Genomic DNA, 144,179 nt, shown 5'->3' on the forward strand with positions numbered 1-144,179 from the left:
ACATCACTTAAAGTGGCCCTGACAAAATACACCTGTGGCTCCATTAGTCACAGCACTGACATTAACTTCTGTTCACAGAATCCACATCATTACTGGAAGGTCATCACTAAACAACTAATGGTAATGGTTTTGTAGATGTCTTTGGGTATCTAAGATCAAGTTTGCTCTCTTTGCTTTTGCAGAGTTTGGCGCGTGGTACCAGTGTTAACTAAATGGCCAAAATCACAACCAAAGTTTGAATTTATAATCAGTTTATTGTTTAAAGGGATAGTTCACCCCCCCAAAAGAATTTTTTTGGTTACAAGCATTCTTCCAAATATCTTTCTCTGTGTTAATCAGAACTAAGAAATTTATACAGATTTGGAACAACTTGAGGGTGCGTACATTTTTGGGTGAACTGTTCACTTTAAATCCGATCCCACCTTAAAAACTTGAGACTCAACATGGACGTAAAGTGTTGACCTGAAATGTGACTTGGACATAAATACAGTAGTTGGCTGCATAATATTTGAACTTGACAAGCGGTCTCAACTTCGTTGTTTAAAGCGTTCCAAGCATTTTTTGACTTGGACTCCATCTCAAAGACTTGTGACCATGTCTACTGTATCACCATTAGTCCTGATCAGATGATCACAAATTAAATGAATGAATTATTCAACACAGCCAGGGGACATTTAATCAGCTGTCCATCAAACAGACAGGTGATAATACTTTCTGATTATAATGATCGATGATCTGCTAGAAGCCGAACATCATTTTGACACACACTGTGTTTGTTTTCTTCATTTCGCAAGGCATTATCATGAACATGAGGCCACAAGGGTACATGTAGGTCACATCCATGATGTTGAAGTCAGTCAGTCAAGCTCTTTATTGTACCAGACAATGAGTTATGAGAATATTTTCTGTACTCCACAAGGTCATTGCGTTACGTTTAAAGGGACAGTTCACCCAATAATACAAATTCTTTCATCATATTCACCTTCATGTCATTCCAAACCTGGATGACCTTCTTTTGTGGAGCACACAAAGAACATTTTTTGAGAAATGTCTCAGTGGTTTTGTGTCCATACAATGGAATTCAATGTGGTCCAATGTTCTTTGGTTACCGACATTCTTCAAAATAGCTTCTTTTGTGTTCTGCAGATAAAAAGAAAGTCATGCAGGTTTAACATGAGGGTGAGTAAACTTATTTTTTTTGACAAACCGCCTCTTTAAAAGGACAGTTCATCCGAAAATGAAAATTCTGTCATCATTTATTCACCCTCTTGTCATTTCAAACCTTTATGACTTTCTTCCGCAGAACACAAAAGATATTTTGAAAAAAAAAACGGTTAACTGAATAGGACTGGCACCCATTCGCTTCTATTCTACGAACTCAAAACCAATGCAAGTGAATGGGGGCCAGTTACCAACATTCTTCAAAATATCTCTTTTGTGTTTTGCGAAAGAAAGTCATACAGGTTTAAAACAACAAGAGGGTGAGTAAATGATGACAGAATTTTCTATCCCTTTAAATATTTAATATATAACAGGTATACAGTATATGTATACTATATATGCGTATATTGACTTAAAAATATAACACAACGAATAACAAACATGAAGGTGCATTGCGTATGGCTTGAGATGACAAACGCAGTGTAGAACATTATGATTTTGTAAAATGCAAGATACGGGAGTACTATAGTATTATTAGGATAATGTTATGTTTTGTTGTTAATGGTAAATGTTCAAATGAAAGTGCACATGTGCATCAACAATGCTTCAGTACAGTATAAGGTTGTTTTGTGTGTGTGAACATACACTTATCCCCTAACTCTTCCCCCTCATCAGGGTCTTTGAAATGAACCCCTCAGTCACTTTAATGAGGCGAATCTCTGATATTGGCTGACATTTTAAAATCCTCTTTCTGAATGGCAGTGGCAGCAGTCATCTTTACAAGCGATTTCTGCTGAAGGTCTTGGCAATGAGGATGGGAATTATAATGGCCCTGGTGTCACTGTGACTGGGAGCCAGTGGCTTTGTAAAATCTCACCTCGCAGATGAGCTCCAGCGTCCCCATATGCTTTGGCTCCGTTCATTTTACAGTGGGCTTTAGAACAGATGCCCTCTGCTGCGCTCTGAGATTTGGGGTGAACACAGAAGCAGTGATCATGTCATGTATTTGTCAGTGCCAACAAAGAGAAACGCAATAAAGGGTGATTCTTCATTGCATCTTTCAATAGGGACTAAGAGGGTGTACTGCCATTAAATGCCTCAAATCCGAAAGGACAAATCTGAATTAACTTCATATTCAAGTTCACTTTATTTACCCTCATGTCATTTCAAACCTGTATGACATTCTTTCTTCTGCAGAACTCAAAAGAAGATATTTTGAAGAATGTTGGTAACCAAACAACAACGAGTCTCCTTGATTGAAAATTGTATGGACACAAAACCACTGAGATATTTCTCAAAAAGTATTTTGTCTTTTACAGAGGAAAGAGTCATGTCCAAAAGGATGGCAACATTTTTATTTGTGGGTAAACTACACTCTTAAAAACAAAGGTGCTTAAAAGGTTCTTCACAGCAATACCATAGAAGAACCATTTTTGGTTCCACAAAGAACCTTTCAGTCAAAGAAATATTCTTTGATATTTTTCTTACATTTTTATAATTCAAGGTGAAGCACCTTGTTTTTAAAAGTGTATCCCTTTAAAAGTTTGAAACAAAATGAGGGTAATGCCAGAATTTAAAAAAGTTTGAATCATATTGTATTATATTTTTCTCAATACATAAATTATATAAACACCAGGTCAAATATACATAATTTTACCACCTTATACGACATGCACGCTTAATAGAATAAAAATGTAAATAAATACAGATATTAGTACTCTATAACTAGAAAATGTGACCTCAATTTTTTAAAATAAATAAATTCAAAAAAGGTAATACAAAAAAGTTTTCTTTTGATTGTTTATTAATTGTAGAATAGAGTCAGCATACATGGCTTACAATATAACTCTATACAAACCAGGGTTTGCAGACAAAAAAGTTTTTGAACCCAATTTTATTTTGCATAATTGATTATTATTTGTATTATTAGTGACTATAGCCCTGCACATTTGCATTGTTTAGTTATTTTGTTGTATGTACTTCATAACTACACTGTAATGATCTACAGAGAGTTTATCTCATTTAAATAACTGCTGGTGATTTGTTGCATGTAGAAAGTTACATTAGATTTTAAACACAACCAGCCACAGATGAGCATGAAAATCAGTTGTGTTAACATCAACAGTGCTGCACAAATGCACATGACCCAAGTATCATTTATGCTAGCGTTCACAATTCGTCCTCATTACTTTATAATCACACACTTGTTTTGCATGTGATTATGGCTGTATATCTGCAGGCTACAGTCAGTGTGTGGGAAGTCAGTTAAAACACAAACGCAGGGTATTAATAACAATTATTGGCATCCTTTAGTTTCTACAGACACCTTAAGTGTCTTTTATTGACTGTTGAGCTAGATAGAATGTTGCCTATTGATTTTGCCCGAGCAGAAAGAGGTGTCCTGCTCATCCCGTATGGAGAGAATTAAGCCAACTCAAGTATAAACACAACCAAAATGAGAAATGTTAAAGGGGTCATATGGCGCGAATACGTGTTTTTCTGTGTCCTAAGTGTGTTATAAGTTATAATACATAAGTTGCCCGTGCATGTATTAGACACGTAAAATTGCAAAAATGAAAGTGTCGGAACAAGAGATGCATTCTATCTAAAAGCGAATGCTCACCCAGACCTGCCTGAAACGCCTCGTGTAACCACACCCCCACAAATCCACGTCAGTTCGTGGTATGATTTGACTAAGACCGCCCAAATGTATACGCAAGTAAGGTGGGTGTACCTGTCAGTACAATCGCTTTGAAACCTGATGTTCCAAATATGGTAAGAGGCGTTACATTTCCGTCACACGCAGTATTCGACCAATAACCGCGCACTGGTTAACTGGCCAATCATAGCACACCTCGCTTTTCAGAGCCATGAGCTTTGTAAAAAATCTGCGCGTTTCAGAGAGGCGGGGCAAAGAGGAGATACAAACATGCACGGTATGTGGAAAATACAGCGTTTTTGAAGCTTAAATCGTGTTTACACATTGCATTATTTTCAATTTCATTTTAGCCGCGTCATATGACCCCTTTAAGTTTGTTTGAAATGAAAAGCTCAGATTTGAAAGTTAGTTTTCTTGTAGAAGTTTGTTTCTTGGATTGATGAAAATTGAAAAGTTTGTTGCAATTATTGACTGATTTATGTTCAGAGGGAATACACGATGACAGTTATTGAAGAATTACATGATTTAATTGAATGCTTGCAGTTGAATAACTGAGTGTGATATCCAAATCTGTTCATTCTGTTTAATGTAAAATCTATTAAAATGATATATATCAGACAATCATTCAGACATTTTTATGATTCGACCTTTACCTTCACAAGCAGCAATGAAACATTAACAATACATCTATCACAGGACATAAAATATTCCTAAAATATTATATTAAAAATCATAAAATATTATAAAATAATTATGCAAACAAATTGGACAACGCAAAAAATATATTTATTTAAAATATTATCTTTTTTATAATATTTCTTATACAGATTTCTCTATTTCTTGTATACCATGGTACGTAAACAAGTGGGCGTGGCTAACTCAGGTGTGACAAAGACACGTGGAGATAGATGAACACATAAGAGAACCTACAGACGATCCCAAAACATTTACATTTAGTCATTTAGCAAACGCTTTTATCCAAAACAACTTACAAATGAGGTAAAAAATGGAAGCAATTAGTAAAACACAAGGACAACAATGCATAAGTGCAATAAAACTGGTCCCAGTTAGCCAACCACCATTATACCTAAAAATTCTTCAAACATGCAGTGGACTACCAGTACAACTGATAAAATGTATGTATAATTTATACAAGTTTTATACTTATTATTCAGACACTTTGACCTGACCATGTTGTGCTTAAGTGATTTTCTTTAATTGCTAATGCAACCTTTTTACACCACAGACTTAAGAAAAATAAGCATAGTTTAGTAATTGTAATTTGGATAAAAGCGTCTGCCAAATGCATAAACGTAATTGGACAGCTATTCAACTTAATCCATTACATACATTTCTATCAAAGTTGTCTGACATTATCAAGATGAATTTGTTCTGACACAGTATAACTCTGAGTTCTGTTCATATTTTATTACCATTTTCTGTAATAATGTGAGAAATGTTGAAGGTGTCTGAATAAATTTTGGTCTGACTATACAGTATATATACACATCTAAATTGTGGTACGTAATGTTACCTTGAAATTTTACAGGTTTTGGTCACACTGCCCCACTCCTCGTTTAAAGTGGCATGCATGAGGGTATAAATTAGGTATAATTCATTTGACAAAACACATTTTAAACGATCAAAAACTTACAAAAAACATTTCCCCTCCATCCATAGAGACTGACAGGATCATTTGATTGTGACCCCACAAGTCCTCCACACGTGTTTGTAGTGCAGGAGGCATTTTCAGTGACGTTCTCTGCACTCTTCTAAGGCACTCAGTGAAGTACAGGCGGGTCCAGGTGCCGGTACATCTGAGCAGCGGGAGGTCATGAAAAAGCTTTCTTCATCCTCCGGTTCTGCTCACTGTGGGAAACAAGCAATATGCCATTTTCATTCACAGCCACCAGACCATAAACAAGGCCATTAGCGATTTCAACTGGCCCAGACTATTAACTACACCACAGAACAGATACTGTCCATCACTTGTCAGCCCATGTGTATGTTAAAATATTCGAGACATAAACTTGGACATTTAACACCAACTGATGACATCATTTGTTTCATGCATGAAATCAGTTCTCAAGTTGCATTCTCTAATGATGTGTTCACACCAAATGCAAATTAAGCGATTTGCACGAGTAAAGTACATACAAAATCAATGCAAAGACGCGTGTAGACGTGAACTCGCAGCAGGCGGTGCGAATTCGCGTCATGGGAGGCGCATCTGCCAGGCGGCTCCAGTCTCGTTGCGAAATGGCTGACATGGATTTTGTTGAGAGGGTAGCTGCGCTTTATGTGCTATGGAATGCTGAAAAATGGCGTAGACTCGTTCGGCGAATAAGCTCAATTTGCCGGCTTTAGCTATCTTGTAGTCTCAATATGTATATATGTATATAGCTACAGACTGTTTTTTTACAATTTACCAGATTGTCCGACCTCCTCACCCACTTTCTTCCAAGCAAGATCCTTTTCATTCCTGTTTCGCTAAAAGTAAGATGTATCGTACAGCTCCGGTTATCCACATACAGCGACGATGATTTTGTCCTCCATTGTTGTTTCGGATTTCTGCCTCCGCTCGCTACGTCGTAATCACATCACTACTAGAGCAAGCTCCTGATTGGTTAACGCGGCGTGAATATTCGCCAAAGTTCCGATTTTTCAACTCTCGCGAATCACGCGTTACGAGCGTCAAACGCTCAATTCACGCCGCCTCATTCGCGCGAATCGCGCCGCAGGATGTCCTATCGTGTCTTTGCATTGACTTAACATGTAAATCACTCGCGCTTAACGCTTCATTCGCGTCTGGTGGGAACGCAGCATTATAAAGAGCGTGGAACGCGATTGTTCGCGTTTGGTGTGAACCCAGCATAAGAGCAGCGTGTGTTTCTTTCAGTCGAACTCTTCAGCTCAGAGAACACCCAGGATCTGATCACTCTTGCATGAGGAAGAGAGTTCAAGGGTCATTGATGTCCATGGCAAGCTCAGCAGTTATAATGAGCACTCTCTTACTCTCTCTTCCGAGCAGTTCATCGAGGTTTTAGCGCGCGCTTGCGCTCTCCGCAGAAAACAAATCCAGCTTATTACCCAAATAAGTATCTTTTCTTGCACCTTGTCTCCACCGCTACATGTAAATTTCACCCTTTACTTAAACAGAAAACCACGTATCCTTGTATTCCCCGAACGGTGTCGGACAGCTCAGCATGTACAAATGCGAGCCCTTTCTCGCCACTTAATTCCGGACGGATAAGCGGCCTCGCGCATGCAAAATTATTCAAACTCAGATAATTAGCCGGAGAAACAATCAGCCGTGTGAATAATAATCCGAGACGGTGCACATTATAACTTTCCTGCATGAGAATAAGACGGATGTAGCTACCCCGGGAACGAGCTGATCAAATAAACCTCGGCAAAATGTGCCCCGAATGAAATGAGTCAATCATTTTAATGTGAGAGAGAAGCCCTGCGGAGAACAAATAAGCAATCACCGCATCGCGCCGGGCGGGCAATTCAACCTGCTGCACAATTAGGCAGGGTCACATTCGGCTAGGGCCGCGAGTGCTCCGTGTGCTAATGAGCTCTCGGCGTGTCAGGGGACGGAGGGAAGAAGACAGACAGTTGCGGCTGGACGCGGGGTTCGAGAGAGCCCACGAGCGCAGCACTTGCGGTGTTGGATTTAGCGCTTCATTAATAGTCGAGCTGATGAAGATGAAAGGGACGGAGCGACGCGTCACCGAGGGTGAAGTCTGCGGGCAACAGGCTGACAGACAGCTGGTAATAAGGGCAGTTAGCAACAGACAAACACCCAGGTGCGGTATCGTCACAGCGCGAGGAGGGTGAACAGGCCCCGTGGCGCAGGCTTTCAAAGCAAAGTCAAAGTTATTAAGCATTCAATCATATAAAAGGGAGAGGAAGGCGTGAAAGGTTGCGGACCAAAGCACTTTTGCTCCAGTGCATTAAGAGGCTATGCAGCGGCGTGAAAAGAAATAGATTGCCTTCCCGGAAGATGGCAGCTTTCTCCAATCCCCCGCCTCTTTTTCTCTTTAATAACTGCAATCTGCTGTGAAAATCTGATCCCAAGTACCATTTACGCTGCACCCAGATAACTTCTGCTTGGGAAAGCGTACAATATGAATATTTCATTCCCTGATATCCAAATAAACACGGCAGGCATTCCATCCATCAGAGGACGTCGCGGGTGAAGCGGAAAGCCAAAATCGCTAATGAATAGCGAGGTTTAGAGAGGAAAACGTGTCTTGTAAATGTACATTTTAACATGTTCGTTCACGCTTAAAAATTGGCTGTAGTGCTGCGACAAACTTTTGAAAGATCTTGATCAAGGCCAGCCAATAAAACATGACCACGTTTACCTTCCTTCACTGTGGTATAAACTCAGCCATCCATTTTTGATGGAGCTACTGAGGCTATTCTAAGTTATTTATCACAACAAATCACTAATGGCTGGATCTAGCGTTACCGTTACTTACCTGCCCATCCTCACACAGGTTGCTCTGTATTGGCCTGTATGCGAGATCTCGGGAGAGATTTCATAATGACTTGAAAGCTGGGTTCTCCATGCATGCAGAATGAAGCCTGTACGTCATAAATAAACCAAGAGCATTTACACTGCTATCTATTTATTTGTATTTACTCTATCTGAGAGTCCTGAAGATACTGTATGTCTGAAGAAACGAGCTGTTTGTCCTCTACTGCAGTGGTTCTCAAACTGGGGGCCGTGGCCTCCTGGGGGGCCCCAAGATGGTTCCAGGGGGGCCACAGATTTTGTGGCATTTTAGAAATATAGATATTTATCATAAATTTTGTGCAATCAAACATCAGAAAAACGACACCACCAACCAAAAGAATTAATGCTTTAGCATTGTTTAACTGAATATTTTCTTGGTTTAATTAAAATTTTAAGTTTAAGATTATAAGTCTTTATTTGCAATGCACTCTACACAAACGGGGCCTTACAACAAAAAAGTTTGAGAACCACTGCGCTACTGGTTTCACATCTAGTCATAAAAGTGTGCAGACGCAGGGACAGTTCACTTAAAAATGAAAGTTTATCATCATTTATTTACCTTTATGTTGTTCCTGAACTGATATCCTGGCCTTTAAATATAATGAAAATGTGTGTTTTATTATATTATGCGTAAGTCATGTGTGAAAAACAGATTTCTTGTACAGCTGCTTTGATGCAATGCAAACGTGAAAGTACTTATAAAATTACACTGGAATGTATTAAATGGATTCCAAAAATAGATTGTTGACATCATTTCCTGTTATTAAGACCACTGGGATTTGGATGTCATGTAACGTTCTTACAAAATTTCACCTTTTTATTGCAAAAATTAAGTCTTTTAAGTGTTGTTTTTATAGTTGCCAGTGGCAGCATTTTGAATCATTTTCACAAAACTTTATTGATTTTATGAATATATGAACATAAAATATGTCACACAGCGTCTGACGCTATTCTATCTCAAATATTATATTCGTTTGTTATTTTGTAATCTCTCTAATGTATAAAGAAAATCGTGAACAAAAAGCTGAGAAAATGGAGTTTTTGTAAAAACCTTTGTCCAGGTCTGATTCAGAACAATGATCAAAACAATGAGTACTCATTCAGAAGATCCCTTACCGTAGTAAAAAGGTGGATTGACAGAAATGTTTCTCCATGGTAAGGATGCTTTGTTGCCTAAAAGACAGATATTTCTGTAATGGTGGGGAAAGACTTAAGTCATGCTGAATTTGAACAACATGAGGGTAAATGATGACTGAATGATAACTTTTGAGTTTAATTTTTTTTATACATTCCTTGGGTCACACTTTATTTTAAGGTCCAATTCTCGCTATTAACAAACCATTAACTACGACTCAATAAACTCCTAATTGATGACTAGTTAGTGAGGTAGTTGTTAGGTTTAGACATTGGGTAGGATTAGGGATGTAGAATATGGTCAAACAGAATATGTGCTTTATAAACAGCCAATATGCTAATAATAGGCATGCTATAAGCAACTAGTTAATAGTGAGAATTGGTCCCCATACTAAAGTGTTATCGTTCCTTGCAGTATCACTTAAGTATCATAGTCCATTTGCTATCCAGTAGTGTCCGGTACAATTAAATACTTTGGTGTCCCTTCAACCTTTTTCCATCTAAAACGTCCTTGAGAAGGTCACCGTCTCTCATGTTCTTTTCATTCATCAATAATGAAATAAGGTGCCACATGGAACAGGTTCTGGACCTTGAGAACAAACAGGGAGGAAAATGGATTCGACCCAGCTGGACAGGCTCATCAATGCGGTCAACACCGCCTGAATGATTGGGTTCAGACCGGCAGGTCCAACCCTTGGGCCTCCACCGTGGCGAAAGTTCTCCAATCATCTCTAAACTTTTCCTTTCCAATTTCACAAGTGTGAATCAGATCAGACCCTATTACAGAAGATAAGCCTTTACCTACAGAGCTGGATCCATCTCCACAGCGAGGGAACAGACACTCCAGAATGAGATGGCTAATGGTGACAGACCTGGGCTCTGGTTATAGGACACCTTTTCTCTGCATCTGATAGAAATACCAATCTAATCACAACATAGACCGTCTGCCCGATTCTATGCACGACAGTATAGGATAACAGAGAACAGGAGGAAAAGAGAAAAATAATGAAAAGGTAGAGACAGGGAGATGTGTAATAAGAACTGACCGGCCTTCAGAAGGAAGTATGAGAGGAGAAGAAAGACCCGGCTGGACGGTGATTTGAGACAAGGCCTGCATATAAGATGTGTTTACATGGATAGCGAAGCCTCTTAGCAACAGACGTGAATGCAAATATCAATCAAAGTGATAAATAACAACTGTAGGCAGAGTCTAGTGTTTAAAGCAACAGAACGGAACAGGCTACAAAAAGAAATCAAATAAAATATCAGCCTAAATATTATTTATGAAATTAAAACTAAATTAGAAATGTTGCATCATCAAATTTTTTTAGTTAAGGCACTAAAATTGACTGAAAAAAAAAACTTAGACTGAAATAAACTTATATAGATGTTTCAGCGGCAACAACAAAATGTCATGTGGCCCAAACTTAACTTCCAGTAGACCTCCACAAAGAATGAATAACTGTTGAGCAGTTTTTACTTCATTTAATACAACTAATATACAATAAAATATGATTATAAATTAATATTAATGTATTAATTGTTTTATTATAACCAAACACAGACTGGAAGTTAACTTCGGGGCCAGGCACGTCCGTCCAATGAAACCGTCTATAGCGTTATAAAACTATATAAAAACACTAAATAATAAATTGACAAAAACTATATAAAAAAAATACAAAATACAAAAATAAAAGCTTTTTCTAAATATTATTACAATTACAATAAAACTAAAAAACACAACCTACAAAACAACCAGAAAACAAAACTATAATACTTATTCTATGAACTTAAAAAAACAACTAAATAAAAAACATGATTACTAAAGCACTTTATTTAAAGAAGACGCCAAATTGCTAATTAATAATCAGCATTTATATATTTATTCTTTTTTATCATATATTTAACACTAGTTTAACACTAGAGATTAGGGCCCGGTTTCACAGAATAGGCTGAAGGCTAGTCCCAGACTAAAATGAATGTGTGACCTGATTTAACTGAATATAACTTGCCCTGAAATATCTTAAATTATATCAGTGCCATTGTTTTAATGCACACCAGAAATGTATTCTTCGAAGGCATTTTTATAAAAGCGACATAAATATCTTAATTCAACTAAGGCATAGTCCTGGCTTAAGATAAGTGTCTGTGAAACTGGGTTTAGACACCCACGGATGTTTAGACACTGTGATGGAGTAAAGTTACACATCTGTGTGCCGGAGTATGTTTCGAGACTCTTTACAATAGTCTGTGCTGTGTTACCTTTAGTCTTTCTGCCTCCATTCTCTCATAATCCAGCTCGGCTCTTAGTCTCCTGATCTCTCCCTGCAGACCTTTCACGTTCTCCTGAAGGTGACTGCACACAGGCAAGGACAAACGTTACAGCCTGATCCCATTTCTCACTTCATATTACAGTATGCACACTTCCTGTTCCCGTTACCCCAAATCCATGTTTGTACACACATCAAGCTGAGAGGAACGAGCTTTGGACAGGGGGAGCAGGGCTTACTCTCTCTCAGCTGTCAGGTGCATGATGGTCCGGCTCTGGTCTTTGATCTGGAGTGCCAGTTTCTCATTAGTGTGCCTGGAGAGGAGCAGGGGTAGAGATAATGGGCAGCAGTGAGGAAGCTGCGAGCTGCTGTCACAATGAGCCATGATGCTGAATGATAATGATACAGAGCTTCTGTCAGGATGCAAAAGTTCTTTCACCTCAGACACTTTCTATACTTCTGAAACTTGCAGTGGTTTGATTAACTGCTCGATGTGATATAACTATACAAAAATCGCATTTGAAATGAAAAGCTAATTTGAGTTAGTCTAGTCAGCCGGTCAGTATCCAAAATAAACCCTGAAAGATCTCACAACTCTGTCCAATTAAAAATACACATTTATATGAATAATAATGATAATAATACATTTATTTGAACTTGATTTACATATAAGACATATATTGCTTAAAGTATTAGACAGCATTACTGCAAATTATTTTGAGATATTTTTACTTGAAAACAGATGCAGATATTTTATTTACTATGATTAAATGACTAAATGATTCAATTATTTTATTACTATGATTCAATTATTACCACCTTGACAAAAAATAAATTGTTAATCAAAACATGAAAAGTCATTAATAAATTACTTAATAAATACCTGTTTGTGAGCGAAATTAGTTAATATTTTGACCTTATTTAGTGAAATTAGTGAAAACATTTACACTTCTTTACACTTTACAAAATGGAATTTTGCACTTCCAAGCGCTGATGTCACAGTGATAACTTCCAATCTCATTGGTTCTCGCATGTTTCGTGATTAGCTGTAACATATTTCCATATTGGCGCGAACTTTTGCTATAACATGGCTTAACAGTTATATCATACCGAAGTACTTTTTAGTCATTTGATTTTATTACATAAAAAAAGGAAACGGAAGCTCTTTTGTCGTCTTACGTTTGCTCCTTTAGCCACTGGTTAACATTGGTTACGACCAGCTCACTTTCCCTGTGAAGACGAGAGCTGTCACACCGGGCGTCTCCTAAACACTTCCGTAAAACGTCCACCTCACACACAGCGGCATTGTACTTCTGATCTACAGCATCCATCTGCGAATACATATCCTCAACCTGAATACAAAAAAGACGCATGCTAACACACCTACACCAGAATAATGTCAATGTTGAGAGACTCTGACTGACCTGAGCTACTTTGGCATGATAGTTCTCTCTGAGAGAGGCCATCTCCATCTTTAGCATGATCACCTCCTTCTCTCTGGACTGCAGGGCTGTCATCTGCTGCTGTGCCCACTGCTGCGAGCGTGCCAGCTGGGTGTGCAGCTCGACCAGTCGCCCCTCACACGCCCGCGCCTGACGGGAAGGACAGAGAGGCTGTTACTTATTAAAGAAGAACACTGAAGAAATACATTTTTTCTTTGTCTGGTTTCCCCCAACAAAAATATATCAAACCAAGAGAAATAACATGTATAAAACAATAAGATCTGCTTTTTTTCCCAGATAATACATTTTGAATTTAAATTATTTTTCTTACCCAATTCACAAATCATTTTTTCATGCTTTGCTCATAAAACTCAAAATAAAATATTTGATTACGTTTAAAACAATCTTCCAAGGAGGAACGAAAAAACATTTCATTCAAGACATTTTCTCTGAAGACGGGTCTTTATATCTAATAAGAGAATACACTTATCTAGCTTGAAGGATGTGAGCCATTTGTATGTTAAATTTTCCAAACAGTGTAACCATTCAGTTGCTTTATAACTATTGTTATGTGGGGTTTTTTGTCTGAATGGTCCGAGGGTTGAGTTCAGGCTCAGAGTTTGAGGAGGGATTTCTGTGGAGAATAGACAATTTTGCTCATTGTGGAGAGAAGAAAGTATTTTTCTTTTGAAGCTGCTGCTATTCAGAAATGACACTTATCAACTTTTGGTTGTGGAGGCTGACATTCAACATTCTCTGCTGAAGAAAAAAATACAACCCTGCTCAAAACACAATAGGAAATTGTATAGATTTAATTTAATGGTTACAATGGGAATTGTACTGGTTTTATGAAAACTATAATCCCTGCTGAAAAAAGCCATAGAAACCACTAAAGAAGTTGTAATGGTTTAAATGGTGTCTATTGGTGTGTGATGGATTCTATTGGTGGGATGTTAAATCATATTGGAATAATGCCCAAAACACACTACAAAAAGGAATTTTGTAATGGTTTTAATGGAAAAAGTTATTGGGTTGTAAGGGTATTCTAATGCAAACCATTATAATTTCTGTGATGGTTTCTATTAGGTTTCTATGTTTTTTTTCAGCAGGGACATTAAAAAAGTTGTAATGGTTTTAAAAGGATTTGTATTGGTTTTAATGGAAACTATAATGCTTCTACTGGTATGTGATGGAATCTATTGGTGGGATGTTTAATTCTACTGGAATAATGCCCAAAACACACTAGAAAAATGAGTTTTGTAATGGTTTTAATGGAAAAAGCTAATGGTTTGTAGTGGTATTTTAATGGAAACCAATAGAATTCCTGTAATGGTTTCTATTGGGTTTCTATAGGTTTTTTCAGCAGGGATGTCTGCTGAAAAAAATCATAGAAACCACTAAGGAAGTTGTAATGGTTTTATAGGGATTTGTATTGGTTTTAATGGAAACTGTAATGGTTCTACTGGTATGTGATGGATTCTATTGGGGCGAGGTTAAATCCTACTGGAATAATGCCCAAAACACACTACAAAAAGGCATTTTGTAATGGTTTTAATATAAAAAGCTAATGGTTCATAATGGTATTTTATTGTAAACCATTAGAATTTCTGTAATGGTTTCTGTTGGGGTTCTATTGTTTTTTTTCAGCAGGGATGGATTCTGTTGGAGGATGTTATCTGGGAGATGGAAACCAACGGAACGCCATTAAATCCTATTGGAATAATGCCCAAAACATAAAAAGGAATTTATGAATGGTTTTAATAGAAAAGGCTAATGGTTCATTATGGTATTTTATTGGAAACCATTGTTTCAGGTGAAATACTTGTTCAGGATTTACGCAATTAATCACATCTAGAATAAAAGTTTGTGTTTACATAATATATGTTTGTGCACTGTGCACATTTATTTTGTATTTAAAAACACATTCATGTATATATTTGGGAAATATTTGCATGCATATATTAATATTTAGATATTTTCAAAATGATATATAAACATTTATTCATTTGATATTTTTCTTAAATGTGACCCTGGATCACAAAACCAGTCTTGAGTTGCAAATAACGTCCTAACCTAACAAACCATATATGAGCTTATTTATTCAGCTTTCAGTTGATGTAAAAATCGCAATTTTGAAAAATTGACCCTTGCGACTGGTTTTGTTGTCCAGGGTCACAAATATGCACATATAAGTTTGTAAATACAAAATAAATATGCACAGTGCACAGACATATATTATGTAAACACAAACATTTATTCAATATGTGATTAATCGCGATTAATCCTGAACATTGTTTCAGGTTTTGTTTCAAAATGGACACTTTTAAATTGAATACCACCATTATTGTCTATTGTCTATTGATAAGTTTCCCATTTTTATCTACTTACGCTACAAAATGCAATTATAACAATGGTGACTTGACAAGTAAAGGTGCCAAAACGCCACCTGACCAATGAGAACCAACCTGGACCAACATGTTCAATAATCTCACAAATTCTGACTCGCTGTCTAGTTTAAATCTACATCCCTGAACTAATTACTATTACATTTTCTTCTGATGAGATAAATCCATACAACCACTCAGGTTTGTAGATTTAGAGTACATGAGAATTCATCTTAAATTAAGCTAGTTTCATGACTAGCAATGTTGTCAGTGTGCAAGATGGAGGAGCACAATGACCTTTACCCAGCACACACACACATTGCAAAGGAGAGGCAATAAAAGCCAAGCAAGAAAAGACAATTAAAATGCTATGTGTGTGTGTGTGTGTGTGTGTGTGTGTGTGTAAGCGGGTTATGAGTTGGTCTCACACACCTGTGCAGCTTTATATCTACTCTTATCCCTCTGTGATAACACACACACACTTATATGAGATTCTCAACTCATCAGTTTCTTCAATTCACACCTAGATTTATAGATGGAGGCTGGAGTATATTTGCAAACGTGCACACGCTCACTATAATCACAGCATTTCTCCCAACACAAACACACACTCCATATGAATACACAACCTTATGCAACCATAATTATGTGCGAGGCAGACAAACAAACACACGTGCAGATATGATAGCCCCCTTTGTACTTGTGGCTGTCTGCCCCCTCTCTCCTGCACGCTGCGTTCCACACGACTGGCAAGAATCATTACTGGCCTTCCTCTGATAGCGCAGAAGCACCAACAGCAATTATTTTTAAAAGCCAGAGCTGAAAAAAGACAAGCGATGCACAACACACACACGCATAATCATTATTTCTGCCGTCCAGCCCGTGGGAGAATGTGTGTGTATGTGGACATTAGGGCCTGGGCAGCAGAGGCACTTTATATTTTATTTTTATTGTTATCCGGTGAAGTTCGCTGACCACAAACTGACACAAACTGGTTATCCAAAACCAATTAAGGGGGCCAGACTTACCCTACACTGACAGCGTTTAAAAATGAGAGCGAAAGAGCAGTTTAAATAACTAAATAAATAACCTGGTGCTGGAGCTACTTACAACTTACATTCTCCACTACAGCTCTGGAGTTTTGGAGGACACCGTGTCAGAAGCTTTGCCAAGTTTCCCTCTTCGGGAAGTTCGCCCGAAAATATAAATTATATGATATCATTATTTATTATAGTCACCCTCATGTCATTCCAAACCTATATGTAGGGTTGGGCGATGTCTACCAAATTGGCATCGGACGATGCCTACAGTGAAACATCGTGATGGACGATGACATCGGGGGGCGGGCCGGGGTTTGGGTATATCAGTTTGCTAGATGGCCATCTGGCAAAACATTAAAAACAATTATATCAGTGCTCCAGACTGCCACCAGTTTTCAAGACAGCAATGTTTTTTTTTCACAAGTACTCGCACATGTACGACCTGCAAATTTGGAATTTCTTCCGGTTGCTATTTCATGTGGAAAGACGAGTAGATCGTGAGCCCACCAGTGTAGGCTGTGTGTGTGTGTGAAGTCAACTGCGCGGGTCACGCGGCACTGATGTTTCCCGCTGCCATTGCGGACGCACAGTTCAGGTCGTCATTGACAAGTTTACACACACACAACGTGAGCGCATTACTACGATTCACTGTTTGCGTTCACTTTCTACGTCCGTCTCCGTCGCGCACACACACGCATCGCGCAGCTTCCAAATCATACTCAACTGCGGATAAGCATGAATGGACGAGCTCGACACATGCGCAGAATGTCATACTCAGCTGTCAACATTTGTCTTGGGAATGTGCTGTACGCGGACGGGACGTGCGGACGACCGCGGACCCTCCTGATGACGAAAATTGCGTCATGCAGGGGAATCACGATGCCGGTCCAACATCGTGATGGCTGTCAGCCATCGGCGATGGACGATGTCGTCGTCTATCGGCCCAACCCTACCTATATGACTTTATTCTGTGAAACACAAAAGAAGATATTTCGAGAAAAGTCTCAGTGGTTTTGTGGCCATACAATTGAAGTCATTGGAGGCCGGTGCTGTTTGGTTAGCAATGCTTTTCAAAACATCTTCTTTTCGGAAGGAGAAACATTTTCTAGGACATGCTCCTGGGACCAACATGACGGTTTGGTGGTCTTGATCTACATCTACATTAAATTAAGCAGCACAGCAGATCGCCTCAATAGTGTTAGTCGTACCTCCTCTTGAGAGCATCTGCTGTCACTGTGAACTTTCTGTAGATCTGCACTCAGCTGTCTGACTCTCTCTTCTTGAGCTGCTCTCTCATCTGTCAGCTGGAGCAGACACTGCTGGAGACGAACCGGCTCGCTCCTCTGGGCCGCCACCTCACGACTGCACTCAGCCAGCTGGGACACACAGAACGGGTAGATTAAACTGTGACTCAATAAATGTTCCGCCCCTGTACCAAAACCTAGTATGCCATCTCCGTAGGCAGCATTTTAAGGCACTACAGGTGAACTTTTGGAAGCGAGGCCTATTGTAAAAGACAGGACAACCTGTAAATATGTCATGTGACCCAGGACCACTAAGCCAGTCATAAGGGTAAATTTTTCGAAACTGAGATTTATACATCATCTGAAAGCTGCATAAATAAGCTTTCCATTGATGTATGGTTTATTGGGATAGGACAATATTTGTCCGATATACACCTATTAGAAAATCTGCAATGTGAGGGAGCAAAAAATAGAAATATTGATTTAAAGGCGCAGTTCTTGAATAACAGCGGCCACTAGTGTTGTATTATAGATTTGCCACGAATCGCTCAGTCCAAACACGACGGTGGCCACCACAGTACAAAAAGATGTTGACGCAGGGAAGAGATTTTGCGGGCATTAGAAAGACTGTAAAAAGAGCTATAACTTATGTATTACATAAAATAAAAGATTTGTGGATTTTAAGTTTAATAAGAAGGATAAAAGTCAGACAGGAGCTAGGACCTGTGTTAATATTATAAAGACTTTCCAGCAGAGACGCGTTAAGACCCGCGGTACTAAGGCTTTTAGCAGAGATACTCACAGATATCTATGGAGATACTTTCCAGCAGAGAGACGTTGGAGAGAAAGATCGTCTCAAAATCACCCCCGAGGAGGATGCTTTGATTCGGATCAGTATGTGAGTAACATACCAAGATATGTTGTTGTGTAATATTAGCTGTGTGACGGAGCAGTTTTGAGCGTCATTGTTTATCTGGAACCGCTTGTATATTGTACTCGTCGAGATACTGGAGAGAGAGAGCGAGAGCACGTTGGAGATGAAACTGGAGAGAGAGCGAGAGCGCGTTTACTCTTTTACTCAATGATAATAAACTTTCAGTTAATCCGCGGGTCACATGCGTTCCGAACCATAGAGCACGATCCGTACGGATCACGGATCATCCCGCGATCCGTTTCACCACGATACCGCAGCGGAGAGGAAGAGGAAACGCGCGTTGTAGAGTTGTTTGTCCGTTTAGGGCTGCTGTACAAAACATGGCGGTGAATTCAATGTATGCAGGCCCGCTCTGTATGTAGATATAAATAGCTTATTCTAAGGTATTACAAACTTAATGGTTCGTTACGTAAGGTCTTTATACACCTCTGAAGAAATAGTTTTGTATATTATATTGCATTTCCGTCAATACATCCTCCTAAAAACGCCGTATTGTTCCTTAAACAAAAATAAAGTTGTTACGGTAGCAAGCTTACAAAATATCTTCATGGAACATAATATTTCCTATATACTGTATATATATATATATATATATATATACGGATTTACTATTAATAAGTATATAAATTATTATTTTTCTTTCATTCTGTGAACTACTAACAATATTTCTCCCAAATTAAAATACAAATATTGTTTCTATTTGCATTTATTTGCAGAAATAAAAACTGGAGAATCAGGTCTAAATAACTAAAAATATGCTCTGTATTTTTTCAGTCCTCAAATACTGCAGAGAAAACAAGTTCATATTCACTTTTCAGCAATTCAACAGCAATATGTGTACATTTGTACACACAAGATTTGTATGTGATAACCTCCATTTTTATCACAGTTTTCATGTGTCTTGTCATGCTGTCAGTGTTTCACATTGCTGTTGGATGACTTCGTCACTGAGGTTTGTTTTGTTGAATTGCAACAGACACTGGACTGGGATGACCCCAATACATCTAGAAATGCTGATTACATGAATATTTGAATGGTCTCTTAATGTTATCTTCGGCTGTATATATCTTCAATATCCTTTGTGAATAAGGCAACATGTAATTGATTGCTATATAATTGCTTCCAAATCACATGAGGTTGCACTTTAGTGAGGGTGCTGCCTTAAAAGGAACTCAGTTAGTTTTGTGGCAGAATCATTGTGTATGTATATGTTAGTGAAAGAGATCTTACCAGCTCCATACATTCTTTATGAGATGCCTGCGTTGTACTGAGCTCCAGCTTGAGATCTCTTGCTCTCTGCTCGGCCTTGGCTGCCTCTCGTACCCCCTGCCGTCCCCTCTCTCTCTCCTGCTCCAGTTCCAGCATTAGCTTAGAAACTGTGGCCTGAAGAGCGCTCATCTGAGCCCAAAGCAAGAAACAAATGCATCATCATTAAAGGAATAGTTCACCGAGAAATTTAAATTCTGTCATTATTTACTCCCCATCATGTCATCGAAAACCTGTATGACCTTCTTTCGTCTGCAGAACACAAAAGAAGGTATTTTGAAGCACGTTGGTAACCAATCAACATTGGCCCCCGCTGACTTGCATTGCATGGACACAAAACCACCGAGACATTTCTCAAAATGTCATCTTGTGTGTTCCACAGAAGAAAAAAATCATGCACACGTTTTGATAACAACAACTTGCTTATAGTTCCTAAAGACAGAAAACGACGTTCTTGCAGCTGTGACCAGCTGGTACCCGCTAGAAAGCAAACTATCTACCACATTCATGCACAGTGGCCTTGATGACTATGTACTGTTCTTAAATCCCTGGTTTTATACCTCTTGGTTGCGTTTTTGTGCTTGGGTATCTTTGGTCTCCAGTTGTTTTCTACACCGCTGCAGCTGGATCTGACCGTTCATCTCTTCCTCCTGTAGTCTGTGGGTGGCGCTGTGCAGCTCAGATATGCGTTCCTGAAGTGTGTTCAAAAGCATCTCCTGCTCACTCAGCTACACACATACACACACGCACATTCAAAGAGAAGACAAGACAGACAGTCGGCAATCCCGCAGTCTCTATCAGCGATACAACAGCTCAAAGGATCACAGACAAACCGCCGTTTCACAGATGACATATTCTCTCAGATGGCTGGCTAAATGACAGAGATACTCTTGCATGACAGATATTAAACGGGCATTAAGAAGATTCATTTGAAAGTGCTACTGAGCGGGGAAGTTCTGCGTAAGATCTTCGACAGTGTCTAAAGATAGATGAGTAAATTTCTAACCAGATAAGTAAACTAGCTAAAAATCTCATCTGCACGGAGAGGAATTAAAATCTTATTGCATTCTGATATGCACGCGTAACGATCGTTTAAACTAAATGGTCATTTGAGATGTGCTAAAATGAATTTTTGTCAAGGGAAAATCAAGGGAAACAAATTCATTACGGAGAGTAACGGATAGATCAAGATCAGCTGCTTACACTTCACTGTCAGGGATTAAAGATCCAAATGTAGGGAGTGGAAATTAAAAATGGCTAAAATAATCTTTATTTGACAAAAAAAGGGAAAAACGAAGGCCCAGAGCAGCCAACAGGGTTACAAAATAAAAGATCTGTGAAAGAATAAAAACCAAATCCAAACCCATTCAAAATTATTTTTATATAATTAATTACATCAAATATATTCGAAGAGTTTATTTGCAAAAACAGATAACGCGGTTAAAAAAAATCTAAATCATGTTTTTTAATTGTGAATTCCAGTTAATATCAATCAAACTGCAGTTGGCTTGTTTTGATTAAGCAATAATAACTCAAAAATACAGCTAACTAGCACAATAAAAACATGATAACATAATAAAAATAGGATTTTGGAAAATGTTATCTCAGTTATGAGTTATTAATGAGTTATCTGTTTTTGCAAAAAAACTCTTCTTTATTAAATATATTCATTAAATAGCAATTATTTTAGGTAAAAAGAGTCTAAAACGCACCGAAAATTCTTTCTTCACCAGCACACCCTCATGTCATTCAAACCATGTGACATTTCCCGGTGAAACACCAAGAGTTATTGTAAAATGAAAATGTCAAAGCTGCTATATTTCCAAAGAAATGCATGACTGTCAAGTTCAGATGAAATTCAGCTTGATTTATGAAAAACAACATTTATTATTTTGAGATTTGAACCCAGGTTCCTTTGCAGACTTTCATATATGGTCATATCTAATCTCACAATGCACAAAGTGAGCTAGGACCACCACTGGTGCACCTAAAAAAGTATTCCTGTACGTCTGCTGGTTTTAGCTCTGATCTGAGCTGATCTCTCTATGTCTAGTCTGGTCTCTCTCTGGCACGATGTCTGATCTCAGTCTAGCGGCTTTCATTGCTTGACCAGCTCCTGTGACATCAGGCTTCCACTAAACCACACACACACAAAAATGTGTCTAAAGCACGCACACACGCACACCAAGAGAAACTCTCACACACCGTTCCTGATCAATACAGATCAATACAGCGGATCATGACCTTAAGGAGGGATTTGTGGAGTGCTTTTGTTCAATAATACAGCCGTTTAAAGCCTTGAATCAGACCCAGGGTGATCGCGAAATGTCTCTAACCTTAGTTTGCAGGGCTGAGAAGTTCTCTCTGCTGATGGTCAGCTCTTCCTGGATCTGCTTTTTCTCCTGCTGGAGTCTCGTGACTTCCTGCCGAGCGCTGAGCACTTCCTGTCTGCCGCTGCTAACCTCTGATTGCAAACGCTCCACCAGCCGCCTGCACAGGAGCACGATAATGTTATAAAAATATATATATTTTCAGAATATAACTGTATGAAATGTTATTGGTTCATTTATTTATGGTATTGTATAGAATGACAGAATTGGCTCTACTTTACATGAGCGCTCAGTTACAGCATAGGCACTGGGAGACTGCACGCCATCATACATCTTCCTAAAGATCTCTCGCGAGCACAGCGGACACCGAAGCATGACAACATGGTCAAAACCGTGAGCATGAGAGAGAGGTTAAATCTACTTACAGAAGGAAAGCGTGAATATGTAATGAATGCAACCTAAGCATATTATGGATCGGGACAAAAGAAAATGCAGTTGAGTTCATGGACCGCTTGACCGCGAGTGATGGATCCAACTCAACTACAACAAATCAAACCCACCATCTCAAATCACCTGGAACGGAGTCCCAAGCCTGGATGAAATGCAAACAAGAGCACGACAAGGAAAGAGAAGCCAAGAGTCACGAACAGTACGCCTGGGCGGTTGACTAGGTGCCGTGTCACTTTTTCAGGTGGTGAAGAGCGTGGGGAGATCTGTGAAAGCCTAACGCGGTTCTCTTCCATTTGGCGAGGCGGCGGCGGTAACAGCAAATCGATCTCTGGCGAAATCCCCCAGCACACCCTCGGCGGGAATGATCAATATCCCTAGCAATTAGAATCCCCTATCTGCATGGCTGCGAGGACCTCGGGGTGGCTACATGGCCCACAAACACCCAATTTAGTCCTCAACTTACCACTTAATTACTAAATCCTCAGTAATGCGTATTGGCAGATGGTAAGTTGCGTTGAGAACCTGCGGATGCCTGACTAAACAAGAGACCTTTGGCGAGGTGCTAGATCAGATGCTCTCTCTGGTCCTCTTTCAGCCAGTTAAACATCTGATTTCACACGCTGATCCAGACCCACGGTGCTCTCTCTATCGAGCGTCACACCTTCTCATAGGAGTGCAGAGCGGGGGGTCGTGAAGACAGAAACTCTCTCTCAACCGTCTTGAGAATTTCAGCTTTTGCTTGTCTGAGTAGTGCCAGAACGACAGAGGGCAGACGGTAAGAAATCAATGTCCTTCTACTTACAAATATGGGGACATTTTTATTTACTACAGCAAATGATGTGCATTGAGTATGTAAGTCATCTGTTTTTTTCTGTATCATGGCTTTCAGTCAGAGAATCATGGGAAATGCACAAATCTGACGCATCCAACCGAGCCCTTGTTCCTGGTTTTAATAGTACCGTGAATCCTGAAGCTGCTTCTCATCACTCTCCAGCTTGTCTGTTAATCTCTTGAGTTCTGCCTGGAGTCTCCGCTGAGCTTTCTCTCCTTGTACCACCTCTGCCACACGTTCAGAGAGCTGCTCTTGAGCCACACGCTGACCTCTCTCCAACAGCTGTGACCTCTCCTGATGCCGTGCCAGCTCCTTGGCTAAAACAGACAGACATAAACTGTGATATCTATGCAGATGTACTTCAAGGGTGTCTGAAGATTTTTGGATACAATCTTGCATTCATCTAAAAGGTTAACAATGTTAAAAGTGTTAGGCAAATATATCACTCTACATGTACTGTATATAGTTTGTACATTATGGGTTGACTATCATTAGGTTCTGCAAAATATTGTAGCTTATTCCATAAACGCAACTCACAACAAAAACTCTAAAATGTTATTTTGTACACTATTTGAATGGTCACCTTTAAACATATCTATTTAAATGACTTTCTTATTTTAAGGTATAAATAGATTAACTTTTGTTTTGTGGGTCATATTGTAAAAATAAAAATAGTATAACATAATAATAATAATTTTATAATAATAAATAATAATAGCAATAGCAATAATACAAATAATTGTATAATGATTATTTATTTTAAAACTATTTATATTCATATACTATTTATACTTTAATACTATTTATATATTGTTTATAATAATAATAAAATTACCAACAATAACAATACTAATAATAATAATATTTTATTCGGTTTATAATAATAATAATCATAATTAATAGTAATAAATTAATTATTCTTATTGTCACTATTATTATTTTTAATAACAACAACAACACCAATAATAATAATGATTTATTTATATACTATTTTATACTATTTATATATTGATTATAATAATCGGGGCCTTATTTATAAACGTTGCGTATGCTCAAAACATGCCATGAAAGAGGCGTACGCCACTTCAAACGCAAAAGATGGGATTTATAAAAACAAACTTGACAGAAGAATGTGCGCACCTGCACGCAAACTCTGACTCAAGCGTACGCACATTCTGGTGACAAGGGGAATCGATGACAGAAATGGCGAGTTAGTAAACTCAAGTCAGATTGCGATTATAAGTTTTAATGCCTCACACACATTTCATTTCACTCCATAACATACGTTAGATCCACACTATCATGAAGATTAAATATGCAGTGTTTTTTGTGCTTGTTTTGAGTGATAATTGTTAAATAAACACCTTGTAAAATCCAACTCAAATCTTAAATAAAATTTCAAAAAATCTAAAAAATGTATCAGCGCTGCCTCGCCATCAAATCCAATACGGGACCATGCGTAGCCTACTGTACGCCCTCTTTACTGGTGTGAGTGAAGCAATAATACAGGCAGAATAATTTTAAACTCTGTTTTCTACACACATTTGATTAAATATTTCACTCTTATTAATTGAGTTATACACTCAAGTTACATATAAAAGTTAGACAAAAATATAGATATATTTCTAGTGCACTGGCATGTTGCGCGTTTTAATGTTTTAATAACAGCAAGTAGTGCGAAGTGCATTACTATTCCTCTTAAACTAAATTGCAGAACTCGTGTTCTATATGCATTTAAAATGTCTAGCGAGAACAATGATTAACTGTGCGCACTTTGATATTATTGTGAACACTGCGCAATCCAGTAGTGGAGCGGTCCATTGGCTCATATCTTCCACGTCTCGTCTCGTACCGTCACGTGAATGGAAATATGCATAATGGAAATGATATACAGATGAAATTACGCATAGTTAAACCAGAGCCGTTGAGAGAGAGAGAACGGAAGTTCAACATTTTTGCGTGTCACGTGATTAAATTATGTTTTCTCTATAAATGCCTTATTTCTTTCATTTTTTTATTCATTAATTGACTTTCGTCTTTAAACAGGTTAAAAGTTTGTCACAATCGGTCTGTTTTGCTGCAGCTCCTTGCGTTGCTAGTAACTTCCCGGACCTATTGAGAGCCTCCATGAAACGAAATTGCTGTGAAAAAACTGTTCCATTGGAATCAACGGAGTTGACGCAACTCTCTCTCTCAATGGCTCTTAGTTAAACTAGACGTTTTCAGCTCCATATATGGTTATATCGGGGAGGAGATGGGGTGGAGATACACGTATGTACAGTCTTCCCCTGACTGGGATTTACTGTATAAAGCGTATTATGCGCAGGTTCTTTTGTGCGTACGCAAAATCTTTCTTTTGTGCACAAGCGCACTCTATCGATGAAATCTACGCAAATTTTCATAAATGGGACCACAGAAAATGGTTATAAAAAATAATAATTTTATGTTAAATTCAGCAGGTAAATTTCAGTGAGTAACTTCCACTTCCTTTATATCCCAAATCAAATTCCAGTGGTTTGTTCAATTCACACTGACACTTATGAATTAAAAAGGACACAATTCTTACATTACGAATTTTGCCAACTCTGCCTTCTTGACACTAATCAAATTCTATAAGACTGATTTACACTGATATATCCCATATAGTCGTAGCTTGTCGTAGTATTCAACATAATATGCTAATCCATCCCCAGGTTACATCTGCCCCGTTCAGTGGGATGTGGGTTTTGTTTCTAATGAGCATCAGTCCCACAGTGGCCTGCGTGAAGATGTGTGTGTGCCTGATGGCCCGAGGCTCTGAATTAATGGCGTGTTAAACTCCAGACTGAATACTCAGTAATTGGTACTCAGGTACACGTGCATACTCTACTCTATCTGACCTACTCACATAGTCTGTCACACCATCAACTACTTTTTAATTATAAAATCAAGTTAAAAATCATTGACGGACCTGTACAGTCATGCTATTCTCTAGCAAAACTTAGCGAACCTGGTTCTTAAAACCAGGAATTCTGTGTCAAGACTCTCTGAAATGTTTATCTTATTTTCATTAGAATCATTCATATAATGACATTTCAGCATTTTTTAAATGTACAGGTATGATGTCTGTTACATTACCAGTGTCTCTGAAGTTGGTCTGAGCATCTTTCAGCTCCTCTCTAAGCTTAAGCAGCTGTGTTTTGAGGGACGCACATTCTTTCTCTCTCTGCCTTTTCTCTTTTTTGGCTCTCTTCAGATCAGCTTCCAGGCCTCGAGCAGAGACGACCTCCCTCTCTGCCTCCGCCGCCCCGCCTCGTCTCTTCTCTCGCACCTGCAGGAGATCAGCCTCGGACTGTCTCAGCAGGGCGTCTCTCTTCTGGATAGCCTGAGAGAGAGAGGGTGACCGACTGTGAGGATCTACCACATGCCCACAAGGTGATGAAAACAAAGGCAACGATTTGAACCTGCGCTTGTGTTTACCTGCACCTCTCACACGGGCCGCGAGTGTGCGTACATGTTTACCTGGTCTTTCCGGGCGCAATGTCTTTGAGCAGCCTGCAGTTCTTCTTCCAGATTGGCTACCTTCTTCTCTAGCGATTCGACTTCTGCCGCATTCGCCTGGAGTCTCTGCAACTCTGCAACACACATACACGCACAGCTAATCGGAGTTAGCGTGAGAATCAGCGGCGAGCGAGAAAGTGAGCTCAGAGTTCACTCACCTGCCGAACTGTTGGCTCTGTGGCGCTCCAGCTCCAGTTGGCACGCCCGCACCTCCCGGGCAGCCTCACCGCAGCGCTCCAGTGATTGGAACAGCGCCTAAGGACAAACACGCACACACCTTCACTAACATGCAAAGTCGTCACACAGCTGTCAAACTTCTGTGGCTGTGCCTTGGGGGAGTAGTGTTGATGCCCGGGGCTCTAGAGGGGCCGACCTAAGGCGGATAAGAATTCCCTCTGTTTCTCTGACTGTCTTCGTATCTCTACACCTGCTGCTTCCACTCGCCTCCACTGCGCTCTCCCGTCTGGCCTTCATTTGGCATCCCTACAGTGCAGTGCACGCCTGCCAAGGAAATTTCGCACCCAGTTTTCTCCTGACAGGTGCCGCCCACAATCTGGCAACCCATGGTTTTTACACACTAGCCATTCAATTTGTTTTGGGGAATCTCAGTGAGAGTGGCGTCTGTTAATTACTCTGGCAGCCGGGTTGCGCGTGTACATCTCGGTCTGACAGGTGAAGCAACGTGTGTGTCACAACAGTGCAACATGTAAACCGGTGGAACGGTGCTGTGTGTCTGCCACGTGTCGTGTGTGATTGCAAACGTGTCTCCTGCAGGATGTACATCACAACAATGTAATGAAAAACAATCAGCAAAGACGGACGCGGTTGGGGACCCTTCGTTACGACTGTAAAAATAACGAGATGCCACTGGTTCTCGTCGCTCAAACATCTGTCAGAACAAATCTATATTTCACGACCACTTACAGATGTAAAAATAGCCAAACGAGGTGCTCGAACCATCTATAAAACGCCGCTAAAAGGTTGCCAGAAGATGGCGGGCACTGTCAGCGAGGCGGGAGGGTGATCAATCTGAGAAGAGGGAGCGGGTGGGCAGCGGCGCGAGGAGGGCACTAAATCACGTCGCCGTTTGCGTAGAGCACGTCGAAACGCTGACACCGGTTGACGTGCGAGCTCCTCGACAGCCTGATGGATCGCTCCACTACACTCCATTAAAGCTGGTTGGCCGGCTGGCGCGCTGACATAACAAACAATTAGTCACAAAGGTGCCCATGAACCCGAGCGAAACCTCTCTGCATTCAATCAAAGACTCTGCTCATGACTGATAAATAGTCTCCGATGTCAGCGCATACAGTAATGTATGACACGGAGATCAGGTGGGTCCATTTAAAGCCCATTTTTGTTACAGCCAGAGATTACGGTGATGGATCCGTGTAGATTTGAGTGTTGCATGCGGTATGGGCCATGACTACACAACTATTGTGATCGTTTCTTTTATGCGTTATATACTGTACAGCACGTTGGTCGACGGACCGTTGTTTAAAAGTGACTAACAAATAAAATACAGGCATTCCTGGGTCGACATCATTGTTGACCATAGGACAATATTTTAATCAGCCAATCAGACGAGAGATAAATGGATATGAAGTTTAGTCGGGATGTAACGATTCACCGTGAGCCAGTTGAAAAATGATTATAATAGGTGACAATTCAAGCCGGTTGAGATGTTATTTGAATCGCAATACATGTTTTGAACAGCAGGGGGCCGCTGTGTTTACTGCAAACTTGGAAAACGTGGATATGCTGATATTTCTTAAATGTAAAAAAATCCAAGTAAAGCACAGACAAAGTCTTAGTTTGTTCATTTCAAAGAGACTTTTGTATTATTCATTTTTTATTTGATTTGGAATTAGTTTTAAAATTGCAGTTTGATTTTGTTATTGTTATTTTACAAAGAAATATGAGCATATGAGAAATAATAAAAGGGCAATTGTTCATTTCTAATTTTTCTCAACTCATTTTGTAAAATAAATTGTGAATGATTCATATCTTGAGATCAGTATCGTGAATCGCATCGCATCGTGAGCAAATCGGTACGTCCCTAAAGTTTAGGCTTCCAAGCAGGGTTTGGGACTTATAAATTAATTTTATTAATTTATTTTCCTCTGATGTAGGAATACAAGTTGGTCAAGGTTGGGTTGGGGTAATGATAATTTTTCTACAGATATGTGAAACATCTCTTGGCAAAATAAGGTTGACCGTATACTCACGTTTTCTAGATCTTGAATGCGGGAAAGCTGGCATTCATAATCTGATCCGGAGTGGACGTGAGTGGCCCGATAGATGGAAAAATCAGCCTGAATCTTTACCAGCGTCTCTTCCTGCTCTTCAACCTAGAATACAAAACAAACACATATAAAGTCATTCACAAAGTTTCTTATATTTAATCTGGTCAGATTAAAACTGACTAAAATGAATCGCTGAAAATCGTACTTTTCGATATTGCACTAGAATACACAGCCAATAACATCTCGTGTATTTCAATGATATGGAGGTCAATGCAACATTAGTTTGGAGAGCACAACAGCATGTGAACCTGTACACAGATCAGTCTCTATCCGAGCTCTATCTAGCTCTCTTCAGACGGTGATAACAGGGCCTAATGTCTGTCTGTTCCTCCTTCTGAGAAAGATAAATCAGTCCAATACAGTGCTGTCTGAACTAAAGGGAATCTGCGCTTAGTCAGGACTGATTAAAAAATGCTCCCAAAGGGGCTCAGACTTAATGAAGATAATATTTCATTATGCCACGCTGTCTGCTGTTGTTCGGCGAACGATTTCATCGTTTTTCATCGCTGCACAGCGAAGCATGTTCATAAAGCACATTTTATACACGGTGGTAATTCAAAGTGCTTTTTACAGGGACAAAGCAAAGAAAGATTATTCGTACAAAGAAAAAGAAACCAAGTTACATGAACTCATTTAGCAGACGCTTTTATCTAAAGTGACTTACTAATAAAGAATTCAATATTTTGCATTAAGATGTGCTCAGGGTTACGTTTACAGGTAGAAATAGTACAAATGCCACACAGCAAAAGAGATTTTTTGTTTTGTTTTTATAAATAATAAATCATTAGCAATGCTAACTAGGATAATGTGCAGAATAAACTCAGGGTATCGCACTGAAGGGGTTAATTCAGTGTTATACGACGGTCTGTTTGAATACTGGATTCTGATTGGCTGGAAGGTGTGCATTAAAAGCCTTTAATGCACGGGTAGCTCCTGTCAGTTTGATTACATTTAAAATAGGGCTGTCAAAATTAACGCGTTAATAACACGTTAACGCAAATTCCTTTTAACGGCACTAATGTTATTAACGTGCGATTAACGCAGCGCGCATTTTCTGTTTGACCCTTGGCCTTGCCCGTAGTTTGATGAAAGTAAACGATGCAGCAGCAAACAGAAATGGAGAAATAAATAGGTCTTATGAACGTAAAATTCATATATAAAATGATGTCTGATGGTTCTGTCGACAAGACTAAAGTGATCTGCATTTATTGTCGATGTAAATTAAACTATCACCGCAGCACGTCGAGTTTAAAATATCACTTGATGGCGAAGCATACAACTGACGCAGAGAGATCTCCTCGCGGCAGACCACACTAGATTGTTTTCAGCAGAGACGGATGGACAACTCCACAAGCAACAGACTCACAACATCGATAGCTAAATGGGTGGCTACAGCATGTAGGCCAGTTAATGTAGTGGAGGACGAGGGTCTACTTGAAATTATTCGCATCGCATCTAACGATTACACATATGAACTACCTTCGAGAGCCACTGTTACAAGCAAGATTCACGACTCTTACGAAGAGGAGAAAGCGAAAGTCGAGGAGGCGATAAGACAGACAAACACGGTTGCGCTCACCAGAGATTAGTGGACTTCCTTCAGTAACCATAGCTACCTGGGGGTCACGGCTCATTATATTGACACCTACTGGAAACTACGGTCGTACGCTTTGACCGTCATGAAGACAGACGAGAGGCACTATGCTGACGTTTGCGCTGAGCACTTTCTGCAGGTAGCCAGACAGTGGAATATTGAATTCAAAATTAGCCCACTGACCACCGATAGTGCACGCAACATGATTGCCGCGGCCAGGCAGCTTCCGTTCGAGCAAATGCCTTGCATTGCACACAGCCTCCACCGAGCTATCACAGTTGCGAAAATGTAAACATGCTTGTGTAAGTAAATAGCTCAGTGCAGAGAAAGAAGTAATGGGAACCTGTGTTTTTCCAGTTTTTTTTTCATGTGTTTAATAGACATGTACAAGTTCTTTGAAAAACATGAAACCTTTGAAACATGTCTAGTCTCCATGCTCTATGTTGAGTATGGTTTCACTAATAATAAACAATATACATTTGCATAAAGCATCAATATTTGTCCATGCCCATGTTAATTAGAGTATTAAAAACTTGAAAAGTATTCATTTAAGGTACATTTATAACGGATAAAAATGTGCAATTAAGTTGCGATTAATCACGAGTTAACTCATTACAATCGTGCGATTAATCGCGATTAAATATTTTAATCTATTGACAGGCCTAATTTAAAATTAACTGACAAAATAACCGTCATTTTCGCCTGTTTGATCTAAAATGACACTGTAAACATTAATAAAAGCTTTAACTTGGCAAATAACCATGGTATAAGCGGGATAATCCACGGCTAGCCGTGCATTAAAGGACGGCTTCGCGTCGGGTGGTTCTTAGCCTCCACGTCGTGCATTAAAACCCTTTATTGCACTGCTAGCCGTGGATTATCCCTTACATAACGGGTTGCACATAATTATTATTAGACACTAGGGATGTAACAATATCAAAATCTCACCGTACGATAATACAGAGGTATAATATTTATTGCAATATTTAAAATGACTTATACCACGGTCTTTTTGAATACTCGATTCTGATTGGCTGGAAGGTGTGCATTAAAAGCCTTTAACGCACGGGTAGCTCCAGTCAGTTTGATTACATTTAAAATTGACTGACAAAATAACCGTCATTTTCACCTGTTTGATCTAAAATGACACTGTAAACATCAATAAAAGCTTTAACTTGGCAAATAACCATGGTATAAGCGGGACAATCCACGGCTAGCCGTGCATTAAAGGACGGCTTCGCGTCGGGTGGTTCTTGGCCTCCACATCGTGCATTAAAACCCTTTAACGCACGGCTAGCTGTGGATTATCCCTTACATATGACGACTTGGAAAGGTGCCATAAGCATGTTGCTTAGAGGTATGAGTTATAGTATGAGATGGGTCAAATGACCTAAAAATAAAATAATTGCACCCGACGGACCTTGCCAAAGGTAACATCTATTATTTTTTCTAACATTCTCTATGTCAGGCCCGGAAGACCTATAGTTTCATACAGTCATGTGACCACGATAATATTGAAACAATGTTGCTATCGTGCGATAACGCGATATCGATAATATTCTTACATCCCTACTAGACACAAAGTATTGATTTGAAAGATTGTAACAAACACCAAACTTCTGCGAAGAAATGTTTCCTATTGTCTTCAAACCAAGTCAAGGGGTATGTGACAAGCAGAGCAGGACGAGGGCCGTGAGGGAACGGCGCGAGGCCGGTGATGTGAGTGAGAACGAGCGTCAGCTACGCATTGCACCGGTCTCGCATCTCTCACGGAGGAGCTCGGAAGCATAAAAGGAGGAGCGACAACAGTGAAGGACGAGAGAGAACCAGGCCTGGGCTTTATGTTATGTTTTATTATGTTTGTGTGGTCAGGTGTGTAGCGCACCTTCATGTTGTAATTCCAAGCGAAAACCAGCGTATTTATCATTTCACAGCTTTCCCAGTGATGAAACTAAGAAAACGCTGGATTTGGGCGATTCGAAGAGACGAGGGGGCGGCATTTACTGCTCGTAAAGGTAAAGGTACTAGTCAGCATTACCTAATCCAGTATGTATTTACCTCAAGCTGATGTGGTTCCTCACGCTTTCTTAACGATCTATAGCATCTTGCCCTAATTACCACTTTCCCTGCGATAATATTTGAGACTACAGTCTCCAAACACAACACACACACACACACACAAATATTGTTCTGTACAATTTATATGCTTTTTTGCCCATGGGGACCTCAATTTTGGTCCCCACGGTGACACGAGTCCCCATTGAGTTGGTGTGCATTCAGGTTTAGGTCCCCACCGGGATATACAAACATGAACACACACTGCACACACACACAACGTTAGTTTTCATAAAATTAGTCTTTATTAAACAGTTTTGAAAATTACAAGTGAAAAAATGGAAATTAGCTGTTAGCTATCATGGCTACAGTGTAATGTAATGCATACCTTTGTAATCAAAAATGAATTGCTCAAAAAATAATTTATAACCTTCAATTTTGTCAATATATCATATATGTTATTAATTCAGCATATTTATATTTAATTTAAGTAAACGGGGTCAAGATGACTAGCAATACCCGGATGACCCTGTGTTATCAGTTTCAGGCAGCTGTTATCTGGCAATAACGTGACTTTGGATTGGCCAACAACTGGCCAATCAGAATCAAGTATTCCTGAGTGTCATAATAAATCAATTTAAACAGCGGAATGTGAGGGGTTAGTTAACAAATAAAAGGAAATAAAATAAAACGTAAAATAAAGACAAAACAGGGCTAAAAAGCTCAACAAAGTACTAAGGATAGCTCACACAAACATGATGTCAGTGTTTACTCATGTCACTCCAAACGTTTGGAATGTTTTTTTCATTTTAGGTGGTTAGGTTACAAACTTAGCCAAATTGTTAAATCACAATAAGAGATAAAACTGTCTCTCATTTTGTTGAAAGTTGTGTGTTATAATGTAGCAGAGACAGAAGACAGATGAGGCACAGACAGCCCAGCAGGTTTTAGGCCCTTCAAGGGAGCACACACATACATGGGTTCGGGCAAAGACGCGGGTGAGCTTATGAAGGACGCGCGTGTGTGTTCCGAGGTCTTTACTGCAAGAAGTCAGATCAATACAGTGCATGTGAGCGTGATGTTTTGAGACCGCTAATGGAGTTCTGAGGGAAGCGGTCGAGCCGGGCTGGAGGAACTGCAAGGAGAAGAGGGAGGGCAGGGCATCAAAGCTGGAAGATCACACCTAGCGTCTGCTGTTTCAGACAGAGGTGACTGCACCGCTGAGCTGTAGAGACGATCTGTCCCGCTACCACCAAGAGCAATGCCCATTATTTCAACAGACCCAGCAAGCTTTTCCACTTAATGCCTGCCCCACCCCAGTGTTCGCTGAGTGCTGACAAACAAGCAAATCAAAACAACTTCAGGTACACTTAAACACCAGTTACCTATGGAAGTATTTCAATGCCATTAGTCTTTGAAGCAAAAAAGCATGTTGAATTACCACTAATCAAAAATAAATCTGTTGCATTACCAGTGCTTGCATTTTTAGAGTCTTCAATTCAATATGGTTGTATATTTAAGCTGTGAATATTTCTAATTGAAACATTTCACGCACAATTTCACCGTTAAAAAGTTCAATAATCAAAATTCGCCTTTTAAATTTCACTTAAAAAATTCTACTTGTTTTAGAATACAACCTTTAATTTCCGACAGACAATTTTCAGTCCATATTATTTCGGTTTAAAAATTTGCTTCCACAAATTCAATGGTTCAAATTCGGCTTGAAATTCAAAGTTTCACATCCGGGAATCCCAGGAGAAGCAATAGAGCGCCGATTCCGCCAATGCATGATCTCTACCTGCTGCCTGACCGCTTCACCAGCAGGTGGTGCAAGTCGCTTCTGACGAAGACCAAAGCAAGAAATGCAGATACTTTTTATATGTTTGCAGCACAGTCCACTCATCTGCTCGATTAATTTGAATTAATTTGATTTTTTTTTTTTATTTACTTAGGTTTATTTGAAAGGGACCATGTACAATTATAACATTAATGTTTCCATTTCATGCATTGTACCGAATTTAGCCCACAGGCTAATTTCCATCCGCAGTCCCTTGGCAGGTAAACATAAATTAAAACACAGATATACATATACAATACACTAGAACAATACAATATAGTTACTTATACACATCCCGTCAGAGCAAGAAAAAAAATTAAGGGAAAAAAAAGGTCAATGGTCACAAATTTGTGTTAATTTTATATAAGATTTCAATTTTACTTTAAACAAATCAATAGATGTACACACCCTGATTTCTTCAGGTAAAATATTCCAATTAGTAAGAGCTTTCACTGAGAAGGAGGATAGTCCAAAAGCAGAGCGACGAAATGGAATCACACAGTCACTAGTAGAGGATGATCTAGTGTGTCTAACAGAGATTGCAGAACGAAGGTGGACAAAATTCTGAAATATGGGGGGGCCAGACCATTTATAATTTTATAAACCATACACAAATTTGAAAAAAGTTTAAAATTGTCAAAACTTAATAAATTATGTTTCTCTAAAATTCTACAAAAGTGATAGCGAGTAGGCTTCTGATCTAAAATTTTTAGAGTCTGTTTATAAAGAGAGTGTAGTGGTTTGACGACTGTCTCTCCTGCTTGACTCCAGCATGTTAAACAGTATGATAGATGAGAATAAATTGTAGCGTGCATAAAGGTTTTCGCTACACCCATTGGAAGACAATGTCTAATTTGCCTAAAACTGTACAAATTATATTTTATGGTTCTCACCAGTTTCTTAACATGTTTCTTGTAGTTAATATTTGAATCCAGCAGCAAGCCTAAATAATTTAGCTCTGTAACAGCTTCAATCTTCTCACCATTAATGAAAATATCTGTACCAGAAAAACAAGCATTCGTTTTAGAGAAAAACATAACTTAAATAAAAAAAAAAAAAAAGATAAGGCATGACTGCTCTAACCACTGTGTAATCCTATCCATCACAGCGTTTAGTTTTCCAGCTACTAACTCTGCTGTTTTTGCGTATGCGAAGATAACAGTGTCGTCAGCATACATTTGCACCTGCATCCCTTCACACTGTTGTGGGAGATCGTTAATATACAAGCTAAATAATAAGGGTCCCAATATTGCTCCTTGGGGAACACCCATCTTGCAATTTAAATTAGTAGAGCGAGATCCTTTAATTTTTACACATTGCTGTCTATCTGATAAAAATGATGAAATCCATGTTAAAACTGCTGATGAAAGGTTAAACTTAGACAATTTAGAAATGAGGACCTTGTGATTTACAGTATCTCATGATCTCATAGATCTCTTCTTATGCATCATCAACATCAGAAATTTTAGGTTTCCTGCTCTGGCTCGAAGGAATTAAGTTATTTTTTACTTCAGCACACCGTGTTCACATAAATACTATGCATCATCAGCATTTACAGGACATGTATTGTGTTTGAAGCGGTCAAATAACTGAGATCTCAACTAGGAGCTTATTGACAAATGCTCTGATTTTAACGCGTACTCTCCCATGTGCTTCTGTTTATATGACGTAGCTGCAATCTCAATAAACATTCTTTTTATTTTCCTTGCATGATCTTGTTTTAATTTGAGACTCTCAGAAAATGCTGGATGTTGTGGAATTGTGGAAACGTTCGTTTGTTAATACGAGACAGAAAAACTGATATTTTAGCCAAGCGAACTTCTTGAGCAGGCCAAATAAAATAGACTAGATAAAAATAGACAGCACTTTCTTTAGAACCCGACTAGACCCGAAACATCTTGTGCAGCCTGCAGCCAAGCAAGATACCTCACGGCGTTATGGATCTATACGCGCAAAGATAAAAACTTTTGTTGCATGCTGTGTGCGTTTCCCAATAATGTGCCATACACGAACATGCGAGTATGACTACACGCTAATTGCTTGAGTTGCTGTCTGTTCATTAAATGCTAAAATGTCAATCACTCACGGTATATTAACCTAATTATGTCTTGTAAAGTTTGGCGTAACAAATATTTGTTGTTTACCTAACCATAAAATGTAATTAATTTGTGTCTTTCGGGGCGATTGGTAAAAGCACATTCATTATAAATTACCAGAGACCCGATGCCATATCGGACACGACCTGTGCCCAAGGCATATTTTGTCAACGTTTTAGACCCGAAGCCGCTGGGACACATGAGGACCTCTCTAACATACACCTCAATGCAAGTCAGTTTGCATGGCCGAGCAGTGAAAAATATATTTAATTACTGGTCAGAAAACAATATGAGTGCTCCATGGCAATATACACAACTATCTGTAGATGTTGCTGTTTGGCGCATTGTATTTCGTATACTTTTATATTAGGCTATAGCCTTTCTTTTTAATTAGCTTACCCAATACTAATATAACATATCAAAACGAAATTACGATTTGGTATAATAATTTTTAATCTATATGCTCACATAATAAGTCAACATATTGTTAAATTTATGCATTTTAAATGACAGAAATACACTGAAACCACGTTGGAGAAACACGTAATGTACGTGTCTAAAATGTATGTGTACAGTTCAGTTAAATGATCAAATTTACCCTCTTTAAACTTATGCTAAACATTTAGCTGAATATATACACTCACCTAAAGGATTATTAGGAACACCTGTTCAATTTCTCATTAATGCAATTATCTAATCAACCAATCACATGGCAGTTGCTTCAATGCATTTAGGGGTGTGGTCCTGGTCAAGACAATCTCCTGAACTCCAAACTGAATGTCAGAATGGGAAAGAAAGGTGATTTAAGCAATTTTGAGCGTGGCATGGTTGTTGGTGCCAGACGGGCCGGTCTGAGTATTTCACAATCTGCTCAGTTACTGGGATTTTCACGCACAACCATTTCTAGGGTTTACAAAGAATGGTGTGAAAAGGGAAAAACATCCAGTATGCGGCAGTCCTGTGGGCGAAAATGCCTTGTTGATGCTAGAGGTCAGAGGAGAATGGGCCGACTGATTCAAGCTGATAGAAGAGCAACTTTGACTGAAATAACCACTCGTTACAACCGAGGTATGCAGCAAAGCATTTGTGAAGCCACAACACGCACAACCTTGAGGCAGATGGGCTACAACAGCAGAAGACCCCACCGGGTACCACTCATCTCCACTACAAATAGGAAAAAGAGGCTACAATTTGCACGAGCTCACCAAAATTGGACAGTTGAAGACTGGAAAAATGTTGCCTGGTCTGATGAGTCTCGATTTCTGTTGAGACATTCAAATGGTAGAGTCAGAATTTGGCGTAAACAGAATGAGAACATGGATCCATCATGCCTTGTTACCACTGTGCAGGCTGGTGGTGGTGGTGTAATGGTGTGGGGGATGTTTTCTTGGCACACTTTAGGCCCCTTAGTGCCAATTGGGCATCGTTTAAATGCCACGGCCTACCTGAGCATTGTTTCTGACCATGTCCATCCCTTTATGACCACCATGTACCCATCCTCTAATGGCTACTTCCAGCAGGATAATGCACCATGTCACAAAGCTCGAATCATTTCAAATTGGTTTCTTGAACATGACAATGAGTTCACTGTACTAGAATGGCCCCCACAGTCACCAGATCTCAACCCGATAGAACATCTTTGGGATGTGGTGGAACGGGAGCTTCGTGCCCTGGATGTGCATCCCACAAATCTCCATCAACTGCAAGATGCTATCCTATCAATATGGGCCAACATTTCTAAAGAATGCTTTCAGCACCTTGTTGAATCAATGCCACGTAGAATTAAGGCAGTTCTGAAGGCGAAAGGGGGTCAAACACCGTATTAGTATGGTGTTCCTAATAATCCTTTAGGTGAGTGTATATCAACATGTATGGTGGCATGGTGGAACAAAAACGTTATAAGCTTGCAAGATTTGCTAAGTGCCTTTAGCCTACTCTGTCCCTTTAGCGTCCACGGACCACGCCATCACGGCCGGTGTACCGTGCTAAAACGCTTAATGTTGCTTAATCTTCAGACCAGATGATTACTATAGCCTACACCTTTTTAATAACCGTAGGCTACAGAAATGCGGAAGAGCCCTAAATATGAATGCAAAAAGCACAAAATGACACAATAAGAATTTTAGCATGTCCCGCCGTATTTCTCACATAATACCAGAACTAATAGGTATAGGTGTCTTTATTGTTGCAGTATTTCAGTTTGTTTTTTATTCATTCGTTCATACAACAGGTTATAATTGGCTTTATTTTGTTTGCGTTCTGAGATTTCAGATGAAAAGTATAGGCATAATTTTTCCATTGATATTTCTCTTTTAAGTGGTGTAGTTATTCGTTTGTTTAAGTTACATTTATATCCTACATTTACTAAATATTTTACAATTACGTTTTTAAGAAAAGACTGTTATTTATATTGTAGATTATTTTACGTTCTGATGAAAAATTGTTCATGGCTTGTTCTTACATCTGTTTACACTACTATTTTAGTTAGCCTACTACTATTGTCTGTTTAAAATGTATAATTATTGCTATTTTCCTATTTAGTTTTAAACCGAAATAAAATGTTTTATATGAATTTAAATGTTAAGTTTATTGTGATGGTGTTATGTAACTAATGTAATGATTTAAAATCTTGTTGTCTTGTTTTCTGGCACATTTAATCAGATACCATTGCATGTGTCATTCAAATAGCTTCATGCAATTAGCTTATTTTATTCAAACACAGTATGATTCAGTAATTCACTGTAACCTACAATTTTCTCATATTTAAATAATTAAATTAATATTATAAATGTATGAATAGTCCACTGATTCCAGGCCACCTGGAATTGTCCCCGTGCTCCATGTCCGTTCCAGGGCTGATAGTGGTGAGCTAAGCTGCCAGTACAAGAAACAATAATTTTTTTCTTAATGATGCATAAGAGATCTATGAGATCAAATAAATTCACTTAATCGAGCAGATGAGTGGACTGTGCTGCAAACATATAAAAAGTATCTGCATTTCTTGCTTTGGTCTTCGTCAGAAGTGACTTGCACCACCTGCTGGTCGAATTTGAACCACTGAATTTGTGGAAGCAAATTTTTAAACCGAAATTATATGGACTGAAAATTGTCTGTCGAATATTAAAGCTTGTATTTTATAACAAGTTGAATTTTTTAAATGAAATTTAAAAGGTGAATTTTGATTATTGAATTTTTAAACGGTGAAACTGTGTGAAATTTTTACATTTGAAAAAAATCACAGCTTAAATATGCAACCATGTTGAATTGCAGAACCTTAAAATGCGGGCACTGTTAATACAATGCATTTTTTTTCAGTTAGTGCTATTCAGCACGTCTTTTTGCTTCAAACACATTTGTCTATAGTTACCTGCCTGTAACCCAACAACCATAAATCGATAACAACTACAATTCCCAGAATTCCTAAAGAGAGACTGTCACAGCTGTCTGGCCTACCACGTGACATGAAACACCTGCAAATGTTCTCTTCTCAAGTTGTAGGAAGTGTGAGGGTTTTGACCTGGATCAATATGATCTAGTACAGACCGCTTGAATGTCTCTGAGACTCAGATTTGCTTTTGCACTTGTCGGGAGACTTTGATTCCCTTCCCTGTTGTGTTCACACCTCAGGCTGAACTAACAAGCCACTTTTCACCCGCGAGCATGGTAATTGGGTTTCATTTGGCTTGAAATGCACTCTGAACAAAAAAAGTTCATTTTTTTGTAACTCGAGGAGAAAACAAGCATGTTCAGTCAGTTGCATTGTGTGGCACATTCATGGTTCATCAGATGTGTGAAAGTACAGTGACTTTCATTTTGCTACTTAAAGGGTTCACCGTTCACCCCAAAACAATTAAAATTCTGTCATCATTTACTCAATGGTGGTCAAGAACAGTTTGGTGAAATCTGAACAGATTTTTTTAAACTAGACATACACTACAAGACTTTTAAAATCTGAACAGATTTTTTTTAAACCCATACACTTGCAGACTTTTTGAAAGTTTCAGATAGAAACACACTAACTGATCAAATCTGCAGACTGGCACAGACTTTCTGCAACCAGTCCAGACTGAAAATCTGGGCAAAATCTGAGCAAAAGTCTTGTAGTGTATTTTAGCCTTTAAACAGAAGAAAAGAAATTCATACAGGTTTGGAACAACTTAAGGGGGGGGGGGTAAATGATGACATAATTTTAATTTTGGGGTGAACGGTTCCTTTATTAATTATCAACGCTTAAGACTTTAACGTTAATGTAGTCAATGTTTAGGAATATGGATGGGATTATGGACACTTTCGTTTCACAGGTATGTTGTTTCAGGACACAAGAACAATACAAAAATTCATGGCCACTCTGTACTGTAGGTACACTGAATTATTTGTAGGTCAGTTATGTGCAGTAGTCGGTTGTGCTGACCTGACGTCGAAGGGTCTCATTGGTGTCCTGTAGGGTGCTGATGAGCACCTCACACTCCTGGGCATGTTTACGGCTGGGCTCCAGTTCAGCCAGCGTGTCTCTCAGCTGCTGGCTCAGAGCCGTGAGGGCATCATCTCCACTCTCCAGCTGGGCGGAGTGTACCTGGAGATCCCCCTGCAGAGCTACAACCTGAGCTCTCAGACAGAGAATCTGCTCTTCCCTCTCCAACAACTGAGGACACGCACAAAACCAACATCAAACAGTCTGACAGTCCCAAAAAACCCCAATAGATTTCCCAGTGTATATAAAAATACCACTGATGTTAGCGCTCAGTAATTTCTAGATCTAGTCTTAATTTAGCAACGATAGTGATGCTACAATTTATACATTTTGGCCAAAGTGAGCTCACGCTTATATCACGACAAAATATCTGCTATTAAAAATCAGTTTTTAAAATGTACTATTCACTCCTGAGGTTTGATACTGAACTGGAATGTACACAATACATCAAGACATGCTGATAAATTGAACATTTGGAATGGTCTCTTAATTTTTTCTGCGGCTGTATATTAACAATTATTCATTTTTGCTGTGTAAAACAGAAAAAAGTCCCAAAATACTATTATTAATCCATATAGTTTTGTCATAAAAATGTGTTTCTGTAACTGCCAACACTGAAGTTGTGGAATCAATTGGTAGGGACGCAAAAAACGGACACCTTGAATGCAATGCAAGTTGCTACATGCTAATGTAAGATACAAATTTTGAATTTGAAAATGAATGCTTGTTTTAAATCGAATATGTTAAGCATCAGAAAATTTGTATTGCAACTATTTAAAACATGGCATAGAAAAGATTAGATTAAAAACATCACTGGTTGCAACACAGATGAAAATTCTGAAGGAAACATCTACTGTAAGCCTAACTAAAGTGCCAACCTGATGGCGGGCCTCTTTCAGGTCCTGATCCTGGCTGTGCTGGATGCTCTCCAGTTGGGTGATCTTGTTAAGGCAGGCCTGGTACTTGTGTGTGTAAAGCTGGAGGGAGTCGCTAAGAGGTTGTAGTTTGGCCTCGGCATCAGTGGCTAACTTCTCAGCCTCCAATAAACCTGCTTTCAGGCGAATCAACTCTGTGTCCTGACTGCAGAGGGCGGCTTCCCCGCAGGACACCTAACACACACACAAACACATTTATATTCAGAAGCAGAAGTTGTGATCTGGTGAGACTGAGGTTAGCTGTGCTGTCTCACCTCTTCATCCGTCTCTCTCTGCCGTCTGTGGGTCGTCTCCAGCTCTCGGCACAGATCCTCCAGGTTACCTCTGTGCAGCTGTAGGCGGCCTCGTGTGCTCTCCAGGTCTTTCCTGAGGTCGTCAACCTCCCTCACCTGACTCTCCTTCTGTTCCTGCGCCTCCTGCCGCCATCGCTGTTCTTCTCCACGCAGCTCACAGAGCGCCTCCTTTTGGCCTTTGCACTGAAACATAGTTAAAAAGAAAACATGGAGATGCACACTGACTGTTTCAAAACCTAGTATGCTTATGCTGTTAATAATGTTTATTATAAATATTAATCTGAATAAACAATACTTAAGCCATTTAATACAGTTCATCAGTCTAGACATATACTAGTTTACGGGTTTGTGCATGTTTTACGGTATGTTCGAAGGCGACACCTCCATTCAGAATTTCGAGTCGGATTCGTTTCGAAGCTCACACGCCCGCATTTATAATGAATGCTCGAGATTTGCAGACAGAAATCAGCGAAGCCTGTTTTCTCCCTGAAGCATGTCCACGGTACCTCACCGATAGAAGCTCAACATTAGATTATTAGACTCCAGAGAGTGCAGATCCCAGATTGGATAATATTATTTTTTCCCCTGGCTGATGATGCATTACAAAAATAAGGAGCACTGTAACAGATGTCTCGCAGGGTGAAAATAATAAATCACACTGGCGACCGCGCGCACACACACAGGCGGTATATTGGTTTTGTGAGTTAACTTGCATGATTTATTGGTCTTGATGAAAGCCCAGAATGGAGCTTCTCTTCTGTGCACTAAACTTCCCTCGCAAGCATCATTAAGACTACAGCACTAATTGTGTTGTTTTAAAAGAGCAGAACCTGATAATGACTCCATTAGTGATTCATCTACACGTCTGTTTCCACCCAGTTGAGCCGGGAGGAGCGGCGTGGATGTGCACACGGGAGACGGAGGAGAAAAACATCTGATGGATGAATTGAATAAAGAAAGCGAACAGCAGATAGGAGAGATAGTGGCTTTTATGTTTATGTCGTTTATGTCACTTTTTAAGATTGACCACCATATTAACTAACAGATGTGAGTCTCAATCTGTCTTGTGCATGCATATAGCAAAAATGATTTTTATAATTGGTATTTTGTTCTTCACGTAGAATATATTAAATGACACTTATGCATTTGGCATATGCATTAATCCAACATAACTTTCAGGATTTATGAATATATTCATTCTCTCATAATCAAACACATGACTGGTGTTGCACGCTCTACTAGTTAGTAAAAAAGTTTAACTCTTCTAGTTGAAGTAAAAAATACGTAACTATCTGTGAGTACTACGATTGTGTAAGATAGTAATTGTTTTTATAAAATTGCCGAATTGTTTTTTCACCATAATTCTTATTAAAGTTTGTTAGATGTATGCATAAAGGGATATAGTTCGCCCCAAAATAAAAAATCATTTACTTTTCCTCATGTAATTCAAAAGCTATATGTGACTCTTTTTTTGTGAAACACAAAAGAAGATATTTTGAGAAATGTCTCCTTAATGTTGTTCATACAACGGAAGTCAATGGGGACCCATGTTGATTGGTTACCGAAGTTATTTAAAATATTGACTTGCCAATAAGCCACAATAAAAAACATAATTTTAATATATTCTGTAAAAACAACAACTCCAATCTAACACTTTTTTCAAGAAAAATGATTTTTGTAAGAACTGGTAACCGAAGGTCAACTACTGGTTAAACTAGTATAAACTGGTAGGAAGCGGAGGACAGCGGTGTGTTGTGCGGCTGCATGAATTACAGCATGAATCAGTGCTAAACTGCGGTGTAATATTCTAAGTCCCTGTTTCAGTCCTAAACTCATCACAGAGACGCCAGCCTGTGGCTATTTCAGATGAGAACCAGTCAGCGAGAGAGACAGAGTGAGAGAGAGACAGGGAAGACATTTTTATGGTGCTCTCTCGCTTTTTTCTCCGTCGCTGATTAATTTCTTACTAGATTGGTGGGCCAGCGGTGTTATTAGCATAAAATTTCCATGGATCCGACACCGCTATAAAACCCTGTCATCAAGTCACTTGTCAAACACACAATTTCAAATCTCATTTAGTTTCTAATATCATTTTCATACGGGGAAGAGGGAAGGGCGCGGGGAGAGAACGGAGGGGGACGGACAGATACAGTAACGCGTTATGTAAAGGAAAAACCGAGCCATCGATCATAATTAAAAGAGCTGTGCGTCGCCTCCCGATTAAAATTTTTGCAGATCAGCGTGAAGTGATTAGAACAAAGAAATTAGCTATATTGCTTTTATAAAACGGCTATTCCATGCGTAGCAAGGTTTCATAAAAGAAAGTAAATAAAATGATATTTAGGCTACGCAATGCGGTCAGCCGTTATAAAATACCCCGATTTATAACGGCTGACCGGCTTAGAACTCGGCTCAGCCAATCAGAATCAAGGACCATTTCATAAGGTGAAACAGAACAACAGGATGCTGGAGTATGTAGTTCTTTTGAGATCTATTCAAGTGCTACCAATCAGTCAGACAACGTTGACTCAGAGGTGTGGGTCTGTTGTGTGAATTGAATACGATGAGATAAAAGAACATGGTACGGCAAAATAATACAACGAACGACAATACATGGAAACATGTCTTTTTATTGTGTTGTCTTTGTGTGGCGCTCGCAAAAACAAACGTTTAGCATCCGATTCACAAATGATTGACTTGTGACTGACGATTCTGTTTTTTTTCAGCAAATTAGTTCACGTTATTTGTTGATGCTCATTATTCAAAAGAATGGTCTTCGTCTTTCATCAAAAACGTCCTTAGCGACGTTCTCCTTGGCTCTTTTTTCACATGTTAAACAAATATTCTATTTATTCTGAAATGTCACATTGCATTAATAATACGGGTTGCAAATGCGGTTTGTTGTCGAATTTGTAAATGGCACCCTGCTGCTAAAGATGCAGCTTTTTAATGGTATTATAACACAAAAAAATTCATAAAACAGTTTTTTTTTTGTTTAGTATGTACAGCACTATACTTGGGGCCAATTATGGGAGGCATAAAAGCAAGATTGTGTGAAAAAGACCTAAACCAACAGGTAACACACACACACCCCTCTAATGAAACCTCTACTGACTCATAAAGTCCAGCCACTGCAGCCCTTCAGACGTAGCAATAAAGTATGATAAACACCATTTTCATAAGACACGCACACACACACATAGTCACCTAAAGCCAAGCCGACGGCACGGCCAGTGATTATAAATAACAGTGCTTTGGAGAGGGTGGAGTGAGGGGGACCGTTTCATTTTAATAATGACGCAGAATCAATGCAATTTAATCAATCTTCCCTAATTAAAAAAATCGATATAGTGAAACAATCAAGGTGCATAAACAAGATTAAAATAAATGAAGGAACTGTGCCGTGAGCGAGGGAGGGTGTCATTAAAGCCAGTTAATAGGAATTGCACGGCTATGCGTGGTTTGTCGATGCAGCCGATTGGAAATAGTGTGAGCGTTCGCGCTTACGCGTCAGCTTATAAACAGCCCTCAGCTAAAGACGCGCAAACACTCCATATCTTTTCATATTACTCAATATATCAAGCTCTGTGTGATCAAAACATATTCTGTGTTCACCTCCACGCGAAGGGCGTCTCTTTCTCTCCGGAGCTGGGCTGTTTTGTGGTTGTTCTCCTTTATCGCCCCTTCTCTCTGTTTGAGGATCTCTCGAAGGGTCACGATCTCCTGTCCGTTAGACATGACGTCCTGCATCTGCCCTGCCTGCTAGACAATCCACAACAGTCATAAGAGAGGTCTGAGATTGTGAGCAAATGATTCATTCAGGTGACCCGCAGTGAAATACGTCACGTGCAGGTAACAGGTGTTTCTCACTGTAGCTGTTACTACATCATGTATTTTACACTGTTTTATTGACCAATGAACATTCAGGACCGGAATCTCTTTCCTTATGTACGTTAATGGTCGACTGATATCGATTTTTGCTGATGACTGATGCTGATGGCTTAACAGCAGGACAGTTCATTTCACATCTATATGTACATAATACAATTTTCATTTGTGAATATATTGGCTTTCTGGTTTTATTTGAGAGGATAGTTTGGAAAAGGAAATCCAGGCTTAGATAATTGCCCAAGATGGATTCAAGATGGATTTAAACTCAAGAATCGACGTTTCTTTTAAGAAAAATACCATTGTGATATTAGGATTCAAAAGAGATCTCAATCATGTCTCAAAATGTGCTCATACTTGCCCAGATGATAAAACCTGACAAAGATAATAAAATTAATCAAAATGATCATTTATATAATTATGGGTAACACAGGAAAAAAAAGAAGGAAGGGTGTGAGTAAAGGCCTAACAGGAAACAGGTCCATAATGGCTACACTGGTTGTAAACATTCTATGTAATTCATCCATCTTTCATTAAACATCTCTCTATAAACCACTCCATTATTCCCCACAGTATAAAGTTTTTCAAGAAGAGTCTCTCTCTCTCAATCTATCCATTCCCATCTCCTCATCTGTCCGCTCGGATTAAAATGACATCTCCCCTTGAGTCCAAGGAAATGCCACATGAAGCAGTCACTAACAAGCCTGACGTGCCCCTCTCTCCTCTATATGCGTGCGTAGGGAGGGCAGATCGAGGTGTGGTGGTGGTGGTGGGGGTTATTGGACGTGCCCTTCAGCAAAAATGAATTTTCCAATTGCAGTTAGTTCTGCCATGAATAAATAAACAAATGAATAATTGAGAGGGCAACATAAATAAATAACATCGCAAACATTTCACAGGCACTCTTAAGTTTGGCAGATAACTGGGGCTGCATGCTAATGATAAAAAAACAGTACACATTCAAGCATCCAATGCATTATTCACGGCTCGCTGGCTGTGAAAAAAGTTCAAAATAAATGAATAAATATATTTTTTAAAAATCTCTCAAGGAACTCAAAACATTCCGTCAACACTGAAGTGACAGCTTTGTCCCATTTAAAAACGGACAAGGACACTCTGCCGAACAAGTAAGTGACCAAAGACACACAGAATAAATAAACAAGCACGCAAAGGTTTGCCCCCGAGCACACGGCACGAACAGGAGATGGGTCGCGTGTCCGGTCCATCTCTATTCTCCTGTGTGTGACAGAGAAAGAGGGTGGACAAGACAGTCCGTGTCCTTGATCCTGCCTGCTTACGGCCCACTGAGGCCTTTATCGGACTGCGATGAAATCTGAGGTTAATATGCAAGCACCTGAGCTACATCTCAGTACCAAAACAGAGAAAATGTTGATAAGGTGCAACATTTAAGGTACACATGGAGATTTTCTTGCTCCTCCAAGATGTCAGAGTTCACGGAGATTCATCTCTGTTTCTCAGAGCTCACCCTACAGCTTCTACCCACACACATAGCACATACACACACAGGTAAAGAGATGTGGGAGGTCTTGGGATGGTGGGCGTATAGGCTATTGCAGATCAGGTGGCATCATTAGGTCAGGGGATGTTTTTATAAATGTGTGAATCATGCCGGAGAATGTACCTGAGTGTAGCAGGTGAACTAGTGATGCTGTAGCAGAAACAGTTTAGTTTTCAACTCTGTGACTTCTCTTAACCTGCTCTCTGCTGTTTCTACACAACACATTGTACCGCAATTGTGAATTCCAATCGAGCAGAAGCATATTGGCTAAACAATCAATAAAACAGGCGCACAGCTTATAAAAGCAAACAGAACATTTGAAAAGGCAGAATGTACTACAGCAACCATTATAACACTTCTAGATCGAATAATCATTATATTTAAGTGTAACAGTGCAAAAGATTAAAGTAAAAAAAAATACTGTTGCCAGCTAAGTAAAACAACTTTAAAACCAAAGGAACTTCGCCAAATGTTTGCGTTAGCAACATGAAAGCAGTAAATGGCAATTTACTATAGTTATCGTGATTTAGCTAATCACTTATGAGTAGAAACACTGAAATATAAAAATACTATTAAGGCTGCACAATATAGCAAAAATATCAATTTATTGCAAATGTGCATGTCAAAATGGTTTGCAAAAATATTGCCAGTTTTGTTTTTATGTACTGTAACTGTAAACATGGCTGTTCACTTTCAGAAGTGAAAATGTAATAATTATGTAAAACATGTATATTTGTATATCGCAGGTAAATATATTTTTTATATTTATAAAATGAGTTAATATATTACAATATTTAATAAATGAATAATTTATCCATATATTTTAATTTAAATGGATTTTTCAAACTTAGTGTTATTGTATCACATTATTTAGCAGGTTATGGCATATTGCACTTTTAATCAGTCCTAAATATGACCATGTACCGAATAGTGAAAGATCGACTAAACGTCTTGAAGTTCTTGTCATAAAATCAATATTCACTGCACAAAACACAACATGAAGCCGTATTTCATGCAGTCTGGTTTGTATCAAGATTCAAGATCTTTATTGTCATTTGTACCTAGGTACAATGTAATTCTTTTTCATCATTTTGTTTTTACCTCATGAGAACATAGGGTAGAAGGGCAACGGACATTAAATTACAATAAAAAGTGAATACATTTAGGAGCACTAGTATCAATAAAAGTAAAATTGTAAAAAGTAGTGTATTACTCCTTATGGAGTTTTGCTCACGGAAAATAAAGGCATTTTAGTCATTCTAGCTACTAATTTAGCAATGTTTGTACAGCCCTGCAAGTATTAAGGTCTATATGGTAAAATACTATGATGCAGTCTGTGAAAAAATATACACAATGAGTGTTGGTTCACCCTCTCTTTCAGCTCTTTCTTACAGGCTTGAAGCTCATTGGTCACCTGCTGCAGTGCGTCTTGGGAGCTGAAGAGCTGTCTGCGATAGCCTGCTGACTCCCGGTCACGTGCTTCAGCTTCCTGGTTCAGACCTTCCAGTCTGCTCTCACGCTGAACCAGCTAACAGACACAGAAGAAACGTCAATTAAACCACCAGGGTCCAATCCAGAAAAAGAGAAAACAAAAACCATCTTCTGTTGTTTATGTGAGGACAATACAGGAATATGATGCTCAATCATTTCTGTCCCTGTAGCATTCAGGATACGGGCTGAATTGACGATTTAAGGAAATGGTTCAGTTTTGAGGAAGCCTTGGCCTATTCCCCATTAAACCACAAATTGGATAATGTGGAATCGAACCGCTTTGTCTGTTATTATTTCAGTTCACAGAAATGATTGTGGATTACATATAATTATCTTCTAATGTACCATTCCCCCGTTATTTCAAACACAATGATACAATTTATAATAAAATATGAGTCTGTTAGGAGCGCATGCTTGATATAAAGCCGGGAAAGACCATCTGATCAAATCATGTACAGTAATCATAAAGAAAAGCAGCAGCAGAGGTCGTGGTGTACTACAGTAGTTGTGACGATTTAATATTTGGGGTCATGTGGAGGTTACAGGGGCCATTTTTAGGTAAACATACACTGAAAAAAAGGATTGTAGTAGATTTTACGAAAATAAATTATTAAAATATACTTAATATAATTATGTTCCTTTTTTTTACAATAAAAAATAACAAAAATCTTCGGAATAATATCTACTAATTTTGGTTGAACAAATTATTAAGTAAATCCAACTAAATTTTATTTTAAATTGGTCAAATTAAGTTTACTTATTTATTTTGTGTTGAGACTGTCTGCATTAGGAGATTCATTTTCAAGATTAACTGTCATTTGAAGTGTTTTTCAGTAAAAAGAAAGAGAGTTCGTGTTTTTTGTTAATTTATCTTTGAGATTTAGGAGTTATTTTTAAGTTTGAGAGTTTTAAGTTGTTACCGTTGTTCAGAAGAGCGGTGCTTGCGCCTAGGCTGAGGGAGGCACGATATGAGTCATGAAGTGTGTTATTTCACTTATTGAGCAGTAACTGTGCTAATGTCAGTACAGAGACCACCTGTCTCTTCTTAATTGACAATATAGCTTGTAAAAAAATAGTATATTTCAATATGAAAGTAAATGATCCGTGAAGTTTGAGTGAGACACGTTTTTGTTCAGTGTAATTTTTTTGTTTATTTTAAGTAACATTTACTTGATATTTTAACAAAAACTAAATGTATTTAATAAGTAAGGTTAGTAAGTTGTACTTGAATAATAGCAGTAAATTTTCGTGCAAACTGTTACAAAGGTTTTATTAAGTAAAATCTACAAGTTATTTTTTTCAGTGTATCATTCACATGTGGACTGAATTCTCCGTTTGCTTGTCTGTGCCGTCTGTACTCACCATGATATGAAGTTTGTCCACATCCTCCTGCAGGCTGCGGTTCTTCTCCTGCTGTAGTTTCAGGCTGGTCAGGGCCTGATCTCTGCTGTCCTGAGCCTGCTGGAGCCGATTCTGTGTGTTCTTGAGGTTCTCTGGCACACAGTGCCATTTCTCCTTCCATTCTCTCAGCTCTGTCTCCTTCTGCCCTGATCTGATCTCCAGCTCTCTTTGCAGTTCTGTAATCAGCTCCTCCTGATGCTGGACCTACACACACACATGCACAGGAATGGATTTGCACAAAAACAAGTTTTTTTTTTTTTAATGAATATTTAGATCATTTTTAAATTATACAAGACCCCCACACATTTTATCCAATAACATTCCATCACTATAAATTCTGGATAAGAGTACTGTATAAAAAGTGGTATTATAAATATAATATTTACATTTACATTTATTCATTTGGCCGACACTTTTATCCAAAGCGACTTACATTGCATTATAGTATACATTTGTTTCTGACTATGTGCAATCCCCTGGGGTCGAACCCATGACCTTGGCATTGTTAGCGCCATGCTCTAACCATTGAGCCACAGGAAAGCTGTATATATATATATATATATAAATATATTATACATAATATACTGTATATATACAGTATATATATATTATAATTTATTACAGATTAAATACCTACGTGTAGTGTGGAGTATTGAAAGATTGACGGTTCAGATTGTTTTATGTCCTACGTTCACGTTTTTAGTTGCTGAATTTTACACAGAATTTTACTAAGTTTGACTGATCCCTCAGGATAGATACAGATATACTGGAAACCAATAGTGAAATTATATTTTATTATTTATTAGTATTTGTGCTCTTTTGCCTTTATTTACATAGAACAGTAAAGGGCGGGCAGGAGAACAGGGGGTGAGAGAGACGAGGCGAGGGATCAGGACTAACCCGAGACCCCAGGTTCTTGTAAACAGCACTTGATTTTGAGCTCCAGCATCCAAATCACAAAATATTCTGGTATTTCCAGCAAGAATCTCCAGCTCCATACTCAGATCTGTGGCCTGGGGGTAAATTTAGAATTTCAATCGGGCTTGCAGCATTTCCTTACACTTCTGTACTTCATTTCCTGTCATATCTGCTATCATTCCGATCAATTTGCAAAGTTGCAAAAAGCTCTCAAAGCAGGAAGATTTTTGCAGTTTATGTCTATCACAGCTATCAGACATACCGTACACAAGACATTACAAGTACGTTCCAAAAAAAACAGCAGCAAATTACACAAAACACGTTCTGTATTTACATCAATCTTTGAATAAATGCTGCATTACTGTTGCATGTCACACGTGAAAAGCAAAGATAGGTCTAGCATGTCTCATTCCAACTGGCATTTTGCGATCTCGCCCATCAGCTTTCAAACACAACATCTATAGAGTCTTTAATGAATTTTCGCAGGCATCGCCTCAAAGTGCCCTCGTGTATTTTATGAACTGACAGACTCCAGTGGCGCAGGGATCAGCACATTAAAGTCCACGCGAATGAAACGAGTCCAAGTTTGCGTGAAAATATACTGCGGCGGACACCTCGGCGGACCCCTCTATTAATCAAGCTGTCCGCACTCTATTTGGAAAGTAATCTTGTCCGAGGAGTCGAGGAAAACGCAGCAGTAAGTGGCGGTTGGCCGCACTTTGAAGCAGAGGCTCAACTGAGGTCCCAACGCGCACTGAGGCCACATTGTAAAAACACCCGACTCGGAGCTCGCCCTCACATTACCCTTCTACATTTACATTTACATTTAGCAGACGCTTTTATCCAAAGCGACTTACAAATGAGGTAAACAATGGAAGCAATTGGAACAACACAAGGACAACAAAAAGCATAAGTGTACTAGAACTGGACTCATGTAGCCCACCACAGTATACGAAGCTAAGGATATTTTTTTGATAGAAAGAGTAGAAAAGAGAAAGAAGTCAGAACTGATCGGTCAGGTGTTGACGGAAGAGATGTGTTTTCAGCCGATTCTTAAAGATTGCTCGAATCTGCTGATCTTGTAGCAGCGGGCAGATCATTCCACAAATGGGGAACCGATCCAGAGAAGGTATTTGTTCTTCTCTCTCTCACACACACATGTCCTGTACAAACATCCATATCAGAGCTCAGCATCCCAACTCGATCTTTAATCTTTGTCGCATTCCTGCACAGGAAATAGTAAAATAGTGACTGACTTAAGACACAACATCAATGTCTTGCTTCACTCTAAAAAGCTTCAAAGCAGCCTTTTAATTTAGTGTCCTGTTGTGCGTTGAGTGCCGCTAGCCAGGCCTCCTGATTTTGCGATTTAGCCCCTGCGACACATTTATATTACATTTTATTTTAGGGCCTGTCATAATATTCCACGTTGTTTTGATCAGAGCCATCACCGGCTATATTGTGTAGGTGTGCACGCGGGGTCTCGGTGTTAAGTGTCTAACACATGCGGTTCCAGGACTCATTTAAATGACGGCAAGGTTATGACTGCCACTTATCAGCGGTTAGGAAGACATTGCTTGGAAGCTAATAGGCAGAGGTTTGCGGAAAGCGGTAGAGACCTTGTCCTTCTGTTGCTCTTCTCGCTGTCGCTCCAGCTCTTCTACCTTTATACAGTCCTGCTGAAAGAAAGAAAGACATGAGGAGAATGGTGGAGAGGTACTGAAGGATGAATGCGTAAGCACAGCGACAAGAAAAAGTAAACTCACAGTGTGCACTAAAGTAAATGCTATTATAGTCTGCTGTAGCTGCCGGAGAATTTTCTTTAGGCCTGAAAACATCGATACCTTGTATGCGTTGTCTTTTGTCAGAGAAAATATGAGGGTCGCTTGTGGATGTTGAGACACAAATAATGTACAATAATTGCTTTTCGAACCGTCTGCCAAAGAAGCGCATATCCATTGTGATGAAAATCATACCGCTTAAGAGGAACATTTTGAACCATAAACAAACAACCAATGATAACAAAATGAACATTGCTTAGTTGTAGTAAACATTAGTAAATCCTTAACTAACAATGAGCAATATAGCTTTTCAACATTTGTTGATCTTTTTCAATGTTAATGCAATAATTTAACGTTAATTACAATTATTCTTTCTATTCATTCATAGTTCACCCAAAAATGAAAATTCGGTCATCATTTACTCACCCTCTTGTCATTTCAAACCTGTATGGCTTTCTTTCTTCTGCAGAACACAAGAGAAGATATTTTGAAGAATGTTGTTAACCGGCACCCATTGACTTGCATTGGCTTTGTGTCCATACAACAGAAGTGAATGGGGGCCGGCGCTGTTCGACCAACTTTCTTCAAAATATCTTCTTTTTTTGAAATGACAAGAGGGTGAGTAAACCATGAACAGAATTTTTATTTGTCGGTGAATTATCACTTACAGTATAGTTTATTTTTTATCAAAAGCATGAACATGGTTTGAGATGGATAAGCGCTAGGAACTCTTTCATCTTAAAATATAAATAAATAAATAAAATTTAACTGGCGTAATTAAATGATCAATACGCAGATTTAACTGTTTTGACATAATTTACTTGACCTTAGAATTCATTTAAACCAGGTCGTTACCTTTATTTTTCAGAAAAGTTCAGTAACTACTGGATATACATCTATTAAGGTATTTATTCATTCATTATTTCGTATGTAATGTTTCCTGTATACTTAATTTGCTAATTTAGTGACGCATCAGTTATATAATTTATAATATAAATCAGCCGTTAGAGCGCGCATCGTTCTGCACTTCCAATTTCTACCGGAAGTAGTAGAGCATCCGGGAACCTTTGGAATACACTTTTCAACACACTACGATTTGGGACATACTAATAATTCTACTTTCGAATACTATTAGGACGGATAGTATGCTGATCGGAACGCAGGGAAAGATTGTGTCTAGTGCTTCCCCTTCTCCCAGAGACTTCTCTCTACCGCATATGTGAGATAAGCACACGTGTGCAGTAAAGTATCAGCTGACCTCTCTCTCCTTTTCAAGCAGTGCGAGCGTCATGTCAACCTCTCTTTGGAGTTCATCAATCTGCACCACTTTTAGCCGATGTTCCTCTTCCTACACAAACACACACAGACACACACAGTCAACTGAAGGTGAGATGCACAGGGAGAAAAGACTTCATTAAAAGTGTCAAATGGATGCCTTTGCATAATGCATATCACACCTTTGAGATGATCCATTAGCACACTTTGCTGCTAAATACGCTGACTCGACTGCACAGAAGAGACACAATATCCTCTTGTGCCACACCTTGCGCACCATTTATCGCTGTCTCTGTCTCTTTAAAAGCGGACAGTGGATGAACAGTCAGCCTGATGCGTTTAGATGAGCCCGACTGGGGCCTAGTCATAATAGGACCTTTAACCCCACCCCCATCCCTCCTTTCTACCCAGACATTGATTTATAATTTTAATATCTCTAATTTCCACTGCAGCGGCGGTTTCCAAATGTCATTTTCCAATTTATGTCAAACTGCGTGACCATTTGTCTTAATGCGGCTTATGACAGCGGCAGGGCGTATGCAATTCAGATGGTGTGTCGTACAGGCACGGACGACGCTGACATGGCCCGTTTGTGCGTTTGTCTTTATCAACGGCTTTATGTTTTGGGACGGGTGTGTGGGGGGGTCCAGGGAAGCAGACTGTTTACGAGGGGGATGTTGGGGGGACTGGTTGCTTGAATAAAAGGCTCCAGGGGAAGAAAATAATAATTACGCCATAAATCTGGTAATTGCGTCTATCGTAATAAGAGTCATCATGGTGGTAATGATAATATATTGAAATATGCATTTACATTATGAGCTGAAATTGGAGCGTGGGCTTGGCTCGCGCTTGTTATATGAATATTTATGATCATTAAACACAGCCTCCCCTTTTGAGCAGCATTATATCTCACTGGTAAATGAGAAGAGAGGGGCAGGGATGCGGAGGGTGCTGTTGGCGACAGTACCCTGAGGGTGGCGCTGTGGAGCTCCTCTTTGACGCGGTTCAGTTGTTTATGCAGAGTGGATTTTTCGATCTGCCACTCTCTTTCCGTCTTCATCAGCTCCTCCCGTGCTCTCTGGAGGCTACGGCACTCGGAACGCTGCTCCTGTAGCTGATACACAAACATAATGGGTCACAAAAACGTTCATAAAATCAAACCACAAGCTGTGCTCCAAATGTTATTTTTGCTGTTGCTGGGCAAAGAAGCCCTTACTTGGACCAGCAAACTGGTTTACAAAGTCCAGTTAATCCAACAAAGTCTGGTTTAAGCATATTTTTAACCACAGATGTGCCCCTTAATACTGAATGTGGTCACGTTCTTTGTGTGGCTTTTCTGTTCTATAGATCTATAGGGTGCAAAGTACAGTATATGTCCTGCCGGATCCTGGCTAAGAGTGAATAAATGAGACCAGTTTGTAATGTCATGCGATACTGACAGGAGTCCAATGTCTCTTAATAAGACCCGCACGCAGCCAAAGTCACCTCAAACCATGCCAACATCACACAGAGCTGCGGTCACACCGAGTGACGCTCGGAGTCAACCACCTCTTGCTTCTCTGGCAAAAAAAGGGTAAAAATAAAAGGAACAAGTTGTCGGAAATTAAATTTCAATTCATCCAGTCCCTTTATACACTGGCGCAGGAGCTCGGCGAGGAGAGAGGAGGATCAATAGTGTTTAGACAGCGGAGCAGATTTTCTAAGAGCCGAATCAATAGGAAGGAGAGAGGGAAAAATACCCCGGCTTTTCTTTGGGTGTTGCAGTAAATACGAACAAATCAGTGGCCTTAGGCTAAATGGATTGACCAGCCGTTTCCGACTTCTGTGCTGTAAATAAAGATCTATTGGGAAAGATCTGCCAGGGTCCATGAAAGGGGGCAGGGGGGTATTGAGTGACGGCCACCGTGGCAAAGCTGTCTCAAATAGCTGTCTGCACTTTACCTGTACGCACAAGGAGAACGACAGGTGCTAAACGCACAGAGCAGTGATGTCACGCAAAGTATTCAGGACAAATATCTTTCAGGGTCTAAAATAAAAGGGGGACGCGCTGGGAACCACTTGGTCAGATGATTGATATCATGTTGTCAATTTAGTGCTTAAAGGGACAGTTCACCCAAAAATAAAATAATTCGGTCATCATCACCCTCATGGCATTCAAAACCTGTGTGTGACTCTTTCTTCAGTGTACGACAAAAGGTATTTTGAGAAATGTCTCAGAGGTTTTGTGTCCATATAATGGAAGTCAATGGGGGCCAGTGTTGTTTGGTCATCAACATTCTTCAAAATATCTTTTGTGTTCTGCAAAAGAAAGAAAGTCATACAGGTTTGGAATGACATGAGGGTGAGACAGAATTTTCGTTTTTGGGCGAACTATCACTTTAATTCAGTGTTTCTGAGTCAAAGGTAGGGCTCTCGTAAAGTGTGCCTAAATCAAATCGATCATCTATATGCTTGCTTTTATAAAAAGCAATAATATTCGGTTTGCCCTCAATTGCAACCATAAATGGAATAGTGATGCTCAGAGTAATCAGCACAGCTTGAACCATTTCATATCCCGCAATGCAGAAGAAATAATGTAGAAAAAAATGTTTATTCTGAGTAGACCAAAATGATTGACATTATTTCTATATTTTATAGTATTGTATATATTTGTGATTTGCACCACCTGGCGTTCTCTACATAAGGGACATAACGCATTCTGTAATATCATTTTGTAGTTTTCATAATAGGGAGATGGTACAAGTCATGCCATGTTAAAATAAATGATAACTAAAACTACAATATCGATATAAAAAAACTAAACTAATCTATACTATAACCCATTGCGCTGGCTAGCAGCACAAAAATGTGGGTTCAATTCCCAGGGAACACATACTGAGAAAATATATACCTTGAATGCAATGCAATAGCTTTGAATAAAAGCGTCCGCCACATACACTCATGTAAGTTACACAACACTTAAGATTTCCTTGATGTGCTGGATGGCGGTTCCTCCTCCGCTCGCTGAGTTTGCAGTGGCGAGAGTGAATGTTGAATGAAGAGGTTGAACTTGGCCTCCTCTGTGACTCTGGTTTAATTACTGATGAACACCACAGGCCAGCGAAGCCAAACTGTGCAGAAGTGCATGATATATGAGCGTGCTCTTCACTCCTCAGACAAAACAAAAACACATCACAAAAGCCAAAGCAATAAAAGTACCGTCTCCCTCCAAATGAAAACATTAATCAATAAAGTGGATACAAAAATATGAACTGTGCTATTGACCGACACAGCAGGATTTGTGTGTGAGCTCACAGTCTTGACCATGTTTGGGCTAGTTTAATGGATGAAGACAGTGTCTTTTACTAAAGGCATGTGCTACGATCTGCCCAAATCTACAAAAAGAACGTGCGAGAACAGCGTAATGTAAACCCTGATGGACAGATAGACTGCCCGGGTAATGCTTTGTCTGCTCTCACTAAGGTCCAGTATGGACCACAAATTTTCTTAATGAACAAAGTCCTGGTAAAACAAAAGATCTTTTGTGACTTTGCGAAGCGTCACTGGGTTCAGGGCATGTGAATGTGTTTGCATATTCACTGCTGTTATATTCTATAGTAAAGGTCATTCCAGATTGGATTGTGACTGGAGCTCGTGAAAGAGCAGCGGGACATCACAGTTCAGCTAAACGCCCTCTGAAGAACATTACCTTAATGATACCATACCTCACACCCTATCAGAGAGAGAAAGAAATGAGACGAAAAGGACATTCTTTGACCCAGATTCCTTGATTGGTGCGAGATGTTAAAAAGTCTCGAGTTCACAAACTAGGCGAGATTAAAAAACTTTTACTTTTCTAAGGAGGACACACTGGAACGAAACCTCAAGTTATGCACTTACGGAAATGAACCATGCTTTGATTAAAAATAAGACAAAAAAATATGCTTATATTATATGCAAATATTATAATTATAAGCGTTGTAGTAAAACTACACTTACTAAACTTTTACTATAATAAAAACCTAAATCTGAATATTTTATTTATTATTACAATGAAATTCCCAAGCCACCACCCAGAACACCAAAGCGATGCTAACAACCCCTTAAAACACCTTAGCAACCACAAAGCAACGCCCTGGCAACCATTTATTTCAAAGACACCTCAACCTTAAAGGTACAGTGCGGGATGTTTTGTATGATCTATTAACAGAAATGCAATATAACATACAAAACTGTGTCTTTAGATGTGTATAAAAACCTTACGTAATGAAAAGTTATGTTTTTATTACCTTAGAATAAACCAGTTGTATCTCCATAGGGAGCGGGCCTATCTACATAGAATTTGTTATGTTGCGCAGCCATGTTTTGTACAGTAAGCTCTAACGGACAAACAGCTCTACAGAGCGCGTTTCGTATATGTTGGTCTTCGTGTGTGTTTTTAGACGCAGCTTGCGTCATCACTGAGTTGAAGATGCACAAAGTAGTAAGTCGTAGTACGGAGAGGAGGAGTAGTCGTCGTCTAGCTGAAGCAATTGATTGTTCTGTCTTAGAAGTTTTGATAAAATGGAGGACCATGCGTATTGTGCACAAGCGCCGACAGAGCGTGAATCTCCGTCGTCAAAGAAGCACAAACGTGATGCTGCCAGACGAATTAGAGACAAACGGCGGCAGAAATCCAGGATAAACATCGGTGTATCTATTACCAGATGGAAGGCACTGTTGAAAGACAAATGTTTTCAAGGCGACGCCGAAGTTGCCTGTTTTCTGCTAGACNTGGTAAAATAATTCAACATTTTCAATGTTTCCACTTTTTCAATGTTTACCAAACAACTGTTTTGTTGAAACGGTAACGTTAGCATTTTATACAAATGGCCATATAACCTCCGAATAATAATGTTTTTCCGTCCCTGCGGTACGTACTCCGGTTGTTCCTGACTTTACAAAGGGGGAGACAAACGTCTACTAACTTACACCTAACTGCCTATGTGACTGTCAGATCAAACGCTTTGAACAGCGTTGCTATTTACGATTAGCTAACTTTAGTTACTTCACTACTCTCAGCGTGTACTAGATAGGCCTCAAGGTTGTGCGTGTTGTGGCTTCACAAATGCTTTGCTGCATACCTCGGTTGTAACGAGTGGTTATTTCAGTCAAAGTTGCTCTTCTATCAGCTTGAATCAGTCGGCCCATTCTCCTCTGACCTCTAGCATCAACAAGGCATTTTCGCCCACAGGACTGCCGCATACTGGATGTTTTTCCCTTTTCACACCATTCTTTGTAAACCCTAGAAATGGTTGTGCGTGAAAATCCCAGTAACTGAGCAGATTGTGAAATACTCAGACCGGCCCGTCTGGCACCAACAACCATGCCACGCTCAAAATTGCTTAAATCACCTTTCTTTCCCATTCTGACATTCAGTTTGGAGTTCAGGAGATTGTCTTGACCAGGACCACACCCCTAAATGCATTGAAGCAACTGCCATGTGATTGGTTGATTAGATAATTGCATTAATGAGAAATTGAACAGGTGTTCCTAATAATCCTTTAGGTGAGTGTATATCTAATTATAGAATTGTAACAGTAACTTTCGCAATAGAATACATGTTAAATGATTAATTACGTTAATATATTGCCTTACCTGCTTGTATCACTACTATCCGCTGTTTCAGTAGACGACATCTTTTTTTACTGTTGCGGCCACCGTCGTAATTCGAAAGGGAGGGGTGGGCAAATGACTCAGAGATTCGTTGCAAAACTATAATACAAAGCTAGTGGCCTCTGATTTTCAAGAACTGTGCCTTTAAAGTGATAGTTCACCCAAACATGAACATTTTTTCATCATTTACACACCCTCATGTCATACCAAACATGCATGACTTTCTTTCAGAAGATATTTTGAAGAATGTTGGTAACCAAACAACATTGGGGTCCCATTGACTTCCATTGTTTGGTCACAAAACCAGAGACATTTCTCAAAAACTCATATGCAGGTTTTGAACGATATGAAGGTGTATAAATGATGACAGAATTTTCCTTTTAGGTTAAACATTCCCTTGAAGCTTTGTTTCCTAGTAAATGCCAGATTCATGCACTTTATTGCACGTCGCTTTGGCGAGCATCTGTTGAAACACCTTGTGCATTTTATAGTCACTTTTGGCAAGATGATACTGTAAAAGTTAATGTTATGTGAACGTAGGACAGATTTGTATGGTCTACCAGACACTTTTGAAATACAGAAGCACATTCGAGACAGTGATTTCATCCAAACAGTCCAGCTGTGAGGTCTGTTTGCAGATGTCTGTGGGCAGGACAGTCTGTGTTTCTTCAGGTCTGGACTGTTGCTCGTGACCAGAAGCACTCTGGCATGCAGCTGCCCCGGGCCATTCTCTAAGTGGTCTTTGAAAACACAGGTGGTCTCTGGGGACCAGGATGAGTGGGCCTCCCAGCCCCGCACAACACTTTGAATAATAAATCCATACATCATAAAGACACGTCAGAATTTGATTCACGGAGGCAAAACTCTGAGGTGTTAGCTTTAATAACACGTGCTGGAGCCAAGCACTTGCTCTTCCCTGACAAATCCGGGCAAATCAATTAATTCCTCTGACATCCCCCCAAAAGCACACAGTATAAATTCCATGTGGCCGCGGCGGTCTTGTTTTAGGAAGAAAGAGGGAGAACGCGTGACGCACGCTTTACACTTACACTCTCATTTTTGAAATATTCCGCAGGCGAGCGCATTTGTTTTTGTTGAGAATTCTCTCTAAAAGCGTAGGAGAAAGACAAGTAGCTCAAGCCGAATCTCTCTGTTATCAGAAAGCGAAAGGCTCTTGATTCTTTCGCAGGTGATATTCTGCACATAATGATGGATAGAAACATTAGTCTGCGCTATCAATCCTCAGAGAGTACCGCTCCTGACTGCAGAACAGCTTCGAGAGAAAAATACACATCAGACTCTGAGAGCTGGTGCTAATGGCCATAGTGAGAAAACAAGGGGTTTGCTGAAACATAAAATAAGACATCTCATTAAACAACGTAAAAGGAACAAATGTACAATAAATCACTGGAACGTTTTTGAAAAACCAGGTCTTTGAAAAAAGATTAAGATGGTCTACTATGTCATCCTCAAACCCACCAATTTATAGTTCAGATTATAGACATATGGTACCTAGATGCCACATTCACTTTTTTTTACTTAGCGTTACATTTTAGATATATGCGACCTGCAATGGCTGATTCATCATCTACACCAGCTTGGTCCACCATGTAAAACCACTATTAATGCGAAAGTGATTTTACCCGGATTTATCAGCAGGTGCATCGCGCCTCCTCGAATGCATTTCGTATATGTTGGTCTTCGTGTGTGTTTTTAGACGCAGCTTGCGTCATCACTGAGTTGAAGACGCACAAAGTAGTAAGTCGTAGTACGGAGAGGTGGAGGAGTAGTCGTCGTCTAGCTGAAGCAATTGATTGTTCTGTCTTAGAAGTTTTGATAAAATGGAGGACCATGCGTATTGTGCACAAGCGCCGACAGAGCGTGAATCTCCGTCGTCAAAGAAGCACAAACGTGATGCTGCCAGACGAATTAGAGACAAACGGCGGCAGAAATCCAGGATAAACATCGGTGTATCTATTACCAGATGGAAGACACAGTTGAAAGACAAATGTTTTCAAAGCGACGCCGAAGTTGCCTGTTTTCTGCTAGACTGGTAAAATAATTCAACATTTTCAATGTTTCCACTTTTTCAATGTTTACCAAACAACTGTTTTGTTGAAACGGTAACGTTAGCATTTTATACAAATGGCCATATAACCTCCGAATAATAATGTTTTTCCGTCCCTGCGGTACGTACTCCGGTTGTTCCTGACTTTACAAAGGGGGAGACAAACGTCTACTAACTTACACCTAACTGCCTATGTCGCTGTCAGATCAAACGCTTTGAACAGCGTTGCTATTTATGATTAGCTAACTTTAGTTACTTCACTACTCTGAGCGTGTACTAGATAGCACGCAAGAAATATATCTAATTATAGAATTGTAACAGTAACTTTCGCAATAGAATACATGTTAAATGATTAATTACGTTAATATATTGCCTTACCTGCTTGTATCACTACTATCCGCTGTATCAGTAGACGACATCTTTTTTTACTGTTGCGGCCACCGTCGTAATTCGAAAGGGAGGGGTGGGCAAATGACTCAGAGATTCGTTGCAAAACTATAATACAAAGCTAGTGGCCACTGATTTTCAAGAACTGAGCCTTTAAAGTGATAGTTCACCCAAACATGAACATTTTTTCATCATTTACACACCCTCATGTCATACCAAACATGCATGACTTTCTTTCAGAAGATATTTTGAAGAATGTTGGTAACCAAACAACATTGGGGTCCCATTGACTTCCATTGTTTGGACACAAAACCAGAGACATTTCTCAAAAACTCATATGCAGGTTTTGAACGATATGAAGGTGAATAAATGATGACAGAATTTTCCTTTTAGGATAAACATTCCCTTGAAGCTTTGTTTCCTAGTAAATGCCAGATTCATGCACTTTATTGCACGTCGCTTTGGCGAGCATCTGTTGAAACACCTTGTGCATTTTATAGTCACTTTTGGCAAGATGATACTGTAAAAGTTAATGTTATGTGAACGTAGGACAGATTTGTATGGTCTACCAGACACTTTTGAAATACAGAAGCACATTCGAGACAGTGATTTCATCCAAACAGTCCAGCTGTGAGGTCTGTTTGCAGATGTCTGTGGGCAGGACAGTCTGTGTTTCTTCAGGTCTGGACTGTTGCTCGTGACCAGAAGCACTCTGGCATGCAGCTGCCCCGGGCCATTCTCTAAGTGGTCTTTGAAAACACAGGTGGTCTCTGGGGACCAGGATGAGTGGGCCTCCCAGCCCCGCACAACACTTTGAATAATAAATCCATACATCATAAAGACACGTCAGAATTTGATTCACGGAGGCAAAACTCTGAGGTGTTAGCTTTAATAACACGTGCTGGAGCCAAGCACTTGCTCTTCCCTGACAAATCCGGGCAAATCAATTAATTCCTCTGACATCCCCCCAAAAGCACACAGTATAAATTCCATGTGGCCGCGGCGGTCTTGTTTTAGGAAGAAAGAGGGAGAACGCGTGACGCACGCTTTACACTTACACTCTCATTTTTGAAATATTCCGCAGGCGAGCGCATTTGTTTTTGTTGAGAATTCTCTCTAAAAGCGTAGGAGAAAGACAAGTAGCTCAAGCCGAATCTCTCTGTTATCAGAAAGCGAAAGGCTCTTGATTCTTTCGCAGGTGATATTCTGCACATAATGATGGATAGAAACATTAGTCTGCGCTATCAATCCTCAGAGAGTACCGCTCCTGACTGCAGAACAGCTTCGAGAGAAAAATACACATCAGACTCTGAGAGCTGGTGCTAATGGCCATAGTGAGAAAACAAGGGGTTAGCTGAAACATAAAATAAGACATCTCATTAAACAACGTAAAAGGAACAAATGTACAATAAATCACTGGAACGTTTTTGAAAAACCAGGTCTTTGAAAAAAGATTAAGATGGTCTACTATGTCATCCTCAAACCCACCAATTTATAGTTCAGATTATAGACATATGGTACCTAGATGCCACATTCACTTTTTTTTACTTAGCGTTACATTTTAGATATATGCGACCTGCAATGGCTGATTCATCATCTACACCAGCTTGGTCCACCATGTAAAACCACTATTAATGCGAAAGTGATTTTACCCGGATTTATCAGCAGGTGCATCGCGCCTCCTCGAATGCACAGTTCATAAATATTGTCTTATCACTGTTGTCATCGTCATTTCTCCCCCTCCGATACTCTCAGAGGCAGGGAAATTCTGAGGCAATTACCGAAGTGACAAGTGAAATGGGAACAAGGAGCACAAGAAAGAGACCGTTGCCATGGAAACCGCGCAAGGGGATCCGATTGCTTGCGCAGTGGTCAGGTAAAGCCCCCCCGTCTTACTACATACAGCGGCCTGGCAGCGCCCACCACAGACCAAAGGACACTTAACCTCAATCACTCCTTACAATCGCTAGCCAATCACGGCGAATTAATTTGCTATTCTTGTCCAAAGGTCAGGTGGCTGTGTACATCCAGGGTGGCAGAACATGCACTTTCCACCCAAAGCAGGAGAATAATGCGAGGAACACGGCTTAGGACATTGCCTAGTGATTTAGAAGAGACAGCAGAGCAAAATTATCATTATTATAGCGATACGCATCATTATTTCTACGAAGAGAAACATTATGTGCTATAGATACAAAATAACTAGATTTGAGTCTGCGATAATACTAATGTGTGTATCATCTGCACTGTGATGGCTGGACAGAAAAATATTCCTATTTACATTATCTACTGAATCTTACACGCTCCATTCCGACGCTTATTTTATTCAATTAAGATTTAATTTCATCTACAGCAATCTTCATCTAACCAAGCGCAGCTAAACGTGAGACGCGTGTGCAAATCAAGCAGAAGAGACGCCTCGGCTTTCATCAGCCCCGCCATTAACACATCACCTCTGAGTGTTTTGCAAACATCTTCAAACCGCCGAACGTAATCGTCTGTTCGCTGCGAAATGTTCATTTATGCACGATTTCAATACGACACATTAAAACGCGCGCGCGTTATTATTCTGTTTCATTTCAGAAACCTGTTCTGACTAGGACGTGTGACAGAGACACTAAAGGTGACGGCAAAGACATTAAACCCCCAGGACGAGACTCTCCGCGCCGCCGGCAAATTACGGCTGATTAGCATTGATTCGAAAACAAAAACCACAGCGTGACACAAATCAAAAGTGCAGTCGATGTTGATGCGTAAGTGAAATGGCACGTCTCAAAATAGCTCAATAAATTTACGTTACGAAGTCGCAAACAAACGAGAAAGCGGAGGGCAAGAACGGGAGGAAAAAATCAAGAGTGAAGCAATTACGGATCTAATCAGAGCTTTCTGCTTGAAGGTGCGACTCGGCTATCTCCCTCCCATTTGCATCATAACACAGCGTGCAATATTAATTTCCGAGTTTACTGCTTATTGGAAGTGCAAAGTATGAAAAGCCATTAAGTCTGCAAATGGGAAAGCAATTTGCTGTCACGTGGATTCGCGTCTATTCGGCCTGTGTTAACCATTTGGAATTAGAGTCATTTGGCGAGAGGCATTCTACAGCGGTCCACTAAAATAAGTAATTATGCTAGCCTCCTCTCTCCCTCCGTCTCCCGCCTCTCGCTCTTTCATTTGCGCGGGCGAGGAAAGCAGGATGGGTGGATGAGGTTGAAGGGCGTTAGGGGTGAGTAAGTGGATGCAGAGGCAATTAAAGTTGGTAGCTATCTGTTTGGCTAATGCGGGCGCACGCACGTAGGCGCGCGACTCTCGTACGTTGCCTGAGGGCCGCGAGGAACGAGGGAGAACAGATGCTGTGCGGCCGTCTCCTTTTACTGCCAGTGTAACTCTTAATCCAATCTTGCACGCTCGGGCACAGCGCTCTTCATTTCGATTTAAGGTGTTCATGCATCACGGGCGCGCGAGCATCATGAGGTAAAAATCACTCGCAATGATTCATACTGGGACTAAGAGAACCGCTGTAGCTACACATGCTGTTCATCTTACAAACATGAAAGTATTCGCGTAGATGGGCATGAACGTCTGTGTCGTGCCAAGTAGCATGCGTTCCTGAATGAACATCATCTGTTGGTTCAATAAAAATATTCTGGGGAAGTCTAGTTGACATTCAAAATTCAACATAAGCTGGTCTGGTACACCCGTCTCATCTGCACCCTTAAACTGCACAGAGAGAGAGAGAAATTTATGACGCCTGTGGTCCTCAGGTCTGTAGAGGTGTATTATGGTAGGACCTGCAGGACCCATTAAGGCGATGTGGATCTCCTATCCGAGCATGCGTATCGATCGTCAGCAGTCCCGGGCCTGGGCCTGCCAGCCTAGTTAAAGCCCCGCCTACGTGTGTGTATGTATGTGTGTGTGTCTGTACGCAGAAGGAAATGAAAATGGGGTCTTGGTGTGTGTAATGATCTGTGTGTGAATAAAATGAGCAGACTAGAGAGACAAAAAGGAAGATAAATTAAAGTATCCCTCCGTTCCTGCAGGAGCTGCATTGCAGCCGCTGATGCTTAGCTGCCTCACGGAGGATCTGTTTGTGGGGAGGAAATGAAAGGCAGTCAGACAGCGAGAGAAATGGGAGAGGATGCGAGGAAGGGGTTTGGGAGATCATGTTTTCTGTTTGACTGAAAAAGGACACGTCTGTTCTATTTAGCATTCATTTAATAGATAAACATTAACCACCTTAAAAATCTCAGAGTACATCCAAAAGACAGCAATAGATGCACTCACTGTACAGTAGATGTCATGATGTTGTCAAAGTTGACAGTCTCTTTTTAATACTTTTCATTGGTTAAATATTTGCACAAAATAAAACCTGCAACATCAAAATACTAATAAAAATCCCCAAGGTATGTTACTGCAGCATTGTAAGGATGCAACACACAGCCTCCATCCCAGAGCCAAAAACACACGAGCAGGACCTGGAGGAGAACAAAGCAAGAAGAAGAGAAAGAGAGAGATAGAGAGAGAGTGCTTTTGTGGGTTACAAGAAGGTGAGGGGGGTCTAAGAATGGTCTTGTTATGTCCAGACCCCCCTCCCCCAGGTATACCCCCCCACCTCAGCTCCTTTCCATCCACCTGCTCTCATTAATACACACCTCTCACATCATTAAGACGTTCGCCGCGGAATTAATAGAAAGACAGATTAAAAATAAATTAAGAAAAATGCGTTGGAGAACGCTCGCACGCACTTCATAAATCACCCGGGCAAAGGCAGGCACAGGCTCCTTATAATTAACTGCAGACTATTTATTTTATCCTGACGGTATAAATTAGAATTCAGACACACAGATTATATTAGGGGTGTCTGTCATGCGGAACTGCAGCGAGGTGTGTGGAATATTTTAAGGATACAAAGAGTAGAGCGCAGACGAAAAATGAGAAAGAGAGGGTGTGGAGGGCAGAGAGGAATATATATTCCTGTGCGCTGTGCAAAGAACACAGTTTTCGTTTTCTGAGAAGACAGTAACCAAAATAATATCATGAATAAAAAATAATATACGCAAATAACACAACGCTGTATTAATTCTCATGCTGGATCATACGACTATGACACAGACATGTCTGACTGAACATGCTCACATCTGTGTGTGTGTGTGTGTGTGTGTGTGTGTGTGTGTGTGTGTGTGAGGTAGGCACGACACAGGCCACACACTGCCTCCTCGTGGGCACTGTGCCTACACTGGCATTACAGTAAACCACACAGCCATTCAAAATATTCTCTGTATGCTTCTTTCTGACGGAAAGTTCAACAAAACATGTTCTGAGTTCAAAGCAGAAATATGCTAATGTGACCTAAACAAATGAATGATTTAGGAACAATATGTGTAATAGAGCAATAAAATCATAATAAAATCAATAAAAATAAAACTTTATCCAAAGACACTTTTATCCAAAGAGACAATGAATTCAAACTATAGACCACTTGGTTAGAGGTAAACCAACGCTGGTCCAGAAGAACTTACCGTTTCATTTTGAAACGTTCAAACAAAATACATCCAACATTCATATCCGAATCAAAATGTTAAACGAATGTCTTTAAGATTTTATTATACATGTAAGATAACAAAACAAAAACCGGAAGTGTTTCTGGACCAGTGTTAACATCTTGCAAAGTGGTCTATACATTTTATCAGTATAGTAGCTATTTGTGATCCCTGGGGTCACACCCATTGCTAATGCTAACAATTGCTAACAAAAAAGAAAACGGCAAACTCTGTAGAGCAGTTTGTCCGTTTAGGGCTACCGTAGAACGAACATGGCGAATTCCATTCAAGGGGACCCGCGTTGTTTATAGACAGAAATAGCTCATTCTAAGGTAATAAAAACATAACTCTTCATTATGTAAGGTCGTTATACACCTCTGGACACATAGTTATGTATATTGCATTTCTGTCAATAGATCCTCAAAAAATGACATACTGGACCTTTAAAGCTGTAATCCCAAAAACGATACAATGACACAAACTAGGCCATCGAACAAGGTTTGTCTTCAGTGAACCTGCATTTTGGTCCAAGGCTAAGCTGTGTAATAAAATCTCATTCTTTGTGCGTGTATCCACGGCATTCGGGCCTCCAGGTGGCACACAGAAGTATTGATCTTATCTCGCAAAGTCTCTAGGAGTCAAACGAGCTCCCAATTTGGTTATTCAGAGCAGAACAGTCGATCAACAGCTCAGTGTCACTTTCACTAGTACTAAAGCCACATATACCCTTGACAACTGGTGTTGCGACCCATTGAAAGGCTTTTCTCTGTGAATGTTTGTGTGCGTACCTCAAAGAGGCTTTCGTCCTCATTCCCTTCCTCCTCAGGAAGCGCGACACGTCCGCAGTGGCCTCCTCATGAAAGACGAAGACACGGGCTTGTGTCCTCCTTCACATTCCTGACTTCTGCCGGTGCATTAAGTCAATCCACTGAAGACGGCAATCTTAAAACAAACCCCAGCGCTCTCATAATCAATGACAAAAACAGACGCGCAGGACCAAAGGCTCTTTACGTGCCAATTTTCTTCTGAGAACGTGAAAAACAGGCAGAAGAAATTGCTTTCTCCGTCTTTATCATTCTAGCGTTTGGCTGAGGCCTTAACAGACGGCCGAGGGAGAGGATAATGGGTTCGGAGCCCGTCGCATCACGACCCTCACAAAGCGCAGACGAAACATTTCTTATTTGTGTAGTCTCATTTCGTCGCATGATACCGGATGCACAGATACATACGCAACTCCAAAAGTGTCATAGACCACAACGTATAACTAAAAAGGCCAAAAAATTCGAGTAAACCCGATTCACAGCCTGAGATCTGATACAAAATCTCATTTCATGCATACAAACAATCTTCACACATACATTTTGGCTGATTCAATCATTACCACTTTCTATATTCATGCTGTGGTTAGGGTCCCACAAAAACCTTTCAATTTGGATGCCAAATACATACGCCACCCGAAAAAGCATCAAAAACGCAGCCGCGTATTGAACACACTATTGTAAAAACAGCCTCCATCGTATTGTTCACAGCCTGAGATCTGATACACGATCAGACTCATTTCTCAAAACTCAAAAAGAGATGGCCGTTCTCGTCTTCTCCTTCAAGCCGGGAGAGTAACTCAGTCTGAAGAAAATAAATACGCACTTATTACATTCTACACGCCGCGTACTTTCACCTCCGTAATGTATTGCGGCGAGCGACGCGGTGCACGCCGAGGTGAAAAATGAGAATGCAGAGTCAAGAAAAAAGCGACGATGAGACGGGGTGAGAAAGAAATGTTCAGGAGCTCACAGCATCTTGCTTGCTACACACTGCTTCACGACTTTACTGCGGTATTCTGAGACATGTGTATTAGAAAGAACATCATCTTGGGTAAGATTCATATTTTTACGTTGTCTGAAACAGACTGGCTGTCTTTACTGGCTCCGGCGTATAATATCTATTGTTTTGCCCAAAAATCACCATCAAAACATAAAGCTGATAATGTTGCGTTCTAAGCCGGTATACAGAAGTAAGAGGGCAACAAGGCAAACCTGAATTCGATGTTTGTTTTTGCCAAGATGTCTTCTAGTCATCTAGTCGGATTCTGAAGGTAGCACAGATGTATCGCTTCGCTGCCAATATTACCCCACAATCCCATGCTAAAAAAGGATCTGATGGAGCAGTTCATTTATTAAAAGTACATGTATTTACTTTTAGGCATTGTAATCACTAAATATTTTCTTGGTATCTCGAAAACTGACTTGCATTTGTGTTAGATCAAGACATGACATCACGGTGCCTTAGAAGCCGATGTCAAACCTAAACCCTGGTCTGCTTCCTTAAGATTTACCTTCATAACTAAAAGACTCAAGAGGTGAAGCAGCGAGAAAGCCGTCTTAGGTTTCAGCCACAAAAAATAACACCAAACGGCCAGTGCACACAAGCCAGCAGTTCCATCTGTACCCAGCAGGTGTCTCTCTTTCACTGTGCATGACCCCCAGTCCTATCTCCCACCCACCAAAGGCCCCTCCCCTCCTGAAAATCCCCATCTCCACATAATATATACACCATCATTTGAAAATGGCAGCTTTTTGATAATTCACCTTGATTATCAGACATTAAAAGTGACTTGAGCGGCGCTGAGTGTCTGGTTGGGGAGATGGCTGCAGACAGCCGAACAATGCGACGGGCGCGGCATTAACGCCTCGCTGGGCCGTGCAGCCGCGCAAGGGAGAGGCAGCTCTTTGTTCTCCCCCTCATCCAATTATTTTTAACGTGCGCCTCTTTCACAACAACAAGAGAGAATTTAATTTTAATGCACTCTGTATAAAGAAGCACCACGAAATACATTCTTTAGAAAGGAAGAAAGAATATGGATGAGGTTAGGAATTAATCAGGGTGCATGTGGACCCAGGGTATGAGGTGCAGGTATTGCTTTGCAAAATCGTACATTCATTACCGTTTCTCCTTAAAAACGAGTCGCACGCTGCAGAGAAGCATAACACAAAGTTGGGGAGAAACCATGCGTGTTACATTCGTGCTCAGAGAAGAAAGTTGAAAAAACACAAACAAACAATAAAAAGATCCAGGATTCAAGATAAATGGGTTTGAAGATAAAAAAGGCATGCACTCTTGTAGGAAGGTATGCGCCTAAATATTTTTCTAATTGGCCGAGCACTTTATCTTGCTGTCAGTGAGGTTATAAAAATGCAGCAGTTCCCAGAAGGAAAGCAGCAGCTCTATAGCCGACCCTTTATTACTGCACCCTGGTGTCTGATATATGCTCCCGAGTTAACCTTTCATCTGAGTCCAACACACACGCATGCACATACACAGTGGCGCATGTTTTATGCAGAAATGCACCAAAATAGAGGACTGTGTGCCGAAAGCAACACTGCAGTGTTGTACCGAGCTCGCAATATGGGACTGCAGCTAAAACACACAGTAAATCATATGCCACATTAATGTACCGCAGCTGTAAGGATGCAATCATGCACACAAACACGCACGCACACCGATTCAAGCCGACAGAAAAAGCAAATTAGAATCCGGCGTGTTCAGGCGCAGGGCTGCTGCCATCTTAGCCGCAGTACGGCCAATTTTCTCAGCGGTATGAAATGATTGTTTTTTTTCTTATCAGCGTCGAGGCAGCATCTACAGCAGTGAGAATTTAAAATGAAAAGCCCTTAGTTTTTGTCCCCGGGAACACAAAATAGACAAACCCCCGAGCAGGCGCACACACGCGCTAAATTAGATCTTCAGTTCTGGGGTAGACAACTAACCGCTTGTGTGTAAGCCTCGCTCTGCGGCACAGCGAAAGCAATTCTCGGGAGATGGTAAAATTAAAGGGCAGAATCCAGCCTGTTTATGGTTGGCACTCCTCTCGCTTCTCAATCAAATGTTTTATTAAGCAATCATTCGGCACTCTCCCACTCCTAACACTCCTCCGCCGGAGTAAGGAGGGGATGGGGGGGCGAGGGGGCTTGAAATCTGCAGGATGGTGTGCAGGTACCCGCTGACCCCCACTTCCTCAGCTGCCCACAGATAGTGGACTGAACACAGCTGATTACTCCCACCTGGAGTCAGAGTGACTGTTAACCTCCCTCCACAAGGGTACAAGCGGTCCCATAGCTACCCCGAGAGAACAGAGGGTTACAGAGAGGGTCCAAAATGACCTGTTTTCCACACCTTCCAATTGCAAATGAACTATATGAAAGTTGGCATAAAACTGTGATTGGCATCATACACGGATTACATCTCGGAGTAAAACGGCACCTGTCTCCAAAATGTAATGACCCGTCGTGATCTTGTTTCTCATATTTTGGTGGCTTTAACGTGGGGACTGATTTGTTCAGCTCACTCAAATATGAAAAACATCTGTCGTTAACCCTCATGTCTTTTGAAACCTGCATGACTGTCTTACATCAGAACACAAAAGGACTTTACAGCAGAATGGCCAATACAGCAGGAGTGAATGGTGACCACAGCTCTCACGCATAACATTTAAAAGCAAGAAAAATTGTTTTAAGTAAACAAGATAATTTTCCATCTATATTTTTACATCAAGCACGTGGCTTTAGAGGAAAATAGTTCACAAGTCATACTTTTATGGTATTTCTTTAGTGCTTTTTGTCCATGATAAAGCTTGCCAGCCTAGTCCCCATCCGCTTTTATTTCGCAACGTGAACATTATTTAAGTTTCTTCCCACAGAATTTAGGTCCTGTTGTTTTTCCATACAATGAAAATGAAAAGTTATTGAGTCAATTATTACCATTTTGCCTAAAATGTTCTTTTGTGTTATACCAAAGTCCATTTACGGAAATTGTGCCACTCGGCGGCCATGTTTGCAACGCCTCTGGGCAGTTATTTATGTCATAGCAAGTCTACAGTCCTATCTACTTGAATGGGGGTAGGCAGATATTTTTTAAATCGCTGCCAAAAATCACAATTAAACAGCATATTAAACAGCATATTTCCTTATTAATCAATAATTAAACCTGACATTAACTGTACCATAACTTTGGTTTGCTAAGCTTAAATTGCGCTAAACATCACCTTTTTCGATGTCGCTTCATCTACTGCACATGCGCACAAGGCTTACAAGCGCCTCACGAGAGCCCCGCCCCAGAGAACTGTCAGTCTATATTGATTGACGACTGGCTCGTTTCACTGGAAGGTGGGACTTCCATCGCAAGAGTGGCCATATAGGGAGCCTCAGAGATGACGTATTTTTTTATGCAAAACCCGGAAGCGAGTTAGCATTTTAGGACTTCCGGTTCCATCGCTCCAAAGTATATGGGTTTTTTGAATGGGTTTTTGGTAAATCGCCTGAAATAAGGTGTGTGGTAAACAAAACCTCTAAATATTTTCACGTTTTCTTCTATGACATAAAACACACCAATTATAACCCGCTTGTGATTTTTTATCAAATTATATAAAACGGCGGTTGTTAACAAGTTGTTAAAAGTTATCGCGCATATAAAGCTCACAAATAATGCAACATGGGCACAAATCTCTTCAAACGTAGATGCGGATTCATTCACAGAGTAATTACTTACCAGGGAACATATTTTGAATAAAAAGTTTAAAAGAGTTGTGGAAGGCTTGGTGGTGGTGACGTTGATATCGAGCGACATTAAGTGTATTTATTTTATAGCATCGTGTTAGCTTTATACTTCTGCCAATTGTATTTTGTCATTTTCAGTGACAAATGTTGTGTTAATTTGTAAAGATGATCTTGATAGACAAAACGAGTAAACATCATAAACCTTATTTTTGCGATCTTCCAAAAGTCTATTGGAAAAATGCATAGGCTTTCGGTCGAGGGAACCAGCGCGGCGCTTACTTCCGGGTTAGCCTACAAAAATACGTCATCTCTGAGGTACTGGATTGAGCATTGTATTCCTCCCCATTCATTGTAATAGCAGTGGCTCATCTTGTTAAAATTAATATCTTTGGTTCTAATCAAGAAAGAAATGTCATACAGGTGCCTTACGGGGAGGTGAACTATCTAAAAAAGAAACTTCAATTACGGCTTGCATCATATGGCACTTTTGTTGTCAGGGTGACATTGAGAGGATGGGGTGAGCCTGACAGCGGGGTACGAATTAAAAGTGTGGGACAGTAAAGATAGTTACCTGCTGACTGACTGAACTATGCTGGAATTTCAGCCTGGACAGTTCGTCCTCCAGCCGCTGGACCCGCACCTGTGGAGACATGTGTGCAAAGATCATTATATTCACATCACATATGTTGATCATCAAACGCAGAAATATTTTGAGAGGGAGAGTATAGCCAGAGCAAAGACGGTAGCTCAGAACAAACAGAGGAGTGAGAAAATGGCTGCAGTGTTCTGTCATAATGAGAAGCGGAGGTGTGTGTCGGGCTCCCTCGCTCCGCTCTCATCACATCTGCTGTCAGTAATCTATTCCTGAGCCAGCAGTGCTGGGATTAAGTGCAGACTGCAGATAGAGGATGTATGCGTCATTGAAACACACAAGACTGACACACACAATGCCACCGGTGAGTAATAATACAGCCCCAATAGCAGCTTCATTTCGAAGTGAAAATTATTGTTGCTCAGAAGATGGAAGTGTGTGATGCGTGAGTGCTCTAGATGATTTAAACATTAGATACAAGGGTCTGGAAAAACTGTCCAAAATGACAGCTAAAGCCATAATGATTTTAAAGAAACAGCAAATGAATTACTAAACAAGTATAATTTACTTTCATCCTTACTTAAAAACATACTGTAAGAACAAAAATGCCAAAAACAACAACACCATGTTATGCCTGTCAAGCTCCATTATGCACCATAAAAATGAACCATGGTTTAACTATGGTAACTGCTTTTAGTAAAACTATATCAGGAACACATTTCCTATGGTCTCAACACAATAACCATAGTTCACCCATTGCATTTGCAGTAAATGAATATACATTGTAAACAATCTACAACACAAAACCATTGCCAATTTTTAAAAGGGTTCTGAAGCCATATATCAGCTTTATGTAAGGACCAAAATGTAAATTTAGGTCTGATCATAACACAAAGCCATTGTACAACTTTAGGACATAAAAGTAAAAAATGTGAACATGCCACATTTTTTCTTTTTAAAGCTTGACAGCTCATGGCTATACATTTTTGGCTATAGATATATAGCAGACAGAATATAAAATGATTCTTTCTTCGCTTCACAGAAACACAAAGTTTAAAATGAAATGAGGGTGGATAAATGATAGAATTTTTCATGGACCATATGACGTCCCTGTGTGAAAATGAAAGGTCCGACTCTAGGTGAGGATTTGTTGGCAGTACTGCAGAACTGCATGTTAAAAAAGCTTCTGAATAAAGTGAATTTCATTAAAGAACCAGATCATGAACAAAAGATGATACGGTAGTCACACATAATAAGAATATACTGTAGCACGTATGGGCTCTCATTGATATTCAGACAGAGAGATGAAAAACTTTCTGATGCAGCATACTCTCTTTCACCAAACACAAAACTCACTTTAAGGAAACCAGAAAAAAGATCTGATATAGTCAGACAAAACTGAGATAAAGAAACCGGTAATTGTATTTTCTTAAAATAAAGAAAAATAACAAAACAGATTTACAGTCATAACCATATAAAACTTCATTAGTGATGCTTTGAAAAAGCATAACTATTGTTATTCGAACATACATACTTCTTATAATTATTCTTGTTCCGCCAAAAGTTTGGCACGCTACTTGTCCCGCAGCTTTTGACGTAGACGCATGAATGAATACATCACATCGACGGGCCTATTTGGGAATGGTGTGCTATGACTTTTATAAGCGATCGGGTGGGGGGGGTGCGATAGGGGGGTGAAAAACCACCCGAAAAATCCCATTGATTTATCATTGCGCCCAACTTTGACGGTTCGTAGCTCCGAGCGAGATCGAAGAAAAAAACGGATAATACACGATTTGAAGAAGTTATCAGGCTCTATAAGAACATAAATCACAATGGGGTGTAAGTTGCACCCCTGGGGTGTGAGAGCCTCCCAAAATTTCCGTATACCTGTAATGGGGCCCATAGACTCCCATTCAAAACCTAGATACCTATATATTCACGCGTTATTTTTTCGCATTCGACCCATGAATGACTACATCAAATCGAGCGGCCCATTGAGGAATGGTGTGTGATGACTTTTGGAAGTGATCGGGTGAGAGGGGTGCGATAGGGGGGTGAATAAAAACCAGAAAAATCCCATTGACAACATTGCGCCCAACTTTGATGGGTCGTAGCTCCGAGTGAGGATATCGTAGAAACATGATAATAATACACGATTTGAAGAGGCTATCAGTCTCTGTAAGAACATCACTCACAATGGGGTGTAAGTTGTACCCCTGGGGTGTAAGAGCCTCCCAAAATTTCCCAATCACAGGAAGCATGCCCATATAAGGCGTAAAACGTCCCGTGTTGAATATCTTAGCAGTACAACCACTTAGAGACAAGGGGGTAGGCTCATTTGACTCAGACAACTAATCAGTGTCACATGATCATTATGAAGATATTAAGCCACATCCATAGCAACCATTTACAGCAACCTAGCAACCGATCCCCTAGACTACCATTATAAAAAGTCCATATGGATATCTTTGAAGAACAGTGTCGTAGGGACGAGGGGGTGGGCTCATTTCACTCAGACAACCAATCAGTGTCACAGGATCATCTTAAAGCTATTAAGCCACGCCCATAGCAACCATTTACAGCAACCTAGCAACCGATCCCATTGACTCCCATTATCAAAAGTTCATATGGATATCTTTGCAGTACAGTGTCGTAGAGACGAGGGGGTGGGCACGTATTACTCAGGCAACCAATCAGTGGCTCAGTAAGTTCATTAAGCCACGAAGCCACGCCCATAGCAACAAAACATCTTAACTTAGCAACCGTTTAACAACACCTACATCTCTTCATCAGAACATCATAGAGAGATGGGGGTTGGTTTGTTTCACTTGTGGGTTGAAGCATCATCAGTTGGCATACGCTAAGCCACGCCCATAGCAACCAAACAGGTTAGCCTAGCAACCGTTTAGCAAAACCTATATCTATGCATAGGAACATCGTAGAGACATGGAAGTTGGTTTGTTTCACTTGTGGCTTGAAGCATCATCAGTTGGCAGATGCCAAGCCACGCCCATAGCAACCAAACACATTAGCCTAGCAACCGTTTAGCAAGACCTATATCTCTGTATCAGAACATCTTAGAGTCATGGGGGTTGGTTAGATTCATTAGTACTTAAAGTGTCATCACCCTAGTGCCGAGTTCCGCGGTTTGCCACGAAAGCATCACTCACAGTTTCTTTAGAAAATGTACTATCTAGTTTATTTTATTATTCATAACTTTTTCAACACGAAATGTACATTAATGTACTTAAATAAAAAAATATTTTATAAACAACTTAGCGAAAAGAAACGGCAATATTTTGCAACATTAAAAAGGAATCATGACCCCTAAAACTATATTTCAAACTGAACTAAACATACTTAGAAGCTGAAAAGACAGCTTTACAGTAAACAATATCATAAAATAGATCCTTTCACTTTTCATTGCAAACATCTGCCTAAACGCATGGATATGGTGTCTTAATGGTGAGAACTCCGGAACCAAATCTCAAAATCCATGTAATTTCAGAAGATAGCTCAGTAAAATAAGTGAAGGTCAACTGGATAAAGTGAAGAGAATTTACCAGAGTAATGACTCCCAGACCATGGGGACATTATCATGTTGACCAAAGACTGAGACCAAACAGCAGATGGTGAATAAATGACAGATTACAGTTTAAACATTATGTCATGATTATTTACAAAAATGTAAAATGATATCCTTCCTGGATTTTTGCAGACATCCATATGAATACTATATATTATAATGATATTTAATTAATATAATGGTATTGTACATTGCAGTACAGTATCAAACCAATGGTATAGACATCATCAGTATGCCAAATATGGTGGTGGCATATATCAAAGTATTAGAAATGTTTAATCTTTTACTCTACCATAGTACTACCAGTCTTTTATTTGTCTTGCTCTCATTTTAGCATTGGTGCTCTTTCAAATGGATTTCCTGTTTCTGTGCATCTTTGAACTTTAATAATGCTGTGGTCCAAACAAGGCAATGCTCCACAGCGACTGTCCACCTACAAGGCGGCAACGGACACAAGAAACATTTCTTATCTGACATATATGCATTTTGCAGACACTTATCCAAAATGACCCAAAGTGCCTTTAAATGTCTTTTATTTGTATGTGTTTCCATGGAGTTCGAACCCATGAGCTTTGTGTTGCTACTGTACTCTAGTAAACACGCAAAATAATGCAAAAGAAGCTTCATTCCAAGGATGCACACAGACCCTTGGTGGAGGTGACCTTCCTGCAATCAGTCCCATGGAGCACTTATTTCCCAGCTATAATCAGACTAACTCACTAAGGCCTGACCTTTTCTCAGCGGCCCCTTAACCATGGTATAACTCAAATATAAAACCCAAACCCTCCAGAGAGAGACATCTGCTAGGGCACAGAACTGTGGCCACACAGGTTAATGAGCAGTGTTGGGCAAGTTACTCTGAAAAAGTAATTAATTACTAGTTACTAATTACATTTTCAATAGTGTAATTAGATTACTGTACAAATTGCTCTCTCCAAAAAGTATTTAATTACTTATTATTAATTACTTTCTATATCCTATATCAAACTTGATCAGTTAAGTGATTCAAGGATAGACATGAAATGGCTCTTTTAATTCATTCAAATAAATAATATAAAACTACATAAAGTATTATTATTAACTGACCAAAGTATTACAAATGTGAGAATTATGCATTAAAACACGGATTTTAAAGTTAGACTCACTATTCCACTATGTCAATTCCACTATTGCACACACATACTGTATATTACACAAAGGATTTAGTTTAATTACATCAGAAGTAACTGTAATTAAATTACAGAAAAAATTAGAGTAATCCTTTGCTTTACTTTTTCAAGGGGAAAGTAATTAAATTACAGTAACGAATTACTTAGTAACTAGTTACTCCCAACACTGTTAATGAGAGAGAAAGCGCATTGGCACATACATGTGCAAACAAGCTAGAACATTTCTAAATACACATAATGTATCTTCTATTCAAATTGCACATAAATGAAAAACGTTTCTTTTGACACAGGGTTAATGCACCAATCCATCAATATACTTCTGGTCAACAGACTGGCTTTAACCAACAGTCATTTCCTATGTGGACTGAATAAAAGAAATAACTATGTATGACCTTCCTCCTTCCAAGGAAAACTACATTTCGCAATGACAAAACGGTTATAGTTAAATTTATATTTTAAAGTTTTACTTAATTAATATTCCATAAAGGAATTTATAGTCTGTCATATTTGACATGTGCTTCTCTCTCCTTTATCTTAAATGTGTGCTCTCACTGTGTGTGTGTGTGTGTGTGTGTGTGTGTGCGTGCGTGCGTGTCTGTGTACGTGTGTGTGCGCATCCGTGTGTGTGTGTCTATGTCTATGTGTGTTAGTACGTGTGCATATTGTGTGTGTGGAGTGTTTTGTATGTGGGTATGTCTGTCTTCTGTGCTTTCACCTTTTTCTTGTTTTTACAGGTATAACTATAATTGTTTTGCTTACAGTCAGTATGTCTCATGTACATCTGCTTTGTAACAATGAAAATTGTTATATAAATAAAGCGTTATATAAAAGCATTATATAAATAAAGTTGAGTTGAGTTATAGGTGACACTTAGGTATGCTCCTTTACAAGTCATAAGTCAATAAGACTATTATTTAATAATCAAACCTAAAGGACTCTGTGACGTTTTGCAATGAACTTTTTTACTAAAGTCCATCACCCCGTGAATTACAGTAGCCTACCCTCAATGCTGATTCAATAACTTTATTCATACAGTGTAAAGTGAAAAGAAGACGTTTAGTGCTGCACCGTCGACGATTTTCAGTCACCTGTGTTTCGAATCAAATGTCAGAACATTGTGATTCATCTTGGAGCTGGATCGTGAGAACTTTTGAAAATGCCTATAGGGACAATGAATCACCAAGGTCACTTATGTGGGTGGATACTTTTGAGCTTTCTCTGAATGCAGCAACTGAACACAGATGCTTCCGCAGCCTTCTGCCTTTTGGTTTCCTAAAAAGTTTCATTCTCCACCTGCACCTGCAATAAATGCTCTTTCACCGCTCTCATATTTAACTCAAAGGAACTCTCAACAGCCATGTTAAAGTTGCACAAAACAACTTAAACGTGTAACACAACTTTGCTACAATGGCATCTTTTGCTTTTGCGTGAAGCTGCATCCATGGCAGTTGGTGTCAGCGTAACGTCCAGAACTGTTTTACGACAAATAAACCAGAAGTACCAGAAAAAACACACAAAAATAAAATTACAAAGAAATATACTGTATATAGTATATATCTTCTAAAGTTTTCTGACTTTTTTATGTGAATGCACAAGCACACAAAATTATGCATTTGAAATTAGGGAGGAATGATTGATAAAGCAGCAAAAACTGAATTAAAATAAATTTGTTCCCATCACAGCAAACTGCTGCTACAGGGTAGGAAAGATGTGACTGTTTGTTCTCTAAAGCTCCCCCCAACAGGTCTGCCATGATGCCTAGCGACAGGTGACACAGCCACTGGTGACGGACAGCACTGGCCTGGACTCTGATTGGTCAGTGGATTTATCCAGGAGGGGGGGCTTGGAGTCCCACTGCAGCAAACATTATCTTACAGCTGTGTGCCTGCCAGCTAATATACTAAAAACCTTTGTTGTCATTCTGATAACACATCTTATATTGTGCATTGAAATTATGGAAAATACTTTACAACTTAGAAAAAACACATGAGATATTTGTAATACACATTTTTTGCCCTCCTAGACTGCTAGATTATAAAAAGTGTATTGGGAAGTCTCATTCAAGTCATTTTTATCCAAGAAACAGAACTTTGTTATATCTCATGTGACTCTAGAGTTTTAGAAGAGATCTTCACATGATCACAAACAGATTAGCCAAGTCTACAAAAATCGACATTAACTCAATGAAATTTGAAATATTTTATTAGCTAATTTTTACAAAATGCTTTCGGTTTTAAGGTAAGAAACGACGCTCAAATGTCACAAACAGGCAATTTGCTTTAATCATTTGTAAATATAATGTCATATGTTATTAAAAGACATATTTATATTTAATTTGTCAAAAAAAAACTGTCAAAATGATTTGCTGCATCCGGGTTACCGTGTGTTTTTAGTTTTGAGAGGTTTTTATCTGGGAATAACGAACCTGCAAATGTCGTGACTGGCCAATCAGAATCAAGCATTTCAACGAGCCGTGTAATAAAAATATGTAAAGTATATAAATGTTTCTAGAGAACAAATTATTTAAGCTATACTATCCGCATAACAAACTTCTAGAATATTAAAATCGATTTTTTTCTATTTCCTGCTCAATTATTACAGGAAAAACATCTGGAACCAAGTTCATACTTAAAACTGAGGAATCCATTAAAGGTAAAGTTCACCCCAAAATAAAAATTCTGTAATGAATTACTCACTCTCTAGTTGTTCCAAATCTTTACACATTTCTTGTGCTGATGAACACAGGGAAAGACATTTGGAAGAATGCTTGAAACCAAACAGTTCTTGGACCCTACTGACTACCATAGTAGGAAAAAGTGCCCCAGAACTGTTCTCAAAATATCTTCTTTTGTGTTCAACAGAACAAAAAAAAGTGAAAGTATTTTTTCCTACTATGGTAGTCAATGGGGTGCAAGAACTGTTTGGTTACAAGCATTCTTCCAAATATCTTTCCCTGTGTTCATCAGAGTAAATAATGGCAGAATTTGACATTTTTGGGTGAACTGTCCCTTTAAGTCTCCTGAGCTATAAACGATCAACATCCGAGCAATAAAACTGTCCTTTGGAATGGTTTAGTAAAGCATGTCAAATCAACTAATGATTGACTAAAACATTGTTCTCAAGGTCTTTCACCTCTAGTGACACAGTACACCAAGACATCTTCCCTGGCATCCATCAGCATGTGCCAGAAATAAGGCAGGGAAACACTTTAGACAGATACTGCCAGCTGCTCATCACACGTGACTCACGGTCTACTAACACACCTGAGTTAACAGCATCACCTGAACAAACAAAGCTTCTTTGGCACACAAAAACAGAATTCTGACTCAGTCACAGAGATATACAGTCGTTTTTTTCTAGACAGCAGAGAGATTAAACGAAGAGCAAAAGAAGCAACATTTCAAAACAGACCCCAGAAAACGTGCACATGTTTCCTCTAGAGTTTAAGAACATTTCTAAACAATGACACACTTTGTTTAGATTTGTCATGACATCGAAGTCTGAAATCAAAAGTCAGAATTTTAATATAACACTTTATTTCTTATCAATTTCTCGTAAAACCAAATCCACATCAACTTTCCATAATTTTCATATATACTACGTATATTGATCCTTCGCAGGAAATTGAAATAGTTACATCATCAGCAGCCACATTCATTCTTAACACTCAAACAACATCTATCCAGCATATAAAATATAAAAAAAAACGAAAAGTGCAGTAACTAGAATTATTGCGCATTAAATAGCCTAATAGCAGCAGGCAAGAATGATTTACGATGCCGTTCTGTCCTACATATTGGTGGGATCACTCTACCACTAAATTTGCTCTGCCTAACACCTTGGACGTTATCGTCCATGCATTTATTTTTCTCAACATTCTTTCTTCCGCAACTTGCACGACCCAATCCTGTGGTACGCCAATGAAGGAGCCTACCTTTTTAATCAGTTTGTTCAGTCTCTTCCTATCAGATGTAAGTGCTCCCAACACACCACTGGCCACAAAAGTCTTGTAAAAGGTGCACAGTAGAAGTTGACATATATTAGAAGATCGTAACCTTCTCAAAAAGTGGCTGGACCAGTCCAATTTATAATCTAACTGTACCCCAGGTACTTGTAGTTGGAAACCGGGTCCAAAATGGAGACTGGATCTAGCCATAATATCATATATACTCTTACTGAATATATAGGATAGTTTGATTTACGTTACAAAACGTGAGTGAGAACGTATCCTGCTTTGAGCCATAAAAGATTTGGTGAGCCTCGGTAAGTCAAACATCAGTCCACGTCTCACGCTAGCAGCTGCAGCTCACGAGCCGATTACGACATAAAGCAAACTGCACCATAACAGAGCAAAACAGAAGCTTTCATTCCCTAGTTCCCTTTCAAAGCCCTTTCAAAAACACAACCGTTGCATTTGGAAAACTTTGGTTTGTAACAATACGTGCCAATTCGTCATAATAACAGCCATTATCCCTCCTTTTGATTAATGGTGTTTCTCAGAACAACAAAAAGAAAATACATAGAAACCAGGAAATGCATGGACGATTTGAGATCAAAGCTCTGAACAAAGACTTTGAGACTGAGAGAGAGAGAGAGAGAGTGAGGCAGAGAGATTGAAACAAACAGGGCCCGTGCAGCCTGGGCCTGGTTGTGAAGCTTTTACCTGAGCCTGTAGCGTCTCATCTTGCTGCCTGGCATCCTCGCGTAGCTGCTGGTTGCGGCTGTGTTGCCGTTGGCGCTCTTGTCGGCTTTCCCGCAGCTCTCTCTGCAGATCCCACAGCCTCTGCTCCTGGACGTCCAGCTATCCAACCACAATAGAGGGCAGGGCGCAGAGGAAGAGAAAATCAATCCACTACAAAGAGTCTCTTTCTGCGCCTGAGCCTGCCATGACTGGAGCTCCAGCCCGGAAGAACCAGCCTTCATCTGGCCTTTATCACATCCACCCTGAGCAGAGCAGCTCTAGCACCCTTCACATCCACCCTGACACTCCAGACAGGCTAGAACAGCCCTGCGCTGAATGCAGAAACAAAAATCAATGCTTCTTAACCGAATGCGAAATCGCAGCTCATTGTTCGACCCGACATGTAAAACGCTGCTCTTGGATGGATGGATCTTTGCGACAATGCCATTTGACGGTAATCCATACGTGAAGTATCTACAACAGGTTATTATTCAAGGCCCATGACTTTACATCAAAAAAGACATCATTGTTATAATTAGCAACGTCACCTACTAGAGAGCGAGAGAGGGAGGGTGATCAGAAAGAAAGAGAGAGACCCCTGGTTCCGGTCCAGTCTGACATTATCAAGCGTTCTCTTCTGCATTTCAAATCATCGCACGATGACAGCTACGCATCCAAAACGGAGGCCCGGCCGAAGATCAATTAAACAGCCGCACTCATTAAAGGCCTGAGAGTAATCCAGCTATTCGCCCAAGTCACCTAAATCAAACAGTCGCCCCACGCCTTACGCCATTGATTGTGGTCGGGTGACAAACACGCCAAACCGCCGTGTCTTTTCCATGCATCTGTTGGTTTAGCGAGCGCTGAGATTCCTGGCAGATTCCGGGTTAAAAGGAGAGGTAAGGATGAGAATCGCTTCCCTTTAATCCTAAAAACCCTGCTCATCCTTTTGCTCTGCTTTTCGGTGTGTGATTCGAGCCGATAACCCTGCTCTTTCTTTTCTTTACAATTGCTCTCTCTCTCCATTCTCCCCTCCTAAACTGATCAATACTTCATTTAAATCATGACATTAGCACACCACAACTCTAAAAAGCAGAAAGGAATACCGAAACGCTTCTTGTGGCACATGGAAGGGAGGAAAACGGATCGCACGTTTGATTAGTGACCGTGAGCGTTTGCATTTTAAACGTAAAATCATGAAACGTACGTGACGCTCAGGACCGGTATCATTGTTTTGATTTGAGCTCCAGAGCCTGACTGATCAATATCGCATTTGAATCTTGAGAGAGGGGCGAGACGCACAAACCCTTGACGTTAAATGAAATGCAAACGGGGCTGTCGTGATCAAAGCGTATTTCAGACCTTATCGGACGTGCCGCTGAAAACGAGCCCAAATAAAAACATTTAAGTCTTTAAAAGATGCTGGTGCTGCATGTAGCCGGTACGCACACGAAATGCAACCCCATTTGTTTCTTCATGCAAAATGCCACGAGCATAATCAGAGCGATATACAAACACTCCCCCACTTAAAGGATGGTAGCCACGGACGCGGGAGGGGTGTGGGAGGAGAAGGAAGAAAAAAAGGTAATTTCCTGTTGCGGATCTGCATAACAGGCGCGAGAGCGAAGCCTATCTGCCTAATGGTCATTAGCGGAGCTTATTTACCTGAGCGCTCTGGGCGTCACGGGCCTGATGAGAGAGGAGCAGGTCTTGCTGCAGTCTTTGGATATTCGAGTCCCGACGTGACAACTGCAAGTCGGGTTTTCCCATCCCAAACGTAGACGCATGGCGGAGAGGAAGGAATGGAGGGCGTGAGACGTGTTTTTGAGAGGAAAGCGAGAGAGGAGGAGAGAGAGAGAGAGAGAGAGAGAGAGAGAGAGAAGACAGGATCACTCCACATGCACTTACATATAGCCGGGTGCCAATGTCAACCAATGAGCAATTAGGCAGACAAGACCAAAGTTATTGATCGGGGATAGGGGGCTCTTTCCTCGCACACTAACTAGGCTGATTGAGTATGTGTAATGGCTGGAGATGCAGGAAGGGAAATAAGAAGGTGGGGCGAGGGTTCCCTCCTCTAGCTGGGCCTGTAGCCTTAAAGAGGGTCATTTAGCCTAATATTGATCTTCCGGCAAAATCCTAGGCTGACATGTGGATTTGATATACGCCATGAATGTAGACTGCACAACTGTAGATACATTACGCTGTTAAATGTGCGTGCATCACTACTATTGCTTGCGGTATAGAAAAAAACTGGGCTAACACTAAAAGCAAGCAACTAATGCGATTTTGGATTACATTGCTCATTGGCCTCGTTTACAAATAGTACAAGCAACACACACACTAATACAAATATCTGAAATCTAAATACAGCCTGCGTTATATTTACATACATCATGTAAGAGAAAAACACCAACTACTGCAAAACAGATACAGTACACACACACAAATAAAGGCTTGTGAGACAAGACAGAAACACACAAGACAGAAAAAGTCACAAGAGCCAAATTAAATATATTTCACAACCGTTTAAAAGTTTAAGGTCAAGGTTTAAGTTCATGTTTTTTTATCTTACAAACCACTTGATCTAAAGGTATGCTTAAAAGTCTGAAATTAGTTTTGTAGACAAGTATATAATTGTGCAAATATATTAGTATCATTCATTACAAAACTAAGGTTCTTATTCAGCTGATTTTAAAGTTTCTTAAATGAACAACTAAATAATGAAGAAAACCAAGCAGCCAATAAGAGCCCAGAAAAGATAGGAACTCATTCAACACTGTTTAAAAAGCATCTGATGATGAGACCTGAAGAAGCTGGATGATAATATGCAAAGAGAGTGTTTTACAAATTGTAGGTAAAGGGTGGCTTCTTTGCTAAAACAGATTTATTGATTATTATAAATGTAGAAAATGTGGAGATATAAAAATAAATGACATTAATCCCTGAATGATATACGGTATATATAGATATTTTGGTATCAGATTATGGATTATGCACAGTTCTCATTTGCTCATAGTCTGATGAATGAAAACACGAGAACATGTCAGAAAACCATTTTGCTATTTGGGTTGCTAAACTTCATTACAGTAATATATGAAGAGTTTGGTTCAAAAATGAGATAACTCTGTTTTTTAAATGTTCAAAAATCATGTTTTTTATTATATTATGTTTTTATTGTGTTAGTTAGCTGTTTTTTTTTTTTAGTTATTATGTCTTAAATCAAAACAAACCAACTGCAGTTTGATTGATATTAATTGGAATGCGCAACAAAAAACATGATTTTTGAAAAAGAAAAAATTCTCATTTTGGAACCAAACTCTTCATATGGAGAAAGAAGAAGCTATGAAGCATATTACACAATACATCACATTAGATAGGTTTAAATGTGTCTTTTTATATGAATACATCACAGAATAAACAAAAAGTGCACGATGGTGTTCCTAAAAGATTCTATAGTGACATTAAAAAAGTTAAAGCAAACACACAGTAATTGCTAATACAAGTTATGCTGAGACTATTACGAGCAATCCGTGTGAAACAGTGTTTAACAGTGTAAGATCATTGCATCTGTACCTCAGTCTTCAACAGCTCTGTTCCTTTAGGGTCTTTGAGATCAGTTGATGTCTAAAGAGAAAAACAATACAAGTAATGAAGCTATGTGCTGAAAAACAGTGAGATGGCAGACAGACATGCAGTACCTGTAATAGACAGAGAGATAGCAATGACATTAAAAGTGATGTAATTAAGTATGCAAAAACATAACTTAAACGTAAATAAAATACTACAGTTTTTATGCAAACACAATTTACAAGTGTAGATTTATTCCACATGCCACTTGCTTATGAATGTGAGTTTCGGGAACTCAGTATCTGTTTGACGACCAATGACAGACAAAGGAAGTGTTTCCATTAAAGGGATAGTTCACCTTCAAAATGAAAATTCTGTCATCATTTACTCACCCTCTTGTCATTTCAAACCTGTATGACTTTCTTTCTTCCGCAGAACACAAAAGAAGATATTTTGAAGAATGTTGGTAACAGCCCCCCATTCACTTGCGTTGGTTACAATAGAAGTGAATGGGGGGGCTGTGCTGTTCTGTAACCAGCATTTTTCAAAATATCTTCTTTTGTGTTCTGCAGAAGAAAGAAAGTCCAGGTTTAAAATGACAAGAGGGTGAGTAAATGATGACAGACTTTTCATTTTGAAGGCGAACTACTCCTTTAAGAGGCGCAGAATCTACACATTCCACCTGTTAATAGACAGGAAATGCAGACTTGCTCAAGTCTCCTGTTTCTAGGACCTCAAATCTCCAAGTGCGAAAACGATGTCACATTTTTCTGAGACTTGTCATGATATCAAAGTCTGCAATTGGAAGTAAGATATTTCAATTTGATCTCAAATATTTCTCATTAAATCTTTCCAAGACCAAATTAACGTTCATTATATACTGTAGATCTTAAAGAATGTCAACAATTGTCTCATTTGTGTCCTAAAAATTCCAGGAGAAGCCACTGAGACAAAATGAACAAGATACAGACTATAAACAGTAAACGTGCAACCCGATACATTAAAGAGTAAATATTTTGTGATTTTAAGGGTCCTACTTTGGTTTATGGAGTGTCCAACAACAAGTTTACGTACAAACGCTTTCATTTTCTAATATTATTACCTCACTTCTTGACTGACTCTCAAATGATTCGTTCGGCGATTCATCTGTCCAATTCCTTCCTTTCTGTCAGCCTACTCTGATCTGATTGGTCAGATGGTCTAGTCTGCTGTGATTGGTCTACCGCGTGCAGTGTCACAAATGGAACGTAGGCGGGCATTACAAACAGAGTGATGCAAATCTGACCCGGAACTGAAATTAGAACGACAGACGACTCGTTCGCGTGATTCAGAGTCAACTCCTTTTTCCCAAGCCAATAACTTTGCTATTCGTTCACTTTAGGCTTAACAACTTGGCAGACTGCTCACATTCACACACAGCAATATTACACACCGCATGAAATGTCATTTTAAGGACATTGTAAGAGCTACTCTTTAAGAAAATAGAAAACCATCTCTCTTTCCACAACGACTGAAGAATGTCTTTCATAAAAAATGCTTTGTTGTGAAGACAGAAAGTTAAAGAGTGAGGAGGACAACACCCGATCTCCCCCGCACGCTCATACGGACCCCTTCCTCAATAATGTCTCTGGAGAACAGTTAGTTAACCTGCTCACAATGACAAGCACGGCCTCGGCCAGCTCCACTTCAACACAATCAATGATTTCCTCGCCACCCATGGCCAAGAACATCCTTAAAGCCCACAATCCACACCAGAGAAACACTTCATTTGGAAGGTGTGGAAAAGCCATTAGGTACCCTGCTTTTCTCATTGCTGGCCAAAGAGGGCTAGAAAAAGAAAGGAAATGCTCGTTTACTGCCGACTGTGTGTTTTACAAGGCTATTCAGGTATATTCCTCAACCTCGTGCACTTTTGCATAGCCTTATGTCTTCTGTGTGTCTATCTGTGTGTTTTTAAAAATCAATGGCGATATTTCCAGAGAGGCAGATATGATAATGAAAGCAAGGCAGAGAAACTGTAACTCTCAGAGGTGATTGCTCATTCCGAGCGGCTTCAAACAGCCCTGCATTAGAAGGACACCTTAAATATTCAGACTTTTCACGTCACTCCAGACTAAATCCCTAGCAACCACCATAGCAACACACTTTCAGCTGGACGTGAAATGCATGGCAAGATCCCCCTGCCACCGGAGATGGTGGGGATATGAGAAGGGAGGGCGTGAGGGGGAGATGGAGAACAGAGAGAGAAAAACAACCGCATTACAGAATGAAGCATTATTACGAGGAAAAAGAAATCAGGTAGACTTCATTCATATCAATAGCGGCAAACGAAACCACAGGGTCAGGGAGAGGAAAACACTGAAGATGGATGCAATATGTTTTGTTTCATTTGCTACATTCAACGTGCTTCTCTATTTCCGAATGCAAGGGATGTAATGTGTTGGGTACTGCATGGCCACACCATCACATTTACAAATCCACTGCAGTGCTCAAGAAATACATACCCTGCTGAAAAGAGCACATGTTGTGGATACAGGTCTCTAGCATGGGATGTTTGTATGCTGAGGTCCCTCCACAAGGATTTTTAAGTAGCTGGCTAACCAGTTTTATTAAAAAGAATGTTTCTTAACCAGCTTTGCAATATTTGCTTGACCACCAGCTAGTGGACATATTTCGTACATTCACCAGACGCACGCGTCCTGGCCCAAAGTTTGTTGATCGATCTCGCTATAATAATATAACTATTTATATTTTGATCAATTTATATTCATTTTATTTATCTTCATATTGTATTGTATAATTATTGTATTAAATAAACAATTTGTTGAATTTTATTCTATATTATTTTATTAAATAAACATTCTGTTGAATGGTTCGCGTAACTTTGTCGCATGTAAGTTTAGCCAAGTGACGGTTCTTCTACTGGTAACCCAAAATAATACTGGCTAGACAAACGTTTAACTTTTGCTAGCTAATGTAATTTACTTGTTATTTCCTTTGCTTGTTTTCAGAAATGATCCACAGGGACTCCATTATTTGAGGATGTGTACCAAAGTTAAGTTTGGGCCACAAAAGCGCAGTAATATTTGTTTGTTGCTTTGAAACAGTCTATATTGACCATACAATTTACAGATCATTATGGAAGAGGCTTAAGCAGCCGCTACCTACTTTTGTTTTCCTATACATTTACTATTGATAATGTCTCAAAAATACAGAATAAAAAAAAATTGAAGGAAACAAAAAATACACATCCACAGCAAAATCAGACATGTCATGAGCTTTAGGACATCTTTTTCCCAAAATCTGACACTTTTATGTTTCCTTTTCTAGGGACATACCAGCGTCAGAAATAAAAGGGATGGTTCACCAAAAAATGAAATTCTGTCATCATTTACTCACCCTCTTGTCATTTCAAACTTGTATGACTTTCTTTCTTCCACAGAACACAAAAGAAGATATTTTAATTAAGAATGTTGTTAACCGAACAACGGTGGTCCCCATTGACTTTGCACTGGTTTTGTGCCCATACAATAGAAGTATGGAATCCCAATCCTGCCAAAATTAAATCCATGAAGAAATGTAAAAAAGCAAAAAATAAATATATAAATACATTTACTTATTTATGCATTTTTTAAGTTTATTTTATGAATTTATGTTAATATATATGTATTTCTATATTTTTACATTTATTTATTTTCACATAAATAAATAACATCAGCACTCTGTGCTGGACTGCTATGTCTAATGCAAGACACGCCCCCTCATTACCATATGGACACAGAAATGTAAACATAAATAACTGTGAAAATAAACAAATGTGAAAATGTAAAAATGTGGAAATACATATATATCAACATAAATGCATAAAACCATATAGAAGTGAATAGGTACCACCGTTGTTTTGGGCAATATTTTTTTAAGAAGGTTATGTTTTAAAATAGAATATTATGTTATTTAAAAAATATCAGATGTTACAAAAGTCTCTGTACCTACCATCTGTAACTTTTGCATCTATATTACCACCACTCACCATAAGCTTGAGTGCTTATATTTATGTAAGATCAAGTAAAATGTGGCAAACTGACATTTACAGCAAAATCATACCCAACAACTCATTCTTCATTCTTCAAATCATTATTATAAGCTTGTATAACACTCTTTTTTTCGAATTGCAGCTTCAAGTCACAATTGCAAATCGAATCTTTCCACATAAAAAACAGCAAAAAAGACATAAAAAATACAATGCTAAGGTGAACAAAGCAGGAGTGCGTTTCCCAAAGCCTAGTTAGCCAACTATGGTCGGAAATTCCGTCGTTTCAGCATAGTTCAACGATTCAAGTGTTTCCCGAAACCCTTGTTCCAGCGATCAATCGCAAGCAGCATTGCAAAGTTGCGTGGTTACTACAGGTCTAGAGCTGTGGTAAGAAGCCTAGTTCCTTATTATTATGACATGTAGACTTACATACATCATGCTTTTGAGCAAGGTAAGCAGGCAACATGCAGTGCATTCTATATCCATCATTCTAAATATACAAATTCAATTTTACATCTTTTAGTTTGTCAAGAAAATAGAAGTGTTGTTATTTTAAAAGTGCGCATGCGTGTGGGACTACGTGCTCTAGGACTCTTGGGAATCCCTGGGCGGAGTTACGTAGGAGGGAACTTATGAATGAGTTACATATCGTGAAATAAAACAATAGAGAGCAAAAATACGATAATAAAAATTGTTTTCAGGTGCAGTGTTCAGTATTTACAGCAATAATATGATTAATATGATAATCTAAATGGATTAATTAGAAGTGACGTCTATGTGACGTCATCAACTATGTTGTTGAACCAACGTGGTTCAAACTACAGAAAGGTGACAAAGTTACTATGTTTTCAGGAAACAGTCGTGAGTAGCTAGTTAGTTTCTCAAACGATGCATAGTACTATGGTGGTTAACCAGCGAGTTACGTTGTTGTTCAGGAAACGCACCCCAGGTTGGTTCAACCCCCCACCTTTACTCTTCCATCCTCCACATCGGACCTCCTGTGAAACAGTAATGACCTCTAAGTGAGCCGCTTCCTTTAGAAATTTTACCTTTTTTCCCTGCATCTGCTTTCTCTGTCTCCGAGATCCCGATACTCAGACGCTGATGAGTTTAGTCAAACTTCATTAAGTTCATAGCCCCAGCCTGGAGCTCCCCAGTGGCACACTCCACCAAACGAGCTCTTTGTCTGCCAGACGGCACTTTACTGCTCCATCTCACAAATGGGAAGAGGAGCACAATCTATCTCTGTCACTCTTTTCCTTTCTCTGGGGTTGTGTGGGCAAGGGGTCTCCAGTCTGTTCACCATTCAGCAATTGGTTTGCAATAAGTTCATGGAAATGCATTAATGAATGCATTAATGTGACTCTGAAATAAATCTCAGTGCTCTCCTCTAGAGGGGAAAGGTTATGCAGGCGAATGGCTGGGAGAGGTTAGGCCCTCTCCCTGTAGCACGACCATGTTTTTTATGAGCTCTACCGTTGTGTCCCAGCTGGGGACACCGAACTCCCCCTCAGTATTAATTCTGTCCTTATAGGCACAATATTTCAACCTACAACTCCTTCAGAAGTCCAGTCCACATCACTGAAATATATACGGATAGCCAATATCTCCATTATATAGCCAGATTAGAACAGTGCATCCCAATAGCATCCAATTGCCAGTGGACTTGAAAAGTATGCGCATGGTTTTGGGGAAAATATTGGCCACAACTCATTGCGGTATGGAAGATGCGAGTTGGAAATGGCTCTCCTTCCACTTTCAAATGGACTGTTTGATGAATCTGCAACAAAGTGTAAGCATGAGGGCTATAGATCAGCAGTTCGGACCTGATGGAAGAATAGAAGTGCCTGAATAGTCTTTCACTGGCAATGAAACTTCTGTTATAAAGGCTCAAAGTCTAAACCATTACGGCTCTCACCAAAAATGTAAACAATGGACTAGTCTTTGTTAATTACTATTCCTAAAACAAAAAACAAATATTTAAATGGTCAGAATGACAGTATATATTTGGACGACTGCAAAATGTATCAGTTGAGCTCCTGACAAAGATCTCTAACCATATGAAGACCAGTTACAGCAGTCTGGCATTTCTCAGGGAAGTAATGAATTCAATTAGCCCAAGCAATGTTAATTCTGAGCATCGTTTCATGAAATGATAATAAGCTGTATAGACTTCATGTCCTTCAGCATAATTGAATAAAGCCGAGTTTGTTTGTTTTAATCACAGGAACACAATGACATGTTGTCGGACTGATCTCATATGCTTGTCACGCCTGTGAACTGACCAAGCCAGACAAATAAACATGATGGATCTCTCAATCTAAAATGTTCACCAAGTGGCCATCAGTGCATGTGCTTCAGAAACACAGAGTAGACCTAGTGTCTATCCGAATAAAATATGTAAAAAGACCAAAATATACACAGTGGAGTTTAGACCTGTAGGCAACAAAAACACAAATGAGATCTCTTAATATCTTCAATGTTTCTCAAAGAACCAATTCAATTAAATGGAAGGCAAATGTAGTCTTTTCTTCTGATATATGTGACCCTGAACCCCAAAACAAGTAATGAGGGTCAATTTTTTTGAAATTGAGTTTATTGAGAAACATTTGGCCGAAAATCTGAAATCTGAGGATGCAAAAAATCAAAATATTGAGAAAATTGTCTTTAAAGTTGTCCGTACAATGGCTATTTAATATAACTGTGGTACTTATGACTGATTTTGCGGTCCATGGTCACATATGTTAACAATTTTGTCTAGTTTATTGTAAATCACGTTTGAAGAAACATCTCGTTCATAATGTGTTGGCCCAGAAGAAACTATAATTGCTCAGAAGTTGTCCTTTCACAGCTCTGGAGATAGGGTTCTCGTTTACGTATCAAATGTGTGCTTCTCTTAAAGTCGTTTAAAGAAAATAGCATAAGATACATACATGAAGAGTTACAATATGTCATTCATGTAATTTAAACATAAATAAATTCGATCAAATTTTTCAAATACCTGTAGAAATCTTGAATAAGAATTATTTTAAAATGCAGACTCTGAAAATTAGATTTTTGGGGGGCTTTTTTCAGGAGAAACACGGGAGACACAACAAACCTTTCCATCTAATCTCTTGACTGGCTAAGAGAAACAACTGAGATAATAAAATCATTATTATGAGAATCTGCAAAAACACATCAGTTCCTGTTATTTTGTTTGTGTTCTCTGTATACAGCCTGTGTGTCCTTATGAGTCAGGCGTTTGATTATCTCGCTGCCTCTTCAACACTTTGTACAGCGCATGCACCAGCGTATAAACTGAAATAAGAGGGCCAGCCAGGTCACCCTCCCTCTACACCCCTCTGTAGGTAATCAGTGGCCAGGAGGCCTCCCCTGCACCAAACCGCATACATTAGCATTAATCACAACCCGCGCCCCGCTGCACTATTCATACCACCGACAAACAAAAGGTTACACTTCTCAGGCTCCATTCTCTCCATCTCTCCTTGTTTTTCTCTCTCTTCTTCCTGACTGAAGAATTTCCTCTATCTTATCAGGCACATACAGGCGGGACAAATGCTTTGAAAGCGGGCAGGAAAGCAAGTCTTGCATCCGCCACAGCCATTAGATAAATCATAGATGAGCCAGTCTGAACGCTGTTCACAGAACCCATCTATTCACACCAAATACAGTAAACTGAGAACTGTGTTCTTCATCAAATATTCAGGCATACATAATTAGACAAACCCAAAGGTGTTTTTGTGTGTGTTGGGCAGAAAAAAGTGGGTTGACTTGTATAACCAGGGTGTGTGTGGGCACACAAAAAGAAAGCGCTATAAAAGAGAGAAAAAAAAGGAGTGCGTGTACTGTGTGTGTATTAAAGACTGTCAATCTAAAATGCTGATGCACTGCATATTGCTGCATTTTTTGACTCCCTTCTGATCAGCAGGCAATTACTGAAAAAGAAATCATTGCTTCACTTCATTCTCACGCTCCCTAACTTTAATTGCTTAATGCATCCTTTACTGCTGCTCTGTTACCCCCCCTCTCTCTCTCTCTCTCTCTCTCTCTCTCTGTCTCTCTCTCTGTCTCTCTCTCTCTCTCTCTCTCTCTCTCTCTTCCCTTTGTTTCTCTCGCTCACATCCACTGCAGCACTCTGCAGCTGAGCCCGGCTAATTAAAACTAAATCTTCACATAAAGCAGAAGATGATGCCCACTAGTCCACGTGTCCATACAAAACGTGGCTGAACGCGAGTGTCATTGAATGAAAAAAGCAATTCTTCTATACAAAAAATAAAATGAGGCACTTGGTGCAAACAGATCCATTTCTACAAGAAAAAGCATCAAAAAATCTGCATCAGCCAGTCAAAAACTAAAGGAAAATCGGCATTGAGAACAATATACTCTGAAAGGTTCGGGCTCTATGGGTCCAGAAAGAGCCTTTCACATTATTTTGAACCTTTAAAACAGTAGGTTTTTAAAGGTAGTCGTTGTAGTAAAAAAGGTTCTACAGACTATAAAAAGTAGGAAAAAGAAACGGTTATGGTATATTTTAAGAACCTTTGACGGAACGGTTCTTTGGGGAACCAAAAGTTACGTAACAGGTATGAATAACCAGAAGTAAGTCTTATAGTAACCTAAAGCTTTAAATCAAAGCTTTACCCTACTCATGTTAAACCAGGATTTCTAAGTTGGTCCAGAATGGTTTATGGTGATTATATATAAGTATAATATAATATAATAATAATTATATTATATATAAGTGATGGTTTGGAACTGGTCTAGCTAGTTGACCAACATTGTTGATATCCAGGAAACAGCAAAGCTCAGATGTTTGGCTGTTTTACTGCATCCAGGATGGCTGACAAATAAAAATATGTATTTTAAGGCTGTCACAATATCAGATTTCCACAACACAATTACCACGACTAATAAACTTCACAGTGGTATTTTCATGATATCTAGAACATTTTGAAAAATACAACTAATAATGCTATCGTCAAATGAATTTTTTATTTTCTATTTTTGTGGCCAATGAATCGCACTCAAAATAGTGTAGAGGGTAAGAGAGAGCGATTGTAACCAATGTGGCTCTGATGGGAAAATGTTAAAAGGGTGCAAAACTCCCACCTACTATGTTCGAGTGTTAACCAGACTGGATTATTTAGAATATTATCATATGTGTAGTATTAACACAATATCCTAATAACTATTAATATCACGACGATAAATAATACCGGTACATTGTGACATCCTTGATATATTGTATTCAGTAAAAATAAATAAAACCAGATGATTTTAGACCAAATTTGTGTGTTCTGTCTATTTTTTTGCTTATTTGAGCAACTCACCTTTTGCCTCACAACATATTAACAACAAACTCTACGGAAGCATCCTGTGCGTGTCATGCGAGGAGCCTATGCTGAACTCTTGCTTTCACTTTCATTGGTGTGCTTGCTTAAAAGACGCCTGCCTATGTAGGCAGCAGACAGCAAGGCAGCTCGATGACTTTCAGCACCGAGCTATTGAGTCACTCAGGTGGGCGACGCGATTTCTCATTTCATCCCATTCTCCCATCATTTCCTGCCTTGCTGTCCCTATAAACAATAAGTGACCGAGAATAAAATAATCATAAAAAACACTCATGATCACAGAGCAATAACTGTCACATATTTAAGACGCTTAATTAATAAACTCTTGCATTACAGGATTGTGTTTCGGAAAGAGCAGCAGATAACTGCTCGAGACCCAGGTGTATTATTCAGCCGGGCTGCTTGTCTTGACAGCAAATCCGGGAGAGGCTGTTATTAAGCAGCAGTCCTGTGTCTGTGCACCAGCACAATAAACCTTCTTCTTTAATTAACTTTTATGGCTACCGAAGAGGACACGCTGACACCTGTCTTGCAGCCCACAGCAGCTTATTTCATCCCTGCCTCATCTCAACATGGGCGTATCTGTGCGAGTGAATAGCTAAGATAGCAACAGAGAAAGAGAGAGAGAAAATGAACAAGAAACTAAGAAGGAAAGAGAGGGAGAATGAGAGAGAGAGAACACGAACAAGATTTGCAAAGCCGCAACCTCAATTAGATCCAACTCTTCTGCTCTCTGACACCAGAATTTGACAGAATTTGAGACGTTGCCCATTTCTTTAGGCATTCACCTTCAAAAACGAGAGAAAAACCATCTAATCAGTCTTCCATTCTGTCCTCGGTAAACCAGCCACCCACTCTCTGTGCTCGCTAAAGTGAACGCTCGCCATTAACTGTGTTTGCTGAGTATCACATTGCACGGTTATTCTCACTCCTGACACTGGGCCAAACATTCATTTTATCTCCACCACCCACACATACACAAGTGAAAGAGTTGCATCTGTCTGTGGCTTGATAGAACGATCTAAAAATACTTCTCTCATCGGCGCATCGTTCACAGCCGTGAAACTTTCTGCATCCTTGACACTTTGCAATTAGCGCTGCTCAATTGACATCAGCATGGAGCCCCATCTCCGCTTCACAAACACAAGTTTGGATCAAGAGTCGGAAGCCAGTGGGACGTAATGATGGTCTATACAATGTTTTGATTTGCTTCCTGGGAAAAAGACAGTGAGATAAAAGTTCAAGCTTTCAGAAGCTCAAGGAGTCAAAAAATAATAACAACAATAATGACACCTGAAAGAAATCCAAACAGGACAATGCTTGTCTTACTGTAAGTGACATTACACTCCCTGGATTAAACTATAGTATCTTATAGGGGTGCTGCAACGGTGTGTCATACATTCTGACTTCTTTACAATGTTAAATGTGCTGTCTTCTCATGCTTAACATGGTCAACTTGTCAAAAAACGCGTATTATGTAGTACTTCTGTGCTCGATACACTCCCCCAGCAATCGTACAGATTTCGGAAAGTTTTTTTCAAACATATAAAACTGTTTCGTAACTATTTTTCTTAGTCCCTTATTGGACAATTCTCCCGGAAAAGCACGTGGCAGTAAGGAGAGCAGGAGAAGGAGCATGCGCAGACATCACTTTCACTTGTGTGCAGAAGAGAGAGAGAGAGCATACGTTCGCGAAGTTCAGGTGTTTGTTTGTTCACTGCATTTGGGTGATGAATGTTATATAAACGGTGGATATAACGCTGGATTTGGAGATCGTTTGAAACTGATATATAGAGCCGTCCCAGCGCTAAAAGATGCCGGACATGAACCGCACGCGGTGAGTGAAACTGATGTCTGTGTTTTGTTGGCAATGGGTGCGCACGTATGCTTTCGGAAATAATCGTACAGCTGTATCTATCTTTTATAAATGTGATCAAACTAAATACTCTTCGAAGATATGAAGTATACAATATATCGTAATACAAACTCGCATTTGTACTGTATGTAAACAGGCAGCAGTGCTGTGCGCGCTGTGTCGCTATGAGAGCACATGTGGGAGCGAGCTGAGCACGGGACGCTCCGTTCATCCTGTATATAACAGGCAAGAAATCATATTAAACAATTTGCGCACGCGCGCTAAATGTTGTAGTGTAACGTATTATGTCTATCAATGAATACTTAACAAACAAATGAAATAAAACGAAAGTGAAACTAAACATTAACTCGGATGCATCTACAGTGTCAACCTAAACGAGATTTAGAGCTCGTCTTTTAGTGCAAACTCTTTCTCAGCTTCACGTCCGCCCTCCGCTATACCCGTTTTCGCTTCATTCGAGCTGTGAATGGGTCTCACAAAGAAATACGTCATCAACTAGAATATAGCGATATAGTTATAGCTTTCCTGTAGCTCAGTGGTAAGAGCATTGCGTTAACAACGCAAGGTTGTGGGTTCGATCCCAGGCATTGCACATGCCTATGTATAAATGTATAGGATAAAGCAATGTAAGTCGCTTTGGATAAAAGTGTCTGCCAAATGCATAAATGTAAATGTAAATATCGCGGGAAGACTAATTCCTATCGTGTGGGGAATTTCTACCGGTATATCGCAAACGATATAATATCGCCCATCCCTAGTGTTAGGGCCGCTTAAGTGTACCTGCTTAGACGTTATACTCCCCTGTATTTTTATTACAAGATCTTAAGGATGAAGATTGGTCAGTTTGAGAACAAGGTATTCATAGACATAGTCTGTCAAGCAACATGAAAATGTCTGAGCCTTAGGCTTGAAACATGTTCTACACAAGTATGCAGACTGCTGGCCAACAAATCCCAAAAAAGGGATAGTTCACCCCCCAAAAAATTTTTTTTTCAGCATTTACTCATTCGTGTGTAATTTCAAACCTGTATAACTTTGTTTCCTCCGCAGAAGATTTTGAGGAACGCTGGTAGCAAAACAACATTGGCTACCATTGACATTCATTGTATGGACACAAGAGCACCAACACATTTCTCAAAATATTGTCTTTTGTGTTCCACAGAAAAAAGAAAGTCATACAGGTTTTAAACAACAAATGAATTGTCTGTTTTAGGACAGATTCAAATGAATTGTCATTAATTGTTTACTTCATTCATTAAATAACTGTCACAACTTGTGATTATTTCATTTCTTTTGAAAATGGTCATTTTCAATTTAAGATTAACACACTTTTTCATATTAACTCAAATATACAGTGCTTAACAAATTTATTAGACCACCGCCATCAATAGAAGGTTTGTGCCAAAGCTGATCTAAACTAAGACTATGATGATTACCAAAATCCTTTTTTATGTTTCTGTAATGGTTAATCCACCAGTATGTGTAAGCTCTTTATAGTAGTAATTCTACTGCTAAAATATAATTATTGTTAACTTGCAAGCATTTTGGAATTTATTGTTTTACAAGAAAGGCAGAAAAAATAGTAAAGCACTTTGTTATTTTTTATTGAGATACCCAGTTCCAGTTATTTACTTGCAATCCATAATAGAAATATAAATTTTAATGTTTGAATGTAACACTTGTGAAGTTTATTGTGCCGGCTCAAATTTGGGTATAAAACGTGAATAAAGAATAGTTTATTTTAGTAAAATTAATGTTTACATTTACATGTATGCATTTGGCAGACGCTTTTATCCAAAGCAAATTACATTGCTTTACCCTATACATTTATACATAGGCATGTGCAATCCCTGGGACCGAACCGCCAACCTTGCGTTGTTAACGCAATGCTCTTACCACTGAGCTACAGGAAAATGTTTGACAGACTCCTAAAATATTTGTGTTTTTTCTTCATTATGACAGGTGGTCAAATAAATTTGTTAAGCCCTGTATATATAACTCCAACTCTAACAAAACACCTTTCCATAATTTTCAAGTAAGGACAGCGGTCCTCCAGAAGCAGGACTATTGTGGATAATCAAATCGGAAAGACCTTGAATGGAAGGGGACAGAAGTGAAACTAAAGTGTGGCTTTTGAGGTTTCCAGGATTAGTTTGGCAGACGTCTACAGCTCTACTGCCACACTGAAGCGCAGAGAGACCGCTACGCTAGGCAAAACCGCACAGTGGTGAGAGTAGGGTTGACTATTGACTTACTCTATTGATTTTGGCAAAGGAGTTGAGTACTTAAAATCACAACAACTTTTAATCCAATGCGATGATTGTGTGCAATAGCAACCCCCCATAGAATACATCTGAAATCAGCGCACAGCAGCTGTGGTGGCTTAGGATAAACTGGCAGCCACTATTGCCCCGTAATGACACACACAAGACCATTCTCAAACACTTACTACCATCAGCGGGAGGATGAGAAAACAGCCTGTCGAAAGCTCCCTTCACACTCTGATGCCGAAAACTTCCATCCATCGAAAAAGTGGATCATTTGTGTGAAAGATTACGTGGCCCTTTGAATGGCAAATGAATTCAATTTAGCCACTAAAATGATTTAGAAGTCGGGGTCCTTTAACTGAGCGCAGCACGGCTTCATTATTCTACTTTCACACACCCCGGTCCCACTGACCTCTTTGTCCGACCGACGACTTTCAGGAACCTTCCATCAGCCCTCACGGCTTTTTTCTGACATCCCGTCACACCTCCTGCCCACAGCGTGAATGCTGTCCAGCCTTTTCGACACCTGGACAAGTCGACCAAAACCCCCGTCCGCCCCGTTCATAGGTCCCGGGCACACCATTATGAATAGCAGACAGGTGCTTAACTTTGATGATTATTAGCACATTTTTTAGAGAGAGACCTTGGGAATGTGGACCTAAAGTGTGAGCTTAACCTTTATTATAGTTATTATGGACTTCAATTAGATGCCACAATTAGGAGAGAGACTATAACAGACCAAACTAAAAGCTAAAACAAAAGCGCAAAATATCTGAAGTATCACCTACTTTTTAGATGTTAAAGTGTAGTAAATATTGTGCCTTAGTGTTGGGAATTCTTTTTCTGCTAGCAAAGCCAAGGTCATGAATTCAATTCCCTCACAGCTGATAAAAAGCATACTGTACCTTGAATGCACTGTAAGTCACTTTTGGGTAAAAGCGTCTGAATCGATACATTTTTACATTTTCTTCCTCCGAAAACATGTTATTCGACTAATATTCGTGTATGAAAACGGAGGAGCCTGTGGTCAAAAATGCCCTTCGTCCCCTCTGCTAGCTGTAAACATTTCTCAAACTGAAGGTGGAGAAGACATAAAAAAAGTGTATGTCTGCCTTTAATATTTAAGCAGGCTGCTGCCAGAACTCATCACGACAGCTTCATCTAATGCAGCACACACACACACACATACACACACAAACATGGCGGCTCTAAGAAAATGAATTCCATTGTCACCCTGCATCAATTCACATGGGAATCGGAAGAGCGGCTATGTCCACGTGACAATCCCACGTCTTCCTCCTCTGCCACGGCCTCACCTTCATTTTGCTGCAGGGAGATTTGGAACAGCGTCTGCTTGATGAATAATATAACAAGATTGGTTTGCTCAGGGGAAGAGGGGGCAAAAAGCAGTTTATCCAAATACACGCTCAACGCGTTTGTATTAGGGGATCAATAAGACAAAGCCATAAATAGTCAGTGTCCGTGGACAAATCTCATAAAAACCAAGCGTGGTAAATACAAATGTAAAGAGTACTGTTGACGATGATGTATAGATGTAGATGTTCATGAATATTCCCCACTTTGCCCCTGGCTGCAATAGTTCTGCCTATGATAAGAGGGGCTCTGGAGAAATTAGTTGAGCAGCAGACGTATGGCTTGTACCAACAGCCCCATGAGTCATAGACACAACAGATGTAAGCTGTAATTGAGATACAGTAACACTCAGCTACAGGAAGCTACATGCTAAGGCTGTATCCTATCTGATAGCTTTAAATGGAAAGTGCTGGCAAAAACAAAACTTTTCTATAAATGAGGAAACATGGGATGCTTAAACCTGTATGACTTTGTTTCCTCTGCAGAACACAAAAGAAGATATTTTGAAGAACGCTGGTTATAACAAACCTAAAAACACATACAAATCTGTTGTTTGGGAGTGAGATCTTCAATCATAATCCAGCAATTGTTGGCTGAAAGATAGAGGCAGAAAAAGATCATTGCATGAAAGAGGTGGCAGAAATGCATTTTACATTGACATTTGTTCATTTAGTGGACACTTTTATCCAAAGCGACTTATAAATGCTTTCCTGTGGCTCAGTGGTTAGAGCAATGCCAAGGTCATGGGTTCGATCCTAGGGGATTGCACATAGTCATAAAAAAATGTGTAATACAATGCAATGTAAGCTGCTTTGGATAAAGCGTCTGCCAAATGCATACATGTAAATGTAATGCATGAGCATTTAAACATTTTGTCAGTGAACCAACAACAACTGTTTTCTACAAAGCTATGTCTATATATAGGACTTGTAAAGACCGAAAGAGAGAGAATAAAACAGAAGAACCGAGTGCATGCAGGAGAAGGCCAGAAATGAGGTCATTATGTATATCGCAGGCAATTCAAACTCTCCCACATTCCATATGAGATCCCATCAGCTGTCAAATTGAAAAAGTGATGAGGATGCAGGGCTCCGTGCATCTCAACGAGAGAAGAGCTGTGCGAGGCACAGAGACCTCATCAAAACACAATCACGTAATCAGTCAGACCACGCATACTCTCTCTCTTACGCACTCTCACACACTCAAATCAAAGCCTCATTTAACTTACCTCACTTCACTTCTGGCTAAACGACGCAATTCTCAAAAACATCAGATGGAATACTGTAATAGCCCACACTATGATCTCGTTGACAAAAGTAATGATGACCATTTCTTACATTACAAATTCGGCAACCAGACACACAAGAGTATGGGAATTGTTTTAATGAAGCCCTATAGGTTCAGGTAGGACCTCAACTGACCAAGTATGCAGGTAGCAAAACGGGGGAAAGGCATTGAAGGTCAACACTTCAGGAGTTTAATCCACTCCAATGACTGGATGCGTATAATGCTGTCAGCTCAGCTCATGTCTGTCCTGGAATGTACTGTATTGTGATCTACGCTGTTCTTCATCAAGCGTATTGTGCTTTATTTTTTAGGTCATATTGTGAGAAATCCAATTTTCTTTGATCTTTTGATCTTGATACTATATGAAAACATACTGTAACTTTCAGACTTCTAAACCTTACTTCAAAAAGAGCATTTGTTAAATGTATTAGTTCGACTGGAAAAACAGCTGTTTTTTACATGTCAATGATGGGACTCTGTTCTCCCTAAACCTTGTCCTGTGACCCTGATTAATTCAGTTTATATTTTAAAGAAAAATCTGTGTTTAATTACAGTTACTTCTGATGTAATTAAACTAAATATTTTGTGTAATATATGTGTGTGCAATAGCAGAATTGACATCAAAATTCAAAGTCTACCTTTAAAATCCGTGCTTTAATGTACAAGTATATAATCATTTGGTTGGTTAATAATACTGCTTTATGTAGTTTAATATTATTTATTTGAATGAATTAAAAGAGCCCTTTCATGGCTATCCTTGAATCACTTAACTGATCAAGGGTGATATAGGATATAGAAAGTAATTAGTAATAAGTAATTAAATACTTTTTGGAGAGAGTAATTTGTACAGTAATCTAATTACACTATTGACAATGTAATTAGTAACTAGTAATTAATTACTTTTTCAGAGTAACTTGCCCAACATTGAAAAAAATATATAAACTTTTTGTGTGAAACACTTCAGCATTGACTCTTTTGTATGTTGCCATAGTGTAGGCTTAACACAAGCTTTGAAAAGAGGCTATTATTGAAAAAAAACGAAAGCATAGTCTATATTAAACTCTTCAGCTGCAATCCTTTAAGTATAAAAAATAGGGCTGTCAAACTATTGACTCGATTGTTCGCATCCTAAAAGTTTGTTTACATAATATACAGTATGTCTGTGTACTGTGCATATTTATTTTGTATTTATAAACACATACACATACATACATATACTTGAAAAATATAAAATACAAAAATTATTAAAATTATATACAATTTCAATTACTGGTAAATATAAATACATACATCTAAATATTTCCTAAATACATATACATGCATGTGTTTGTGTTTTGTATAAATACAAAATAAATATGCACAGTACACAGACATATATTATGTAAACACAAACTTTTATTCTAGTTGCGATTAATCACAATTAATCGTTTGACAGCCCTAATATAAATTAAAATTCTTAACTGTCAATAGCACGTTTATAATAATGATTTATAATTTGACCCGTCGGGTACGATTTTATGGATAATACCAATTTTCACACACGTAAAGTACATAAAGTAACATTCGCATTCCATTAAGTAACTTGTTTCAAACAAAGAGGCAAAAGTTACGGATTGCAGCTTTCAAAAAGGCACAGCAGCAAAGTGGCCATGATAAAACAAATGATGAGAATTTAAGAAGAGATCGACATTAAAAAAGAACCTTAGGGAAAACAAAAAAGTATAAAACAATCATTTTTAGGAGATACCCGTTATCTGAAGATGTCAGGAGATAACATTTAAGATGAAGCATCCAGCTGATAATGCTTGCAACACCGGTCCTGATGCTGCACTTCTGTAAAAACAATCCCCTCATCCAGCTTTGCACTCATGTACTCTGTCTGTTTTCCCCGGCCTATGAGAGAACTTCTATCTTTTCAAACAGTTTGACTCTTTATTGCTTTTGAAACACCTCCGGCGCTTTAAGCGCAGGGAGAACAAAAAGAACAGCTGCCAAAAAACGACTTTGTCAACAATGAAATCAAACTCTCTGACTGCTCACGGCGAGATGAGAGGAGGATGAGAGGACGACACGCAGCAAATCACGCAGACAAACCAAATGACGCTGATGTGATTCACAAACCCTTTTCTTAATCATACACACGCCCAACAAATAAAAACATTACATGTGTCAAAACAGAGAGAAACAAACAGCGCTATGCTCGTCGTAATTTGCATTGTGATGTTTGCTATGATCCCGAGGATCCTGACAGGGATGCTAACGCTCTGAAAAACTGCAAAGTCAGACAGCAACGCAAACTAAGAACAATAAGCTAAAGACTTTAAAGTTTAAAAATCAATGGAATAAAAAAGAAAATACACAGAGATTGAGGCTATTGTTTTCAATCCTAAGGGGCAAAAAAACAGAACAGCAGCAAAACAGAGAGTTTGGTAATGTCATATGTGAAGTTAAAGGTACAGTGTGTAATTTTTTGGAGGATCTATTGACAGAAATGCAATATAATATACATTACTATGTGTTCAGAGGTGTATAAAGAGCTTACACAATGAAGCGTTATGTTTTTATTACCTTAGAATGAGCTATTTCTGTCTACATACACCGCGGGTCCCCTTGCATAGAATTCGCCATGTTCTGTCAGCCGTCGTAGTGTTTGGAACGGGAGGGGTGGAGTGAGCGGTTGGTTGCAATTCGCAATCTTGCCACTAGATTTCACTGACTGGACCTTTAAACAACATTTTACGGCAAACCGGGGGAGGCCATTCTAAACACATCTGCCTGTGACTAACATGCTCAAGCAAGCTTGTAGTTTACAACATGTCTCAGAAATAATCTGAGAATGGATGTCAACAAGGTTCATATCGAAAAATGTAAACCTAACAGAAAAATACTGTGCCAATACCATGGTACAGTGAATAAATCAAATGGACATACCATAGTACTTTGAAATATACCATGCTGCTGAATGACCAGGTACTATGGTTTTCAAAAGGTACTTCAAAGATATATAATATACATTTACATTATGCATTTGGGTAAATGCGTTTATTCAAGTTACAATACAGTGTGTGTTCCCTGGGAATCAAATCCATAACTTTTGCGTGTGAGCTGAAAGAAACGCCAAAACAATGTAGTTCCCATTCAAGCCATGCTGGACGACTGCGCAGTTCCACAACATGGCCAGTAGAGGACCTGGTCATTGCTGTGGCATTTATATGAATGTGACAAAAGACCTTCATACCTTCACCTGCATACAGTACTACATGAGATTGAATGAAATGCAACACAGCCTGCTGAGGATAAGAAATGAGACGGCAGAAACTAAGCAAATATGCTTGTCTCTGACTGCATTTCATTTCGCCGCTGATCTCCAAAAATGCAAATTCTGATATGATTTTCACTTACTAAAGGTGGTCACTGTGTGCGCTTGTGTGCATTTATTCAAAAGTTGGAGCTCTGGAGGCTCTGTGAAATATTACAGGCGGCCGTTCCCTCCAGCAGCGTTAAGCTTGGGGGCGGTGTGACCTTGTTAGTCGGTCCATTTGTGTAAACTGCCACGGATGACCCGTCCTCCCCACGGAGCCGAAAAACACACACGTATGTGTGCACACTTACATACGTGCACAATAGTGCATTCTTACGGCCTCTGTGTTTTCCCTCTCAATGTTTGGCGAGCTGGAAATTGCTTTAATAATTTACAAAGTTAATTTCCTGGCCTCGCTCGGACCAACGAAGTTCAAACACAAACGTGTGTGACGAGAAATCCCCATAGCGGTGCAGCGACTGAGAAGGATGGAGAGAGAAATCAGTGTGAGTTTAGCTGGATGTTTCACAGACTCGGCTGTATTGACTCCACGGCTGACTGTCAGTAATGAGATTCTAAAGTAAACTCTCTCGGATGGGATGAGACTGGAAGCTCATTACGCGAGAGATAAAACCAGCCCCAAAAAACTGACCACCATCCGTGAAATCAATTATTATGTAAGAGCTAAAATAACAAGTGACAAATTTCTACAGGTCAGCTTTATTTTTATACACCCGGCGATGTGTGAGGAAAGCTCAGAGGATCATCAATTGGCGCTTTTCCACTGCATGGTACCATCAGGTTTAGTACGGCTCGGCTCGGTACAGCTCACTTCACTTCGGCTCAGTTTACTTTTCCACAGCAGTTTAGTACCACTTCAAAGTTGGTGGGGATTATAAACTTATCGTCATAGTTGCGCCGCCTCTACTGCCGTAGCATCATTGTGAACGCGACATAAACACACGCACAACACAGGAGTAATGGAGCATATCGATGGAGGATGGCAGCAAAACAAAATACTGCGTGTGGGAAATCTTACAGCAGAGAGCAGACAACGATCATTTGGTTTGCCTGACGGCGCACAAGGGTAAGCTAATGTAGCATTTAGCGTTGCGTTAATGGTTTCAAACTCTATATTACTGTCCCGAAGCATATAACGAAATGCCAATATTACGTATTAAAATGCGTATTCATGTGTTGCAAATCCAATGACGCTGATCATGATTCTCTCCGCCCGATCAGTGATCTGTGTGTAAACACGTCACATTTTGGTATCGGTACAGTACGCTTGGAACCTCAACCGAGGTGGTACTAAAAAAGGTATCAGGTACTACAGTAGGTACTGTACCCAGTGGAAAACTCCCCAAAAGTGAGCTGTACACTATGCAGTGGAAAAGCGCCAAGCCATGGACTACTCTCTCTGCTAGCAACAAACAGATGAGACCGCATCATCCGATATTGCACCAGTTTCTTTGCACAGGCCATTAGACTTTCAAACACTTGACACCCCCTCAATACATCCCCATAACTATTACCACCACACTTGTCTGGACCAGACACATCACACACTTCTTCACACTCCTACACACATAAACTGTAATAAAATACTGTGTTGTAATGAAATTTGTAATAATTGTATATTGTACATTACTATATGCAGTATATATTGTTTTATTTCTAATATTTTCTTCATATACAGTATGTGTGTGAGTGCGTGTGTGTAGGTGTGTGCATATGTATGTAGGCAGCACAAGAAATAAAACCTTTGTGAATGCCAAATGATCTCCAAGATCACCTTTAAAAAAACACTCGCTGCAAAGATCTAAATTCAATCCAAGCACACGGGCTGGTGAGTAACGGGGGAGTATTTTAAGTTTCAGCTCAGCAAATCTTTCACAGTGACCTTGGAGAAAGTCAGCCCATCTGAGGGAAAGGAAGCGATATTAGTAATAATAGAGAAATTAATAAGATGGCGGGCAGCCTGAGGGCTGGGCAGAGGAGCGACACAGCCAGTGGAGTGTGTGTGTGTGTGTGGGGGGGGGGGGGAGGCCGGTCTAAGAAAGGGGATCGTGTAGAGGAGAGGTTGGGTTGAAGTGTGGGGGGGGGATGTAAGCGCATGATTTCCTCAGCAGCGCTGCGACAGCCTGTGCCGCCACACGTCAAGGAGGAGCGAATCAAAGCGAGAGCTTTTGATGAATATAAAACAGAGGGTCCTGCTGAGAAGCACTCTCCCTCTAATCACACAGCCGCGGCCGCAGCGCCGGCCCCCGCCGCAATCCCCCCAACCCTGCGCCAAATTAAAGAAGAGGGGGTGCGAGGGGTAGAGGACGGGGAACGCAGACGATTGCAACAAAGGCTGCGGTGGACTAGCAATAAACATTCTGCTTCTCCAGAAAACTGAAGCTTAATGTCGAGTGGGATGTCCAGTAGAGACTCAGTGGGGGCCATGAACAGATTTTTACCAACAAATAGATGAAAGACACCCCTCCGCCTTATTCAAACGATGCATATGGTGCAATTTTTTTCATTTAAATTCTATTTCAATTCAATTCTATTATGGGTGCACCTGTGAAAACAGACAGAATAGGTGTAAATATTTAATAAAGCATTTTTGGGTCGGAATTGAATCCACCCTGCGCTTTAAACCTCAGGGTGAAAGGCACAACAGCTCTTTACCGCTGAGTGTAGCCTGTCTCTTCCTCTTCACCGCAACCTTTGTCTAGTTTGCCAAAAGGGCGGCTGTGCGAGCGTACCACAACAAGTCTGGGAGCACTCCACTTCAATCTTGACTTCCTGCTTCAGCGTTGACCTCCGCCCCAGGATTAGCACGCTTCGAGCTGCACTTCTAAGACTGCTGCATCAGCCTCGGGTATGCCTGGATGAAGCCCTCCCCGGGCGCTGGCCTCCCGAAGCTCCCTGGGCAGCGCTTGTCTCGGAATTAGGAGGCCCTTCCCACCCAGGCCCTGAAAGTGACACATGCGTGGTTGTCACCGGCATGTCACCTCCTGCGCACTGAAGTATGAGGCAATTTCCTGCAAGCAGCGAGAAGCTGAGAAGGCAGGAGGGAGGGGTGGATGGCCGCACCGAGCTCCAGTGTTCTTTTTGATACTGTCAGGGAAGAGTAATGGCTTTCTGTTGCTGCAGCTACTAGCAAACTAATGTTGTGTGACTTTGGCTCTCCTTTTCAATGCGTTTCCACTACAGTGAGGGAAAGAGTGATGGATAGAAGAGAGGAGACGAGCAAAGAAGAGAGATGGAAGACAAGGATAAGGATGCTGACTATCCCTGGGGCAGCCGGGAAATGCCCAGGGTGGGCAGAAAGTGCAGTCGGTTCCACACGGCTAACCTGCACCTTTCAGCTTAGCTTGACTGTTGGTGCACCCTTTAAATACCAGCTCAGTGTTCCTTTTAAATCGCAGAGTTCACCCAAAATAAAATGTTTGTTATTAATGTTTAGCAGATCATCCTGGGAGCTCTTACAATGAAAGCATGCAGTGAATAGAGGTCCTGTAAAAGGCACAAATGAAGCACCGAAAATGACTCATTTGAAATTGCTTCTTGATGCATCTGGGAGTGTAAATATGCCCATGAAACATGATTTGAGGGGAAAAAGATCAAAACGTTCCATTTTGGGTGAACTATTCCTTAAACATGTGACCCGCGTGACATTATACCTCTGTCAGGCTTTTAAGCAGCCAAATCAATCAACCACACAATCCGAAGCCACACTAAAGACCCTTGACATTTGACTTGAGATATGCGATTTCACCGCCAGCTTTCCGACCCTTGTCCTCAGACGTCACCTAATAACACAGTCTACCTCTCATTTTACAAACTACATGAATGAATAGCATCATTCAACCATCCTAAATCCAATAACCACCTGAGAAAAACCCTTTAAAGAAAAACATTCAATGAAAAACAGAAAAGCTCGTCACTACCAAACAATTCGCCTGCCTTCCCTGACCCTTTGACCTCTTTCCCATTTCTCTGTCACACATTTAATTGCCAACTAATCCTATTTAGAAATGATAAGATAATCATAGAAAATTAGAGTCTGATTACAATTGCACAATATTACAATTCATTAGAGTTCACCGACTCCCAGTTTCCCTGGGCTTTCTGCCAGAATCGTGGAGGAGATCTGTCCGGAGGAGATCTGTCCGGAGGACAGTGGCTCTATTCAGACTCAACAGCTCCTGCATGAGCCTCATCAGGACGTGGGAGAACATGTGCCATCGTAACATCTCCACACACGCTCTCGCAGCCCCTCCCATCAGTCAACGGGGATGTGGCTTTCATATCTGTGCGGTTGCGACCGAGACTGATGAACTGCTCTGGTCTCTGTGGTGTAATGAATCGTTCGGGGGGCTATAGCTCCCATTTGGACCGATCCAATATTGTCTTGTATTATACACTCACCTAAAGGATTATTAGGAACACCATACTAATACGGTGTTTGACCCCCTTTCGCCTTCAGAACTGCCTTAATTCTACGTGGCATTGATTCAACAAGGTGCTGAAAGCATTCTTTAGAAATGTTGGCCCATATTGATAGGATAGCATCTTGCAGTTGATGGAGATTTGTGGGATGCACATCCAGGGCACGAAGCTCCCGTTCCACCACATCCCAAAGATGTTCTATCGGGTTGAGATCTGGTGACTGTGGGGGCCATTCTAGTACAGTGAACTCATTGTCATGTTCAAGAACCCAATTTGAAATGATTCGAGCTTTGTGACATGGTGCATTATCCTGCTGGAAGTAGCCATTAGAGGATGGGTACATGGTGGTCATAAAGGGATGGACATGGTCAGAAACAATGCTCAGGTAGGCCGTGGCATTTAAACGATGCCCAATTGGCACTAAGGGGCCTAAAGTGTGCCAAGAAAACATCCCCCACACCATTACACCACCACCACCAGCCTGCACAGTGGTAACAAGGCATGATGGATCCATGTTCTCATTCTGTTTACGCCAAATTCTGACTCTACCATTTGAATGTCTCAACAGAAATCGAGACTCATCAGACCAGGCAACATTTTTCCAGTCTTCAACTGTCCAATTTTGGTGAGCTCGTGCAAATTGTAGCCTCTTTTTCCTATTTGTAGTGGAGATGAGTGGTACCCGGTGGGGTCTTCTGCTGTTGTAGCCCATCTGCCTCAAGGTTGTGCGTGTTGTGGCTTCACAAATGCTATGCTGCATACCTCGGTTGTAACGAGTGGTTATTTCAGTCAAAGTTGCTCTTCTATCAGCTTGAATCAGTCGGCCCATTCTCCTCTGACCTCTAGCATCAACAAGGCATTTTCGCCCACAGGACTGCCGCATACTGGATGTTTTTCCCTTTTCACACCATTCTTTGTAAACCCTAGAAATGGTTGTGCGTGAAAATCCCAGTAACTGAGCAGATTGTGAAATACTCAGACCGGCCCGTCTGGCACCAACAACCATGCCACGCTCAAAATTGCTTAAATCACCTTTCTTTCCCATTCTGACATTCAGTTTGGAGTTCAGGAGATTGTCTTGACCAGGACCACACCCCTAAATGCATTGAAGCAACTGCCATGTGATTGGTTGATTAGATAATTGCATTAATGAGAAATTGAACAGGTGTTCCTAATAATCCTTTAGGTGAGTGTATATGATTGCACAATCAGTTGACATGAGAGCACACAGGAGCTTGGGTTCAAGGGCTTTCATGGAGTGATGCTCTTTACTTTAATGACACCAAAGGTCAACTGTAGATTATCAATTACCTTGTACTGAAATTTAAAAATGGCAATTCAGATATAAAGCAAGCGAAACTAATGGTAAATGTATTATAATTCCACCTGACTAAAGAGTTACCACACATACAATAGAATCTATATAACTGTATGATTTTTATACTTATACATCCTCACATAGACAAATTCAGCTGCAACAACACAAACAAACGTTTTGTGGCCAAAACGTAACTTCCGGTAGACCTCCGCAAAGAATCAATAACTGTTGAGTAGTTTTTTTATTTAATTTAATACAACTGGTATACAATAAAATATTAATATCAATTAAATATAAAATTAAGGTCACACTTTATTTTAAGGTCCAGTTTTAGTAAACTATTAACTACGACTTTTGCTTAGTTAACTCTTAATTGGTTGTTTATTAATAGTTTAGTAAGGTAGTTGTTAGGTTTAGGTATTGGGTAGGATTAGGGATGTAGAATATGGTCAAGTAGAATATGTGCTTTATAAGTGCTTATAAACAGCCAATATGCTAATAATAGGCATGCTAATAAGCAACTTGTTAATAGTGAGAATTGGTCCTTTACTAAAGTGTAAGCAAAATTAATTGTTATATTACAACCAAACACAGACCGGAAGTTAACTTCAAGCCAGGTGCATGCGTCCCATGAAACGTCTATATACTGTAGAAAAGTTATTTGCAGTCTAATTTTTAGGTCAATGCACATAGGGAGTATGCATATTTTTTTGCTTACATCGTAAAAATGATCAAATTTGTTATTATGTACTGCAACAGCAAATCACAGCTGTTCACTTTCTGTTGAAGTGATGCTTTCTTTTCCCATAAAGAATCTAAAGCATGCGTGTTGGTTACATAAATTTGACTTTTTAAATATATTTGAATCTAATTTAAAATTCAAGCATGTTCAAATCACATATGTTATTTTTCAACAATATCTACAGCCTAATTCACAACCATAAACTGCATGATTCCAGCTCTCACACTATAATTTAGATGCTATATATTAATAACACTGCTTGTTGTAGCATGCATACTCACATAAGGGTAAAAAGGAGTGAGGTGTGTACAAACACATTCATGCACACCCGCAAACAACAAAAAAAACATAATTTGAGGGCACTCACAACATTCTGCAGGGCGCTGTTGCTCTCTGTCCTCTCGTTGAGCTCTTGCCTTAGCTGAGCAATAGTTTCCTCTGAGCTCTGTGTCTGAACAAGAGAGAAACGCACTTTATCACGACAGTTCGCTTGGTTATTTGTCTGACAGGAAGACAATGGTCAAACAGGGAGCAATTTAAAGAAAAACCTCTTAGTATTCATGTCTACACAGATCTGTTTAGTTACTGCAAGCGCTACAGAAAGCCTGCTGCAGTTTTAACAAGTGTTATGCCTGTGAAATGCTTCTTCAATCAAACTCTGACGTGTCAATCCTTCATCCGATCATTCAGGCGGAAAGCCAACACCGGATGATTGAATGGTTTGGTCTATGGCTTCATTCTTGCAGTGATCTTGTTCTTAAACTCAAACTGAACCCCCTAAAAACTCAATGAGATGCTAGATTAGTTGCCAACTCACGCTGTAAGACAGAACTGTGTGAATTTAAAAGCATAAGAAATGCTGAAATGTTGTGTAAAGCAACACATCTCGCGATGTGGGCACCTGGACATTCAAATATGTTTAAATGAGTCTTTTGTAAAAGGCTGTTTTCACACTTGGTTTGACTGCTTTGTCCAAATCTAATTTTCTCCCCAGGTTACTTTTGACAATATTATTTGGCTCAGGACTGTGGTTGTTTTTATAGTAATTGCAAACTGCATGGAAATGTCCCCGATCACAGTTTTCAAACAGATTTCTGTGTGGTTTGCTTGGTGTGCAGCTAAAAGAGCTTTCAAACCAACCGAACTGCCTTCAAACAGACACGCTTACTGAATAAAAAAACACATTTAAAAAACAATCAAGATCTTTAGGATTACTAGAAGATTACAGCCAGGTGTGTAACACAGGGGTGTATCTCAGCTCATGATGCGGTACAATATATTATATTAGGGTTTATGGCCGGGCTATTCAATTGAATTTCCCTTTTTTCGTTATGCAGTTTCAAAATACAACAAATGAACATGTTTGAAAGCCTGCTTGGGCGTCTTACAATGCACCGATGTTGTTGTTGTGCAATTTAAAATACAACATCAGCGTGTTTAAATGTAGGAAAAAAACTTTGGGTGTGTTACTGGGGCAAAAATATAAAAATACAACATACGGGCTCCCATATTTAGGGCCCTATGATTGAATCGCAGAATCCAGGCAAAAAACAGATTTCGCTGTATAACGCGGAATGGCAAAGAATCTGGCAAATGTATTATTTCTTAACCAGAAAGTAGAACCGAACAGCTAACAAAATTCAAATTGTGCATGAGTGTAACTTTAGAAATATTCAGATGGTGTTTAAATATGTAATCTGGTTGTATTGTCATTTTCTTGCACAAGTTTTTTAAGTGCACCACATGACCCCTATAGTAGCAGCGAATCACAAGACAATAATTTTTAGCTACAGGAAAAAGTAAAAAATATGGATTTTGGTCGAATTTGAGATTTTCATAAAAATAAATACATTGCCATCGTCTCTCGATCCCAATGCTCCAAGTCGTAATTAAACATCTAAGTAGATCTTCATTTGTCTACGTTTTCTGAGAGGTGCAGCTCTAGTCTTTCCTAATACAAACTGGATGCGTGTCCATCGGAAGCATCAGAGATTTTGGTTTCGGTTTTAAAACATGCAGGATTGAGAAAATAAAGTGCAGGCCCTGATTAATGCGAGTTAAAAGAGCTCAAAAAAAGAGTTATTAAGAGCTTTCATAAAAAAGAAAGGTCAAAAAGCAGATACAAGCAATACAAAAGTAATCCGCGTGGCTCCTGACGACCTATTAATGTATCATAAAGCGAATTTATCGGTCTCTAAAATAACTATTAAATATCATCTGTAAACTACAGCTTCTGCGACTGAAACTTCGGACGAATATCAATCGCACCCAAGTGCTTAGAAGGGCACTTAGAAGGGCTCTAGAAGTGGAAATTTGAAAAGGAGACTGGCAACTGTCTCTCATAACATAGCTGTTTCGATAACACGGGTGAACTGAATAATAAATATCAACGGCGTTTTCTCGTTGACAGACACTTAGAACGTGTGATTCTGGTTGGCCCAAGGACCAAAAAAAAGATGATGCTGAGTCTTCTGGCCCAAGGACCAAAAAAGACGACACTGTTAGCTGTTATCTTGATTCTGGTTGGCCAAACGAATCCAGGTGATGGACCAAAGACGTTTCAGATGCTCAAGAGTAGAAGCCTAAGAAAAAAACTCTTCGGATTTACACGATTCACATAAATGACCTATTTTTGATTCAATAAGGCGAATTTCACCGAAAAGCGACTAGTTTGCAGGTAAGTTATAAAAAATACTACATACATTTAGGTAGACATAAAACCAATATATATATATATTTTTTTTTCCCTGTATTCAACGTATCTACTGCAGGTTTTTTAAATATACTGTAGTTTATAAGTGAATACTGTAGTATACTGAAGTATTTTTTCATGTGTGCAAATATTGTATAGTAAAGGAAGGAAAACACAGAATTCAGAAAAATAAAAAACAGAATTTGGGAAAAAATAAAACCGATTTCTTTTTGTTGTTGTGTCATCCCTCATATTGCAAGTCATATCTCTCTGGCCCCTCATTTGGGATGCTTTTCATGAAATGGCCCCGTTACAAACTAATTGAATAGCCCTGCTACAGTATGACAGTATGACAATATTTTAAACAAAATTAAAGTGAACATATTTCCCAAACATTAACAATTTTCAGTAACATTTTGTTGTACAACTTGTTATAGAACTGACAATACGGAAGGTTTAATTGATCCTTATGTACAGGGTTTTTCCTCCATTTAATTTTTTTTCCCCCGCCAAAGATTTATTTGATCATTGAATGTTATTTATGAGCAATGTGTATGAATGCCGCGCTTGTGATGACTGCAGGAAAGAACGAACGGAGAGCCCATGCACTCTCTCTGTGTTTGACTTCATTCTGTGTTGCGCAGACCCATCGGCATATGATGTGAATTAGCTGTGGAACCAGACGGCATCGTATGCTTTAAACGCTCTCACGGAAGTTTGATATCATGCGCCGATCGGTCTGTACATAAAAATTGGTCTATAGTTTCAGATTCCCGGAACAATAACTCGTGAGCTAAACTTTCTTATAACACAAATGACACCTCATTCTATGTAACCTAAACAATTAGGTACAACTTAATCTTCCACAAACCGAGCCTTGTATTGATCTCAGGCGGCAGCCGGCTGAGACAAGACCGAAGGGATCGTCTGCAAAGTGCAAAACTCGAAGATCATCAGGCTACTAAAAACAGTCATTAACTTCAGTGCTACATACTGTAGTATAACTAAAACCATTTTAAATTCAGCAGGACAGCATCAATGTGTAAACTGAATTTGGTGACACTGTGAAGGTAATGTCCATTCGGACTTGTCCATGTCGCCTGCTCATATAGAGACTCGTTTTGAGGAAGACTAGGTTGTAGATCCTTGTCTAAAGAATTACGTGTTATAACAACGTTTAGCTCAAGAGTTATTGGTCCGTGAATCTGCGACTATAGACCAAACTCTGCCAGCGGGACATTAAACATGAAGTGTTTGTCCGAACTCGCAAAAGTTTTGCGAATTAACGTAAAAGCCTTAAAAAATAATTTTCTCTTCCCACTCCGTACTTTCACGTTGCTGTTGGATGACTTTGTCACTCCTGAGGTTTGATATTGTTGAAATTCAACAGACACTGGACTGAAATGGCCAAAACTTGGAATGGCCTCTTAATTTTTTCAGCCGCTGTTATTTAACAGATGTCGTCTCATAAAATGACGAATTCCTGTGATATATCATATCCCCTTGTATTATTTCACCCCTACTTTAACAGGTTACAGTACAACCAAACACAGTCAGGTGGATCTACAGAAATCTGAAGTTATGTAATACCTGCTCTTGAAGCTCCTTGACTCTGGTTTCCAGCTGGAGGAGATGTTGAAGCTTGTGGAGTTCTTGTTGCTCCTTCAGAGACATCTCTTGGTGTAGGTCAGTGATGGCATTCTGTAACTCCAGGATGAGATCTTCTCGCTCCTCCGCCTACAACACATGAACGCTGTCAGATCAGTGCGCTGAAAAGGACAGTCAGCTCATCCAAATATATTACTGGTGTTGAATTGGATGGTTATTTGTTACAGTATGAAATATTGAGGATGTCAAAACAAGCATGCTGCCACCATGACATCACACACAGGGTTTTTACATTTTACATGTTTTATGCATTTGGTAAACGCTTTTATCCAAAGCGACTTTGGATAATACTTAATAATTTTAGACTTTTGCATTATACTACACATTTGTCATAACTCTCTTCCACAAGCCTGTAATTGTAAACAAGCAGAAACGTAGAGTAGGAATAACAGGTTAAACAATTTTCCAAATGTTGCTCCTTCATGTAGAATGAAAGGGGCAAATAAACCATTTGTGCTGCCTATAATGCATCTCCAGCAGATCTCTTTGATTTTCAAGAGGGATGTCCAAACCCTCTCAAAGCAAGAGAGCTGAAGTGCTCATGCATCAGTGTGAGAAATGACACACTCCTGAAACGAGTTACATATCAATCGTGTGGAATTGTTGGGCAGGAAACGAGTATCATGGTGGTTCTTCTAAGTGAACCTCAGGGACTTTTCTACAGATAAATTGGCCTCTGCAATTGTGGGTCACAATACAGAACACATAGAAGTCAATCATATAAGAAAAGTGTGAAGTCACAGTAGGTAAGGACTACTTAAAGGGACAGTTCACCTAAAAATTATGTCATCGTTTCCTCACCCTCGAGTCGCTCCAAATCTGTATAAATTTCTTTGCACTGATGAACACAGGGGAAGATATTTGGAAGAATGCTTGTAACCAAACAGTTCTTGGCCGCCATTGACTACCACGGTAGGAAAAATGACAATGATAGTCAAAAGTGCCCAAGAACTGTTTGCTTTCCTACATTCTTCAAAATGTCTTCTTTTGTGTTCAACAGAACAAATTTCTAAAGCAATTTTTCCTACTTTGGTCCTACTATTTTTCATTATATAAAGCTTAACTGGACAGTGAGGACAATCGTAAACATCATGCTTAAATGTGTTTTGATGAACATCTGAAATCCGATCGATACATTAGACTGTGAATGGGAAGGGTTAGGATACCAATTTCTCCAAGGCATTCAATGAACATCTGCTAGGCGAGTGAGCTCATTTGAGTGCAATAAACAAAGAAGCTATTATGTAAACTGTCAAGTGATCTGATCAAGATTTAATTATGTTTAGGCTACTGTATTAAATTCAAAGCAGACTGTGATTCATAGCTAATGAAGAACAGGTTAAAAGATATTCACTGGAAAAATAAAAATATCATCAATAACAATACATCATAACTGTATATTTTTGGTTGAAATGACTTATTACATCTCAGATCATTTGTACTTCGAAGAATCCGGTGTTCAAGTTCGTAATAAAGTCTCTTTAATTTCAGACGCTATGGGTCTTTGTAGATTCTTCTGATATTATTAACATGCAAAACACATATCATCATGCATAAAATCTCACTGCCAGACTGAAATAATTGAGACACTAGTGTGCAAAAGTGATGTCCGCCTTAGGACAATCAATGTCTTCGCCCTTTATTCATTAATACACATTGTGCCCTTTATTTAAATACATTATTAAAAATGTATTAAAGATTTTGTATGCATATTGGGTGAAGTGCAAACTGATTCTCAGCTTTGAGAAAAATAAAAAAAACAGACACTTGGAAAAAACACACAACACATGAACAAAGCTTACAGAGTCAAGGCCCGGGAGCATGACTGCTGTATAGTCAAAAAAAGAGAGGATCAACAAAATATTAACAACTGATATAACTGTAGTCTATGTAAGCTTTATTTCCTGTGAGCTTTTTCTTTTTTTATGCAAAATATTTTGCCATAATTTTAATAAATGGGAAAAATTTAAATGGTAATCAAAGGTGCCCTAGAACTTTTTGCTTTCCTAAATTCTTCAAAATATCCAATTTTGTGTTCAACAGCACAAAAAAATGATGCAATAATTTGACCTAATATGGTAGTCGATGATGTCCCAGAAATGTCAGTTGCTAAGATTTTTACAAATATCTTTCTTTGTATTCATCAAAACAAAGAAATTTATACAGGTTTGGAACTACTTGAGAACGAGTAAATGATGCCCGAATTTTCCTTTTTGGGTGGAGTATCCATTTAAAATCTTTCTGAAACAGATATAATCCTTTCCAGCATACTGCTGCCTGACCCTGCTGAGTAAAAAGGGGTAAACCAGGCCTATGAGCTATATGAACACTGGAGTTATTGACCCCTTCCCTTTATAGACCACTTCGGATGAACATCGCTGGTTCAATGCTGGTCCTTCCCGTTTCAGTTTTTTAACACTACGCAAATGTTTGAACAAACTACAACCAATGGAACATTTATAACCGAATCAAAATATTTAAGATTTAATGCGAATTAAAAATAAATGAAATAAAAATGAAGTGTCTCTGGACCAGTGTTTACATCTTGCAAAAAGGTCTATACTAGCTAGGAACCTTTCACATCCAAAAACTGGACTGCAGAATAAAGGTCAACGGGGATTTTCTTTCTCATTTGCACCACATGCAATTCTTTGTTTGTTGCGAACCCAAGTTATTCTGGGCCCTGTGATTTCCACGCACCTACAGCTCACGAGAATCAAGCTCTGTGGTTCCATTAAAAGGGCGATTATGCACTCTTCATTATCTCTGACCAGACGCTAAGAGCACCCACCTCTGAACCGCAGGTCTAGGCTGGTGCCCAGCACCTCTGCATTAGCAGCTCCTTTGATCCTTCAACTCTTTGAAAAGACTAACCAGGTAGGGCTCTACATTGAGCCACTCCAGGGTCTAAAACACACCCAACGGCAACAAAAAGCCCTGAATGATTCACACAGAGGAGAACTGTCTGTAGCTTAATTAAGCACAACAAGCCATGTGCATTCATAACTTCAATAGCATATTCAGAATGAGGGATTAAAAAGAGCCAAATATCCATATCTTAAAGAAATCTGGCCTTTTTTGAATAAACGCTGGTGTTTTTATCTTGTAATTTTTGTAAAAAGGTTTCTTTGTTATCTCCAGGCACCCAGAAAAGCCTCCTACTGACTCTTAGCTTTCGAGGCTTAGATCTCGGCATTAGCATGCTAATTGCGACTTTGCCTGTGAAGCTGAAAAGAAAAAAAAGGAAAAAGCACAGTACGGCACATCGTCCGGCCCGGACCAAAGGATTTCCTTTTTAATCGTCTGATACAAATAGCCTTTTTGTACAGAATTACATTATGGCTCGTGTATCTCACCTCCAAGACAGCAGAGAGTGTCGGTCTGGCTAAATCAAAGCAAAATTCAGCAGGATGGAAAAGATGTTGCTTGCACAGTCAATCACAGTCCGGTGCCTTCAACACAGGTGAGCAAACGTAACCCTGCAGCCCTTCTTGAGTTAAAGGTGATCCACACTAATAATTTCTGTTATTTAACAATAATTCAAGCAACAAGAAGCCTTGTGTTACAATGATTTACCACTGTTATTTACCACTGTGATATATGACTGCCAAGACGCGCGGCTGCCATCTTGGTAGAGCTCCAGGCGGCAGCTTTCAAGACATGCTCCCACTTGAAGAAGGAAAGTTTGCAAAGCATAAATTTTAAAAACACATGTTAAGTTACCAATAAAATCTGACAATAACATAAAGCTCAAATTATGCAAAAAATCCTTTGTGATTTTGCCAAGAAAGACATGTTTCTGGATCAGCATCTTTTGTTGACCTCTAAATCAATATTTTATCCCAAACGACTTAAAGGGATAGGGACACCCAAAAATGAAAATTCCGTCATCATTTACTCACCCTTCAAACCTGTATGAATAAAAAAAGACATTTTGAAGAATATTAGTAACCGAACTACTATCGTATAATCACGAAACCATGCAAGTCAATGGGGACCGGCGTTGTTTGGCTCCCAACATTCTTCAAAATATCTTCTTCTGTGTTCTGCTCATACATGTTTAAAATGACAAGACGGTGAGTAAACGATGAGAGAATGTTTATTTTTGGGTAAACTATCCCTTTAAAGTGCATTGCAAGGTATTATCAGTATGTGTGTTGTCTGCGATTTAAACCCAAAATGTTTGCTTTTAAAGAGTCTCGTTCAGATGTAGAGCTTGAACTAAATCAAAATGATGTCAAATTCGAGTCAATACCAATGCTTAATTCCACACTGCGCATACAAGATGTCACACAACAACATTTCCTCGTCTATACCGAGCCTAAATCATCTATAGAAACCTCACGTGTCAGCTTAGCCTCGCCAAATAAACACTGAACGACACACGCCTTATCTGCGATTCTGTCATCTCCCCTGACTTCACTGTGGCAGTATTCAACCATCTCTCAGAAACAGCACACACAATATTAGGCTTAATGTCAATGAGCCATATCTGCCCGCAGCGTCTCTTTCACCTCATTCTCCGCACAAATGCCAGAGGTCACACTTTTCATTCAGCCAGAAATCAAAATGATGATGGCGGCTTGTTAAAAATTCTATTTGGATGTGCACATAGGCGACATCAAAAGGTGCTGACACAGAGTGGTTCGGGGTGCTGGCGATGTGGCTTGCTGATAGCACACATCAAAGCCACAGAGAGGGAGAGGAATATGGGATGAGGGGGGGAAACGACTACGTTCTGGGCCTGTTGTAGTCGGCAAATGAAAATATGCAGGCCCAATTTTCGTTAATGCACTGACATTGAAACACAAGCTATTTACCTTGAAAAAGGCACTCGAGACTATGTGATCAGTCTAAATCAAGCCGATGCAATGGATGCAGTTTGGGAAATAATGATAGCTGGACAGAATAAAAAAAATGCAGAAACCGAAATAAAGGCAATAATCCAATAAATCATCCACCATTATTGAAAGAGAGAGGCACATGAGCACTTCAGGAGACAATCAGGTAGCAGGCATTTGCTAAAATTGGGACAGCGGTTTCATTTTGCATCAGGCCCGGTCGACCTTTTAATGCAGCATCGCTAACCCATAAGCGGTCCGAGTGCATTTCACCGTTTCCCGCTTTAAACCATTCCCAGTATAGTTTTTCACGTGGGCCCATTATTAAAGCCCTTCAGCCTGATTCACAACGCCATTAATCTGAAGCAATCTTGTTTCGGGATAGCAGACAACATCCCCCATCCACTCCTTGCTAAAGCCAAACATATTTACTGTATCTGGAAAAAAAACTTTTGAGACTAAATCAATGCCCTCTTGCCTATGAGATGTTACTGAGAAGAACATTAACCAAACAGGACGCATTTATACAACTACATGACTTCCAATCCATCAATCAGATTTTAAAATGAAAGGTGCTCAAAGTCTACAGAATATGTCTGGGCTTGGTTAGAAGTGTTTGTTTTGTACGCTGTTTTAGGACCAAGAAAAAAATCAAGAACACATCCTCCTTCGTACCCAAGTTACCAATGAAGTATAGTGAGTGAGATCATAAAAGATGAATGAACGCTATACCAGTGTGAGCTTCAAAGTTAAGGATGTGCATCTGGAGTTACTGCTGAGATTTGACTTTCAAACACCCACAGGGCCTATTTCTCTCAGCCTATGATGCATTGTAACCATATTACTTTTTCATAACCGAGAACCGATCCACTTACGGTATCTGCAGCATATTAGGCCCAGCACGGCCTGGGCATTTCTCAGGGCGGTGGACAATACTGCATACTTCATCCAGGTCTTTGTGTCATTAGTGATTCTATGAATTTCCAATTAGGCAGAGGCCAAAAAGACAGAGCTTTCGGGTCTTTTATCACCAGGGACGAGCTTCGGTAAGAAAGTAGCGCTCCTGTGCACCTTTGTTAGAAGAAGGCTATTGCTAGGGAGAAAAAAACATGCCAGACATGAGCAGCCCGGGCCGCTGTCCCCTCGGAGTATTCCATTAGGAGTACAAGGAGAGTACAGATAATGAGAATCCACATTGGTTGAAGCAAACAAGCCTAAGCCCTATATCAAAGCTTCTCAAAAAAAAATCGTTTTGCTTCATTTCTCTCTCTCTCTCTCCATCTCTTCTCTTTTCCTCTTCTGTCTGCTCTGATTTAGTTCATGCTAGTTCTACGGCATAACAATCCGAAACAAAAAAGCCTTCCTCTGATTATTAATAAACCTTAAGGCAGGCATCATTATTTTTTCAGCCGGGCTTTCTTTTGTAATGCGCAGGCAACACCTTTATACCTTTCCCAGGGGCCCGGCCGCCCCGTCTTTCTATGATCTTATTAGCATCTCATCTCCTCCTGCCCGCTGACCAAACTGCATTGCTATGCACTTCTGTATCTCTGACCTCTCTGTGGACGGAATTCATTTGGTCTTCGCCTCTTCTCCTTCTTCGGGTTGATTTGACTTAAGCAGGCAGATGGCCGTGGTTATTTCAGATAAACATTATTAAATAAATATGGACGGTGGAAAAAGCATGCAGAATAAAAGGGCGAGGATATAGCGGCGCTTCAAAGACGACTAATCATAGGCTTGTTACTCTCTGAATGCTGATATATGACGGATTTAGTCAGGTTTACTTTAGATGTTTCTACGTTATGAGTGGGGTTTTTTTCTTTGAAAAGGGCTCAAGTGAGAGAAAACCTTGACAATTATCAAACCAATTTCACATGTGAAAGTGACCTATTTGTCAGATATGGTGAGCCATACCCGAAATGTGACTTCCAGTGAGTAGTGAACACACGCACAGCAAGTGGTGAACACACGTACACCCGGAGCAGTGGGCAGCTATCACTGCAGCGCCCGGGGAGCAAGTTTCGGGTAAGGTGCCTTGCTCAAGGGCACCTCAGTCGTTACCCACCGGCCCTGGGAATCCAACCGGCAACCTTCTGGTCACGAGTTCGACTCTCTATCTAACCATTAGGCCACGACTGCCTAATGGTCCTGTAAATAAAACATTTACATGAAAAATACAATGTCACACTGCAGGCCACTGCATAACGCTGTGTCTACACCGGACGCGCGGCGGTGCGACGCATGGCTCGTTCAAATGGGATTGTCGCGCCGTATCCAGTGAGGTTCTAATGTGTGCTTTCTGGTGTAGACACGGTGTAACAATTTATGACATCTCACCCTAAAAGAAAATGTCAAGCGAAGTTTAATAAAGAACAGTTAATATGGATTACCACTTATCTTTCATTTTATTACGTCAAAAATACTAAAAACAGAAAATGTAATGTAAACAGAATTTAAATATTTTTAAATTTATTTAAAAACATATTTTTTTAGGTTAGCTTTTTCCTGACTTTTATGTATCTTTTTGTATATGTATATAACCTGTTGTTGTTTTGTGTGTGTGTGTTGTATTATCATTTACTTGTTTTATGTAAAGTGCCCTGAGAAGCTACTTTAAAGGCGCTATATAAAAATAAAGCTATTATTATTATTATAAAAACACTAAAAAAATCTGGGTTAATTAAGAGACCATTCCAAATTTTCATTCAATCAGCATTTCTATGTATTGTGGTCATTTCAGTTCAGTGTCTGTTGAATTTCAACAAAATCAAACCTCAGGAGTGACAAATTCATCCAACAGCAATTTGAAAGACTGAAAACTGTGATAAAAATCAAGGTTATCTCATTAAAAATTTGAACTTTTCATAAATATATGTACAAATATTACTGTTGTGTTGCTTAAAGCTGAATATGAACTTATACACAGAACAATATTTTTATTTGAAATTTGGGAAAAATATTGTAAGTAGTTTACAGAATTTTATAACAAATATGATCATTTTACCCAATCACATACCTATACAGGGTTTTTCCTGCATAGAGAAATTGGAGCCGGCCGCCTCAGTCAAATGTCGTGCCGCCTCAGGCTCTCGCCAAAATTATGTTGCGAGTCTTCACAAGAAATGCTGCGTGCATTTAACAGACTGTCATTTGTAACTGCAGTTGCGACATTAAGCCACAGTGGAGGAGCTGTTTCGTTATCAGCACACTGAGGCGCTAAAAAGAGTTGCAGAACAATAGCTAGCTGTGTTTCACGGCTGTTTGTTTTGCATCCAAGTACATTTAATTTCTTGATATTTCTTAAATTAACATGACGTACATCATTGTAATGTCTTTAGCTGTGCAGTTGGGTCGTTGAATCAGCGTATACTGTACACAGCGAGTTCGCCAGTATGAACGCACTTTGCGTTCAGAACGACTCGCACACGAATGACTCATTTGAACCAATTCATTTAAACTATTGAACTTTTCAGTCACTAGCGAATATAAGAGATCATTGAATCATTTAAAGTGAACCACAGAGAATGCAAGATGTGAATGAGCTTTGCTCATTTTGAAAGACTGGTTAATTCAGTTGGCTATTGTGGGCAGAAAAGTTAGTTGAAAATTATAAAAAAGCTTTATTTGATTAAAAAACATTTCTGTTTGGTTGAATAAAAGTAATGATTTATATAACTTAATAATTGTCATTTTTATCTAATTTTATTAGAACTTTTAATATGTCAAACTCAAAGTCACTTTGGTTAAGCCACTTAAAGGTAAGGTAGGCCTACGTGTGTGTGTACAAGATCAGGATGGCACCACCTCCGCCTCATTTTGAGGCAGGAAAAACCCTGCCTATAAATAGTAAATTCAGAAAAACTGAAAATAATTTTGAAATAGTCTCCGCGGCTATGTTTAAACAAACACTAACCGAGTCCCCAGCATTACAAACCATTCAATTCAATGCCAAAACAGTCTAGTCCAACTATTATTATGAAAAGTAATGAGCATCTGTGTGTGTGTGTGTGTGTGTGTGTGTGTGTGTGTGGGAGCGAGTGAGAGAGTAAAGGATGTCCTGTGTCTGTCTGTAAGGACTCTGGGCTTGATGAGGTGCACTGGCTGAATGATATACAGAGGCGAGCTCAGGCGGGAGATGTCCATTAGTTACAGGGTCCTGTAATGTTGGGACTGCAGTACATTATTTTCAAATGCATCAGTCAGCGTTGTGCAGTACAGATAAATTCTAATGTCTCGGATCTGTAATGCATACTCTCAACACTGCTATATTACGCGATGGGTTAGAAGGGCAGCACGGGAGAGGGAAAAAATGTCATTTATTTTTCACTGTGGCCAGTGTTCTTCCCATTAGCTTCAAACGTGAGATAAGTTATAGCTTTAAGCGAGCACCTTTAGCCAGCAGAACACGCTGCACACAATGCTGGGGTGCTGAACGTAAGCTTCAGAAACAGAGAGTGAGAGAGTAGAGGGCATTGATGACCCCATGTGTAGCACTTGAGTTTGACCTGGAACAAGGACAAACAACATCACACTGATGAGAATAAACACACAAAATACTGTCAGCACACTACACTGCAATTACAACAACAATAGGGTTCAGGTCTGAGCTTTGTGTAGGCCAGTCAAATATATCAACTATAAAACTTTTCTATATGGACATCACTATGCAAAAAATATTTGATCATGCTGAAACCGAAAAACATCCTTCCTTAAATTGTTGCCAAAGTTGAAAGCATACAATTCTTTCAAAATGTCATTGTAGTAGCATTACAATTTATCCCCAAAGTAATTATTGGAAAAGCCAAACCCATTAGTTGCACATTCATTTGGGTACATACAGTACAGTAGTATAACGTTGTGGAGCGGTTCTTAACATACCATATTATAAGCCCAAATTACAAACGTAACTTCACACCTCGACAAGTTTCACAATTTGAGCTATCAGTGATATTCACAGCACAAACAATGTGACAAATTTGAATATTTATGCTAGTGTTCAATCTTCTAGGGTCACTTGACTGAAATGTTTTCCACGATCTTAAAATCTTTTCATTTTAAGATTTAGAGGAATAGTACACCCCAAAACGTATGAGAACGTTGGTAAACAAATAACATTTACCCCCGCTTTGACTTTTATTGTATGTCCACAAAATTACATTTCTTAAATGATCTTCTTTTGTGTTCCACAGAAGTGCAGTTTGTTTGTGTGAACTATCCCTAATCTTAAAAAGGTTTAGAGAAAAAATAATTGTGCCATTTATTGTTTTGGAAATAAATGATTTCAACTGTAAAATAAAAAAGTAGCCAGTAAGAGAACAGAACAGATGGGAACTCCTTCCTGCATCTCAGGTCGAGACCTCAAGAATCTCCTTGATAAATTGCCAAGAGGACATTTTTACTAATTCTAGGCAAAGAGTAACTACCTGAAGATGATAGTTCATTTCTATTTTGCATTTGTGTTATTCTAACGTTTTAATAGGTTGGCTAATTTATCATTACTCTAAAAAAATAAAAACATTGGATAAATATTGAATGAGTAAGTGACTTTAAATTTTTGTGAAGATTGTAGCATGAGAAGAAGAAATGGTTATAAAAATAAAAATGTCTCCATAATATAATAAAGCATCTGTCATGCGCAGTGTATGTACAGTATACAAAAATAAAACGGGAATCCCATTCAAACATGTCTGTTCCAGGCAGGAAGGACACCAGACCGTGATGAAGACTTACAGACGTATCACATACCTCCGACTACACTGAGATTTCCACCTTTACATCAATTCATCACAATCAGAATCAGAATCAGAAGAGCTTTATTGCCAAGTGTGCTTGCACACACAAGGAATTTTCTTTGGTGTTGGAAGCTTCTAGTACAGACATTCAACACAATGACAATACAATATAATACAATTTACAGTCTAAAAGATTCTAAATTGTGCATATATAAAATAAAGACTATTTTACAGAAAATGGGGGATAATAACATATAAGAGACATTGTACAGGGTAGTATATAGTAGAATATACATATTAACAGATTGTATGTACACTTGTGCGAATGGATAATTTAGTAGTGTTATATACATGTATACATAAAATGCAGATATAATAAGGCACTATGGTGCACACTATAGGAGTAGTGGAAGTGGAATATTGCTCTTAAGGAGCAGTTATCTGTATAGGAGGGAGATTGCCTGGGGGAAGAAGCTGCTTCTGTGTCTGGAAGTCCTGGTGTTTGGTGCTCTAAAGCGCCGGCCAGAGGGCAACAGATCAAAAAGTTTGTGTGCTGGGTGTGTGGAGTCAATGATGATTTTTCTTGCCCTGTTTTTCACTCTGGAATCGTACAGGTCCTGAAGTGTGGGCAGAGGAGCACCAATAATATTCTCAGCACTACGAACTGTCCGTTGTAGTCTTCGTAGGTCTGATTCGGTGGCCGAGCCATACCAAACAGTAATTGAAGTGCACAGAACAGATTTGATGACCACTGAGTAGAACTGGGTCAGTAGCTCATGTGGTGCGTTGAACTTCCTCAATTGACGGAGGAAGTATAACCTCTGCTGGGCCATCTTTACAATGGAGTCTATATGGGACTCCCAATTCAGGTCCTGAGAGATGGTGGAGCCCAGGAACCTGAATGACTCCACAGTATCCACAGTGCTGTCCAGGATGGTGAGGGGAGGAAGTGATGGAGGGTTCCTTCTGAAATCCACTATAATCTCCATTGTCTTGAATGCATTCAGCTCTAGGTTGTTTTGACTACACCAGGCAGCCAGCTGAGCAACCTCCTTTCTGTAGGCAGATTCATCACCGTCTTGAATAAGGCCAATGACTGTGGTGTCATCTGCAAACTTCAGGAGTTTGACAGAAGGGTCTGTAGAGGTGCATTCGTTTGTGTAGAGTGAAAATAGCAGTGGAGAAAGAACACATCCTTAAGGAGCTCCGGTGCTGATGGTACATGTGCTGGATTTAAATTTTCCCAACCTCACTAGCTGCTGCCTGTTCGACAGGAAGTTAATAATCCACTGACAGGTAGAGGTTGGCAAAGAGAGCTGGGTAAACTTGGGCAGGAGGAGGTCTGGGATTATGGTGTTGAAGGCCGAGCTGAAGTCTACAAACAGGAACCTGACGTAAGTCCCTGGTCTGTCTAGGTGTTGTAGGATGTAATGCAGTCCCATGTTTACTGCATCGTCCACAGACCTGTTTGCTCGGTAAGCAATCTGGAGGGGGTCAAGAAGTGGTCTGGTGATGTCCTTCAGGTGGGCCAGTACAAGTCTCTCAAATGACTTCATGACCACAGATGTTAAAGCAACAGGCCTGTAGTCATTAAGTCCAGAGATTTTGGGTTTCTTCTGTACAGGGATCATGGTGGAGCGTTTAAAGCATGAAGGGACTTCACACTGCTCCAAAGATCTGTTAAAAATATTAGTGAAGATGGGCGACAGCTGCTCTGCACAGACTTTCAGGCAGGAGGGTGAGACATTGTCTGGGCCTGGTGCTTTTCTGATCTTTTGTTTGCGGAAAAGCTGGCACACATCCTCTTCACAGATCTTAAGTGCAGGTTGAGTGTCAAGAGGAGGTGTTAATGGTATAAATAATGGTGGTTCAGAAACTGGGATGCACTTCCTGTTCAGCAGACTTCCAGGAAAGGAGCTAAACACTAAACTGAAGCGTTCTTCCCAAGCCTGACAGCTGACATCACCCAACTCCAAGCCAGAGGAGTGTGTGTGCATGTGGATCACGGCCAAGGTTATCACGCTAGAACCCAGAGGCAGCGATTTGACAGTCTATTACTAAGTATTCAATGACTGATGAAACAGACACAGTCTTCTTTAAGTTAATGATTCATCTACAGAGGTCGCGTGGTCTAACTCACTTGGAGGGGGATGAAGGAAAAAAACACATCTCCGTTCAGATCTGTAACAGATAAACGCACCTTTCAATCAAAGCCCGGAGTCGCTGGTTTTAGTCACACTGCATACATCTTAGTGTCAATTATTGACAAGTGACTAATTAGCTTTGGCCTTTTTAAGCCTTTCTCTTAGTTTGGAGCTGTTTAAATATGCAGAATCAATACTCGCTCTAATGCCCGGCCTTCGTCTGCAGCCGCCGAGTCTATCCTCATAGCAAAGAGCATCTATCAAACAAATTAAGACTTTCACCCAAATTAACATCAACTATAGCGCTTTATTCCTCTCATATCACATAACCATTTAGGCTTGAGATAGGATTACTATAAAGCTGCTTTTTGAATGCCAATAAACATATTGCTAAAATTGTTACAGTATATTGTATGTAACTATACAGTTTTAGTACAAATTAACCAAAAAACATTTATTTATTATTTAACCACGGTATTTGTAGTAAAACTGTGGTTATACAAAGGGTAAACAATCTGACCAAAAAACACGATTAACACACTTTTACTATATGAAAAACATGGTTAATTTTCATAAGAGCAGATGGCGAAATAATTCATGCCACTTGAAAAATCCTCAATTGTAAATAACACTGAAAATTCCTTCAACAACAATTAGAAAAACTGACCTTGATAAAGTAACTGTTACCGCTCATGATACAACAACATTAGCATGCAAGCGCACACTTGCACGATGACCTCATTTCCCTTCAGGCTAAATGAAGGAACACGACCACGATAGGCCTCAGCATCATGTCGCCTCATATCCCTCCTCATCACATGCCAGTTCTGTTTACCACACACGGGCAGTGTGGATGAATTATGACGGTATCTACAAGTTGCTCTTACTATAATTACAAATCTGCCAAACACTGTGAATTATTCAGCATTCTCCTTATGTAGGCTCTTAAGGCATGCAATAGTTAGCATAACTGTCTAACCAAGCATCCGATCGCCTCAGGGATATCTGTGTGTTTCTGGTCAGACCTCTACCAGCCAGGCAGTTGCATTATGCTGAATAAAAACACATGGGATTTTTCATGCAGTTCATGGACAGAATAGGCCGTTTTCATTATGTATGTAACAACACATGGGGATGTCAGGACCACTGTAGTCATGTAAATATCAGCTATGTTCCAAGACCTACTAGGCAACCTTTTGGAATCACAAGTGCCAAACCAATGACTCTTCCAAATACAGAGTTTATTTGCAAATAAACATTTTTCAAAAATCATGTTCTTTATTATGTATTCATCATTTTATTTAGTTTTAGGGGCTGTGTCCACCAAGGCGTTTCTGCCGGCGTACGGCGAGTGTTTTCAATTGTTTCCAATGGAAACGCAGCGTTTTTTGAAAACGCGAGCAGCTGGCGTTTTTCCCACGCTCAGCGCCGGCGTTCGACCGGGCGCCCAGAGATGAAAAATGCTGAACTTGGGGCAGAACGCTGAGCTCCTGGTGTTTTCAGCCGCGTAAAAGCGCCTCGGTGGACACAGGGGCTTACTGTGTTACTGTGCGTTCACACCGCCAGCGACTCTGTCGCTAGGTGTCGCTAGTCTCTTGCTACGAGGTCGTTAGAAGGCGTTCCTAGCTTTGGTTGCTCTAGTAACATTTATAAACAGACTGTGCAGTAACTGATGAGAGACGGATGACGTGAGCTCCGCCGCTTTACTCCTATTGGTAGTCGCTCCCGAAAGTCGCTCATCATTTGCATAAAGTTGAGCAAATCTCAACTTTGTCGCATCGCTAGACACGCCCACTTCCTGTCGCCAACGGTCACGGTCGCTCGTGTCGCCGGCTCTCCATTGAAATGAATGACATCGCCTCACTTTGTCGCTGGTGGAGTGAACGCACAGTTAGTTAGCTGTATTTGTTTATATTATTACATAATCAAAACAACCCAACTGCAGTTTGATTGATATTTATTGGAATGCACAGTAAAAAAAACATGATTGTTGAACATTTTTAATAATGGAGTAATATGTTTTTGCAAATAATGAACTCTTCAAATAGAATAAACCAAAATTATAAAGAACATTCTCTCATAATTTACTCTGACGCCATCCTCTCGTCCATCAAACGCAAACAAATAATATTATTTTAAAATACTATCAAGTTACCTTCTTTTAATGGACTCAAAATGTTAAAGCTCTGAAAAGCACACACATCATTCATTAAAGTAATCCAAATGACTCCAGCAGGTTAATGAATAATATGTTGGTCAGAGTAAACAATGAATATTTCAAGCTTACTGACCTAAACTAAAATGTAAAAAGAACAAACCGATGTATTTAAATATGGTGGCATGCCGAATGGTTCTCACGTGTCTCATGACTAGTTATGAGATACAAAAATATCAACATGCTGCCTTATCAGAACGAACTAATCGTTTTGCTTCAGAAGACATTTATTAGATAATAAGACATAAGCTTGGCTTTACATGTTATTTGGGTATGCATGTAAGTGACGGTTAACCAAGTAGCTCTCTACCATGAGCATTTCACTTATGAGGTATCATTTCTGTTGTGTTACCTTAGCATTTATCTCACTATTTAGACAGTAGACAGAGAGGTAAATCATTAAAGTTTAAAACAGAGATACTGCCAAAGAAAACCATTATAGATTCTATATGGAAGCGTGTTATATGGTACTGTAGTGTACATACTTTAGCTTTGGCTCCTTGGTCTGTGACAGACTTCTCAAGCTGTTCCTTTAAGATATCCTGACTGGGCTCCATCATCAGTCACATGACTAGTAGTAGAAGAAGAGTCAGGCAGACAGAAAAAAGAAAGATGCTCAGTGTTAGCAAAATGAATATCAATAAATGGTAGTGAGTTAAATACGCATTTGGGAGGTAAAAACAAGTGGTAATTTGGAGGCATTACATAAATAAACAGGGTCACCGTTGGCAAATATGTCAACTTTCACAAGAATGGTCACCTACATTTTTTATAAGTAGAGATATAATACTGCAGTCATTGGACTATAAATGAATGGATTTGATTGATACTTCTGGCAGAACTTGCCAAATTGTCCTGCCTAAACCAAAAAAACTAATCACATGACATCAGAATTAAAGCTTTACCATGGATGACCAACAGACATGGTTGATGTCTCAACAATCAATGAGCAACACACAAAACCATGTACTGGTACATATCAGCAGAACACAAAACAAGCTTCTCCCCTCCATCCACCAATGAATATGATTGTTTACCTGAAGTGTTTTGAGTCACTTATGTGATTACCATGACAGAGAGCAGTTGAACCCTCACAGAGCCAATCTTCATTTTTTCCAAGGGCCGCCTTAATTATTCATGGCCGGGTCCTATTTGTGTCTTTGAGCTCTGAGGAGCTGTTACTCCGCACGCTAAAACCTTCACACAGCTGAAGCTAGATTGCCAGTTTTATGGGAGAGCATCTTGTGAAACAAACGCTTGCCAAGTGACATACGGCGCTGGGTCAAGGTGCACGTTGAATGTGAAGGAGCAAGAGTGGATTGGACAGTAATCTAGTACTATGTATCATTCCAGTGTGAGAGCGTATCTCAAGTGCCCAGTCGGCCTGTAATGAATAGAATGTGTTATAAAAGATCCGACCTGAACCTACTGTATATGACTGTAATATTATATTGTCCAGCACTGGCCCTGAATGGCTTTCATTAAAAAATATAGCATAAGTTGACAACAACAAAACAAAAGGACACAGTATATGTATGTAAGTCAGGGAGGTTAAGAGATGCTTTCTCTCCTTCTGCACACATACAGTACTACGTTAAGCTACACATTTGTGACATAGAGGAATCGTTTTATGATAAAGAAAAACGTAAAATACAAACAAAGAAAAAATCTCATTCTAAGCCAAAACAAGTGTTAAAAAGGAACTACAGAATTTGACGACTCTCATCAGAAAAACATTGAAAATACATCATAATTACAAAAGCACACGAAAAAACCAAAGTTGAATACATGACCACTTAAGAAGAGTCCTTTAAAACTGAGTGATGGACCAGGTTCCTGAGGGAGATCAAAATCAGTTCAAACTACTTATTCAAACAATTACGTAGTTTAAAACCAACATTGAGGTACTGATACGTTGTACGCAGTGAAAATAGGAGAAATTGAGGTGGCGTCATTTTTTTTAGATGCATACAGTCAGATATAGGACAAAGAAAATGATGGGGATAAGTGGATGGGACGAGATTAAAAAACTATGTATCTGTTAAAAAACACAAAACTAAAATCTGGCGAGAGCGTTTCTGTTCTTTCATTCACAAATTTAATTCTGCAGTGCTACATTCTGCAGTGCTACATACTTATAACAAGTATATCTTAGCAGACGTAACTGTTAAGGCAGATTGACCGAGGTGATCAAATCGCATAAAATATATTGTGAAAATTAATTAAGCGCCGCTGACACGGTCATCTCATTAATTACTGTAACCACCACAAATTACAAATATTACAAATCATTTTACACTTCAATCAAGGCTATACAGAAATTCATTTGAAAATGTGTGCATGAGAAAGAGAATATATTAAAATAGTTTCTCTATTACTAGAACACATCTCTGCAGTAAAGTATTTATAAAACACACAAGAAGCTGTTTTGCGGTTTGCCTTGATCTAAAACTAATGCATCAAAGTGGGAGAACTATTCAATAAAACAAATATAACACTAAAGTTATTCTATAAAGATTTTTTTATACGATTGAGAGAGGGTTTCACTATATAGCTTCATTAGCAAGTGAATAATGAACCTTCTGCTTTGCATAATTAAAGCCACGGCTTAACCGCAATGTAAAAAGGAACTGTAATTAGAAAAAAATTACACAGCGCAAGTAATTATCGCTTTTGTTGTATGCGATTCACCTGCGCTCGAACAGTGCTAAAACACAACAATAATATATTTCTGCTCCAAAATGATAAATGTTGGAGATTCAAAAGATTTGGAAAGATTTAAAATGTTTAAATTACCATGATTTTATTCCAAACCATACAAAAATACAGAAATCTTAAAAAGTATTGTTGTGATGCCTTGCAGAAATTATGAATTTGAGTGTTCAGATTACAATCAATTTTAGTTTCTAATTAAGATTAGAATTGTACATGCTTTATGTAAAAATATACGAAAATGCAATGCTTTATTTTCTTCGATAGGACAAAACTAAATATTCCCTTTAAACGCCTTTTTTGAAATAAAACAATATGGTGAATTTATGTTGTTATTAATTTTAGCAAAAGAAAGTTTTAGGGATCTTGTTATATTTGTCAAAAACTGATCAAGAACACATACCACCAACATATAGTTCTGTTCAGGTTTTATAGTGTCATCACATCATCACAAAGTAACCTAAGGGTATACTTTATGCTTTCACAAACTGCTGACTCATGCGAGACATTTTAAGTCATTACAAAATGTCTTTGCTATTATCTTCATGAAATTTCAGTTTTAGTTTTCAAGAAAAAAAGAACAAAATCCAGTTGAGGTATTTTAATGCTTTAATGCCTTCTCTCCTTTCTCCAAACTACATTAAAACGTATTTTTCTTTGGTTTAACAAATAATGAAACAATAATGTTGCACACATGCTTACAAATACATTACATGGAAATTAAAATTAGAACGTTAAAATAAATCTTAGTAAATGTGAACAAGATGATCACGCTGTCTTTGGTATGTTTTGTATAGCACACAAGCACACACACACACACACACACACACACACACACACACACACACACACACACACACACACACACACACACACACACACACACACACACACACACACACACACACACACACACACACACACACACACACACACACACACACAAACACACACATGCACATAATAATAAAAAAGGAATCTACAGTTTTTTGTACAATATTATAAAAAGACAATAAATAAACACATTTGTCTTAAACCATGGTTATGATTTCAAGAAACGGCGGTTTCATTTTCTCCATCAATCTCATCAGTATGCAAGTGAATAATGAAATGTCTGCCTTGCATAATTAAGATGATAGCTTAACGGCAATGTAAGATACAAAGAAGGAACGGCTATAACTAAAAAAAAAATGACACAGAGTTACCAATTACATTGCGCTAATATTCACGAGCCAAACGAACTTGTGTCTTTAGGCAGAAAATCCGGCCGAATGAAACGGATACGGATAATGATCTCTGCTCTTAAATTAACAACGGCTCAGTGAGATTCTGAGCAGAATCTCAAAGCAGGAGACGTGCCGAGACACAGCACCACAGCGGGCAGAAAACTCCCATACCAAGGACAAGATCTCCCAAGGTTTCTCATACCCATCCAGATGCCCACACAGTGTTGCATGCAGTTGCTACATGATTAGTTGTCTTTAACTGTTTCCAGAGCTCATTGGACCCCTAAGAACTGCTAAGTAGACTTTTGCCTAAAGCTGGCCATGAAGCTGAAGAAATATTAGAGATGTGATAGATAACATCCACAGGACAATGAGTAATCCAGGAAAGCAGTGTTTCATGCCATCACCATTCCAAAACCAAATCCATGTTAGGAAAATAGTTCCACAAAAACAACATACAAGCAGAATCCTGAGGAACGAAATCAGACGCCAGGTGAGATAAACTTGCAGAGGAGGCCTGAAGACCAACAGCACAAAAATGAAAAATCAAAAGTAACAAAAACTCCCTCACGTCGCCAGTCTAAATTGTACAAAACCACATGCGGAAAAAAAGAGACGTAGAAGACCCTTCCTCTGCTTCGGTTCTACAGCATGTCACATTATGATGAGATCAAGAATGCAAAACAGGCCGGTGATTAAGAGAAGCCACACAGAGTTGGCGGGATGGAAGCAGCAAGAACGCAGGCAGCCGGGCACATCCAACGGTGACAGTCACTGGTGCACGACTCTGGCCAAGGCAGCATTGGCATTCCTGGGTGCTGGAGAAGCATGTGCTCTCACGTACCTACATACGCATTTACATTTCCTTGTGAAGCATATCGCCACATCCCTCTCCCTCTCTCTTGAATCTGCACTACGCAGCTAACATCACGAATGACTCCTCACACTCCTGTGGGGGAAGAAGCAAAGCTGGCAGCTCTTCAGAGGGGCACACGCTCAGCCAAGTGGGCAGGGCGGCACCGAATCGCGGGGGGACAACAGGGAGCGTGTAACTTCCCCCTAAATGAGGCTTAAAAGACATTGACATTTGCATTTCTCTTTGTTTTGCGCTAATGTATTCAATTTGCTGTTGTTTTAGAAAACTGCCTTCTGCTGGCGCCCGTTTGAAAAGGCGATTTATTGTGCCAGTCTCCCCCATATCTGCATCCCCAAACCACCCCACCCCCCGCATCACCAGCTGCTGCCAAGTTTTCTCACTCATTGGCCACAGTTTGCAATTGTTTTCAAAGGGTATGGTGCGTGCCCGTTGCCCGTGCCAGTTTAGAAAGGAATAAAGAGAATAGAGGACAAACAAATACAAATATTTAAAAAAATTCTCTTTGTAAATTATGGGAACACTCAGACAGACGCAGGCACTCATAAATTATATGCCTCATTTGCATATTCCTGGCATAAGACATTATGCAAATAGCAGACAATTTGCATAATGGATTCCTCTTGTTGCCCGAGCTGCCTCGCGCTCCTTTTTATTTAATAATGAAAAAAACTAAAAGATGAGAAAGTGAAAAGAATGTCGCATCGAGCATTGCTGGAGTTGTATTCCAGTGTCTCTCTTCTCTTACAAACACACACATTGCTTTTCAGCAACACAAGGACATACTTGCCAGGGAATGGTGAAATAAAATAGTAAAAGTCAATTACAAAAAAGACTACCTTGCATTGATACATCACCAGATTAAAAGCTAACAACACCACATTAACAAGAAAACAAACTGGTGTTGCGCTAAAATAAGACGAGTGCTGATGTGTATGTAAACCTCTTAATGAGAGCGAGTACACTGATGCAGCCGGACTAATTCATTGCAAAGGGTTGACCGAGCCGAGCAGAAATCACTTTATTAAATCATTTAAAACGCTCTGGTGTTTTTAGCCTCGTCAGCTCCAAATAGAAAAAAAAGAGCGGAGATGAAAGTTGAGTGATAATATCTGATAATTACTCGTTTGATAATTACTTAATCAAATACGACAGACCCTGTTAATTAAGTAATAAACCGCAGAAAGGTTTCCAGCGCTGTTAACGCACAAAAAAATAAGGATAATTATGCACAGAATAAAGTTTACAGTTTAAAATCAATAGCACCGTTGTTTTTTCACCAACTCTCGTGTGTTAACACTATAGAATAGTGAAGAGATTAAAATGCATTTGCACATTTAGCTAATTTATCCAAATCAAATCCTAAAGGATAACTTTTCAGGAGACCTGGTGTGAGTAAAAAGTGCACTGTAAGATGGAATGAAGGAAGATGATAAAACAACAAAGGAGGTGGTTACCAAAAGGACTTGATTATTTATGACCAAATGTCATGCAACATTCTGCAGAGGCATTAGACAGCAAACGTCGACTGCGATCAGCTATAGTCCAATAAGCAGCCTCCTTTCCCAGAGTGCAGAAGAGCTGTGGCAGCGCTCGCTCAGGTCTACACCACAGATGCTGGGCAGCAGGGCTTTGAGCACCCGCATGGAGGGAAGGGCGAGACGTGCGGGCGATGCCAGGCTAATGGGGTTGCGGGGGCATGCAGCCGGTAGCAGAGGTAGCCAGCCTCCGACAGACGTTACGAGCAATTCATCAGCTTTTAGAATCAATTAACCCGTATGTTAATTAATGTCAGGCTTATAGAACACAGTTGGGGGGGCGGTTGGGGGTTGTGCTGGCAGAGCTGAACGAGATGGAGGGGAGGGTGCGAAAAGACGAGAGGAGGATAGGGGATGGGCGAGCGCGAGAAACAAGCTGCAAATGCGGATTGTGGCAGTGAAAAGCTGGCACGGTGCCATCCACTCAATGGTAGCGCCAAGGCGAAATGGCGTTCGCTCTGGGGGGGGGGGGCGAGCGGGTAGACACGAAACAAACATGACGACTTGCGCCATTTGGCTTATATTGGCAAGGGAGAGCGGACGTTTTTTTAAAGCGACGCGTATCCAACAAATATCAGAAGTAGGATAGCCATTGGGGGCTCCTGAGCACGATTCTAAACTTACGAAAAGGAAGGGAACAACATCTGCTGCTCATGATTACGGAGGTTACAAACATCAAATTTGAAGACGTTGATAATGACTGCCTGGCATCGGACTGGAAGAGACAACACAATCGTTATGGTGAATCTCCACCCAGCATCAATGACACAAAGTACCGCAATGGACAAAAATGGCAGTCGGACAGAACCAACCCCACAGGACTGAAAAGATACGAAGTATGCAGACTTCCAATTGTGGCGTTGTCCGCTGCCTGGCATCGGAGGTGGGGCAGAAGGAAGCCCCTCCCTCTCTCTTCCTTGCTTACTTCTCTCCTGCAGCGCAATTCCCTGTGCCAAGCAGGCAGTCTGCCAGCTAGGCAGCAGATGCCATGCCAACTTTCGTGCTCGCAAACACGGCGCAGACGTCGGAAGATGGGGTGGATACGCGTGCCATATTTCCGAAAGAATGATTCGCATCAACGCGTTCTCGGAGATGCCAACGCGAAGACTTGTTTTTATTAAACAGGATGCCAGGATCGCAGCAGTGGCATCTCTCGGGTAAAGATGGAGAATCTACTAGATCGGCGAACGTTTGCAGACGTACCCGACACGGTTCGGCTGGCAAAGAAACCTGGAATGAAGAACAAACAAAAGGCAATGGGGGCGCATTTGGTGACTAATTAAACACAGAAAAGTTTGCACAGCTAATTAGCACGACGGATTCATTAAGGCGGCTTCGAATGAAAAAAATTTGCAAAGACAAAACAAAACTAAAGCGGCAAGCTGTTGTGCGAAAAGGGGAGGCGTGTAACGAGGTTTCATCTTTTTGTGCCAACCGCACTCCCCCTTAACTACTTTTTTTCTACAATTTTTTCTCGATATAAACCACCACCTCTTGTCAACTGCCTACCAACCATTGCATTGAAGAACGTCTACCTTGGGCATTGTGGCTTCAGATGCTGCCAATCTGCCAATCGTCTGCTTTCAGCGCGAGAGGACCTGGGGGACGGTGCCAACGGCAGAACGGCAGCTGTTTAAAAAAACTAAACACAGAAAAGGGGGAAAAAGAGAAACAGCAAACATGAGGATGCATACTAATGAGCCACAACATAAAATTATAATCAACCAACCAGATGGGGATTAATTTATGCGTTTCCTCCTAACGACGCATTAACCGGTTTTAATTCGCTCAACGGAGAAGATCATTGGACGTTTCATTCGTTTTTTTCCAGTAAACGGACTTTCAAACATTTCTAAAGCAAAACTTATTAAAATGAGAAGAATACAATGACAAGAAGCATGAAACTCTACTTGAGCAGCAAGCAAAGATATGGCAGAATGGGAAGGAGGCAGGCTTGTGCGATTTATCTAAATTCAAAGTAATCACCAGGGAGATGAATGGCTAAGACTGTAGATTCTTTGCGCCATCATCCAGTATGGGAGACGAGAGACCGGGGGGTGGCACCCACAACAGCCAGGCAGGAACTTAGTGGAGGGGGCACAGAATCACACTATCAGACTCTTTTGGAAGGCGGTTATCTCCAGACCAACCCGTCTGTAACTCTGCCAAATGGGGCAGGGGGGCTATGGGAACCTTTTTGGCACCCCTCCCGTCCCCTCCCTGTTTTACATGCCCTCTACTTGCCACCCAATCAAGAAACCAAACTCCTCCCGTTCGTTTTGTTTTTGTTTTGGGTATATAACCGGGCACAACGCAGAACTAGCCCTTTCTGAGAGCTGGTGCTGGTACCTGCAGGGTTCGGAGGAACATCGCCCTGGTACCGCGGAAGACGGCGGGCATCGGGCATACAGCCAACCGTAGCCACCGCCGCAATAAACGAGTGGATGATTTCGTTAAGTTCGTTTTCATTGATTAAAATGCAAGGCGAAAATTACTACGGCAATTAGCGCGGGGGAAGAAGGCTCATTAACGCGCGTTAATGACGAGTGGATACTCCAAACTTAAACTTTCGGTTCTCATGCCTCTGGATTTTTGTTGGACAAAGGGGCACGGTTGTGGAATATGAATAATTGAAGAAGTCATCCAAAGGGAGGGATTATAAGATCTTTGTGCTTCCTACACTGCCTTGGCATAACCACCAAGATGACAGAACCAAGGCTGCCACCAGGAAGGATAGGCTGGGCAAATGGTGGCATCTTTTTGGGCATGGTCAAGGCGATCGATTAACAATCCGTCGCGCATTCAATTAGTGAATTAATTCGTAATTCTTGTTGTGTGTTTTTCCGCATTTTTTTTTAATGTCGCCGCGGAACACGTGTGGATATAATCGTTTGGAGCTAATGAGGTTTGGATGATCTGTCTTTTATTTTAATTCCATGGGGGAAGTTAATTGCGTCTCGTCCTCATTATACAAATGGATTACAAAAAAAACGAAGAAAAGAAACTGCTGGCAGAAACAAGGAGGGAGAGGGGGGAGAGAGAGAGAGAGAGAGAGGCAAAAGGAAAAGAAAGGGAGAATATTTTCCTTCTTTGTGAGCCAACATACATATAATACCACATGCAAACAAGCACAGAAAAGCAACTGCAATGCTTGGCTATGCTAGTCTCTCATAAGTCCTTCCCAGGAAAACTCAGCATGTCTCTCCCTCTCTCCCTGCTCACTGCAGCCAAATCCTTCAAATGCCAAGGACCTCTGCTTTCCCTGGATGTGGATATTACAAAACATGGGCGAGAAAAAATGCTGCACGGGATTTAATTTCTGCCGATTGGATATTACCGTCATTATTAAAATGGTTCGTTTTCTGCTGTTATTAGTGCCGAGCTTTGCTATAGAGGCGCCGTTTGCGGGCGAAGCAAAATGAAGAGGAGACAACAAGAGACCTATGGCAGAGCACCTGCTAATGTCCTCGGCGCTTAATCATCGTACAGCAGAATGGTTTTATGCATATTTCATTTGCATATCATTAAATCGCTAAGGCATACTGGCAACTGGCAGCGGAGCACAGGGAGTGGGGAAATGAGGAGCGCAAAGTGTTAAAAAAAGGAAAGAGCAAACTCATTATGCGATGGCAATCTTCAAAGCTGCGTGCCTGCTTTCCGGCATCCTGCCAATTCATTTTAATTCAACGTTAATTAAAAAAAAGAAGGAGGGGCTCGCTCAGCCTGTCATATGCGGAATAATTGAGCGTCTTCGAAGGAACGAGAGTACTGTTTATGCGCCAAGTGAATGCAGATACATGCGTTCGTAATCACCGGATTAATTTTGACGAAACAAGGCCAAATATGCCACTTTTACACGCAAAGGAAAAGTATACCTGTACACTCAAAGTGTTTGATGCAATCGTTTACAGAGCGGTACACGTTTAAACAATGTTTTCACTTATGTTTATCAAGGAGATATGGGGTTATTTGATTTTATTTACTGTGAAATATTACATACGTTTGATGCAAATGTGTGGATGTGGGAAGTTGGCAACGGGTGCCCGCTAGACGGGGCAGCGGCAACTGACAACGCGGGTTTGGAGGGAATAACGTGGGAATTGCTGGGGGCATTCTGTCGCAGGCTTTCGCTAGTATGAAACAAATCCAACACACTCACGTCTGCCCCCTCTGCCAACCAGCCATCAAACAGACTATGCGCATAATCAGTATGCTTGCCGAGACCTTGATTGCCTGTATTAAAGTATTTGGCGAAATTAATCCTTTGTTTCTGGTTAAATATGCTCGCTGTCATGTCTGGCACACTGTCATGTAGAAAGAATATAAAAGAGCTGCTTTGTTCCCAATGCAAATGTGCATTCACACACACACACACTTACATGGACTATTAATTAAGGGAAGAGATGACCTATGTAAGACAATGAGTTTGACTGGGCCCTTTAGCCAAAAAACAGACTAATATATATATCATTTATAACAGTATACAAAAAATACAATTATTTATAAAAATATACAGGTATATAAAATTCATAGACAAAAAAATCTACAGGATACAAATGTTCTCAAAATCATTATACAAAATTAAGAATGGATATAAATTTACACTCCTCGCTCCGTCTGCTCTAAAATAACTTAAGTAATCGTAAACGCCAAAATCCCTATAGCCGTCGTGCCCACGTCTCACCTAAC

At 39.8% G+C, this 144,179-nt stretch overlaps 1 protein-coding gene across 1 annotated transcript; it reads right to left on the reverse strand.

The window, feature by feature from the left end:
- Window positions 1-4,407: 4,407 nt before the first annotated feature.
- Window positions 4,408-86,051, reverse strand: LOC130557484 (rootletin). Its single transcript, XM_057339270.1, has 29 exons — window positions 85,946-86,051; window positions 84,263-84,400; window positions 74,821-74,889; window positions 55,988-56,188; window positions 55,058-55,147; window positions 53,638-53,697; window positions 51,062-51,304; window positions 49,578-49,736; window positions 46,417-46,560; window positions 42,763-42,984; window positions 42,452-42,682; window positions 41,514-41,744; window positions 29,443-29,565; window positions 27,373-27,469; window positions 27,176-27,288; window positions 26,792-27,038; window positions 23,802-23,991; window positions 22,399-22,552; window positions 20,623-20,790; window positions 20,027-20,194; window positions 17,827-17,994; window positions 13,177-13,344; window positions 12,932-13,104; window positions 11,992-12,141; window positions 11,745-11,838; window positions 10,529-10,593; window positions 10,288-10,389; window positions 8,311-9,521; window positions 4,408-5,689 (listed from the first exon to the last, which is right to left on the reverse strand). Exons 1-28 carry the CDS (start codon window positions 86,048-86,050, stop codon window positions 9,461-9,463), a joined length of 4,134 nt encoding a protein of 1,377 aa, XP_057195253.1. The 5' UTR covers window position 86,051; the 3' UTR covers window positions 4,408-5,689; window positions 8,311-9,460.
- Window positions 86,052-144,179: the final 58,128 nt, after the last annotated feature.

Source organism: Triplophysa rosa, linkage group LG1 (assembly GCF_024868665.1).
Source record: "Triplophysa rosa linkage group LG1, Trosa_1v2, whole genome shotgun sequence".
Lineage (NCBI taxonomy): Eukaryota > Metazoa > Chordata > Actinopteri > Cypriniformes > Nemacheilidae > Triplophysa > Triplophysa rosa.

Excerpts from the sequence above, each read along its gene's own strand:
- LOC130557484 (XM_057339270.1), bottom strand. The coding sequence starts at position 86,050 with ATGGGAAAACCCGACTTGCAGTTGTCACGTCGGGACTCGAATATCCAA. Across the intron at positions 74,890-84,262 it reads ATGAGACGCTACAGGCTCAG|GTGCGGGTCCAGCGGCTGGA; the intron begins GTAAAAGCTTCA and ends ATGTCTCCACAG. Across the intron at positions 41,745-42,451 it reads TGAAAGAGGCCCGCCATCAG|TTGTTGGAGAGGGAAGAGCA; the intron begins GTTGGCACTTTA and ends GCGTGTCCTCAG.